This window comes from Budorcas taxicolor, chromosome 19 (genome assembly GCF_023091745.1).
Source record: "Budorcas taxicolor isolate Tak-1 chromosome 19, Takin1.1, whole genome shotgun sequence".
NCBI classification, from domain to species: domain Eukaryota; kingdom Metazoa; phylum Chordata; class Mammalia; order Artiodactyla; family Bovidae; genus Budorcas; species Budorcas taxicolor.
The window spans coordinates 34,674,831-34,814,803 of record NC_068928.1 but is presented as its reverse complement, the minus strand read 5'-3'; the positions used below and the strand labels follow the sequence as shown (position 1 = coordinate 34,814,803).

At 55.2% G+C, this 139,973-nt stretch overlaps 1 protein-coding gene across 1 annotated transcript; it reads left to right on the top strand.

Moving 5' to 3' along the window:
- The first annotated feature begins 41,146 nt into the window (after positions 1-41,146).
- On the top strand, positions 41,147-136,190 carry MPRIP (myosin phosphatase Rho interacting protein). Its single transcript, XM_052657475.1, has 24 exons — positions 41,147-41,358; positions 63,794-63,871; positions 65,769-65,834; positions 88,437-88,588; positions 94,993-95,077; positions 99,691-99,904; positions 100,975-101,488; positions 104,457-104,598; positions 105,383-105,487; positions 106,797-106,853; positions 107,788-107,856; positions 109,915-110,004; positions 111,628-111,737; positions 113,819-114,356; positions 115,527-115,643; positions 118,078-121,731; positions 124,238-124,385; positions 124,919-125,036; positions 125,909-126,068; positions 126,793-126,912; positions 127,195-127,281; positions 127,716-127,878; positions 128,769-128,854; positions 131,970-136,190. Exons 1-24 carry the CDS (start codon positions 41,236-41,238, stop codon positions 132,039-132,041), a joined length of 7,068 nt encoding a protein of 2,355 aa, XP_052513435.1. The 5' UTR covers positions 41,147-41,235; the 3' UTR covers positions 132,042-136,190.
- The last annotated feature ends 3,783 nt before the right edge of the window (positions 136,191-139,973 follow it).

Here is a 139,973-nt window from a genome sequence, read left to right as displayed (position 1 = left end):
TGTAAGTGGCTCAGGGCCCTTGCACATGCTGTTCCTTCTGCTGGAAACATTCCTCCCTCCCTCCCTCCCTCCCTCCGCCTGCCTGATGCCCAACTTCCTTTGTGCATCATCTCCGCCATTGGCACGGGAAGCCTCTCCCGGCCAAGAGAGCTCGGGTGCACCCCTAGTCTCTGTCCCTGGCCCCACTCGGCCTCCTGTTTCAGCCCTGAGATGTCATCTCCTGTGTCCTTGGAAGGGACCTGGGCTGCTCCACCTGTGTCCTGGGGGAGCAGTGGGAGGAGACACTCCAGAAATGCCTGTCCAGTGGCCCCGCATCTGATTCAGGAAGAAGGGGGACATGGAGAAGGAGGAGACTTGCCCCAGATCCCCGTGAGCAGTAGCCCTGGTCTTGTCACCGATAGAAGCGCCACTCCCGAGCCCTTGCCGAGCAGACTGCTGGGTGCTGAGTGGGGATCCAGGGAATGGCACAGCCAGTGGTCAGCCCGGTGCTGCATATATAGCACTCGTGGGCTCCGACTCCCCGCTTCCCTCCACATCCCCGTCCATTGAAGGTGCAGGGGTCCCTTCAAGGTGATTTTGAGATGACCACTCTGGCCTCCAGCCCCGACTCCTCCAAGCCACTTGCCCTTCACCTGTCCTGGCCAGGTGGCTTCCACACTGGCCTCTCCTGCCAGTGCCAGTGACCCCGCCTGGGACCAGTGCAACCGACAGCCCAGGACACAGCTTTGTCCTTCTCTGCCCAGAACCCTCTGCCTGGGAAACCGAATCCCTCCTTCTCAGAGCTCACCACCCCAGACCCAGGCTCCCTCCCAGGCCTTTGCCTGTGGGGTTCCCTTGGCCTGCAAAGCCCTTTGCCGGGTACCTGCTCATGTGACCCATTGGCTCCTGCAAGGCTCTTTGTGAACCTCACTCCTCCGTGAGGACAGCCCTGACCATGTCTGGCTCGTGGCACAGGCCCCACATGGCCACTTTCATTCCAGTGAAATCGGGTCACAGTGAAGCCAGAGAGCAGCCCAGATGGTGCAGAAGAAAAGGCTGCAGACGGCTGCCCTGGAGGGGCGGGGAGCTGGGGAGGGGGGCAGCCCCCATCTGCCCTGATGCAGACCCCAGGACCCCAGACTGCGCATGGCCCTGGGCCTGCTTCCCTGTGGCTCAGCCTTGCCCACTGGGAGCACAGGGGTGGGGCTGGGTGGGAGAGAGGCCCCGTGTCCAAGAAAACCCATCCTGTTCCTGCTCCAGACGGGCAGCCCTGCCCCCCAGGAGGAGTCCCAGGCTCTGTGTGTGACCTCAGCCCAGGCTCTCCATATCCTGGGCCTGTTTTCCTTCCATCAAAACCAGGGGAGAGGATGGCGTGGTCCCACGGCAGGCCCTCTGATTTGAGCAGCTATGAATACCACGCTCGGTGCTTATCTGCTAGGAGATCTGCCTGCGGAACCTGCCCGGCCTTCCAATGTGCGTGTCATTCTGAGGATTGACCGCTGCACCTGCGCTGGCCGCACCCCAGACCAAGGGCGAGGTCACCTGGTGCCCCCCCCTTCCTCTGTGGAGGGACTAGGGTTTCACACGGAGCAGCCGAGACCCAAAAATAGCAGCTGGCCACTCACAGGCCAACCGCCCAGGCCCCAAAAAGGAAGTGAGAGGAAGGTGGGCACTTTTGTTCTTTGTACAGAAGAGAAGTGTTTCTGAGGACCTGCCAGGGCCCCGCCCCCGCCCCCGCCCCCCACTGGTTCTCTGGGTGGTTGGCTCCAGCTGCAATGCCCCAGCCGCAATGAAGAGACAGAAGTACAGAGTCATGCTCGCAAGGGCCAGGGCTGAGGCTGGACCCAGGACTCTGTCCTCTGTCACTCTGCGGGTTGCAGGGGTTCAAGGGGGTCGTGCTGACATAACTGTGTAAAGAAAACCCCATGGTGGGGCTCGCCTGGCCATCCAGTGGTGAGGATTCCGTGCGTCCACCGCAGAGGGCCTGAGTTCTACCCCTGGTCAGGGAACTGAGATCCTGCAAACAGCATGGCTGGGCCAAAAAAGGAAAAGGAAGCCCCATGGGGTCCTCCTGGTGACCCTCCAGGAGGGGACTCAGGGTAAATTCCTTTGTGAGGTGCCTTCATTTGTAGGTCAAAATAGTCATCCTACACAGAGTCAGACACAACTGAGTGCGCACACACACACGTATGCGTGCATACACACAGAGACACACGCACACACACAGACATGCACACACACACACACCCCTTCTTGGGTAGAACTACCCGGGGTAATGCAGATTCAGACCTCGTGGTGACCTTGGAGGAGCTTCTGCACAACCCCCTCCCTGAGAACAATGGTCCCTGCAAGGATGTTCGAAAGCAGAGGCTTGGGGAGAGTGTGGCGGTACAGCTCCGGCCAGCCCTGCCCACAGTCATGCAGCTTCTTGTTTTGGCTGCCCCAGCTCTTTATCTCCATCTGTCCATCTCCTGCCCAGACTCTGCCTGAGGTCACAACAGGGACCTGGGACTTGACACGTCCTGACAGCGGGATGCTGCACAGCAGGAAGAAGTAAGATCCTGTGTGTCACCTGGGGTCTGAAGAAAAGTGGCTTAATTGGTGTGAATGTTAAACACAGACCCCAAATAATACGCGGTGCAGCTACACCCAGGTGTAAACTGCAAAAGCTGGACTGAAAATGCAGAAACCAAACTACAAGAAAGGTTATCTCCAGGATGGGACAAGGCATTGCTGGGCTTCTTCAGAGAAAGCGGGTCAGAAAAATATGGAGCAGATACAACCAGTTGTAAACAAGGCCCCTCTGGGGATTTCATCAATTTTTTCTTGCATGGCTCTGAATATTAAAACCTTCTAGGCATTTGTTCAACTGTTGATTGTTTTTTCTTTTATGGTGCTTTTGGTGTCGTGTCTAAAGTCTTTGCTTAACTGAGATTTTCTCATATATTTTTCTACAAGTTTTGTACTTTTAGGTTTTACATCAAGCTCCGTGTTCCCTTTAGTGTTGATTTTTGTATACAGTATATTAGCACTATTTTGTATTAAATTTGTTTATTTACTTGTTTACAGTAGGTCCTTGCTGATTATCTATTTTAAATATAGCAGTGTGTACATGTCAATCTTGAGCTCCCAATCTGTCACTCCCCTTATTAATTTTTATGTATAAATCCAAGTTCTTCCTTTTTTTTTTTTTGCATACAGACTTCAATTGTTCCAGCACCATTTGTTGAAAGACTAGCCTTTCTTCACTGAGTTTCCTTTGCGCCTTTGTTGAAATTCACTTGTCCAGACCCGTGGGTCTATTTCTAAACTTTCTGTTCTGTACTATTGACCTAATTAATTGCCTGCTGGATACCAATGCCACACTCTCCTTTTCACTGTAGCTTTAAACCAGCTAGTGTCTGTTCTCCAACTTTGCTATTTTTCAGAGTTATTTTGAATATTCTAGGTTCTTTGCATATCCATATGAGTAGTATACATACACATGTACATATTTCTCAATTCTATTGGTTCTCTTCCTCTGGAGAATGTTGACTAATACACCCAGTGTCTGGCACACAGGAAGCCATAAATGCTTGCTGAATGAATTAATAAGCTTCTCTGTTTGTTCATCCCATACCCCTAGCACCTGACAGGCAGAACAGTAAATGTGGGTGTGCATTTGTCCGGTTTAAGACCAGGAACCCACAGACAACGCTGTCCAGGGGTTCAGCTCACTCGCTGGCCTAAACGTTCCGCCTTCGTGCCCCTTCACCTGCGGCTCTGGGCCAGCTTCCCTCGGAACTGCAACACTGCTACGTGGGGTGATTATGAAACCGTAAAACCACAGGAGACCCATTTGTTTTACGAGGCAGGTCTCAGGGGCCATCTACTAGCTTTGCATGCAGGAGGGTTTTGTTTTTGAAAACTGAAATTACAGAATAAGTGCCTAAAGAGGCGAGAGAGAGAACTTCACTATTTGGGTTCAAATTAGCAACCTGAGTATTCTGGGCTCCTGCTAGGAAAGGCGGGTGCTGTCTGGGAGGAGTGCCTGCAGGGCCATGGGTTTCCTCCAAACCAGGCCCCCGTGCTCCTGGCATGAGAGGAGCAGCTGCGGGGAGACCAGACATCTAAGGGGCCACAGACAGCAGGGCTCGTGGGCAAGCAGAGTGATGATGTTACTGGGATGGGAAGACCTGCTGCCTGCTGGGGCAGGGTGATGAGCTGACCCCAGAGCATCTCAGGCCCTGCTGCTGGGCAGGGCCGTGGAGGGGAGCCGCCAGGTGGGGCAGCACATGAAGGCAACCGGCGTCAGCACGGCCCCTAAAGTCTTGTGGGATTTACACTTCAATTACAATTAAGTAAAGTTAAAAATTCAGCATCTCAGTTTCCTGATGTGCTGGACACCAAGTGGCCGGTGACTGTACTCAGACTGATACAGACAGTCCATCTCCGACCACACGAGTCCCTGTGGACGGATGGTGCTCGAGGCTGCCTGTGTCTCCCCCCAGTTCTTCTCACATCCTTGGCTCCCCCGCTCCCCCCGACAAAGTGTTGGGACTCCCCAGTTGCCTGAGAATGGCTGTCTTCCATCCTCAGGTGGAAGAAGGTGATCTGGTCTCCAATGGCTGGGGCCCGGAGCCAGGTCATCTGGCTTTTAAACTTTTGATTGAGGTACGATCTACCATTTTAGCCATTTTCAAGTGTGCATATCCGTGGCGTTCAGCACACTCACCTGCAGTGCTCCTGTCCCCTGCGTCTGGTTCCAGAATGTTCTGTCACCTCGGGAGGAGACCCAGTCACCACCTGTGCACCCCTACCACTCCCCCCAGCCCCCAGCAATCACAAGTCTGCTTTCTGTCTCTGTTACCTTGTCATAAAAACAGAGCCATGCAATACATGATTGTCAAGTCTGGCTTCTCTCCTTAGGATGAAGTTTTAAGGTTTATTCATGTTGTAGGAGGAATCAGTACTTCATTCCTTTTTATGACTGAATAATATTCCAGTGTTCAGACTGACCACATTTGTGTACCCATTCATCAGTTGATTGGCGTTTAGGGGTTTCCACCTTTCGGCCACTCTGGATAATGCTGCTGTGAACACCTCGAATGAGTATTTGTTTTCAGTCCTTTGGGGTGTATACCTAAGAGTGGAAATGTGGGGTCATGTGGTAATTCTGTTTCACTTTTTGGAAAACTGTCAAACTATTTCCACAGTGGCTGTACCATTTTACATTCCTATCAGCAATGGAAGAGTTCTCATTTTTCCACATTCTTGCCAACACTTACTTACTATTTTTCCTTCAAAAGCAAACTATAACTATCTTAGTGGGTGTGATATTTCATTGTGGTTTCAACTTGACTCCTTAATGACATTACACACTTTCATAAGTTCATGTGCCTGTTGCCCATTTGTATATTCTGGGGGAAATCTCCAGTCAGGTCTTATATCCATTTTAAAAATTGGGTTATTTGCCTTTTTGTTATTGACTTGTAGGAGTTCTTTTTGTATTCTGATCTGAGACTTCCCCGATGGCTCAGTGGTAAAAGAATCTGCCTGCAATGTAGGAGACTCAGGAGACCTGGGTTCAATCCCTGGGTCGGGAAGATTCCCCTGGAGAAGGAAATAGCAACCCGCCCCAATATTCTTGCCTGGAGAATCCCGTGGACAGAGGAGACTGGTGGACTACGGGCCATGGGGTCACAAAGAGTCAGACACGACTGAGCACGCACATGAGACTTTTGCAGGTATCTTTTTCTACTCTGGATTGTTTTGGCTGTTCAGGGTCCCTTGCAATTCCATATACATTTTAGGATCAGTGTTTCTATTTCTTTTTTTTTTTTTCTTCTTCTTTTTTTATTCCCTAGGCAAGAACACTGGAGTGGGTTGCCATTTCCTTCTCCGCAGTGTTTCTATTTCTTAAAAAAAAAAAAAAAAGAAAAGAAAAACCATTGGGATTTGAATCTATTTATTTGCTTTGGATAGTATTGCATCTTAACAATATGAAGTCTTCCAATCTGTAAACACAAGATGTCTTTCCATGTATTTATGTCATCTTTCATTTCTTTCAGCAATATTTTGTAGTTTTCCGTGTATAAGTCTTTCACCTCCTTGGTTAAATTTATTCCAAAGTATTATTCTTTTGAATGCCACTGTGAGTAGAGTTATTTTCTTAATTTCCTTCTTGAATTGCTCTTTGCTAGTGTATAGAAATACAGCTGATTTTTGTGTGTTGATCCAGTACCTGGCAACTTTGCTAAATTCATTGATTAGCACTAATAGGAAAAGGAGTACGTCAAGGCTGTATATTGTCACCCTGCTTATTTAACTTCCATGCAGAGTACATCATGAGAAACGCTGGGCTGGAAGAAGCACAAGCTGGAATCAAGATTGCCGGGAGAAATATCAATAACCTCAGATATGCAGATGACACCACCCTTATGGCAGAAAGTGAAGAGGAACTAAAAAGCCTCTTGATGAAAGTGAAAGAGGAGAGTGAAAAAGTTGGCTTAAAGCTCAACATTCAGAAAACGAAGATCATGGCATCTGGTCCCATCACTTCATGGGAAATAGATGGGGAAACAGACTTTATTTTTTGGGCTCCAAAATCACTGCAGATGGTGACTGCAGCCATGAAATTAAAAGACGCTTACTCCTTGGAAGGAAAGTTATGACCAACCTAGATAGCATATTCAAAAGCAGAGACATTACTTTGCCAACAAATGTCCGTCTAGTCAAGGCTATGGTTTTTCCAGTAGTCATGTATGGATGTGAGAGTTGGACTGTGAAGAAAGCTGAGCACCGAAGAATTGATGCTTTTGAACTGTGGTGTTGGAGAAGACTCTTGAGAGTCCCTTGGACTGCAAGGAGATCCAACCAGTCCATTCTAAAGGAGATCAGTCCTGGATGTTCTTTGGAAGGAATGATGCTAAAGCTGAAACTCCAGTACTTTGGCCACCTCATGTGAAGAGTTGACTCATTGGAAAAGACTCTGATGCTGGGAGGGATTGGGGGCAGGAGGAAAGGGGACGACAGAGGATGAGATGGCTGGATGGCATCACTGACTCGATGGACGTGAGTCTGAGTGAACTCCGAGAGTTGGTGATGGACAGGGAGGCCTGGCATGCTGCGATTCATGGGGTTGCAAAGAGTTGGACCCGACTGAGTGACTGAACTGAACTGACTGAATAGTTACTCAGTGGATTCTTTGAATTCTCTGTATGTGAGGTCACATCTGGGGCCTCCCTAGTAGCTTAGTGGTAAAGAATCTGCCTGCCAATGCCAGAGACCTGAGTTAAACCCCTGGGTTGGGAAGATCCCCTGGAGGAGGAAATGGCAACCCACTCCAGTATTCTTGCCTGGGAAATCCCATGGACAGAGGAGCCTGGCGGGCTACAGTCCAGGGTGTCACAAAGAGTGGAACATGACTGAGTGATTAGACAATAGCAACAACAAAGGTCATGTCATCTGGGAACAGAGATACTTCACTTCTTCCTTTCCAGTTTGGATGATTTTTGTTTCTTTTTTGTTTGTTTGTTTGTTTGTTTGTTTTGTTTTTGTCTAATTGCTCTGGCAAGGCAGAGAAGGCGGATAGTACCCACTCCAGTACTCTTGCCTGAAAAGTCCCATGGGCGGAGGAGCCTGGTAGGCTGCAGTCCATGCGACTTCACTTTCACTCTTCACTTTCATGCATTGGAGAAGGACACGGCAACCCACTCTTGGCTGGAGAATCCCAGGGACGGGGAGCCTGGTGGGCTGCCGTCTATGGGGTCGGACAGAGTCGGACACGACTGAAGCGACTTAGCAGCAGCAGCAGCAGCAGTAGCAGCTCTGGCAAGGATTCCACCACTAAGCTAAACAGCTGTGGTGAGGGCAGGCATTCTCATCTTGCTCCTGTCTTAGGGGGAAGCATTCAGTCTTTTCCGCTGAGTATGATATCCTTTATCACACTGAGGATGTTTCCTCTCTCCCCATTTTGGTGAGTGTCTTATGTTAAGAGGTGTTGGCTTTTGTGAAATGTGTTTTCTGTATCAGTTGAGATGACCGTATGGCTTTTCCCCTTTGTTTTATTACTGTGATGTATTACATTGATTGATTGGCTAGCTCTGATTTTCTAAGACAAGCTGGAAATCTGAATTCCAATGGGAAATCTTTATTCTTTTATTCTTTTTTCCTCTTTCTTTAAAATGTTGACATGAATTAAAAAAATTTGCATGGGGCAAATCAGACTCAATGAACATGAGTTTGAGCAAGCTCTGGGAGATGGTGAAGGACAGGGCAGCCTGGCATACTACAGTCCATGGTGTCGCAAAGAGTCGGACACGACTGAGTGACTGAACAACAGCAACAAATCAGACTCAGCTGGGAGACAAAATGGCTCTGCAGCCACCAGTTTGAAATCTCTCATCAAAAAACTTAAAAATTATTTTTCCCTTTGACTTAGGAATTCCACTTCCAAGGGCCCATACAGAAGAGGTGATCCAAAATATAGGCAAGGTTTTAAGCCTACACTTGAGTGTCATTTTTAAAAAAGTATTAATTTTGGGGGGTGTGCTGGGTCTTCACTGCTGCACACGTGCTTTCCCTAGTTGCGGTGCCTGGGCTTCTCATTGGGTGGCCTCTCTTGCTACAGTTAGAGAGGGCATGGGCTTTACTAGTTGTGGCCCCGCGGCATGTGGGATCTTCCTGCACCGGGGATCAAACCCATGTGCCCTGCATGGGCAAGTGAATTCCTAACCACTGGACCACTAGGAAGGTCCTTGAGTGTCATTTTTAAAGCCTTAAATTGGAAAGTTCCTGAACACCAGCAGTGGAGGTCTCAGGGTGCCGTGTTCACCAGGGAACCAGGGTTTTGCCGCCACTTTATGGGGGTTTTAATGAGGACAGAGGGCCAGCGACAGACACAGGTGAGTGATATTAATGGTTGTTGTTCTGTGTAACCAGAATTGTCATCTACTTTGAATAAAAGCTTTTTTTTTTTTTTCCTTCTTATGACAAGAAGCAGAGGGCTTGCCCAAGGCCTCCCTGCTGGCCAGGTTCAGTTGCTCAGCAATAGGTCACACCCTGCCCATTTCCCAAATGTGGCACAGTGTGCTGATGTAACCTTTCTTTTTAGCACTTTCTGCATTTGATTCCCTTCTGAAAACATTTTAATCTCAGGGGCATGTTTCCATTTGTTGCTTATGTGGTCCACACCCATTTGCTGGCTGGTCATATACAGTAAGTGGTTGGGCAGAAATGTGTTCCCCTGCCCCAGGCCTCCCTAACTTCCAAAGCACTGGGGGCAAAGCCATCTTGAACATGGTTTTTGACATTGCTGGCTGGCAGGGTCAAGAATTAAAAAAAGATCCAGGACAACAGTGTTCCTTCTGTTTTGCTTTCAACCATTTGAACTATAGCTGTTCACTGAGCCATGTGGGTAAAGGGTGAGATTTGCTTTGTGGAACATGCCACACCACGGAGATCTGATAGTTCTTTCTGTGGGTTCATCCTGTGAATCCTGAATTGCATCTGAAATAGTCCAGGTCTAGGCATCCATGAGGGTGCCTTAGTAAGAGGGGAAAAAAAATTTGTTGCAGTTTGAATACCCACCTGGGGCTGGTCCCATTCCTGCCGCATAAGAATGGTGCAGAACAAATAAATAAATAAAAAAGAATGGTGCAGGACTGGGGAGTTCCCTGGTGGTCCAGCGCTTAGAACTCTGTGCTTCCAGTACCAGAGGGCCCGGGGTTCTATTCCAGCTGGGGGAACTAAGATCCTACAAGCCACGAGGCACAGAGTCAATTTTGAAAAAGATGAGGCTGTGACTCCCCTTCCCAGAGCTGGGCGTGGTGAGGCAAGTCCAGTGCAGACCCCTCTACAGCCCAGGTGCCCGGCGCGGAGGACAGTGGCTGGTCCCGGCGGTCGGGGAAGGTTGCCGGGAGGAGGAAACATCAGAGGCTCTAGTGAGTTCACTAGCGTGCACACAAATTCACATCCCCAGGCCGGTGATGTGACCTCGTCTGGAAATGGGGTCTTGGTAGACGTGATCCGGGTAGGATGAGGCCGTACTGGAGGACGGAGCAGAGATGGGGCCAAGAGGCCCGTCGCCCCGGCGAGCGGGGTTTGGGGGGCTGGTAACGACCCCGGCCGGGCTTTCAGAGGGGTCTCTGGGCTCGGACTTGGAAGATAAAGCAGGGTCGCTGTCATCCCAGGGCGCGGAGACCCGCCGGCAGCCGGAGGAAGCCCCGCCCGGCCCGCGCAGCGCCCTCCCCGCCGGCAGGTGGCGCCCGTCCGCTCGGCGGCCGCGCAGCTGGGCGTGGCCTCAGGGGCCGGCGTGGCCTTCAGGGGCAGTTGTGGCGGGAGGGCAGCGTTTGCGGGCAGGGCGTGCGCGGTGCTGGCCCCGCTAGGCCTGCTGATGCTGAGGCTTGAGTCAAGCCTCCTACCTGAGCCGCCTGCGGCGGTCTGCTCCCGGGGCCTAACCAGCGCCCCCGTCCTCCTCCCTCGGGGCCGGCCCCCGAAGGACTCGGGCTCGGAAAGGTGCGCGGATTCCGAATTTGGGCCAAGCCAGGCCCAGCCGCACCCCCAGACCCCCGACTCAGTTTCTCTCCGAAACGCCTGTGTTGCTCACCTGCCCTGCACCGAGGCGTACAGACACGTGGAGACGCACTCCGCCCACAGACCAGGCACCCAGCAGAGGCGCCTTCCCGGATGATCGTGGTGTTAATGTTGGGGTGGGGGTTGTGTTAGTATTTTTGTTATAGTTAGGTACTCGTAACAGTAGCATTTACCATTTTAATCATTTTAAAGTGTGCAGCTGGGTGGCGTTGTGTTCACGGTGTTGGGCAACCATCACCACCCTCCACCTTCAGAAACTGTTCATCTTCTCGAACCGAAACTGTCCCCATTAAGCTCTCGCTCCCCACCCCTTCCCCAGCCCCTGGGAACCATCTCCTGTGTCTATGGATTGGGGCTCTGGGTGTCGTATGTAAGTGGGTCATGCAGCCGGGTCCTTTTGTGTCTGGCATGTTTCACTCACCATAATGTCTTCAGCTTCATCCACGTTGGAACCAGGGTCGGCATCTCTTTTTCTAAAGCTGAGTAATGCTCCATCGCAGGTATGGACCACACTTGGTTCGTCTGTGGATGGACATTTGCCTGCTTCCACCTCTTGGTTACTGTGAATTGTGCTGCTCTGAATACTTGTGCACAAGTATGTGTGGGAAGCACCTGTTCCCCACCCTCCACCCCCGCTCCAGGGCCTGTTTCTTCAGGACCTCCCCATAAGTGTGTATGCCCCCCATGGCAGAACAAGCCCCCTCACTGGCATCAGAAGTGGCCTGTGTTTGCAACATGACACCCACACCTGGGCATAACCAGGAGTGCATGCCCAGATGTGAGCCTGATCCAGCCTGCAGGTGTCCAGCTGGGCCAAGGAGCCGGGAGAGGCAAGTTTCTGAAACAGAACCACCTCCACCTCCCACTCTCCTTCCCAAAAAAGCACTGCATTCAAATATCTTCTCCAAAAAAAAGACAAAGAATCTTGTCACCCTGAAACCTCATCACTTATGATCCTTAAAATCAGGCACACGAAATATTTATGTAACTGTGTTCACATGACGCATAAAGGTTTTGAAGCTGCCTGGTGCCTTCAAGGGCAGAGGAGGAGGAAGAAGGGGGAGGAATTGCTGTGCCTGGTCTGTCCACAGCGCAGCAGTCCAAGACCAGCTTGGGGACAGGTGGTGACCGCTGGGTGGTCACACTGCCTGGGCTTCTGCTCTCACGGACCAGCAGGATTTTCACTGCCCCCTGGAAGCAAAGCCAGACCAGTAGAGAGGCAGGTGTTGGCTCAGGACAGAGACAAGCTTTCAAGTGATTAGAGGAGTGACCTTGAGAGGTGGTGAGTTCCCTGTCCCTGGAGGTATGCAAGTAGAGATTAAAAGACCACTGGTGAGGGATACCATAACAAGCAGGTGTGTGTGGTGGTGGGGGCAGGGAGGAGTTCCTGGAGAACCTGGGTGGCCCAGGAGTGCTGATGCTCCTGAGGGAACAGTGTTCGCCAGGCTGCCTGGACTACACAGTCTCAGGGGGCAGTGTCCAGGAGGAGCTTCATGCAGACAGCAGAGCAGACGGCAGCACTAGCTCCTGGGCATGGGCCTGTATGGAGCGCTGTTCATGGCACGTCCTCCGGGCAGGAGGGCTGTGTTAGGAGCCCAGCTGTCTGGGTCCAGCTCCTCTGTGAGGCAGGAGGGGACCCAGGTGGAGGAAGTTGCCACAGAGGCAACAGTGAGCCTTTCCCATGGCCAAGAAGGAAATTGCAGATGCTCCTCATTGAAACATCACCACCACTGTCATCATCCCTGTGGGGGTCTGCTGTGGGCCAAGTACCAAAGTAACTCATCAAATCCTCCCAAGCCCTCCATTCTAAGGCAGTGGAGGCCCAGAGAGGTTTATTAACTTGTCTAAGGTCATACAGCCAATCAGTGGTAAAATCTAGTGAAGCTGGGATTTGTGGGGGCTCCAACTCTGTGTGCCTGTGCACAAGTCAACTACCTGCAGCCCCTCCCTCCACTGTGATGGGACCCACAAGCCCTCCAAGCCTGCTCCCAGGGGCACCTTCTTGACCACGGGCTGCGTCAGTGGCGAGTCACCTCCTTCCTTCCAAAGAGAAGCTGGTTAACCCTGGATTCAGCCGGCAGACTAGCCCATCTCCTCCTGGAGCCCCTCGGCGGGCTAGGTCACCCGCCTTTCTGCGTGCCCATTCTTCAGGAGGCCCTGAGTTCACACATCCCAGTGCTGTGGTCACGTCTTAGATTGACCGCTTTCTGGTGACGACGTGGGGGCCAGTGACCAGGTGAGTCTGAGACTCATCTTGGGAGGAACACCTGGGCCAGGCACTCCACCCCTGTCTGGAGGGCCAGGCATCCCCATCTGGAGGGCTAGCTCAGGCTTTGCACACAGCTGGCCTAAGCAAGGGAGGAACGCACGTGCTGCCATAACCTGGGTCTTTGGTGACGTTCAGGGCAGGACAGCATCTCACCTCTGACATCTGAACAGGCCCTGTCCCTTCCTTGGGCCTCTGTTTCCCCCCCAGACTTCTCAGGGGTGCTGTTGACACTTGCCTACACTTGTTGGGTCCCTTTCATCAGACCTGTGCACCCCATGAACTGCCCGTGTGTGCCCCCGCCTCACAGGGCTCACTCCTGCACCCTGGCCTGGCCTCCCCAGGCAGAGCCTGTGGGTGACCCTCCTCCAGCCCATCCCAAGGGCCCCAACTAGTGACTCATGAGGGCCAGACCCCACCTACTTCCCTGAGATGGAATTTGTGCCCTGAGCCTCCTGCAGCATCTGGGTGGGGTGGGGCTTCTCCCCAACAAACCACTCATATCAACAATTGTTGGTGTGGGGGACTGCTTCCAGAACCAGCCAGAGACTCTGGCATAAATCCCCCCACAGAGCTCAGGCCCACCTGACTTGACCCCATAAGAAAGCAGCTCTTATCACTCATCTTGGAAAGCACCCATGATTATGGATGATAAGCCCTTTTCTCGAGGAGAGGCGAGACTGTGTATATTCCCGAGGGGCTCTGTGTGCCTCAAGTAAAGGAGGAGGATGAACCATGTCGGCAAGGCCCATTCAGAATACTTCGCTTCAGGAATCGGACTTACTTGATTCTAGGAATGGCTGGCACTGGAGAGCCCTTGTTCCTCAATATCCCAAATAAGGCAGAAGGAAACAGGGCTTGGATGTTGAGCATGAGCCTGCTTGTCACCTGCCTAATGTCTCATCTCCCAAGATGACCAGGTGAGCATCTAAGACCACCTTTCCACCTCCCTAGCAAGCAGGATAGCCAGAGACGGAAGCAGAAGCTATTGGGTAGAACTGCAATAAAGAGCTGTGTGTGCTCCTCTTGGGCTTCCCGGGTGGCGCTAGTAGTAAAGAACCCGCCTGCCAAAGCAGGAAGCAAGACATAGTTTCAGTCCCTGGGTGGGGAAGACCCCCTGGAGGAGGACATGGCAACCCACTCCAGTATTCTTGCCTGGCAAATCCCATGGACAGAGGAGCCTGGCGGGCTACAGTCCACGGGGTCGCAAAGAGCTGGACACGACCGCACAACTTAGCACGCACGCACATGTGCACCACTTGTTTTCTTCCCTTTTCTCCCTGCTTGGGACATATACATGATGTCTGGCACTCCAGAGGCCATTTTGTGACCTTGAGAATGGAGCCAAACTCTAAATATGCAGAACAGAAAGGACTGGGGGTTCCTGATGATGCTCTAGAATTATCACACCTGTCCTGGGAATACCTGACTTCTTGGACCTGTGGGAATAGACCTCTATTTTATCTAAGCCACTATTTCCCCGGTCTCTGCTACTTGTAGTTAAATACAGTTCCTAACTAGTGTAGATGTTCCCACAGGTCTACAGTTTTGGTCCAGAGTGAAACAGGATTCTCTCTTCCTGACCTTCCTTCAACAGGGTCACCTGGTCCTGCTCACAGAGGCTTGATGACAAGAAGCAGGTAACCCTTTACCTCCTTGAGAAAACTACGCCAGTCCTGGGGCCCAGGCCTGCTGAAGACAATCGGAGAAGTCCATCCTCTGGCCTAGGACCAGAGTGGAGACAGGCAACACCCCGGAGGGGGAGGGCAGCTCCTGGTTCTGCACAGGAAAGGGGGAGCCAGAAGTGGACCCAGTCCAGTCTCCCTCTGTGGGCCCTCCATCTAATGAGTGACCGTGACAGAGAGTCAAAGTGCCAGAGCAGCATGATTCCTAAAACGGGAAAAACCCTGGAAACAACTGAACATCCATGAGCAGTAAAATGGGCACACTGTGTGTCTTCAGCTGGGGGTGCTATGCCACTGAAAGCCTGCTGCTGCTGGGGGAGACACGTGCCTTTCACAGGCATGACATCCAAGAGGAGACGCCGGATATGGTTGGTTCAGCTGCATGATTTTGTTCCGAGTGTGAAGTTCAAAACCAGGGAAAACCCATCTGCCAGTGGAACACCAGGAAGGCCGTGACCCTGGGGAAAGCAGCAGGTGGGGCAAGGAGACTCTGGGTGCCAGTGAGGTTCTGGTTCTTATCTGGGCTTTGGTCCCACAGGCATGTTCACTTTTTAAGGTTTGTTGAGCTGTGTACTTACAATTTGTGGACGTGCCTGTGTGGGTTGAATTTATGGAGAATAGGCGGTGATGGGCCCAGAGGAGGGTGGTGCCCTGGTCTGGCAGATGTAGCACAAAGCAGGCTTAGCACGTAGTGGGGTCTCCATAAGTGGCGTCACGACTCTGTGGAACTTCTGATGAGAAGGGCTGGGTGTTCCCTTGCAGGTGGGTTAGCTTTGAAAAGGGCTTCACTCAAGAGTGACCATCCCTGTGGCATTTGGGGTACTGGGCCAGCGCAGGATGGTGGAGCCACCTTGACCCCCCACCCTAAGCTGCACCGGGGCCCCTTCCCGGCCCCCATTTGAGAGGCCCAGCTTGCTTCTGGGTCCTGGGACAGAAGCAGGAAATCCTACTTAGTATGCATTCAGCAATCCTACTTAGTATGCATTCAGCACCCCGCACCCCACATGGCTGCAATGCACACGTTAGGTCTCTTCAAGATAATGCCCTAAGCTAGTTGTTACCATTGCAATCAGTGTTAGTCAGGGTTCTTTTAGTTGCAAGTGAGGAAAATCAACTCAAACTGGCTTAACAAGTGAGCCAGGAAGAGGAGGAGGGAGAGGGGAAGGGGAGAGGGAGGGGAGGGGAGGAGTCTACACAGATCCACTGTATAGTTCATAGCTGCTGTGGGCTTTCTCATCTTCTGAACACACTATTATTCAATGATCCTTTGTAGATAGAAATCTGAATTGTGACCAACGTAACCAGAGGCCGTGTGCGTGGACCTGTGCACACCAGGGCGAACACTCCCCTGGGCTGCTCCTCACGGGGGCAGGGCCTTGGATGAAGGAGCGCATGTGCGCAGATTCCCTAACCTGGTGGGTGTCCTCCCTACCCCACCCCAGCCCCTGCTGTGCAGCTTTGCAGTCACAATGCTCTTGCCCCAGGGCTCTCTCCTCCTGTCCTCACTGTACATTTGTGCCGACCTGATGGGCCCGTGGCGTCTTGTCCTGTTTCCTGCCTCTCTGCCCCAGGGTCATGTGTGGGACACTCATCTGAAGCTTGTGGTACCTGGGCATGTCACCTCTTGGTGTCCTTTTCGAGATCGCTATCTGTTTGCCTTTTTCTTGCTGATTTGTGTGAACTTTTTACATGGTGGATGGTAGCGCTCCACCTGTTCTGGGTGATGGGTTACGTTTCCTCAGCTGGTTGTCTCACTTGCAGCCCTGCTGATGGGGGTTTGCGTGTTTGTTTTGTCTTGTGCTTGGCGTTCGGAGGCATTTCCTCCTGCGCTCATGTAATATTTGTCATTCCTCCTCTCTGTCCTTCCTGGTTTCTGTCCTAGGGATCCTCCACTCTCAACCTCCCTCTGCAGACCACCTGCCCCCTCCCTAGGCTGACACACCCTCTGTCCCATCTCCAGTCCTTCATGGAAAGCCAGAAGGCCATCCTCCTCCCTGCCCGGCACAACCCCACCCAGGATCCTACCCGCCCTCCCGTCCACCTCTCTGACCCATCCTGGCCCACCCTCTAACTTTTTGTCTCTCTGGAGCCTCGGAGTGCAGCCTGCTTACCCCTCCCTGATCTGATACAGTGCTCCACACACCTGTGCGTCAGCACCCTGCCCAGTCCAGCCCAGGGTCTGCACACAAGGTCAGTCTTTCTCCAGAAGGGAATCGACTGGTCAGTGGTCCAGAGAATTCCGGAATGATCTAGAATCATTGTCTGTGGCTTTGCCCCAGGTCAGCCTTGCTGGTGCCTACTTCTGCCTTCTGAGCCCAACCCCGGTCTCCCCCACCCCTCCATCATGTCTGCCATGATGGGGCACTTCACCTGCAGACCAGGCTTGTCAGACAGGTGTCCAGCCCTCCTGCAGCAGGCTCCATGTCCTCTCCTCCCCTGCTGGCCAGTGGTGGGGGCATGGGGGCATGAATGGCCTGAATAGTATCTCCACAGACAGAGCAGCTGTAGGGAAAAATGTCGCTGTCAACAAACCCCATCCTGGGCTCCAGGTGCCCAGGTCGGGGCTGCCTTGGCTGGAGCAGCTATTTCCCTCTGTGCCCTCTGTGGGCTCCGGAAGACCCTGCCCTGCAGGTGGCAGGAAGGGGGCCCCCAGCCACCGCAGACAGCTTGGTCCTCACTTTCGCCTCCTGTTTTCATTGGCAAAGGGCCCAGCCAATGTGACTGGAAGCCTCTCTCAGGTGCGCCGGCATGCGGCTGGTTCCCACTGCTCCGCAGTCTGCTGGGGTTGGCGCACATTTCTGCAACACCCGCTGTGTTTTCTTGGTTCACTTGGGGGGTTTGGACTGGGGCTGCAGCCTTGAGCAAAGATGGCACTTTGGGCCCTCCCGGAAGTGGACAAGAAGACAAGCTAGATTCACAAGAATCGTTGGAGGACCTCCTGTGGTGAGGGGGCGGGGCCTGATCAGGCAGGGGAGGGGCTTGAGCAGGCAGTAGGAGGGGCATGAGCAGGCAAGGGCGGGGCCTGAGCAGGCGGGGGAGGGGCTTGAGCAGGGAGTGGGAGGCTCTGGCCCACGGAGGAGTCCATGGGCGCTGCAGCTGGAGGCTGTCACCTGACTGCAAGTCTTGTGACCGTCTCTGGAAGGGCTACTGGGCAGCGCTCCCCCACGGCTGCTGCCACAGGGAGATGGGAGGCAGCTGACATCTTCCCGGGGTTCAGGGAGCAGCCGGTGTCAGTGCCTGCAAGCAAGGAAGGAAACGCCCCTCCTCTTGTCCTCCCTGGTGGTAAGGACAGGGACGTAGCTGTGAACCATCTCTAGTCTTGTGGGTGAGAGAAACGCCCCAGGGTGGCCAGACAGGAGCCGGGGACCCAGCTCTACGAAGCTGAGCCTCACGCCAGCCCCGATCGGTGGACTCCGTCTGTTTAAGCCACTAGTGTGCGGTGCAGCCGAACCTGGTTTCTAAACATAGATGTCCCCGTTTTCTTGTCCACAGCCGGAGTCTGCAGCAGACAGTGGCTGGAGACCTGCACAGGCCCCAGGTCTTAGCGCGGAAGCTTAGCTGCAGGAGGGACGGCGAGGGAGGAACTCTTCTGGGGCACATGACGCCTTTTTCTATGTGTAAAATACATATAACAAACGTACCGCTTTAACCACGGTGTTTAGTTCAGTGGCTTTACGTACATTCACATTGTCCAACCATCACCACCATCATCTCCAGAACTTATTCATCTTCCCAAACTGAATCTCTGAAACCCTTACTCCCCACCCCTCCCCCAGCCCCTGGGACCCACCTTCCACTTCCTGTCTCCATGGACTGGAAACTCTAGGGACCCCCTATGAATGGAATCATGCTGTGTTTGTCCTTCTGTGTCTGGCTTATTCCACTAATGTCCTCAAAGTTCATGCATGTCCTCGCAGATGTCAGAGTTTCTTTCCTTTTTAAGGCTGAATAATATTCCATTGTGCGGATGGACCGTATTATGTCCTCTGTTCATATGTTGATGCACTTGGGTAGTTTCTTACTTCACTTATGTAATTTTTTGGCTGCTCCACATAGCATGTGGGATCTTAGTTCGCCTACCAGGGATTGAACCCACACCCTCTGGAGTGGAAGCTGGAGCCTTAACCACTGGACCACAGGGAAGTCCTAAGTTTGTCTTCGGCTGAATGATGCTGCTGTGAACATGGTGTCCAAGTATCTCTTTGAGTCCCTGTGTTCAGTTCATTTGGGTATATTTATACCTGTAAGTTGAAGAAGGCAATGGCAACCCACTCCAGTACTCTTGCCTGGAAAATCCCATGGGCGGAGGAGCCTGGTAGGCTGCAGTCCATGGGGTCGCAAAGAGTCGGACCACTGAGCGACTTCACTTTCGCTTTTCACTTTCATGCATTGGAGAAGGAAATGGCAACCCACTCCAGAGTTCTTGCCTGGAGAATCCCAGGGACGGGGAGCCTGGTGGGCTGCCGTCTATGGGGTCACACAGAATCGGACACGACTGAAGTGACTTAGCAGCAACAGCAGCAGCATACCTGTAAGTGGAATTACTATCTAACAGGATAATTCTGCATATGACATTATAAATTGTTTTCAACTTACTTGGAGCCTCAGTCCTAACAGGGCTAGTCCCTCCCAATCCAGCTGGGAGGTGGTCAGTCCGGTTGCCCGGAGCTCTGGGCTCCATGGCCCCGGAGGCCTGAGGCGTGTGGCTTGGGACCAAGGCTGATGGCATTCCTTGGCCCTGTCTTCAGGGCTGGGAGTCTTGGTGTGGCCCCCCTTACAAACACTTCTCCTGTGATGCTGCAGGTGCCAACAGGTATGTCTCCCAGGAAGTCCAGTTACAGCTCTCCAGAGGCCACCACCAACCACCCCACCCTGGGCTCCTCCAGGTGGAGGGGGGCTCCTCAGGAATGAGGGGCAGGCTGGAAAGATGGGGTGCCAGGTACCAGGCCTCTCCTCCCAAGTCACAGGGAGGGCGCATGCTGAGCCCAGAGGGCCTGTCTCCCTACCAGGGCCTCGCCTGGCTCCCAGTGCACCCTGCCCACCAGATCCTGTCGGGGGCTCTCTCTGAGGGTGAAGCCCCTGCTGTCTCCCCGCCCAGGAGGGGGAGAGACACAGGCAGGCAGAAAGGGGCTGGGGTCGTCCTCAGGCAGAACCCCTGACTGCCGACTGGGAGGCTGCTCCCAGAGGAAGTTGCGAAATCTCCCTCGGGACTAATTTGGGCTTTGGTTCGGGGCCAAGCAGGCCTCTCTTTATGACTCTGGGAATGTTCCCGGCGGTAGACATTCCTCCCGTGACGTGGCTTCATGAACACTAGACTCCTGGCCTCCTGCCCCTCCCGGGGGGACTGCCTGCTTTGCTTCCCCGAAAGGGGAGGAACCACCAGCAAAAGGATCAGCCCCTCTGGTACGGGTGATGTCACATCGCAGGGCCCTTGGCAGGGGGTCTGGTCCCAAGCCCTCTTCTTGGTGGCTCCCTCAGTGCTGGCGGAGGAGAGGCCTCGGGCTGGCAGAGCCAGGCTGGACCCCGGGGCACGGCACCCTGGCCTCCCTGTGTTGTTCCTGCTTTTCCCAGACCTGCCCTCACCTGCATCCACATGACCAACACATGGTGATGAGAAGAAGCTGTGACAGACAGAGGAAAGCAGGCCAAGGATACAGACAACGTAGAGAAGGAAAAGACCGAAAATGGGTGCACTCCGCTTGAGGGAAACAGTGAGGCCCGCCTGGGGCGTGCCGGACTGGCTCGGGACTTAACAGTTTACCACGAACCCGCAGTCAGGAAGTGGGGAGGACAGGTGCCCCGAGCGGCCTGTGTGGTGGTGGTTCACCCTTTCTGGAATGCTGGGACGCCACCAGGCGGGAGCTGCCAAGTGCCTTTAAAAGCCAGCAGTGTCCCCTGCCTCACCCAGGCCTCCCACCTTAGAATCTCCCCAAAGAGGCTGAGCAGAGGCGCGGCAGAGGTGAACGGACAAAGTGTTGTTTAGAAAGGTGACCAAAGAAAAGAGCTGAGGCCGCTACTGGGAGCTACTGAGAGTGGTATTTTGGAAGGAGTTTTTGTTACGCAGGAAAATGCTCATGATATAATGTTACACAAAGAGGCCAGGGTACCCAGTTGTGCGTCTTCAGGGAAGGAGGCCAGGTGATGGCTTGCCAGCCAGGCTGTGAGTGGTAAAAGGGGTATCTCCCCAAGAACTGAGGGACCCGGTCCAGGGCCTTTAAAATTTCTGTTCTGGAGTAATTCTAAACCTACAGAAAATTTCTGAGAGTAAAGAAAGAACTTCCAGGATACCCTTCGCCTCGCATCACTACGGTCAGCGTCTCATCACGTTTGCTCTCTCATCACGCTTTGTGATGACATGGGGAGTAACGTGATGCTACACTGTGTCATATGTGAGAGTTACGCAGGGCGGCGTATCTTGTATGCATGTTTACTGAGGTGTTCTTTGAGCCACTCAACGGTCAACTGCACACCTCAGGCCCTTCACTGTGAAGACTTCCAGGTGATCCCTTGGGGTCCTGAGGTCAAGGGCATTCCCTTCTCAAGGGCAGTGACAGAATCCACAAAGTTAACGCCAATACCCGGTGTATGGTCCACTTCAAACTTTGTGGCCAGCCCAGTAACAGTCTTTATAACCCTTTCCCCACCCTACCCCCACACACCAAGGCCACGTCTATTTCACTTCCTCTAATGCTGAAAACAGCTCTCTGCCTTCCTTCGTTTTCCACGACTGTACAGAGTTACTTTCTACAACATCTGTCACTTTGGGTCTGTGAGGACTTTTCTGGTGATTAGATTCACGCATGCACTTTGGGAAGTGGTGGCAGAGACCCCTCAGGGGACCGAGCCTGAGCTAGAGGCTGGGTGTCCTTGCTTGCAGGAAAAACCCTTGCACAAGTGTCTGGGGGCCTGGCAGTTCGGGGAGCCCAGGTGCCCTCAGTGGGGGCCTGCCCACCAGTGCAGCCCACCTGGGCTCCTTCCCTCCCCTTCCCTGCCTCGTTTCCCCACTCATCTATCCTGATCCCCTCCACCCAAGCCGCCTGCCCTCAAAACCCATCTCAGGCTAGGGTACCCCCAGCCAATGGAGCTCGTGCAAGAGCCTTGATGCTCTCCCACCCGCCGTGGCCAGCCATGAGGTGTGACTGGACATTCTCAACCTGTAAATTCCACACAGTCCCGACCTGCCCTCGTGCTCATTTCTGGTCCCCTGCCCTGGGAGGCTGGCCTGTGGGAGGCACCTAGCGGGTGTTGTTGGGGTGTGGTTCCTGAACAGAAGGCAGGAGAGGGGGACCTGAGTGACACAGCGCCTTTCCCCAAGTGACCTGGCCACAGTTTGGAAGGGCTGAGTGCCATCCACAGCAATCCTGCCAAACCGGCTGGAACCTGCCTGGCTGCATGCAGGGCCCCTGAGACTTGAGTCTCCCCACTCGGGGGCAGGTGGCGTCAGACAGGCCCCCAGAGGCTTTCCCAGTGCGGGGCCCCTCCCCGGACAGAGCCCACTCCAGAGCTGCCTGGGGCCACACCCTGCGAAGGTCCGGCTCTTTTATATATAAACCCAGACGGACTGCAGAACTCTGGTCATCACTGAACACATCCAGTGTGCTGGACACCAGGCTGGGCAGTGGGATCTCATGGGACTTCAGCCTCCTTGGGGAACTGGGCCTTAGCGAGCGTTCTGCTCTCAAAATTCCAGTGCTGGGCAGGGAATGAGTGGGCGGCTCTGAGGGCTGAGGACAGATGTGGGGGCAGATGGAGGGTGGCTTGGCTTGCAAAGATGAGTTCAAGCAGAGCAACCGCAAGTGCAAAGGCCCTCAGGCCAGAGACCCCAGAGGGAAGCCAGAGGGGCAGCAGGTTGGGCGAGGCTAGGATCATGGTTGCTGATCAAGAGAGATTCTGGGTAGGCTGAGAGGCACCCCTGGGGGGGTGACAAGAAGACACCCAGAACTGAATCTGTGTTTCTAATCAACTCCTGTTCAGTTAGGACTCCACCGGAAGGTGCACGGGGAGTCGGGCCATGACCGACCTCAAGACGCAGGCCCTGGGATGAGTGTGGGACCTCTGCCCACTTTACACTCCAGGTAACTGAGGCTCAGAGATGGGAGGGAATTTCCCAGGCTCCGCAGCCGCATCCCGTGGAGCCCCTGATGCCAGGCTGTTCTCCCCCCATGCCCTGATGTACTCTTGTGGCAGGTGCATCTGTCCCCTAAGAGGGAGGAGACCAAAGAGGGAGGGGTTTCCCGCACGAGCTCTGGCCCGTGGCCCCGCCCCACCTCTTCCGTGTTCTCACAACTCGGTTTGCTCCATGTACTGCCCTCACTGCCCAGGAGGCAATCACACGCAAGCACAGGGGACTGAGCGGGTCATGGGGCTAACGGGTAGATGTGAAGGAGTGCACTCAGGCACCCTTCTCTGCTCATCAAGGCCTGCCCCTACCCACGGAGGCCAGCCCACATGACCTTGGGTCTGAACTCACCTCCTGCTGCTGTCTCCTTTGGAGCTGCCTGACCCCTCCAGCCTCCAGGCTCCCAGCTGGAACCAGAGGATACTTAGAGATCCTTCCAGCAGGTCTGGGCAAGCAGGGCCTGAACACGGGCCAGTGGCTGCTGGCCCCCCACCCATCAGCTCCACGGGGTACCTCCCACTGAGGCCTCTGCCAGGCTACTGGGCTACATCAGGGCTTCTGTCATGACTCCTGGGGCTGGCACGCGAGCTCAAGGCCTCTCTCAGTCCTCTCCAGCCTCAGTTTCCCCTGCAGTGAAGGGCAGGAAGGGTCTGGAGAGGCGGAAACAGATTCCCAGAGTCCCAGGACTGCCCACGCCCTTTGTCCCAGGATCCTGAGAAAGGCCAGGCTGATAAGGCTGTGGGTGGCCAGATGACAACATTCTTTGGACTCCAATAAGGTGGGAGGGGCCCAGGAGGCAGCAGCCTGGGCCCCCGCTGGCCAGGGCGCCGCCTTCCTGGCATTTCAGCAATGTGGAGGCGGGGACCACAGCGGGCGGCCTCAGTCTTAGGAAGGTTGAGGGTTCGAGGGCAGAATGCTTTTATGTGGGAGGGAGGCAAGGCTCTCCCATACTCTCCAGAGCAGCACTACTGTACCTTCTCCCTGGAGGGGAGACCACTCAGCCTGTCTGGGGGTGGGGTGCAGCACAGCACTGCCCCCCTCCCCACTACCTTCAGCCCAGCCTCACCCCTAGGCCTCCAGCTGTATTTCAGCCCATGCCTAAAATTCCACCCTCAAGGAACAGTTCTTTCCAGGTGAGGCATCACCTTGGGTGAAAAATGTAGATTTCCAGGCCATAAAATGTGAGCAGGATGGATCCAAATGGTTTCGAGGAAACTGGCTACATGCTACATGCATGTGTGCTAAGTCACTTTAGTCATGTCTGACTCTTTGCTGCCCGATGGACTGTTTCCATGGGATTCTCCCAGCAAGAATAGTGGAGTGGGTTGCCATTTCCTCCTCCAGGGGATGCTCTCGACCCAGGAATCAAACCTGCATCTCTCGTGACTTCTGCATAAGCAGGCGGGTTCTTTACCACTAGCACCACCAAGATGGAATCCAAATGGTTTCGAGGAAACCAGCTACTCTGCCAATGCCCAGAGAAAGCTGCTGCAATCAGGCCCAACAGATGGAGTTGGTCCAGGCCCAAAGCTGCCTTGCCCAAGGGGGATCTTGAAGGCCTTTCCCATAGGTTAGGGGAGTAGGGACCCCAGATCAGTTAAGGGGGATCCCAAGGCACCTGCATTGGTACCTTGAGATGTGGGTGTGGGGGAAACGGGAGCCCTGAGTGCCCCTGCTTGCCATGAGACCTGTGCCGTCTTTACCCCACCGAGCACCATCTTTCAAAGGGGTGGGGTCATGTGGTCCTCCTCTTAGAGCTGCTGAGAGGAGGGGTGTGAAGGCGGAGCCAGGGCCAGGCATACCCTGGGTGCTCAGTAAACACTGGTGACCCAACAGATTGCACATGGTCCCCAAACACGTTTGACCTCCCAGCCCTTTTCCGCGGGGCATGCCTAGTGGTGCCTGGCAGTGGGAAGACCCCCCTTGTGAGAGGTGAGCTCCCTGTTGGTGCGTGAGGCAGGTCACCAGAGTCTGGTGGGAATGGGCCTCCAGTGGAGGAGGAGGAGGAAAAGGAGGAGGAGGAGGAGGAGGCTGCAATGGCTGGGGACCCAGGCGGGAGGCCCTGGGAGCCTGGCGGGCCCCTTCCCACAGGACCAGGCTCAGGAAACATCCATACTTCCTGTGAGCATGGCCCCAGGCTGGCCTGCTGGGAAGGCTGCTGAGGACGTGGCGGACAGGGCTCCGGGCGGGGCTGTTAAGTAGCATCCCTGAGGCTGACTTCCGGTCTGGAGGGAAGCAGGAAGCCGAGGTTCAGGAATCCTTTTTCTTTTCCCTTAATGTTAGACCATCTTTTCTTTAGTACCTTAGCAACCATCATCTCTCATCAATGCTCTCTGCCTCTTCTGATATGAATATGTATAATATATATATATTTATATAATATATATATATTTAAGCATATCAGTTGTTGTTTACTTGTTATGTCTCTCTGTGACCCCGTGGACTATAGCACACCAGGCTTCCCTGTCCACCACCATTTCCTGGAGCTTGCTCAAACTCATGTCCATTGAGTCAGTGATGCCATCCAACCATCTCATCTTCTGTTGCCCCCTTCTCCTCCTGTCCTTTCCCAGAATCAGGGTCTTTTCCAATGAGTTGACTCTTTGTATCCGTATATTGGTTAACACTAAACATTATGATATCTTTCAGACATCCAGAAAAATGTAAAGAACATAACAAATATCCGCATTTTCACCTCTTGAACTTAACAAATGTGAGCATTTTCCCATGTTTCAGGTCTTCTTTCAAAACAAAATTGGACTACACATCAGAGATGTGTAGGTAAGTAAAACGTGGTCCATCCATAGAAGGGAAAATTGTTCAGCCTTGAAAAGAAGCACTGACACACACTGCAACGTGGATGAATCCTGATCTAACTCTCACACTAAGTTAGAGAAGCTGGCAAATCCGTAGAGACAGAAAGGAGAGCAGTAGTTTCCAGGGATGAGAAGTGGAGAGAATGAGGGTCCAGGGTTTCTGTTTGGGGTGAAGAAAAATGCTGTAAATTTCTATCAGAGTGAATAGAATAGAATGAAGAGCCCCAAACTGCACATTTAAAAAAATAACTCTATTTATTTATTTAGTTTTGGCTGCACTGGGTTTTCGTTGCTGCTTGGGCTGTCTATAGCTGTGGCGAGCTAGGGCTGCTCTTCACTGCGGTGCTCAGGCTTACCGTTGGGGTGGCTTCTCTTGTTGTGGAGCGTGGGTGCACAGCTTCAGTAGTTACGGCTCCCAGACTCTAGAGCACAGGCTCAGTAGTTGTGACACACAGGCTTAGTTGCCCCGAGGCAAGTGGGATCTTCCTGGATCAAGGATTGAACCTGTGTCTCCTGCACTGGCAGGCGATTTCTTTACCACTGAGCCTCGAGGGAAGCCTGGATTGTACGTTAAAAAAATTTCTTCATTTATTTATTTAACCGGGTCTTAGTTGGAGCACATGTTATCTAGTTTTCTGATCAAGGATGGAACCCAGGCCCCCTGCACTAGGAGTGCAGTCTTAGCCACTGGACCACCAGGGAAGTCCCTAAAGTATGTTTTAAATGAGTGAATTCTCTGATGTGTGAGTTACACCTCTGTAAAGACATGCGTTAGTTTGCCAGGGCTCTGGACAAAGCCCCACAGGCTGGGCAGCTTCAATGCTGGGACCTCCTGCCTCCCGGAGCCCACGCAGGGCTGGTCCTGCTGCAGCTGCAATGGGAGGAGCCACCCTGTGCTGCAGATGGTCGTCTTCATCCCTCCATGCCTGCCTCTGTGTCCAAATATCATCCTTTTAAGGAGACCTGTAATACTGGGTCAGGGCCCTGCCCTCATGACCTCATTGTAACCCCGAGCCCCTGTGAAGACCCCATCTCCAGGGAAGGAGACAGTATCATTCTTTCAGGCATGTGGTCACTGATGCAGAGACCCTGAGGGCTCCAGCCAGAAAAACGCACTCCACACACCCAAGGTCACTGGAGTTCAGAGCTGCAGCGTCTCCCTGCCCCCTGCCCCCACCCCCAGGGGCTCTGCCTCATGCCCTGAGTTCCCAGCACTAAGCTTGAGAAGAGCCCGAGGACCCTCGACGGCCACAAAGCCTCAGACACAGGAGCAGAGCGCAGGTCAGAAGTCTGAGGACAGAGAAGGAAGACCAAAACCCAGCCTCAGAGACCATCAGGGAAGGCCGCTCGGCCTCAGCCTCATTTGCTGGTGGGGAGCAAGTTCCCGAGCCCTGTGGGGCCAGAGCTGGGTGTTGGGGGTGCCCAGGGCGGGCGGGGTCAGCAGCAGTGCCTGGGGCTCCTCTTCTCCAATGGTGTTCTAGAAGCGCCCTGCCCTGGTGGCGGTGCTCAGTTGTATCTGACTCTTTGTGACCCCATGGATTGTAGCCTGCCAGGTTCCTCTGTCCATGAAATTTTCCAGGCAAGATACTAGAGCGGGTTTCCATTCTCTTTTCCAGGAGATCTTCCCAACCCAAGGATCAACTCCCCGTCTTTTGCGTCTCTTGCATGGGCAGGTGGATTCTTTATCACTGAACCACCTGGGAAACCCTGGGAGATACCCAACTCCATCCCCTGGGTGGGTGCATTCCATCTCCCCGAGGCCAGGACCAACCACTCATCCTGCTGAGAGCTAGCCACCATGGCCACCAGTGAACCTGGGGCCAGGAGGGCAGCCGGGTCCTGGCTGAGGCCACAGCAAGGCTCCCTATGCCCTGCAGGACCTTCCTGAAAGTCTGCGTGCGTGTCCGGCTGTCCTGGAGGCCAGTGCCATCCTCGCCCCTCTGGTGCCCGCCCCCCCGGCCAGTGGTGGCTCTTTTCAGTGGGTTAAAAGCAGACTCTGAGAAGAGCATCTGGGGGCAAGATTGGAACGGGGTCGCTGGAGATCTGTCCACGGACTCACGCCCTCAGTGGCACCAACTGCCAGCCCTTCTGTCTGCTCCTCTCGTGGTGACAGGCACAGAAGGACATCAGCTGGCACAGCTGGAGGAGCCGGCGCAGGGTCCCGGCCGAGGCCGTCACGAGCTATGCAACTTCGGGAAGTCACATCCTGGTGGAGGAAGGAGCCAGCCTGTCAGCCCCCAGGGAGAGGCTGAGTCGGCCCCAGCACGTCCGCTCCGCCTGCCTGGCCCAGCCCAGCCCAGCCCAGCCCCACGTCCACACGCAGAGCGCTGAGGGAGCGCATGTGAAATAAATGTCTCACAGCCCCTGGTGTCAGTCTTCCCTTGATGATGACAACCAGCCACTGGACCTTCCTCCAGACCAGGCCTCTCTGTTCAAGCTTTATGCCTGGCCCACCCTGCAGAGGGCTTCCCAGGTGGTAAAAGAATGCCTGCCAAGGATGGGGAAGATCCCCTGGAGGAGGGCATGGCAACCCACTCCAGTATTCTTGCCTGGGAAATTCCATGGACAGAGGAGCCTGGTGGGCTACAGACCATGGGGTCGCAAAGAGCCGGACATGACTGAATGCTAAACAGCAAACAGCAGCAGCTGCCCTGTGAGACCCCACCCCTCAGAGGTGGTGGCTCAGCCAGGCAGGGACAGTGTGTCCCCGAGGCCACCCACTCGAAGGAGCAGCAGGATTTACACCAGACTGCAGAACTTGTGTTTCTTTTTTCAGGGTTACCCATTTTAAAAAATTGTGTAGATCTGGCATGTAGTTCAGTGAGCATGTGGGCACACACGTGTGGCTCCAGATAGGGACCTGGCTTGTCTCTGTGGTCCTTCCTTGCTGTTCATTCCTCAGGTTTTGTCATGATCCCTCTCTTTGCAGGGGAGGAGATGAGACCTCTCGGGGAGGGAGGGGGAGGTCACACTCGGAGGGGGAGGTCACACTCAGATTCGGAGAGACCTGGAACCACACACCACCCCTGCCCCGACACCCGTGTGCTCCAGGCAGGATCTAGGGACCCTGGTAGTGCTGAGAGATATCTGGTGGGGGCTGTGTAGGCTGAGTCCTGACTCCCTGCCCACTAGCTCTGCAAATGGGGTGAGCGCTCCCAGCCTCTGCTTCACCATCTGCAGAATGGGCGTGATGGGGTCAGGAGGGTTGACAAGTCAGGGCAGATGTAACACAGGGCTGCACCAGGATAGAACACATACTGTGTTTTACTCCTGTTATAAAGTCTCGGCGTGTGGTCGAAAGGTCAGATAGTGCCGGTCCTCATTCCTGGAGCTGCTCGGGCTATCGTGGGTGGGGGTGGGGAAGCCGTCCGCCAGTGCCTCCCCGGCCCCTGGACAGATGGACAGCCTCCACCTCTGGGTGGGGCCGGGAAGGAATCCTGGCTGATCGCTGACAATGAGCTGCATTCTTCCGAGAGGCTGCCCAGTTCATGGTCCACCCCAATGACTGACGTAAGCCCAGGGCGTGGCCAAGCGCACCCAGGGGCAAGTCTGCAGCCTGGTGCCCTGACCATGACCCGGGGATCCGCACACGCACCCAGGCCTTAGGCTGCCAGGCAGCCGAGCGACAGCCACCACAGGCAGGACTTCCAGTTGCACCTCCTTCATGAGCTGCAGAGTTCCCACGCTGAACCACAGGCCAGCGGCCTGGAGAGGTCACACCTGAGTCTGACCCATCATTGGGCAGGGCAAGAGTAGATGCCTGAGGCCGAGCTGTCACCTGGGAAGTGTGCCCACAGCCGCACCAGCCTCTGGCCTTTGACCCACCAGGCCTCTCCAGTTCGGGCCAGACTGAACACTCCACTCCTCTATTGGATCCAGGACCACAGTGGGGCGGCCGGTGGTGGTGGGCGCTGCTCTCCTGAGCTGTCTATTCATTCCAGGAGCCTCGGAAGCCTCCCACGGCCAGGCAGTTTCAGAAGGAAACTCGGGGGTGGGGGCGGGATTTGTGCAGAAGGAAACAGGACACACACAGCTCTGTTCTCAGCACTGGCCGGCCAGTGCAGGAGACGTGGGGTTTCACAGGTGAGGGTGGCCACAGGGAGCACAATCCCAGCTCTGCCCACTGCTCAGCATGGGGTTTCCCATCCCATTCTTAGGGCCTTGGGGGCTTGCTCCTCTGTTAGTGAAGCGTGGCTATGCCATTGCTGTGTTTAAAGAGGATGTTCTTTCTACAGTGGCACCAAAAGCCCCTTCTCTCAACATGAAGCCCCAGATTCTTCTCTAGGCCTCCTGGCCCCAAAGCAAGCTGGCTCCTCTGGCCACCTCTGCACCAGCTCCAAGATTCCCATCATGGTGGGGAAGTTAATGAAATGCTAGGTGACCTAGAGCATCTTCCTGTGCACCCAGGACAACCAGATGGGCCTGTTTTATCAGCCCGGGGATGCAGGGAGAGGAGCCAGACCCTGGAAGAGCAGCCGGACCCCGGGCACTGAGGGAGGCTGGGGAACTGGTCTGAGCACTCCATATAGTAGGGACTGGGGGAGGACTTTCAGGCAGCCTGTGGGGGAGGGGGAGCCAGGTGGACAGTACTAGTGAGGCTGTTCAAGTCAGTGCCCAGTAGCCAAGAGGAGAGAAGGGAGCGTGAGTATCAAGTGAAGCTTAGCTTCAGGTACGGTTTGCTGCAGGACCCTGAGGTTCAGGGTGTGACTAGTGACTCCCCTCCCCCATTGTCCCCCAAAGCATAGTTACCTTCCTCCCTGGGACACAATGGTGTTCTTAATAGTCTCCCTCCTTCCACTCTCCCCTCATCCCCTACCATGTATCCATTCTCCATGCATTTTAAAAACCATACCCCTCTCCTGCTTTAACTCACGGCCTGTGCCTTCCTGATGCCCTTACAATAAAGCAGAAACTCCTGGCCAAGGCCAGTGGCCCCCAGCGACCTTCCCAGCCCCATCTGGGTGTCCCCTCTGTCCCCACCCAACTCCTTCCACCCTCATGGGCTTTGTCCCTGCTGTGCCTTGCTGGCACATGACATGTGGCGGCTCCTTCTCTTAGGTGCAGCTCAGGTGTCCCCAGTCCCGGGCCACCAACACTGCGGCCCCTCTAGTCACTGTCTAGACTGTGCCGTCCAGCAGGAACTTCTGTGATGATGGAAAAGCCCTCTCTCTCTGTGCCGCCCAGCTTGGCGTCCACCAGCCACACGTGGCTAAGGCTCAGCTAAGCAGTGGCTGCTGCAGCCAAGGCACCTTTCATTTTACTGAGGGGAGCTGTGGCCGGTGGGTACCCTGGGTGGAGCTGCCTGGTGTCACATGGGTGCACTTGGCATGAGTTGACATGGTCTTATTTCTGTGTTTCTTGTCTGTCTCTCTGACTGGAGGGTAGGCTCCATGAGGGTAAGGGTTGTGTCTGTCTTGTCCGTGCCTGTATCCCCAGGGCTCAGAACTGAGCCTGGCTTCAGTAGGTGCTCAATACGTGTTTTTAATATATTTATATTTATTTGGCTGTGCTGGGTCTTAGTGAACTCTTAGTTGTAGCAAGTGAGATCTAGTCCCCTGACCAGGAATTGAACATGGGCCCCCTGCATTGGGAGCACAGTGTCTTAGCCACTGGACCATCAGGAAGGTCTCCATCAATACATGTGTGTTGAATGAATGAATCACTCCTATGGGCTGTGAACCCTGGGATACCGGGCTCTATGAAGGGAATGCTAGTTCTGCTGGGGACTTGCTGTGTGTCCTCAGGTCAGGATCTTGCCCTCTCTGGGCTCAGTGTCCTCATCTGTAAAACTCTGGGGCTCTGAGGATTCCTGCACCTGTTACTCAGTCCAGCTGCTCCCATTCACCCATCACCTCAATCTCCCACCCCTCCCCCAGCCCACGACTCTGCTCACCTGTAAACAAATTACCTTCAGGTAGTACTTTTGGGGGTGATGAAGCTGTGGGGGATGTGTCTTAGGTAAAATACTCTCTGAAGGGCAAAGTCAAGGGGCCCCCAGGAGCCACGCTGAGCCAGGCTGGTGGCTGCATCATGTGTACACAAAGGAGTGGACTCCAGAAGCTCTGAGCCTGGACTCTGCAGCTGGCCTGCCCTTGACCTTCTCACCCTGTGGCTGGGACTTGGGTGCTCATGGGGCTGCTTAGACACTACGTAGGGACTTGCAGGAACCAGGGAACTGAGAAGCTGGTGCTGACTGAATGACCCAAACTCTGAGCCTGGATCCCAACACTCCCACATACATGCACACATATGTACACTCAGTGGACACAACACACAACTACATACAGTAACATACACAGAGGCATGGACATGCCTGAGATGCCCAGACATACAAGAGACATACAGGCAAACACAACCCAACCGAACAGAGCAGACACACAAACACAAACACACACAGGCACACTTGTATGCATACACAGTGCAGACACACAGGCAGTCCCATGGAAGCACAGATATGTAAGCATCAGGGCCAGCCAGACAGGGCAGCTGCCCACAGACACACATAAGCATAGAGCCTTGTCTCACATGTGTACAACAGAGACACAGATGTGTGCATCTGTGCAACACACACACACACAGAGTTGTGGAGCTGTGGGTGACATGCCAATACTCGTGTAGCATACACGAGTAGTGTATACTTGTGGTAACACATCAATACATAACATGGCCATGTCCATGTACACCCTCAAAGATGGCCAGACCCCCCAGATACACACAGACATGGACGCCCAAGGGGATGCTGAATCCATCACTCATACACACACGCATAGAGTGACCTGCCCAACCAGAGGGTCAGAACCTGGGCATGTGGGCCCTGAGCAAACCTCTGCCCCATCCTGGCTGTGTACATGGCTGAGGCTGGGATAGTGGCATGCCCTCCGTATAACCCCCCTCGACAGCTGGCTGTCTTCCAGGCCCAGGTGCAGAGAGGGATGAGGTGGGATGGTGCTGCTTGAACACGGCTTGCAGGCCTTTTGGCTCCTCAGCCCTCTTCTCCTTGGCCATGTGTCCCTGGGGGGCCTCTCCCCACATCTGAGTGAGCCCTAGAGACTTTGGTAACAGCCTGGATTTCGATTTCTTCTGAAAAATGAAAAGATCCATCAGGACTGGTTCCACGTCCTCCAGGACGACTGGTTGGAACCAAGAGGCTGCTGTCCATTTCAGAAGGACATTGGCACCTCTCCCCAGCCCCGGGCCTGCAGCCATGGGAGTCTGTGCACTCAGACATAGTCTTCCCGCGTGTTTGTGCATGTATTTTGCATATACCTCCATTTATGTATATACACACACTTGGTTGGTGACTAATTACAAAACTGGGGTCATTCAACAAAACTATATGAGCCTAGACACAGATTCCCCCTTTAATGTATCATGTACCCGTCCCTATGCTAAGAAATACCTATCTTCCGTTGCCTTAAAATACTCTACTTTTTGGAATGACTTAGCTTTGTAGCCAGGAGAGCACACTCTGTTCCTGTCCACGCTTCACCCAGCCTCCCTGAATGCGAACCTCCCCTACTAAACCATGGCACGTTTGCCAAAACTAAAACATTAACATTAGTAAATTATCATTCCCTAAACTAGGAGCTTCACCAGGATTTTGCCGGTTCTTCCGCAGCTGTCCTTTTCCTATTTCCAGACCCCGTCTGGGATCCCACTTAGGGTTCAGGCCAAGCTGCTTTCCTCTCCTCCTGTTCCGCAACCTTGACAGTTTTGAAGGGCGTGCTCAGGCATCTTGTAGAATGCGGGTTCATTTGGGTTTGTCTGATGTTTTTCTCGTGATGTGACTAGGGTGGCGGTTTTGGGGGAGATCGGTCTCACTGCATCGAATCTGGGCACCTGAGGTCTGTGTAATTCATCACAGCTGATGTCCGGGGGGAGCGCCTGCTGGGTTCTCCACCCTGACATATGACGGTCCCCTTTCCCTACCCCGAGCCTTGGATGCCCACCGGGACGTTGGGCCACACTCGAGGAAACGGGAGCATCTCTGTGTATTATCACAACCAGTTCACTGACAGGGCCACATTTCATTACGGACCCGCCCTTGTATATTGCGCTGGGACCCCAGCATCTGTCTGTTCTGTTGCTTTTGGTGTTTCCTTTTACAAACAAAGCAGCAGAGAACGACACTGAAGCTCAAGCTCACATTCAACAAATATTTTCCAAGCAGCCTCTCTGTGACAGGCGCGGCACACCCGGCAAACGGCGTCTGCCTCCCTCTTTCATCTGGTTTTCCTGGAATAAATTCGTGGGTCGGGATTGCTGGGTCAAAGATAAGCACATTTTTAAGGCTTTGATAAGTGTCACTAAACAAACCTCCAGAAGGACTGTACCAGCCTGCCCTCTGGACTGGCTTTCTTTTCTGTTTCAACCTTTATTATTATTGTTATGAAAATAATTCATGTTTCTATGAGATAACTAGAAATGACTTACTGGACATTAGATGATGTTAAAGAATTATTATGTTTTTAGGTGCAATCATGGTGTTGTGGCTGCTTTAAAAAAAATAGTCCTTATCTTTTAGAGACACATGTTGAAATTTTTGTGTGTGTGTGTGCACCTTGCTTTATTGCAATATTCATTTTATTGTAATGGTCTGGAACCAAACCCACAATGCCTCCAAGGTGTGCCTGTGTGTGATCTTTGTACACAGTGAAGTGTTTATGGAAGAAATGGTATGAGTTGGGGGATCTGCTCTAATATAATATGGAAGGGGAGGAGGGTGCCTAAAAGGAGACTCATCCTGAGCTGGTGACTGTGGAGCTGGGGGTGGGAATACCAACCTTCATCACAGGATTCTCTATATTAATAAAAACCAAATGTTTGTATACTATAAATCTGTAGCTTATCTGAGAGTTTCCATTCTTGTACCTCCCAAGGTTAATTTCAACAGTCTGGTGTCTGTGCCTTTAGACTTTCTCTGTGCAAATGCTGTGTGTGAATATATTATCTCTCTCTCTCTCTCTCTCTATGTGTATATATATATATATATATATATATATATATATATATACACACTTAAGGCAGGAATCAGCACAATACACACCATTTTCCCATCAGCTTTTTTTAAAAAGGTTTATTTGAGATGACATTGACTCCTTTATTAAATTTTTCTTTTCTTTTTAAATAATGATTTTATTTTTGGCTGCATTGGGTCTTCGTTGCTATACGAGGGCTTTCTCTAGTTGTGATGCGTGGGTTTCTCATAGCGGTGGCTTCTCTTGTTGTGCAGTACGGGCTCTATAGAGTCTGGGCTCAGCAGTTGAGGCCCACATGCTTAGTTACTCCACGGAACGTAGGATCTTCCCAAACCAGGGATGGAACCTGCGTCTCCTGCGCTGGGAATGGGGCATCTGGGCCACCAGGGAAGTCCCTCCCACCAGCTCTTTTATTTTCAAGTAAAAACATAATATTTTTAAATAATTGACTGCATGACATACCCCTATGCTTTCTTCCTACATTTACTTTTTTTTTTTAATTGGAGGATAATTGCTTTACAATGCTATGTTGGTTTCTGCTGTACAACAGTGGGAATCAGTCATAACTATATATATCCTCTCCCTCTTGAGCCTCCCTCCCACCTCATCCCCAACCAGTTTTTAAACTTCACCTTACATTGCAGAAGGCTGAACACTTTGACCCTCTCACTCCTTATTGGCTTCATGGCACTCCCCTATATCAAAGAACTATCATTTATTTATCAGATCTCCCAGAGGTGGCCAGCTGGAGTGTCTCCATGTTTCTGTCCTCGAGAACAATGATGCCTTGAGCATCCTTGTCCGTGACATACCTTTGTGCACCCATGTGAGAAGTTCCACACCTCTCTTCCCAGAGGACTCACTAGGTCAGAGGGTGTGCATGCTGAAAATTTTAATAGGACAGCTAAATTTCCCTCCTGCTGGACTTTAGCTGCCCAGGGCCTGTCGTATCTGAGGACTGTGGTCATTTGGTGCCTGTGGGAATCAGGTTGGAAGGCGCCTACATGCTCCTCTGACCTCCTCTGAGGGCAGCACACCTGAGCCCCAGGGAAGGTCAGGGCCCACCTGCCCACAGCACCCTTGGCTGTGTAGTGTAGAGCACTGGTTATAAATGGACTGCACACGTCTGAGTTCAGCCTCACTATTTACTGGTTCTATCACCTTGAATGAGGTCCTTGACCTCCCTATGCCTCAGTTTCCTCATCTGTAAACTGGGAGGAATACTAACCCCAAGTGGCAGGCAGGGAGGGGCCGACAAGCTGAGTTTGCAACATTTGAAGTATAGGTCATTTGGGGTGGCTTTGGGGGGGACTACTGAAGATGGAGGGTACCAAGAAGTCCCACTAGGCACAACTTGGTGCTGCAGGAACTGATTTGCGTTTAGTGAGATTATATGTGAGGGAACACAGAACCCAGCATGGAGCACACTGAGAGCGCTCCATGGCCACAGAACCATATGATTCGACATGATGGCTGACAGGGGCTAGACCAGGACCGGGGAGATCCACCTTTCTGAGAGACTGGTCAGGACAGGGAGGCCTGACCGACAGGAAAAGAGGGGACTCAAGGGAGAGGGCCAACCTGGCCCTCTACTTGTTAGTGTAAATGAAGTTTTATTGGAACCCCATCTCACTCATGCACTTATGTATTGCCTATGAAGCCTCCCTGGAACAACAGTTGAGTGGGTGCTTATGTCAGAGACCAGGTGGTCTGCAAAACCTAAAACATTTACTAGCTGGCTCTCTACAGAAAAAGCTTGCCAACCCCAGCACAGGGGTTCTAGGCACAACAGTAAAAGCAGAAAGCTTCTGAGCAACTACTGTCACAAGTATCAAACGAGACACGTCCTGTGTATTAATATATTTCATCCTCACAGTAACCTATGAAACAGACAGTGTTTGTGGCAGCCAGTCTCAGCGGCCCAGGGAAGCACTCCCAGGGATGCAGGCCCTGGGGCGGTACTGGGGCTGGGCAGTGACACTGACTTGGAAGATGGAGGGATGGTGGACCTGGTGCCAGGCTGGGAGATGCCTGCTGGTTCTGCCTCCTCCCTCCTGGACTTTGGGGATCCCTGAGCTGTGGGGAGAGGCCATGGGACAGAGGCAGAAAGGAAAGACCTCAGCCTGGACACTGTCTCACTGTGCTCTTGTGAGACCTAGCAGAGCCACTCGTTGGGCCCAGTCAGCTCACAGAACCGCAAGAGGCAGTAAAGCAGTTGGTCATGAGCTGGGTCGGATGGGTGTTTTCATGCAGCCACATGACCTCCTGGGCCCTCCCAGGCCGGTGACCTCTCGGCTTGTTACTTCCACTCTGCCTGAACCAGTGGGCCACACCCCCCTGCCCCAACAGCAACCCCTCAAGGAGTTTTTCCAGAGGCTGATTAAATCAGAATATGTGGGTGTAGGGGCCAGAGTAGGTGTTTTTTAAATCCCTTAAGACTGAAGAACCTCAGCTCCACCACTGTTTCCAAACCTTGCCCAAAGATCAGGCAGGCCTGGCACAGCATCTGCAGCATAGCTTCCTGAGTGCTGCTGGGCCCGGGTCCAGCATCTCCGACGGGGCCATGAGCTGGAGGGGCAGTGTGGCCCTTGGTGAATCTCATTGCCAAGTTTAAAGCAAAGGGGAGAGGACAGCCAGCCCCCAGGTTGGAGAACTGTTTGGCAGTTTCCTGTTACTTGAGACACACTCTCACCAAATACCCAGCTAACCCTTCTTGGGTGTATCCTACAAAGCAAGTGCTTTCCTCAGCCAGAGTCAAGCCAAGGATGTTCCTATGAGAGTTACTCATCATGGACCAGACCGAGAGCATTTGCAGGGCAATCCAATCAGCGGACTCTGAGGCAGTGTTGAGAATGCACAAGGCACTGACATGCATGACAACGCGGGATCCGCAGACCCTACAGCTGAGCGAGGAAAGCCAGACACAGTGCAGATTCCATTCACATGTGGTTCAGGGCAGAGGAGACTCATCCACGGTGACCGAGATCAAAGGGTGGTTTCCCTCTAGGTGTGTCTCTACCCTGAGGTTCTGTCACTGAATCTGAGAGTGGGTACACGCACGTGTGTGTGTGTGTATATGTGTATGTGTGCATCTGCGTGTATGCACGTGTGTGCACGTGTGTGCATATGTGTATATGTATTCGTGTGTGCACGTGTATGTGTGCTTGTGTATATGTAGTGCTTGTGTATGTATGTATGCGTGTACGTGTTTGTGTGTGTATGTGTGTACACGTATATGCATGTGTGTGTGTAGTGTGTATGTATGTGTGTTTGTGCATGTCCATGAGTCCTGCTCCCTTATAGGATGGTGTTGGGGCACAGAGCAGTGAGATGCCCCTGTCTGCATTTGGAGCCCACGTGAAGAGCACTGCTTGCCTCGTCATTGCCCACTTGAGCTTTACATCATCCATAGAGATGTCTGCAGTGGACAGATTGTGAGTGGACAGCCCAAAGAGCATTCACGTGCAGTATTTGATGTGGTCCCAGGTGCTGTTCTAAGATCCCCGAAACAAGCCAAGATGATAAGTTGCCCCGTGTGCATGGGTATTATACTCTGGTGTGGGAGACACAACAGTGAGATGGGACAGACAGTTTTTGTCCATTCACTTTGTAAGTGCCTACTCTGTGCCAGGCAGGGAAGCTCCAGGGAAACGGAGCAGGACTCCTGACCCAGCCCTGCTCGCATGGTGCCATGGTCTGGTCCTGTCTGGAGGACAGCACTTAGAAGGTTAAGTATACCTGATTCCCTCTTGGATATTCCCAAATTCATTCTGATCGTCTCCTTCTGACTCTGTCCTAGTTCAGGCCACTACCTGGGCTGTGGCAGTAGTTTCTGATCAGTTGTGTTTCCAATCTCCTCCTCTGCTTCATTCTCAGGCCAGCAGCCCTTCTTAAGTGTTCAGTCTAACAACATCACTTACTAGTTTCCAGCTGCCCGGGAAGCTTTGGGGTCGTTTGAAGCCTGTGTGAGTTTGAATCCTCTCTTAGGGGGTGTGTGTTGTGACCACAGGCAAGTTCTTTAAACACCCCGAGTCTCATGTGTGTTTTCTGTAAAATGGAGATAAAATGATGATAATAAACACCAACAACCCATCTCCGTGAAGAGGCCAGGCTGTAATCCATGGTAACAGGTGTCCGTTCTGCAAGGGCTGAAGCTCTGTGAGCACGGTCTGCTAGCTCTTTCTGGATCTCTCTTGACTCTGTCCTACTTCTGTCTGGAAATGCTCGCCCTCTGCCTCATCTTGGCTGGTTCCTACTCAGCTCATGTCTCAGCCCTAGCACTGCCTCCTCCAAGCACCCCTCCCAGAAGCTGCACGCACACAGCTGGGTCCCCTTGTCTGGACCCTCACAACAGCCCGGGTTGACTGTCTCTGCCCTCTGCTCTTATCTGTCTCTGCTTGCTCAGTGTGAGCTCCTCTCAGGTGGCTTGAATCACACGTCATCCTCTGCCCAGCTGCAGACCCTTTCCATTCAAGGCAGGTGCCACCTGTGTGTGCCGACTAGAGCTGAACATGCCAGGCATTTTCTTTTTCACTTTTCTTTATTTTTTGGTCACCCCACACAGCATGCGGGATCTTAGTTCCCAGTCCAGAGATGGAACCTGTGCCTACGGAAGTGGAAGTGTGGAGTCTTAACCCCTGGACCATCAGCGAAGTCCCCCAAGCATTTTCTTAAGGGCAGGAGCCTATGAGTTGGCCTTCAGGCATGGGTAAGACTTTAAAAATTATTTTAAAACAAGTTGTGAAGCAAAAGTTAGTTGCTCAGTCGTGTTCCACTTTGTGACCCCACGGACTATAACCCGCCAGGCTCCTCTGTCCATGGAATTCTCCAGGCAAGAATACTGGGGTGGGTAGCCATTCCCTTCTCCAGGGGATCTTCCCAACCCAGGGATACCACATAATACCAAGTCCAAAGAAACAAAAGGGCTCACAGTGAAAATTAAAAGTAGGTTACCTCTCACCACCCAGCTCTCTCCCCAGAGGCCAGCATTGGTGTCAGTTTCTGAGGATTCTGTGCAACTCTCTCTGTCCCCTGCCACACACACATTTTTTTACTCTGCCAAAATGTAAACCAACAGAAACATTACAAGAATAGGACAATAAACACCCTTTGCCTAGATTCACCAATTAACATTTTGACACATTATGCTAAATATTTTATAAGGATTGTGTCATGTAATGCTCACAACAAGAACACAATCATGCCAGTTTTGTAGATGAGGTAACTGAGGCAGCCAGCAGGTGACGGCACTTGCCCACGGTCAAGAGCTGGCCTTTCGCCTCAGGTGGCCACAGGACGTGGATCCACCTTTCTTCAGCTCCCTTTGGAGGGAAGTATTGTCTTACACTGACTTGAAATCCACCTCCCTGCGATGTTCATCGGATGCTCAGTGGAAAAGTACACAGCCCTGGAAGCATCTGCTGCTTCTAAAACCTTCCATTCCCTAAGCAACAGCTGCTGTCCCTGCCACTAACACATGCTTCGGTGTCACCTCCTCTGTGAGGCGAGTTGGCTCACCCCCCTGTTTGAAAACTCCGGTGGTGGACTCCTGACTGCCAGCAGAATGACCTTTACCCGTCAGAGCTTGAAACCCGAGGTCCAGGCTGCCAGCCCCATCCCGTCCGGCTCCTTCCTCCCTTACCCCAGCCCCTCCCAACCTCTCGCCTTCTGCTTGGACTCTCCCTCTTCCCTGAAGCCACCCCCGATCTCCCCGAGGAGCCCCCTCTCTGGGCTGCTGAGCCTTCTGTCTGCGCCTCCTTTACGGTCTTCGCCAAGCGGTCTTTCGGTTAGGAGGCTGGCGAGTGGACGACTGGAGTGAGAGTCGGCCCGCCTAGCACAGCGACCCCTCCCTCCCCCAGTGACTTCGGGCGTCGGAGCCTTAATTTCCTCCAGCGCGTCATGGGGGCAGGAATGCCTGGCTTAGTAGCTGGCATCGCGTCAGCCCTCACTAATCTCCCGCAGTAGAACTGACAGCTCTTCCAGGCTGACGCCTCTTAGTCACCCCTCGAAACCCTACCTCCCTCTCCTTAACTTCTCCGCTCCTTAGTGTCCGCCCACGTAAAATGTGGATGGGGAGGCTGTGAGTCTCGCGCATATCAAGTACTTGGAACTGTATGGAGCCTTACTGACCGCCACGCGGGGCCCGCGCCCAGTGGGTGTCAAACTAATCCTCTCCGCGTGGGCGCGCGACCGCGAGGTTGCAGGAGCTGTTTGCGGAGCCGGCCGGTAGGCCCCTCTCCTTCCCGCCCCTCCCACAGGCCCCGCCCCGCCTTCAGGCTCCGCCTCCGCAGCTGTCAGGCCCGGCGGCCGCGCGCCCGTCCACCAAGCCTGAACGCCCCGCCACTCCCCTCCTTCCTCCGCCTACACAAGTTACCTTGCGCCAGGCCGCCTTCTGTCCCTCCCCCGACTCCCATTGGCTAGAGGGTTTCTTTGTTAGCCGGGAGGTGGAGCTGCCATTGGTCTGACGAGGCGTCGATCGTGCCGGGACGCGGGCCCACCCCGCGCGCTGCCCCGCCCCGCGCGCTGGCCCGTCGCCTCCTCGCGCGCGCCCGCCGCCCTGGAGTGCGCCCGGCGCTCCGCTCCCCTTCGCTACGGCCGCGGGCGCCGAGGGCTGTGCGGGCACCGAGCGCGGGGACCGGCGGGGCGGTGGGAGCGGGAGCGGGCGCGTGAGGCCGCGTCCATGGGCCCGGGGCCGGCGGGCGGCGGCGGCGCGGGCGGGCGGCGAGGGCCGCGCGCTCTCTGAGGCTCTGGCCTGCGTGCGCGGCTGGAGGCGGCGGCCGGGGATGCGGCGGCGCCCGGCCTGAGCCCGCGCCCGGCCATGTCGGCGGCCAAGGAGAACCCGTGCAGGAAATTCCAGGCCAACATCTTCAACAAGAGCAAGTGTCAGAACTGCTTCAAGCCCCGCGAGTCGCATCTGCTCAACGACGAAGACCTGACGCAGGTGAGCGGCCGGCGCGGGCGGGGCGGACAAAGCGGCGCCCGCGGGACGAGCGGCGCCCTCCGCTCGCCGCCCGGTGACTCATGCGTTTCGGCGGCTCGGGGCGCCCGGCCGAGCGCGGGAACAAAGCGCGGGGCCGCTTGCGGCCGTCCGGCTCCGCGCCCCCCCCCCCCCCCCCCCCGACTCATCTCTCGCCGGTGGCTCCGGGCGGGGGCGGCCTGGGTCCAGGTCTCGCTCCGGGCGCGACCCCGGGCCGCCGGCAGGAGGGGCTCGCGGCCTCCCCGCCCCCAGAGTCGCCGCTCCCGGCAGTGTCCCTCGTCCCCGGGGGGCTTCGCAGGCTTCGTCGGCGGAAACCCGCCCACAGCGCGGCGCCGGGCCGTCCCGCGTGCCCGGGCGGGGTTGCTCGGGCGGCCGGCCTCCGGAGCTGGGCTCTGCGGCCCGGCGCGAGCACTCCCGCTTCCCGGGCCGTCTGGCCCCCACGCGGCTTCTCCCCGGCCCCCATCTCCTCGAGGTCTCCCTGGTCCCCCTGCGCGGGGCTGGGAGCTGACCTCGTCACGGCCGCTTCCATCGGCGCGCCGCTTTCGAGTGGCCGGGGCGGGCCGTTTCTCTCGCTGCAGAGTGGGTGGCCTGGCAGGGATGACGGCACGGGACCCGCCGCCGTCCCCAGCGGCCAGGAAAAGACTCCCGTTACCGAGACTCCACACCCGGGGCCGCAGAGTCAGAGCGTCAGGACCTCAGGACCCGTTTCCCGGTGGTGGTCCCGGTGGTGGGTGGGCTTCTAAGGGACCTGCCCTTCTCTCCACCGGGACTTCTCTCCCGGGGAAGCAGTTCCTGTGACGATGAGGGTCCTGGACCAGGACTCAGGAGACCCGAGCTTCTAGGCTTGCTGTCACTGGCAACTGCGTGACCTTGAACAAGTCCGTTTGCTTGGTATAGTTTCATTTCCTTCTCCATAAATTGGGAGCAGGAATCCCTGGCTCTCTTCCCTCACCAGGCTGTTATGAAAAACGGCGTGATATCTTAGTAAACTTTTTCCTTTTACAGCTTAAAAAACAAACAAGAATCAACCTGAAGAATAGTAAACTTGAATTTAGAAAGTTTCTGGCCTTGGCAAGGGTTATTCTGAGAGTTTTCTAGTTATTCCAGGCAGCTGTTTAAATTGGGTGTTTACACCTCAAAGGGCTTGTTTTCTGATTCTTAAGCTTAGTTGAACTGGAATGAAATCTGCATATTTGAAATGTATCTGTTTTTAAAATGCTGATTATTAATTGGATTCGTGGGTGGATGTTGCAAATTTAAAAGTACCTTATTCGTGCAGTGTATTCACGGTTGAACTGTATGTAGGTTTTGAAATAGGCCTGGGCCCTCCCGGGTACAAGTGGAATGGTAGTTTCTGAAATGATTGGGTTATTTGTGCCTGGAGGGATTACGCCAGGCTTCTACCTCCTGGGATCTTTCAGGAAGAAACTGCTCTTGAAAAGAGGAGGGAGACTCAGGGCCGTTGCCAACAGCCTTAGCTTCTGCTCCCTGCATCCGGCCCTCCACCCCCCGCCCCATCCTCGTGGCTCCATTAGGAAACCTCAGCCAATCGGTTCCCATCAGTCTTCCCCAAGTCCTTGCTTCCTGTTGGCCCTCCCGCCCCGAGCTTATTTTAGACCGTCAAGGCTGGAAGATAGATCAGGGATCATCCAGGCTACCTCCTCTTTAAGGTGTTTATCCGTTAGTTGTTCTCCTATGCATTTCTCTGCATACACACAGTCAAGTACAGTGAAAAAAAATCTTTTTTAACCTAAACTGTGTGCATTTTTGCTCTGCCACATAATTTTTTTTCCCTCTCCTTGATGATATCTTGTAGCCATTTTCATGGTCATACATGTATACCAAACTTGTTTTGCATTTTATATGGTCAGGGATGTACCATAGTTTAACCATTACCTTATTGCTGGGCAGTAAGGTTCTTTACTGGTTTTGTTGTTATAGTGAATGCTTCAGTGAACAGCTTTCTAACTGCTTTTGGGTATGTGTGTGTGCATCTGCACACGCAGAAGTGCAAGTATTTCTCTGCGGGCAGATCTGTAAAAATAGAATGAGTGAATTGATATAAAATGCATTAAATATATATATATATATTTTACAGATAATCATCAAATTGTCTTCTGGAAAAGATTGTATATCTTATCATTGCCATGACTGGGTATTATCAAATGATTTAGTTCTATAATTCCCAAGTTACCAGTGAGGTTAAGCCTCTTTTAATAATATTTGTTGGGTATATTTTGCTTCTTTTGTGGATTTTCATATTACTTCCCCATTTCTCTATCAGGTAAGTCCCCCCAACCCCTCATCCCATTGAGTTGTAGGAGTTTTCTGTATATATTTTAGGTCAGGAGTCCACAAACTTTCTGTAAAAGGTCAGATAGTAAATATTTCAGCCTTGTGGGCCATAGACCTTTGTGGCTACTATGGAGCTCTACCACTATACCACAGACGCCACTGTGTGAAGCTGCTGTAGACAAGATGTAACCTAAGGGGTATGGCTGTTTCCAGTAAAACTTTATTTACAAAATCAGACAGTTGAGAGGATTGGCCTGGAGCCATGGTTTGCTGACTCCCACTCTAGATATTAATTTGGTACTTGGGTCATCTTGTGGCCTGCAGGCTTCTACAGCACGCAAGCTCAGCAGTTGCAGTACCTGTTACATACTATGTTTAAGTGAATGTAAGGTGTTTTCTCTTTAGTCGCTCAGTTGTGTCCGACCCTGTGATCTCATGGACTGTATGTAGCCTGCCAGGCTTCTCTGTCCATGGAACTCTCCAGGCAAGAATACTAGAATGGGTTGCCATATCTTTCTCCAGGGAATCTTCCCGAACAGGGATTGAACAGAGGTCTCCCACACTGTGGGCAGATTCTTTACCTTCTGAGCCACCTGGGAAGCCTTTATATTGTAGTTTTAAACATGAATGCAGTTAGGTTTCCATATTTTCCTTTATAGTTTGTAGTTTTACTCTCATGCTTATAAAGGTTTTATTTCCAGCATTATAAAATAGCCTCTAATATTTTCTCTAATATAAGTAAGCAAATATTTTTATGCTTAACTTTGTTTGTGGTTGTTTTTGGCCACACTGTGTGGCTTGTGGGAATCTTAGTTCTCTGACAGGGGATCGAACCTGGGCCCTTGGCAGTGAAAGCAGCATGGCGTCCTAACCACTGGGCCTCCAGAGAATTACCTGTGCTTAGCTTTTTAACCCATTGGGTTTGTGTTGTCGGAAGATAATAATTCTGGTTAAAGGCAGAAGCTCTAATAGATGCTCTTGAAGAAGTCCAGGTAAATGTCCGTAAAGGTCTTCTCCAGGTCAGTGCTGACACTGGGAACAAGACATTGGCAGTCGATCAGAGGTGCAAATTGAGGAAACCTGACTGGGTAAAAGTACCTTTAACGGCAGTTGAGAATAGCAGATTTGGAGTAAATTTGGGGGAGTAGGGAATTCCCAAGTTAAAAAAGCGGTAAATTTGACTTCAAGGAGGTGGAGGTCCAATGTGGTCCTTAGGTGGAATCACTACTTAGGTAGTTGGTTAGAGCTGGAGGAGGGGTTGGGGCCCAGTGGGAATTCTGATGTCGTAGGAGTGAATGGAGTAGCTCACGAGGCTGTGTAGCGTGAAACGAGATGGGGGAGGCTTGTTGGTCAGTGGGAGCAGCAGATCTGGAACTCAGGGGTCTTGGCTTCCAGGTCCTCATCCCAGCCTGGGTTCCTGGTGGCCATTGGCTGGATGTCTCCCTCTCCAACTGACTTGTGCACCATTAAGCGTAGCTTTTTGTGAAAGAAATCACCAGACTGCAGTTCTAGTCCCTGGTCTAGCACTGTTTTGTTGGTGGGACCTTGGCTGGGTTGTCTCTCTCCAGGAGAAAGAGGAGGTTCGTCTTGGTCTTTCCCGGTTCTTCAGCCCTGCTGTGTCTTCCCTCAGCCCCTCAGTCTAATTCTGCCCTTGCTGCGCTCATCCTCCAGTGCTGGGGCTTCTGGGGCATTGGGATGGCAATCCCAGACATGGAGGTGGGTAGACCAGGCCTTGCTCTCCTTGTGAATCATTTCACCAGTCAGTTCATCATTTCTCTTTGTTCTGTGACTTTCTTAGATGTTCCAGGGTATGGAACTTCTTTATTTGACTTAACATTTATCTCAGAAACAACGGAAAGATTTCATGCCCACCCATTTTAGAAGATTTGTGATTATTCAGCTTGGTAGATAGTTTGGTAAAGGGTGTGTCAGAAATCCCAGACCTTACAAATGACCAAACAAGCACATGAAAAATGGTTAATATCGTTAGTCATTAGGGAAATGCAAATTGAAACCACAGTGAGGTACCACTTCATACCCACCAGGATGGCTGTAGAAGAAAAAGGGAAAGTGTTCAGTGTGGTGAAGATGTGGCGACGTTGGAGCCCTCGTGCATTGTTTCTGGGAATGTAAAATGGTACAGTTGCTGTGGGAATCAGCTTGGGCAGTTCCTCAAAAGAATCAGCACGTGACTCAGCGATTCCATTCCTAGCGTATACCCAAAAGAATTGGAAACAGGTATGCAAACAGTTTTATGCCTATGTTTCTAACAGCACTATTTACAATAGCTGAAAGTAGCACCAACCCAAATATGCATCAGTGGATGAACAGAGAAATTATTGTCTGTCCACACAATACAATATCATTCAGTTATAAAAAAGGAGTGAAGTAATGAGACGTGCTACAACATGATTGACCCTCAAAAACTGATATTAAGTGAAAGAGTCAGACACAAAAGGTCAAACACTGTATGATTCCATTTATATGAAATGTCCAGAACAGGTAAATCTGTAGAGACAGAAGGCAGATTAGTGGTTGCAAGGGTTCTGGTTAGAGGGGAACAGGGCACACCTGCTGCTGATGAACAGAACCTTGAACAGAACCTGATCAAGGTTCTGTTTTGGAGTGATGAAATGTCTTAGGCAGAGATGCTGTTTCCCTAACACTATGAAAGTACTAAACGCCACTGAACTATTCTGTTGAAAGTGGTTAATTTTATGTGATGTGAATTTTGTCTCAATAAAAAAAGTTCAAGAATCACACATACAGACACACACACACCCTAAACCTGCCACACACCCCCCCCCCCCCCCCCCCAAACCTGCCTTCTGCTTCTAGTGTCTCTGGAGTGAGTATCTGATTGTTTTGTTTCCAGAGTCTAGGGATTGGCAAATACTTACTTAAAGCGCCAGATAATATTTTCAGCTTTGTAGGCCCACAGGCAAAATTGAGGCATTTAGGTACATACTTATATAACCATTTGAAAATGTAAAAACCATTCTTGGTCTTGGGACCTTAAGAAAAAGTAACCAGTGGGCTAGATTTGGCCTCTAGAGTGAGCATACAGAGCTTTCCAACCCCCAACTCACTGCCACCTCTCACCCCCTGCCCCCGCCCCGTTAGACCAGCCCTGTCCGGTAGAACTGTAATGCAAACCAGATACGTAATTTAAAATTTTCTGGTTGCCACAAAGTAAAAAGAAACAAGTGAGATTAATTTTAATTATATTTAACCTAATGTATCTAAAACATTAATTACTGTTTCAACATGTAAACATGCTGATATATGCACTTTTACCTTTACAGCACCTTTGGTCCAGACTAGCCTCATTCCAAGTGCTCAGTGGCCACGTGTGGCTGTTGTCTACAGTGATGAGTGGGGCGGCTCTGGCTGCAGTGGCCTGGCCCACAGCTGGGTTCTTGAGACCCTCCGGGGAAGTCCAGGGTGGGAAGGCTGTGCCTGTGGATTTTTTCTCCTCAGCTTGCGTTCGGAGTCCTGGAGCTACAAAAAGAGTTATCAGCTGGGTATTGATACTCTTATCTGCATCCCCTCATGGTGTGTTTTTGCCAACTTCAGGGGGTTCTTTCTTTGAAAGTCACTTTTTTGGGGGGTGACTCCTTTCACTGTATTTGAGAGCTCTGGGCTCTGGTTCCTGCTGCCCCAGCAGGGCAGAGGAGAGCAGGGTGCCGGCTGGTCAGGGCTTAGTAGACACATGCTGTGGGGAGCGAATGAGAGCCAAGGGTGGCTTGGTGGGGCACGTGGAGGTGGGGTGCCTGCACCCCGCACCACCCTCTGTTTGCTCAGTGCTCCGCAGCTGCATCCTAGCTGCTTTTCCCAGCGTTCTAGCTGCCACTTGACCTTTCTTTCCGAGTTCTTGTTCCCTGGCCCCGCAGAAGGGCTACAATGGAAGACCTGTGTTCTATTCTTGGCACAGTCATTGCAGGGTGACCCAGAAAGGTCACCTTTGTTCTCCTGGCCTCGGTTTCCCAACTCCAAAGCCACTGCCCACATTTTGTTCTCAGGAGTGGTCTAGTTCGCTAACGAAATGGATGGAGAGTACTGACCAGGCCTGTGAAGGCTACCAAATCCCTTTGTGGTAATTAATATTCCAGAAAGGATGCCAAGGGCCTCTGCTGTGGGGAACAGCCTTTGTTTGGGCTCTCTCCAGATCACTGGCACCCTGATGCTGTTTAGCTGAAATAAATTTGACTTGGAATACTTATCTTTAAGTTGTTACCAAGTTGCCATCTAGACTTGAAAAAAGCGCCTTAAGCCAAGGAGGAGAGACTAGAGGGAGCTGCGCCTTTGTTGCCTCCATCCTCATGCCGTGGGCGGCGGCCAGGACACAGGGGAGTGCGAAGCGCTGGGGGCTGGTTTCAAAGCAGTTAATCTGAGAAAACAGGCTTCCTTTATCCCTGAGAATTTACTCTCTGAGCATCACTTTCCCATCTGAGACGACACGGTTAAACCACGTCAGCGGTTTTCAAACTTTAAATTGCGGAGCCTTTTACTCAAAGGAGTCTCGTACAGAAGCGTGTATGAAGCCGGAAAAGTGACACGGTTCTGGGCGACACGCGGTTGGCGCTTGGCCTCTCAGCCGTTTGTTTCTGTTTCCCACACGTGGGACCTCCGCTTGTTTCTGAGCGTACGGGGGGCAGGTTTGAAGACTTTGCCTGAGATCTCCCTTTGATTTTAGCAGAGGGCTCTGTGAGTGGTCTGGGCTCTCTCATAGCTGCCCTGGGCTGGGACCCCCGAGTGCCCAGCGCCACTGCTCTGATGCTCTCATTTCCTTTGGGGGCAAGAGCCAGAAGCTTGGCATTTTGTCTCTGGAGACTGGACTAGACTCTTCCAAACCACTTGCTGGTTTCCTCAGGGTCATCCTAGTTCACATGAAACCGTAGCCTGATTCTTGCCTGGAGCCTGTAACCCTTCTGGCTCCTTCCTCCCCTTGCTCAGCTTGGTGTGTGTGCTGTGCTGGATGGCGGGGGCAGCTTGCAGTAAGGGTGAGTGGACAGGCCTGTGGAGTCCTCCCGAGCCTGCGTCGCCCTGGGTCCGGTGTTGTGAGTACCATGACCTCCTTCCAGTGTCTTCAGCTGGGAAGGCGAGCAGGGCTGGGGGCAGCATGGCCGCCTGTGGGGCAGGGACATGGAGAACCAGTCAGGCTTAGGTTAGATCAGCCTGAGACTGAGCTGCCTAGGGATGGGCTGTGTTCCACCTGGTTCTCATGCCAGCTTATATGCGGCCAGGAGCCGGGCCTCCCTTCTCCTGGGAAGGCCACTGTGACTTGTTAACCTGTTAAGGTCTCAGTAGGAGGCCGAGGTCTGCAAACTAAGTTGAAGCTGTTTAATGGACTTCTAATTCCTACCCCAAGGAGAAGGGGCCTGAGGGGCTGGGTGATCCCCCCATCCTCAAGCAGGTGAAGGATTGTCCCCGTTAGCAGATGGAGCCACTGAGACCCAGAGAGGTTCATTTCAGCCTAGGTCACAGGAAGGCCAGTGTGGAGTTTTCAGAGTTCTGTTTGCCCACTCTGTCTGAAAGCAAATGTTAACCTTTCTGTCAGAGACAGGGCCTTGCCCTGACTTGGATTCCTTAGTGGGTGGGGGGCATGGGAAGGGCAGAGCATTTCGCAGGTCCTAAAGTCTCAGCTTTGTGGTATTGCACATCTCCTGGACAGGCTGCTGGCCTGTTGCAGTGACCATACCTTTGGTGAGCCTTGAACGGGAATCACGTTTTCCCCTGAGGGATTCCCAATCAGGAAGTAATTGTGTCCTTGACTCCAGATCCTAAAGCCCTGGTTGGAACAGGGAGACTCCATGTTCTCTCCCCTCCCAGTGTCCTGGTGCGCAGCTCAAGGGGCCAGGCAGGGGAGCTGCTGCTGGGAGTCCCAGGTGAACCAGAGAAAGAGTCCAGGTCCCCTGGGTGCTACTCTCAGAGCCTCTCTACCTCAGCTGGCGGGTCTTCTGCTTGGGGACCGCTCTGACCTACAAATCTGACACAGTCCCACTTTTAGTTCACACGTGCTCGGGTAAGGGAATGGGAGGGTTGAGGACGGGGGCTTTCAGCTTGGATTTGGGTCTTATGCTGCTTAAGCAACTTACCCAGAGTCTAAGTGTCTGCATCCCTCCTCTGAAAATGGGGGCTGCAACAGGACCCATGTCTGGGTGCCTGTGAGGATGGGGGTTGCAGGAAAGAGCAAGCCTCAGCTCTGTAAACGCCTGAGTGTGTGGTGGGCACGTGGTGACCCAGAGAGGGGACCTGCCTCTGTGATGAGATTCTGCAGCATGGCTGCCATCAAACTCTTTCTGTCTACCTGGTGCCCACACCACAGAAGCCCAGGCTGCCCCTCTCTTGTGAGCTGCTTGGCACCACTTAGCAGCTGCCCCACATCAGCCCCTAGGGATTGGAAGGACCATAGTCCGTTTGCTTGTGTGGGTTTGATTTTCAGAACGTGTTCAACTATAACGAGTGAACCAGTTTTAAGAATTTTTAGGGTATAAGAAGCGAAGAGGCAGGGCTCCTCTGGTGGTCAGTGGCTAAGACTCTGTGCTTCCATTGCACGAGGCACAGGTTCTGTCCCTTAGTCAAGGACCTAAGATCCCACATGCTGCTCTGTGTGGCAAAAACAACAACGACAAAACTGGAGAGACCAGGTACGCTGGGCTAAGACCTACCATTGGAGAGTGTGGGCTGCTCCAGAGGCCAGCAGCCGGGGCAGTAGCCACCCCTGAGCGCCTGCCGAGCCCAGAGAAATGCACACTGCCAGTCTCAGGAAGGGCAGTTGTTTAGTCGAATGGCAGTGGCACGCCCCAATTTCAGAAGTCACTTTGTGTGGAAGTGTCTCAGTTGCCATCAGCAAGGTGGCAGAGGGTTAAGAGAAGCTGCTTATCCTGCAGGTGCCCCTGGGAGCAGTTATCTGGGAATCCAAGCTCTCGTGCACTGGGCCTGGGTGAAAAGGCCAGAGGAGCATAGAGAGCAGCCTGGGCCTAGTACTGAGTCGCTGGGCAGTGAGCAGGAGATTGGCCCAGGCCCTTGGGTCACCAGCTTTGATAACTCCCCTCAGCTGGCAGGAGGGTCCTCTGGCTTCCTCCACCCCTGCCCCACATCCTAGGGATCACACACTCTTTCAGGGGGTAGAGCCTTCTGCCAAGGGCACCCTTCCGTGGGGTCTAAATGAGCAGACGTGGCTCCTTGTGAGAGTTTGCAATCTAGCTTGTCAACAGGCAGGTGCCATCTCAGCAGACAGCCCATTGACTCTCACCCCTACATCTCCCTTCCCTGCTGGAAACTTGTGAGCTTGGGTTTTCTACCTGGGAATGGAGCCAGCGTACTGGCCACATAGCCGTCTCTGGTGTGGTTTTCTATACTTAGTTGGAGGAGTAGTTGATGTGCTCTGGGATTATTTTCTGGGGCAGTGGTGGGATTCAGAGCTGACAGTTATTGCTGTGTGCCCGGCCACTGCTAACCATTTACATTCACGGCAGCCTTATGAATTAGAGATAAGAAAACTGAGATGGAAAGAGGTCCTGGAACTTGTGCTGACAGTCTGACCTGGACCCTCCTCCCAGGGTTCCCAAACGGACCTGAGTGGGCTCAGGCCAGCCTTCTGGACCTTAGATCTCTGGCCCTGTGTGGCCTCTGGCCCCTCGTGTCTGGGAGCTGCCCTGCCAGTGTGTGTGTGCTGGGAAGGGTGGAGTGGAGGCGAGGCTTGGGCTGAACTTGTTACATTTCCTGTCTCTCCCTTACTTCCTTTCATCAGACTCTCCTGTCCTACCTGTCACTTTATAGGAAGCACTGCTTTTTGAGGGACAGGGTGTGACTTTTTCCTGCAAAACCATTGGCTCCAAAATTTGTCCCACGCATTCTCTGGCATTCCTCCCTTTGCCACAAATGGCGTCATGTTCCAAAAATCCCGTGGCCACGGGCTCCTAGTCAAGCCCAAACAGGGAAGGGTTTTTTTTTAAGTGTTCCTTTCCCCTCTTCCTCCAGCTGCTGCAGTCCAGGGAGGAGGCCTGGGCATGGACTGGAGTTGCAGGGCATGTGTGTGGGCAGAGGGGTGAGCAGGAAGCTGAGCTGGGGAATGAGGGGTGGTGGCCAGCAGGCTGGCAGCTGCATGCCCTCCCATCTCAGGGCCTGGGATCCAGTGAGCTCTGTATGTGAGTTTTTGTTTTTTTTGTGGTAAAATTCATGAAATGTAAAATTAATAATTTTAAAGGGTTCAGTTCACTTGCATTTAGCACAGTCACAATATGCTAAAGTCACCAGCACTCTAATGTAAACGTCTCGTCACGATATGCTGAAGTCACCAGCACTCTGTAAACATCTCATCACACCAAAAGAACATCCATTACTACTGAGCAGCTTTATCCCACTTCCCACCCCCATCCTCAGCAGCCACCAGTCTGCTTTCTGTCCCTACTGATTTACCTATTCTAGATATTTCATCAAAATGGAATTGTAGAAATTGTGACCTTTTGTCGGGCTTTTTGCACCGAGCATGTTTTCAGAGTTCGCACGGTGACACGAAATCAGTGTGTACTGCTTGTTTCTGGATGAATGTTGCATTCTATGGCATAGAACATTTTGTTTATGTCTGTCTGTAGATGGACACTTGGGCTGTTCTGCGTCTGGCTATTGTGAATCGTGCTGCTGTGAACACACATCTGTCTGACCCCTCAGCTCTTCAGGGTGGAGACTGGCTTGTGGGGGTTTTGCTGGGTCCCGTGGAGATCTGCTGTGAGCTGCACCGGGAAGCACCTCATCAGGCCAGACCTCAGCACTGCGGACAGTGGGGTGCAGGGGCAGAGATGGTGGCACGGGCGGGCGGAAGAGACCAGGGTAAGGACCTGGAGGGGCTGTGCCTGTGTGCAGGAGCAGCCAAGGCCACCCCCCGCCCCGACCTCCATTCCCTCATGAAGATCGTGTTGAGCAGGAGCTAAGCTGGGGCTTCAGTGTCCTGGGGTAGGGGGCCATGGGAGCTGAAGGCCAGGCGATGCAGGGAGACGCTGGTGCACCCCTGAATGGTGAGGTGTGGGGAAGCTGCTGGGAGCCAATTGCCAAGGGGCTTGGGGTCAGTTAGACAGCTGTTGCTTACTTCTTTGATCTCTCCTAAAGGATTTTTAAAAACGGTCACCAAAAGGGGGAAACAACCCCAGTATCATCAGTAAACGAATGTGGTCCGTCCACACAATGGAATATTATTTGGCCATGAAAAGGAGAGAGACAAGCACCCAATATGGCACAGCTGAGCTTAGAAAACATACACTCAGTGAGAGAAGTCAGGCTCTAAAGACCACGTGTTACCTGATTCCGTTCGTGTGAAACATCCCTATTAGGCAACTTTGTGACGACATAAAGCAGCTTGGTGGCCGCTGGGGACCCCGGGGGAGAGTGCGGGAATGGCAGCTGAAGCGCACAGGGCTGCTTTTCCATGGCGACGAAGCTGCTCTAGACGTGATGGTAGCAATGGGTGCAATACAAACCTGGATTTGTATTGAATTTTACACCTATTGTACAACAGAGGAGTTGTATAGTGTGTGAATTATGCCTCAAAAAAGTAAGTTGTTACAAAAATAACCTAAAGCCATTATTATCCCCGTCTCAGTTTTGGTTTCTGCTTCTTGTTGTTTGGTCGATAAGTCGTGTCCAACTCTTTTGCGACCCCATGGACTATATATAGCCTGCCAGGCTCCTCGGTCCGTGGGATTTTTCCAGGCAAGAAGACTGGAGTGGGAAGCCATTCTCTTCTCCAGAGAATCTTCCCAACCCAGGGATGAAGCCCACATCTTCTGCTCGGCAGGCAGGGTTTTTGCCAGGAAAGGAGCCACCAGGGAAGCCCAGCCCACATTTTGCCAAACCATTATTTGACATCTTTGTTTCCTGTATTTCTGTCATTTTTGGCTTGGCATTTGCTGCCCATGTGTAGCTAACACTGCAGATTCCACCTCCGTCCTCTGCGCCATCCTAGTTACCCCAGGTCCCCAGGAGCGTGCTGGACTGCCATGGCATTGGCCTCACCGTGTCGCACCCACGTGTGCACATCTGCACACACAGCTTGGGGCTCAGCTGTGGTCAGGTGTGTGGCAGCAGCGTGGATGTGTTCTATGCTGAGAGCAGTTGGCGTTAGGGTGATTGTTTCATCAAGTATTTATTGTCTTTGCCTCCGTCCAGTGCTACTTCTGATTTGGCCGAAGGGTGGGACTGTCAGAGGATTCTCGGACTTAGAGCTCTGGAGGAGGGCCCCAGAGGCTCCAGCCGCGTGGCAGTTTGGATGTGCCCCCCCCACCCCTGGGAACCCCGCTCTGTAACGTGCTCCCAGGGAGGGGGCGGCACTGTGCGAGAGGCTCTGCCGCTTCTAGGGGGAGCGTGGGGCTGCTCACATGCCAGCCGGCCTCCCTGACCTCCATCTCTGCCGTTGGCCTGTGCTTGCTCCTCTCGGAGGTCTCTTCCCCATCCTTCCTCTCTGCTCCCTGCTGCCGAGGACCTTACCCTTAGCTCCAGGTTTTGCGTCTTTGTCTCATTGTAGGTATTCTCAGTGGCTGTGTTGTCTTTGCAACCTGACTTTTGGCAGCAGGAATGTGTAAACTGCCTTTCTTGTAAGTTTCTTTCTTTAGGGCCATGTGTCCTGGTGTAATTAGTAGGCTCCCTGCTCATTTCCCAGAGTGTCCCAGTTTGGATGCTAAATGGATAGAGTTGCTCTACTTGTGAGGCTCTGCTTTTTCTGGGTGGAGGTGGGAGCCTATGCTCGCACTTCTGCCTTTGTGTGCACAGATAGGAAAGACTCCTCCTTCCGAGGAAGAGCCCCATGGCCTCTGTCTGCTCCCTAAACCCCTTCACGGCCCTTGGTGCCTGGCCATGCCGGGTGGACAGCTCCATGGAGGGTGGCTTGTGGTGGTCCATCCTGTGGTGAGCTCCTTACAGAGACCACGAATCAGGACTCCACGCAGATCCCAGGCCTCAGGTGGAGGGATATCTGGGGAGGCCCTAGTGACGAGGTCAGGACTAGACCCTCAAGGAGAATACCCACTAGGGTTGTGCATCCTGCTGGGGTGGCGCCAGCTTTTACTCCTGGGAGTGGCTCACTGATGTGGCCTCGCCCTCGCCTTGTCCCAGCCAGGGCCTTGTCCCGCCCTCGCCTCTGTGCGTCCAGAGGTTAGAGGCATGATATGGGGCCAGGTAGCCTTGACTCACACTTGCTGAGACACTGCGGTTTCCTTGTATGTGAGATGAGGAAGAGTGGTACGGAGTGCGTGAGTGAAGTGCCTGGAGCAGTGACCTGCCTTGTAAGTCGTGGGTGTTGACTGTTGGCACTGGGGAGTAGGATGGCTGGGTAGCAGAGCAGATTGGAGGGCATTTCGGAAAGCCTGCCCACGCGCCCACTCGATGCAGCGTGCGTCCTTAGGGCCACTCACCTCGTGGCTCCCCTTTCTCAGAAGCCACGCTTTCTCTCACCCTGGGTCCTGATGGTGTTGAATCTGGTGCAGGGGCTGCCCCGCAACTGTGCTCGTCTTGGCAGTGGCCGATGGCCCTCTGCTGGCTCTCAGAGGTGGATGGCATGCCCGGGAAGCTCATGCCGGCAGGTGTGCCCATGTGGAGGAGTGTAGTGTGGATCTAGAACGGAATAGCTGTAAAGCAGCAGGACAGTGTTCTCTGCTGAGGGCTTCAGACCCTTGGACGTGTCTTAGAGACGAATCCCAGCACAGTGGCCCGCGTGGTGTTGGGAGGAGAAGCCTGAGGTGGGATCTGCAGGGATGGCTGACCTGGTTGCCCCAGTAGGTTTGCTGTAAGTGAGAAGCCCATGCTCCTGGGGTCTTGCTCTACTGGCTTGTGGAGGTGTGTGCTGACTGAGGTGTGGGTCAGGCAGGTGGGACAGGCCTCCCTCTGCGGTCTGCCCAGATGGAGTGTTCTTTCTCAGGTGGCCGGGACAAGGCGAGGGTGAGGCTTCAGACTGACCTGGATGTGTGCCTACATTTCGTGTTACTGACTTACCTCCACACGTCCCAGAAAAGACAGGCGACCTCACAATCTCCTGTGATTTACATGCTCATAAAGATAGCCAGACAGCTGCTACCCAGGCATCATTTCTCCTTTTGGAATAGAAATGCAGAAAATATCGAAAAGCCTGTTTGCTATGAGCGCATGGAAACGTTTCCACAAAAACTCTTGGGGAAAAGAGGAGCAGGGAGCCAGCCTCAGAAGCACTTAGCTTCAGTCTACAAACACCCCATCCTCGGAGCGTTCACTAGATCCTCACCTCCGGCCCCTGTGCAACTCCTCATCCTCCAGCTCGGCCCAGGAGTGCCCCTGAGCTGGGACGCTGGCCCCCACAGTATGGGTCTGTCTTCAAGGCTGTGTGGGACCGCTCTCCTTGAACAACTTTCATGAGGCTGGTGCTTGGAGTTGACATGTCCAGCCTTGTGTGAGGGTGCCTTTGTGGGGTTCTCGTGCTTTGTCCCGCCTGAGTCAGGCATCCTGGGGTCCCCTCCGGGCTGGCCTTGGATACTCTCTACGGCCCTCCCTTCCACGCTGTTCTGGGGCCGTCTCGCGCGCCAGGTCCACTCTGGGGCTCGTTCTCCTGAGCACTGCTGGCCCTAAGCCCCGCCCCCGGTTTGGTTTGAGCTCCAAACCAGCACTGGTTTGCTGGTCTGTGTTGTCTCTTTAGGCTCCGTGTCTGGCTGTGGGATTACCAGGGAGGAGCAGGGAGACGAGTTCTCTTCTCATGTGGCCGCCTGGCTCCTCTGAGAATGCCGTCTTTCCTGCGTCATCTCTGCTTTCTGTCGGGGCCACTCTGGCGCACGCGGTGTTGGTGGGGATTGGATTCAGGAAAGGGAGGACAGTTGGAGGCCAGCCTGTCCACGTGCTCCTCAGCGGTCAGCTTGTCCCTCAGTGTTGGGGATGGATAGGTTCCTCCCGGTGACTGGGCTCCGTGTGTGGAAGGAAGAGGTGTGGCCTGGGCTCACCCTGTCCTGGCTCAGAGGCCTTGCAGCAGCACCTGGAGGACAAGTGGGGAGCAGCTGAGTGCTGCCTCAGTGTGTCCACTGACTCACACGTCAGGTGGCCCTACTTTGCAGTGGGCACCTTGCTGAACAAAGGTGGGATGTGAAAGCAGAAGGGCTGGAGATGGCGGGGGGCTTGGAGAAGGGCCTGGGGGTAAGCAGGGTGTTGCTGCAGAGTGGGGTTTCCTCTCTGCAGAGGCCCATGTGTGTAGAGCCCCGAGGCCAGAAGACAGTTTTCTGTTCATAGGAGGTGTAAGTATGGGCACAGCTTGCAGGAGGGGAGTCCCAGTAAGTTCTTGGTAAGCAGCTGGCTCTGGGTTTGTTACTCTACTTGAAGGGACCTGCGTAGAGACAATGGGTTACTCCTGCCCATAGAGGAGAGATGCTTGTGGGGGGCCTTTAGGATGACAGGGGTGGGAAGGTGGTACCGCATTTCTGTGTCTGCTTTTCTCAGGGTCCCTTGCGCTCTGGGGCAGGTGAATCTGAGGGGACAGAATAGCGAGCTTCGCAGCCTGTCAGAAGTCTGTCACATACATCTCCTTTCTCTGAGCCTCAGATGGGCCCTGTGGAGCTGAGAGCCCAGCAGGTAATGCCTGGACGCCGTAGGGCTGGTTGTGATTGGGCAGCTGTGTCCAGAGTCCTGGATGTGTCTGGGCAGCATCAGGGTGGCAGCTGGGTGATGTTCTGTAAGGCAGGCTGGGTGCCTGCTCCTTCCCTGCCTGCAGCCCGCCCTGCCCACTTGGCCCGATGGAACCCAGGCCTGCCCCGGGAGGGTGGTGCAGGGGGAAGGGGACGAAGAAGCTCACGTGGTCCAGTCGACAGCCTTCAGAAACTGCGTGTGCCTGTGGCCTCAGGAGAAGCTGAAGCCATGGCAGGCTGCTTGGCCTGGGGCTGGCCCCTGTGAACTGCAGAAGCAGAAGCCTTCATGGCTAAGCCTCTTTGCTGTTGGGTTGCAGTGGGTCCTCTTCTGGGGGGCATATGCCTGTGTGAGTGGAGCAAGTATCCTAAAGTAATAGGTTTTCGGTTTTTTATTTTTTAATTAAAATTATTATTTTGAGATCATTGTAGTTTTGCACGCAGTTGTGAGATACAATCCGGAGAGATCCTGTGTATTCTTTACCCAGTTTCCCCCAGTGGCTGCATCTTATATTAATAAAATTACAGGACATCGTCACAGTCCTCCTGTTCTCTTACCTCTGCTGCCTCCTTAACTCCTAGCAGCTGCAAGTCTGTCTCCATGTCTAGAAATTCCACATTTCAGGCATGTTGTGTCAGTGGAGTCGAACATCATGTAACCTCAGGGTTGACTTTTCCACTCACCCTAATTCTCTGGAGACTCATCCAAGTTGCGTATATCACCAGTTGTTTCCTTTTAATTGCTCAGTAGTATTCCAGAGTGTGCATGGATTAACCACTCATTCGCTGAAGGACATCTGCATCGCTTCCAGGTTTTTCTTGGCCCTTTACAAATAAAGAGACAGTAACCACTCACATACAGTTTTTGTGAAGTGTAAGCTTTTATTTCTCTGGAATGTGTCCAGGAATGCGGCGCCTGGGTTATGTGGTAGTTGGATGTTTGGTTACTTGCTTATGGCTGCACTGGGTCTTGGGTGCTGCGCCCCGGCTTCCTCTGGTTGCGGCCAGCGGGGGCTGCTCTTCCGTGCAGTGCTTGGGCTTCTCGTTACTGTGCTTCTCTTGCTGTAGAGCAACGGCTCTGGGTGCGCAGCTGCAGCACGTGGACTCAGTAGTTATGGAGCGCGGTCTTAGTTGCCCTGTGGCATGTAGAATCTTCCCAGACCAGGTATCAAACCCACGTTTCCTGCATTGGCAGATGGATTCTTATCTGCTGAACCAGCAGGGAGGTCCGGTATTTCATTTTTTTTAATGATTGTAAGCAGTACTTTTAGGAAGTACTTGTTTTGCTGTGCTGAGTCTTCGTTGCACCACGTGGGGTCCTCGATCTTCGCTGCAGCATGGTAGCTCTTGGTGCGGCGAGTGGGATCTAGTTCCCTGACCAGGGATCGAAGCTGGGCCCCCTGCATTGGGAGCTCAGAATCGAGCCACTGGACCACCAGGGAAGTGCTAGTATTTTAACCCTTCTCTCCTTCCAGGATTCTGACGACACAGATATTAGGTCTTCTGTTCCCACAGGTCCCTAAGACTCTGTTCTCTTATTTTTCAGTCTGTTTTCTCTGTGTTGTCTGTGCGATTTCTCTTCTCTTGTTTTCCAGCTCACTGATTCATTCCATTGTTCCCATCTTTCTGCTTTTTGAGCCCATCCATTGAGCTTTTGATTTAGCTATTGTATTTTTCAGTTTGAGAATTTTCACCTGGCTCTTGGAGCTTCTGTTTCTTTGCTCAGGCTCTCTCTGTTTTCATTTATTCCAAGCATGTTCATAATTTCTTGTTGAACCATGTAGCATGGCTGCTTTAAACCTCCAGCAGATAATTCTGACATGCCTGACATCCTGGTGTTGGCATCGACCTTCCTGGTTCTTGGTATCATGGTGGTTTTTCAACCTGGACAGTTTTGTGTCATGCCAGGTGACTTTGGGCTGTGTTTGACCTCTCTCTTTCAGTCGGGTTTTTCTAGCACTGCCCAACGGGAAGCAGGGCTCTGCCTCCTGCCTCTCAGTGGAGGTAGGAGTCTGGCTCCTCACCGGGCTCCGTGGACACTTGAGGCAGGAGGTGCGTGGTTGCTGCCGTAGGGGGTGGGGTTCAGCCCCTCAGGTGTCCTCCTCGGATAGCAGGGAGAGGGAGGGGACCTTTACTGCTGGGTGGGCAGGGCAGTCCTGGGCCCCTGCCTGTTGTCCCACACCTCGCCTACTGAGTAGGAAGTCTCTGGAAGTCTGGCCTCTGCTGGGGGAGGGTGGGAGTGTGGCAGTGTCTCCTCTGTCCGACTGGGGTAGGCTGGTTACTCTGGAAGAGTTCTCTGTTTTGCCAAGTTGTCCCTTCCCTGGTTCTTCGACTAGGGAGAGCCTCTCCTGAGGCTTTTTCTGTCTGTGCCTGTTGGCGCTTCCATGTGGCCTCTCCTTCAGACCCCGATCTGGGACAGTGAGGCCAAAAGAAACCCAGGCTGCACACCTCCCAGCGGTGCCTCGGCTCCTGAGCGCCCAGCCCCTGTGCAGTCTTCTCTCCCGCTTTTGAAGTCTCCTTAGTTTTGTCTAACATACAGTGTCCAGGCTTTTATTTGTGCTTAGTGGGAGGCATAGGGACGTTACATCCACCCCATCTCGAAGCAGAAATGTCAAGTGAGCAATTTCGAAAGGGCTTTGGGCTGAGGAGGATGCCACAGCCACCAGCAAGCAGCCTCTTCCCAGAGGTCAGCGGAAGTGCAGCCTCTGGTTTATTGGTGTGTGAGGCGGGGCTGAGTTTAATGGAAGGGAGAGAGGCCCGGCGGGTGGTCCCGAATGGTGACTTTTGCACAGGGACTGGACCAGTGGGCTTACTCCCAGTGGCCTGCTTGAAACAGAACTCCCAAAGTCCCATCCTCTGGGCCCTCAGTATCAAGAAGAGTTACCTGCTTCTCCTGTCCCCCTGCCCCTTAAAGTAAACCCATCACCCAGGCAGAAAACAGCAACAAAACTACAGGCCACTAGGAGTTTCTAGAGCCCACTTCCTGTGCCAGCTGCCTTTGGGGTCACCAGAGCCTGTATGTCAGGTCACTTGGGGCTTCCAGAGGAGGTGAGGCAAGAACAGGAGGGATGCTGCCCTACAAACCTCTGGCTTGTGGCTTGTAAACCTCTCCTGTGGGGACAGGCTGTGCGTGGCGCTTCTGGACTCACCAGCATGGCCAGGTTGGCTGTTGCCATTTCTAGGCCCTCTGAGAAACAGTGAGGGCAGCAGCTGCATGTCTGGGGCACCCTTCTTTGGACCGAGGGCAGGTGGGCATGTCTAGCTTGAGGTTCCCTGAGGAGCAGGAGGCTCAGAGCGTGTGTCCCCGGGTGCGGCTCTCCAGGCTTGTGGAAGGGGTTCCAGGTCTGGAGCCCTCAGTGAGAGGCGCTGACGAGTTGAGGGAGGGCGGCAGCTGAACCAGCCCCACTGGTGGACAGGCTCCTGCCTCCATCTCCGCTTTGGCCGTGCCCATGATCACCAGTGCTCCCCTCCCCAACCACTGCCTCCTCACACGTCATTTGTTCCCGGTTTGCTTGCTGTGGACTGTGAACCCATGGAGGGGGAGCAGTTTCTTATTTATCTCTGCTTCCCCACTGCCTGACATAGGCCTTGGTAAATGATGTTTTTTTTAATAGCTTTATTGAGATGAAACTCACATACCATATATAGTTGACTTATTTAAACTGTGCAGTTCAGTGATTTAATGTATTCCCAGAGATGTGCAGCTATTATCACAGTCAGTTTTAGAACGCTTTCATCCTCCCAAAAGGAACCCTGTGTCCTGTAGCCGTCACCCCCCACAGCCCATCCATCCCCTCTGTCCTGGGCAGCCCCGTCTGCCGTTTGTCAGTAGGGTTTGCCTTGGTAAACACTCCTGCAGAACACTGCCCACTTCCCGGGCTGCTGGAGCCCTTGTCTCTTGCCCTGTGCCCTCCTCTGGCCCAGCCTTCCCACCTTTCAGGACGCCCTACTCACCGGGTGGGGTCTGCTTTGGGGTGATTCGCATAAGGAAGTCACACCAGGTGAGGTGGGTGCTGGTAGGGTTGCCGAGGAGATGTTTGTGGAGCGAATAATGATACTGCTTGCAGGCCAGGTTCTGAGGGACCTGGCCAAGCCCATGTCTCTCACTGCCGTTTTGAGGAAAGGACAGGGAGGTGTAGCTGACATTGTGGTCACCCCAAAGCCCTGGAGCCAGAAAAGGGGAGGGTGGTATGTGATGGAAGCCAGACAGAAACTGAGGAGACATGGCCTTGGGCTCTAACCTCCTGATTTCGCAGGCCAGAGACCTGCACCCGTGGCCATGGTGGGGAGTCACCTGGCTGAGGTACAAGGGGTCAGCCCCCAGCGCCAACCCGGCTGTCCTGTGTGTGCATCTCCCAGTGGGGCAGAGAGAGGCCGAGTGTGCTTGTCTGCCTGGGGGACGGCTGGGTGCCTCTGGTGCTTGCTGAGAAAACAGACCTCGGTTCTCTTTGCTTCTGCTTTCCCAGGCAGTATTTCATCCCACATACTCCACGGTCCTTCTGGGCCATGTCCCTCTAACTCCTGGTTCCCTGCCAGCACCCACTCCCATGTTTCATCAAAGCCAGCCTTGCTTCCTTCCTTCAGCCTACTCCATACCCCATGCCCGAAACCCCTCTTTCTGTTCACGGGGAGAAGCCAGTGCTTTCCCTGGGTTTCAGGCCCCTGTGGGAGCCTAGATATGCTCACCCCACATGCTCTGTGACCTCTGGCAATTGACCTCCCCTCTGCGAGTCACAGATTCTACAGCTTTTCAAAATGAGGTGATGTGACAGGGCCTCCCAATTTGGAAATGATGAGTAAAGCGCATGCTGAGAGGACCCTAAGGCTCTCCCTGGGGTAGTCTATGTGTAAACAGCAGGTGGAAGGTTTGGGTTTTGATTTGTTTTGCTGTTTGTGCCTCAGCTGCCCTTTCTCAAGTCTGGTGTGGCCGAAAAGGGAGGTGGAGTCTGAGTGTCCTCATCCTTTAACTCCTGTTGAACTCCACTGCCAGGCTCTCAGGGGAGGGGGCACTCTTTGGATGTAAGAAATACAAAACCAGCCATCATTTATTTAGGCTTTTTAGGCCAGACACTGTACTCAGGCTATTTTTCCCCCTCTTAAACAATTTTTGAGATAATTGACATACCATAAAATTCAGTCTTCTAAAGCATTTGTTTTTCAGTCGCTAAGTCGTATCCAACTCTTTTGTGACCCCACGGACTGCAGCCTGCCAGGCTCCTCTGTCCTTGGCATTCTCCAGGCAAGAATATGGAGTGGGTTGCCATTTCCTTCTCTAAGGGATCTTCCTGGACCAGGAATCAAACCCGGGTCTCCTGCATTGACAGAATTCTCCTGTCAAGAATTCTCGACGGGAGAGTTCTCTGTCATTTCATTGGCAGGGCCACCAGGGAAGCCCTTTTAAAGCACACGATTTAGTGATTTTTAGCATAATGACGCCCCTGTCTGATTCCAGAGCATTTTCATCACCCCCAAAGAAACCCCACACCTGTTATCAGCCACTCCCCATTTCTGCTCCCTCGACATCCTGGTAGCCACTCATCTGCCCCCTCTTTCTGCGGATTTCCTGATTCTGCACCTTTCGTATAAGCGGAATCGTGTAATTTGCGGTCATTTGTGTTTGTCTTCTTGACTTAGCATAAGGTCTTTAAGGTTCAGCCGTGTTGCAGCGAGCGTGTCAGCGCTTCATGCCTTTATATCGCTGGATGCCGTTCCGTTGAATGGATGGGCCACATTTTCCATCTGCTGATGGCCACTGGGGTTGTCTCTACCTTTTGACAATTGTGAATAGTGCTGCTGTGAACATTCACATCCAGGTTTTTACTTGAGCACTTGCTTTCAGTTTTCTTGGGTATGTGTACACCTAGGAGTGGAATTCTGGGCCATAGGGATTCTAAGTGTAACCTGAGGAACTGTCAGACTGCTTTCCCAGCAGCCTTGCGGTTTTCTTTCCTGTGCTGGGCCATGTTTCATCAATCCTCACGTAAGATTCGTGAGGTGCAGATGCAGCTGTTGCCACACTCACTTTTGCACGTGAAGATGAAACTGGAAAGGTTTTCAGCAAGGTCATGCAGCCGGCAAGTTGGCGATTCTCTGGCCACGCTCGTGGCGACGGCTGAAGCAGTGTCTCTGCTCCCAGGCTTTGTGCCCTCAGGACGAGGGCCTTTGGCCGTGCTGGTCACAGGCTCTCCCTGGTGCCTGCAGCTCCCGTGGTGATGACGAACGTGACCCTGGTGGCTTGATCAGGAGCTTGCGGGGCGGTGTCTGCTCCTAGGAGTCTTGTGTTCTCCGTTTGTCTGGTCTCCCGCTGGGTTTCATGTTCCTGTCTCCATAGCGGGTGCTCCAGGCCTGCTGGAGCCTCTGGCTCCCCAGTGTGTCTCCTGCTGGGAGTGGGTGCATGCATGGAGGGCTTGGAGTAGAGGTGGATTCTCTTCCAGCGTCCAAGGCCACTGATGACCGGCCCTCCTTCTCTCTTCTAGGCAAAGCCCATTTACGGCGGCTGGCTGCTCCTGGCTCCAGATGGGACGGACTTCGACAACCCAGTGCACCGGTCTCGGGTAAGGACTTCAGAGTGCATTCTTGGGGGAGGACTCACCAGAGAGGGCGCTCTGAGGCAGATGGACCATGGGAGGAGGGAAGTGAGCTGTGGGTCCTAGGGTGGTAGGATCCAAAGGAAACCCTTACTCAGTGAGCTTGCAGAGCCCACAGGAACAGCCTCAGTTACACATAGTTGCACCTCGCCCTTCATTCAAAAGAATGCTGCCTGTTCTGTGAGTCAGCTCTAGAAACAGGTAAATGGCAGAGGTCATCGGACAGTTCAGCACATGTCTGCATTGTGCTCTTGAGGCTCCCTGTTCCTTCAGTGCTGGGGTCCTGCTCCTGCAGCCCCCGCTTCCCCTCCGTTCCTCCCCAGCTGGGGGCTCAGCAGATGAGCACGAGTGAAGGGAGGCGGCCTCCAGGGCCCACTTGGCTTCTGTCCCATCTCTGCTGGGCACCCAGCCCCTGGGGGGCGGGTTCTGCTGAACACAGGATGCTGCTCAGGCAGGTGTGAGAGGAGCAGGGAGATGTCAGACCAGCAGCACCCCAGTCAGTGCTTATTCCTCTGTCAGAGGTCCCCTTGGATTTGGCTCCAGTTAAAGCTCGCTTTCCTCTTCCACGCATGCTCCTCTGGGAACTGCCGCCCACACCTGCCATCCCCTGATTCTGGAGGGCCTCTTCCCCCACTCTGGGTCTCTGCTGCCCCAGCCTGAGTGTCACACACTGGGATGGGGCCGTGGTACCCATAGAACATGCCTTGTATCTGGGGTCTTCAGGCCTTCTCTGGAATGGGTTTTAATTTTAAAAACAATGCACAGGAGCCTTGGGAATATTTCTCGGGAAGGGCCCAGGTGGCCCAGCCTTCTGCAGGTCCTCTTGCAAGGCCACGTGAGTGCCCTGTGCCTGCCGCCCAAACATGAAGACCATGGAGCTACTGTGTTCAGTGGCTGCAGTAACTGGGGGGCAGCCCTTTCTCCTATTTCATATTTAGGTCACTAAATGGCAATAGAATTGTCTTTTCCAGCTTCTGATGGGAAATTCATTATTATAAATGATATAATTCTGGTCCAAACTAAAGAGCCATGATATTTTAGTTCATTCTTGTGGCCTTATTGCCAGTAAGAAGTATGAATTTTGTTGGACTTGTGGAAATGTTGAAGATAGATTATGGGTCTTCATGACGAGCCCTGAGATTTGGGGCCCAACAGTCTCATGTTCTAGACATGCCCCCTGCCCCCACACATTCAAAAGGAGGGCCTCTCTACCCCCCATGTCAGTGCCATTGGGCCTCCATCAGCCCCAGTGGCCTGGCCTTTGGGTAGAGGGCAGGGAGGGGCCCCTTTTTCTGGTCAGTCCCTCCCTGGATATCAGAACCATTCCCACTGGTTGCCCCTTCTCAGTTTTGACTTTTGTTACTGCTCTCCTCCTCAGTGAATCTTGGAGCCTGGCTCACTTTCCCCTTTCTCACACTCCCTGTGGCTCACTGGAACAACCCTTTTATATCACTTTTCCAGATTTTCCAGAAGTGGGGAATCAGTGCCTAGCAATTCTCAGGTTATCCCATAATCAGGTCAGGTAATTCAACAAATCATGAATTCACACGTATTGTAATAAGCTCTGTACTCGGTACATGAAGAATAGAGAAAGTTGATCTGGGCATGGCTCCTGCTCAGGAGGAGCTCGCAAATTGAAACAGACCAGGCAGCTTTTTCAGCCTCAGTAACTGGAGACATGCTGGGTAGTTTGGGCCTCTCGCTGGCCCAGTCCTGACTGACGAGGCCTTGCTCTTCCACCCCGGGGCCCCGGAAGTGGGAGCCTGTGCTGCCAGCAGGCCTCAGAGGCAGACCTGTCAGGCGCAGGGGCTCCTCGTGAGGAGGCGGGCCAGAACCCTCCCTACTCCTCTGTGTTCTGTTGTAGAAATGGCAGCGCCGGTTCTTCATCCTCTACGAGCACGGCCTCTTGCGCTACGCCCTGGACGAGATGGTGAGTGCGCTCTTCCACCCCACCCTGCCCCAGCCTTTGCCAGGCCTCTTCAGCTGTGTGCTCTCACTGGGGCTTCTGCTCCGAAGCCTGGAATTTTGAAGCACGTGTGGCAGCTAGTTGCAGTGGCCCTTAACAGCCCTGACCTTTGCTTTGAGGTACCTTCTGTGGCCACGGGTGAGAGTCAGTAGTGAGGGAGGAGGTCCTTTCTGTTCAGGGAGAAGGAGCCCCTCAGTAAGAAGTGGAGGGGCTGCAGGGCAGGTGGGGTGGCCCTGGATGGGCCTGTGCCCGCTGGGCTCTGCAGACCCCCCTACTCTGGCCCAGGGCTCCTCTCATGTCTGTGGCTGTAGTTGGTGTTGCTCATCCAATTTATTGTTCAGAGGCCTCCTGTCCATGGGGTTGGTGTTCCTGTCACTAAGTTGGGGTGTACAGACCCTGTCCTGTCCTGCCACCTGCCTAGTTTGCTTCCTGGGCTGGAGGGACATTTACTAACCTGGTGGAATATTCTGGCTTTTCTTTTCCACTCATTTTGTCTCCTGGCCTTTTCTCTAAAGGAGATGGTCTCTCCTAACTAATCTAAAGTATGACTGAATTCCAAAATTGAGTACCTTTTCCTGTTCCATTGGAATGTGTGAGTGTGTGTGCTCAGTGTTTTTAATTGGGACGGTTCGGGAACATCCATTCACACATGTAGCACGGTGGACCCCACCCTTTCAGAGTGCATCTGCTTGCTGCAGGGGTGTGAGCAGAGGACGCTGCAGTCTGGTGGACACGTGGATTTTTGGTGGTTTTCACAGCGGGTACATTACCAGGTCATCAGTGCTATTTCCACGTGGGGGGTCCTCATAATTGTGATGCCACGTGGTCACCATTTTGCGTATGGGACATGTTAACGGGTCTGATATCTAAGGATGCAATTGATAGGTACGGTACTTTGTTCTGTGTCAACTAGTGCCTCGTTTCCTTCTAAAAAAGAATTTTCTTTTTCTTCTTTCTTTCTGATGAGGATGTTTGTCAACAGGGATGGGCGGCAGGGGCTTTGCTGTGGACCCATCTGTGTCCAGAGCATCAGGAGGTACTGGGGTGGTGGCACTGTGGGGGTTGGGGTAGAGTAGAATTTGCTGGAGGCAGGAGCAGATGAGTGGATTCACCTGGACACACGTCCTTTGGTGATTGCACTGCCCTGTGTGTTTGCCCAACCTGGGCATCACCCTGGCAGGCGCCCTGAGGTGGGAGCTGGGCCCGATGCATGGGGGTTTACTTTGTCCTTGTGCCTGGCTAACTGCTCTGAAGTCCTGCAAAGACTCACCGTGGGGAAGGGGCCTCGGAGTTCACTGGATGACTTCCAGGCAGGACTGCGCCATGAACCATCCTGAAAAACAGTTCCTGGACTTGGCTTGGAGACTGATGATTTTGATCAGGAAATCTTTCTTTAGGTTCAGCTGGGGTTTGGTACAGGCCGTGGTCTCTTCAGCTCAGCTGCACAGCATGAGGGCGGCCGCTGGGTAGACACACAGTGCACACTGGTCTGAAAGCTGGTCCTGCATGGCCCCCCACACCCTCTACACTCCCTGCCGCCTGCCCATCCTGAGATGCTTGGGCAGAGGTGGGCTGTGCTGCACTCAAGAAGAAGGAAACCCTGGAAAAGCAGGGCTATGGGGAGGGCGGTGCCAAGTGGAAGAGCTGGCCCTGCTCGTGGGTGAAGGGGTTGGCTGGCGCTGCCCTCAGTGCAGGCATACGGCCCCTCCAGTGGTAAGGGAGCTTCGTTTCTCTGTGTGCCAGGGAGCGGTAGCCGTTGTGTTGAAACACCTGTAAAGTGACATGTTTCCTTGTTGCGTTAGGAAAGCCCCCATGGTGGATGTTCTGAGAAAGCCTCCGGAGGTTGGCACTGTGGGGCTTGCAGGGCTGGAGTGGTCTCTCCAACCCTGTGGTCTGTGTCAGGTCCTTCTTGACAGCTCACTCCCGCCTCTACCTGGAGCAGGTGGCCACTGCACCGAAGTTGCTGTGTGAGGCCTCCAGGGCCGCACGGCAGAGCTGCCGTCTTGAGTCTCAGCGGTGCCAGGGTGCACAGGTGCTGCTGGACCTCGTGGAGGCCATGTGCGGTCAGACAGAGTGCAGTGCCCAGGACGGCCCCACAGCCAGTGCCGGCCCAGAGACCCTGTGTGGCCTGGTCAGTGGCTGGCTTATGTTTTTCTAAGAGATTTAAGCATGTTTGATTTGGTGTCTTCTCTGTTCTTACGAGGTTCAGAAGGACTTCCCTGTGAGATGTCCTGGGAGCGGGGGAGGTGATGGGGCAGGGTATCCTGCTGGCTGGGACCATGCCAGTGGAGTAGTCCTGGGCTTGTTGCTGCTGTGGGGGGGTTTCTGTGGGGTGTTCTGCTCATCAGGCAGCTGCAGGGCCAGCAGAGCTGTTCGTGCGGCTCACAGCCAGGGAGCAGACGGGCACCGCTTCTCGCGGCTGCTCAGGGCAGTCAGACCCCGTCCCCACCCCAGCCCGTGTAACAGCCATCTGGTTGTTGGTCTCCAAGAGCACCAGCTCCACACCCGAGCACTAGCAGGCCTCTCAGATCAGAGGAACAGGCCCCTGGCGAGAGCAGCAGCTCTGAGCCGCCCCAGCCACTGCTAATCTGCCACCGTTGCTGAGTTTAGTTTTGCCCCATCCCTTCCCAGGTAATCTATTGCATGTAATAAATTGTAGCATTTTATGGCTAGGCCCTTAACACTTAGTCACAGTTTGTTTCAAATTGTTACTTGGGCTTTTACATTTACAGTATTACTATTTGTTTTCATTTGCTTAAGTGTGGTCTAACAAACTGGCTTTTTTCCCTGCGTCCCTAGGACCCCGATAGGTCTTGGTACCCCTCTCTGCACTGTCTGACTTGGGGTCTGGGGAGCACCCCTGTCAAAATTGTTGAGTTGAAATCAACTTTGTAAGTGCGTTGCTGCAGGACTTCTGTTAAGCATGGGGAGGAAGTGGGATCTGGGTACTCCTGGGGGAAGGATTAGGTGTGTCCTGCCTTGAAGCTCTTAGTGGTTCCTCAGCAGAGAGAGAACACACTCCAGAGGGCTCAGAGCACAGGTGGGGACTCTGAGTGTGAGGGGGTTTGGTCCCTGGAGGGCTGCTTGGAGACACCTTTCTGTGTGGGGTCTCCTGCTGGGTCTGGGGCCTCAGGCTAGTTTGACTCCAGAGGTAACTTGCCTTTCTCTTCCAGGCAGCTCTGAGATGGGACTAACCTTCGGGATCACTTTTCCTTTTTTGGGAAATTTCTTTCTCGATACACCCACATACCCTGTAACTGGTGGGTGTGGAGGAGAGGCAAATTGCCCAAAAAAGGAAAAAAAATTTCCCAAACGCAAGCAGAGGTGAGGTGGGCTCAGGGCAGTCTCACAGACAAGTGGGAGCCTGAGCAGTTGGGCTGGGCCTCTGGTTCTTGCGGAGAGGACAGAGTGAAGAGTCTGGAAGCCCAGCCGGCTCCCCTTCTCCTCTGCCTTTGTTTCTGTCCCTATGCTGTGCTGTTCCTGTGTCTCTGCCCTTGAGCTGTGGTGCTGGGGTCACTAGAAGGCTTTCCTGGGGGAGCTCCCCAACCAGAGGGGAAGCAGCCCCCAGTCTCAGGTGAAGTTGCTGGGCAGTGAGACTCGGGGCGAGGGGAACCTGTGGCCAATAAGCTCTGGTAGCCTGTCTCTTGATTTCACTTTCTCTTCCTTTTCCTCCTGGAAGCCAGGCAAAAACATTTGTTGTTGTTGTTTGCTTTTAAACTATGGTAAGATATATGCAACAAAATGTACCACTTCAACAACTACAGTTGAGCGGCATTAAGCACACTCACACTGGTGTGTACCCACCACCACCGTCCCTCCACCCCTCTCTGGAGCTCTTCCCATCTTCCTGGGCCAAAGCTCTGTCCCCATTAAACCCTTACCACACACCCTTCTACTTCCTGTGCCTCTGGATTTGGGGACTCCAGGGACCTCCTGTAAGTGGGGTCATGGTACTTGTCCTTGTGTGTCTGGCTTGTTTCATTTAGCATATGTCCTCAAGGCTCATTCATGTCGGAGCACATGATAGAATCTTATCGTGGAAGGTCTGATGCAGTTAACTCTTCCCTGAAGCGAACTGACCGTGGGTCTCTCCTCTGTGATTCCTGTGGAGAGGCTGTGCCCACACTTCCAGGGCAGGTGTGTGGAGCCCTCCCACTGTGTGCCCTGAGATTCCTGGAAAGGCAGCCCAGACCACAGCTCTGCTGAGCCGCCTTCACAGGGTCCCTGCTGCTGGCTCCTCAGTGTGTGTCACACCCCAGTCGTGTAGTGGGGAGTCTGGTAGCCCTCATGTGCCTTGCTGGAGGGCAGCTGTGGGCTCATCAGTCCCCTGGGCAAGGCGCTCCAGCCAGAGGCACCTCAGGGTCTGCTCATGGGCGAGGTGGTGGGCTTGGTCTGAGCACTCCTCAGAGGAACTGAGAACTGCTGGGCTGTGGGTCTGGCTCCTTTACAGTTTTCTTCCTTAGGACAGTCCTGGAGGATGCTTGATCCCGGGACCTTTGCCTACTTGGTTTTCCATGTGTTTGGGCCCCCGGGCAGAATGGGGAGGGACTCAGCTTGGCCTGCTGCCCGTGGGGACGCTCCTCTGCAGCCCAGTCTCCATCACACCCCTGCATCAGAGCCTCCAGATTGCAGGGCTCAGGGACCGCAGTTTCAGTAGCCACCCCTGCGATATGAAGAGGCATAGGCACCAGAGCAGCCCTGCTCTAAGTGCTGGCCCTCCCTCCCCCGACCTGCCCCCACCTGGAGCTTTCCCAGGCAGACTGATTATTCTGATTCACTGGCAGCCTTGGTGGCCATCACGTCCACAGCCGTGGCGGGAGGCCATGTGGCCACAAGAAGGTCCCTTTCACGATGAAGCACACAACTCATTGGGATGCATGTGAATGGTAACCACAAAGCTGAACCACAGTGCGCGCCTTCTTCAGGGCAGTGGGTGGATTGTGGAGTCAGAGCTTTCTGGAAGGAGTGGGGGCCTTGGCCTCCACCCTGCTGGTCATAGGGGTTGCAGGGGTACCATGTGCTCAGCCTGGTGCTACGTGGCTGCTCTTCAGGCACCTCCTCTAATGTGATGTTCGCTTCAGTTACTGCTTGACAGGTACTGCCCTTCCATTTCACAGAAGAAAACTGAGGTCCCGAGAGATGGTGGCATCACTCAACTTGTGAGTGTCAGAACTGGGAGTTTGCGAGCTGGTGAGATGCCTTCTGGGAGAAGGACGGGTCCTTTCCCCAGCGGCCCCACCCCTCTGCCCGCCACTGCTGCCACTGTGTCTAGTGGTGGGCGGCTCGGCTGTACCCGGCCGCTGCGTGCAGTGTGGGGAGGGGTGCTGGGTGCGGGCTGGCTGGGCTCTTGGCCTCCGGCCCACCCTCGGGTTTGTCTGTGGCCGCAGATGGGAGCTCTGGTGGTTTTCCGTGTGCCTTCCAGCCCCTTGAAGTAGACTCGCTTCAGGCTTCCAGTCGGGTGTGTGGATGTACGTTCAGAGGGGTGTGGAAACTGCAGTAGAGTTCACCTGTGCCTCCAAGAGGCAGAGAAGCTTCCTCTGACCCCCACCTGATGCTTTATGAATCAGTCTCATGTCTTTAGATTTATTTATAAACCTTTCATGCATTTGGCCTGGCTTTGACCTTGGTACTTTTCCACCTGGGTTCAGCTTCCAGGGCACGGAGGCAGACCTACTGTGTTGGGGCTGGGGGCCCGAGGGGTGCAGGGAGAGGGCACTGGTGTGGAGTCCGTACCTGGAGGGTTTCCTCCAGTCCCCCCTCTCTGAGAAAGTGGCCGGTTTGCCCTCCACATGACCTCAGGGGCTGTTGGACCCACAGTGACTCCTAACTGGTTTCCTTCCCTCGTCTGCTCAGCTGTCCCTCCTCAGTCCTGTGGTTGCTGTGGTAAAAATGGCAGTTTTAAAAAGTAACTTTAAACTTGGAAGTGTTTTCATCCTCATGTCTGCCTGTGAGCAAGATGGGGGCTGTGAAAGAGCAGGGGCAGCCCCAGCCCTGTGGGTGCTCCGCGCCCTGCAGGGCTCTCCCGGTGCTCTCACAGGCAGGCTGGTGACCTCCGTCTTCCCCACGGAATCCTGCACAGAAACGTAATGGGAGCTTTAAACTGACGCAGTCTGGTGCTACTTCAGTTGAAGCTGTGCATGATCCCACCCTTCCTTCACCACCCCCCACCCCAGCAGCCCTGGCTGGACTGGACAAACCTCCCCAGACAGAATCACCCTGGTGCCTCAAGGCCCAGCCCGCAGCCTGCATGAGCAAGCCTGCACCACCTCTTCTGTGTCCGCCAGTTAATTATTTTTCCAAAATAATGAACTTAAAAAACATTTGCCAAATTCTGAGTGCTTTACCAGTGTGAACAGCCACCCTCCCTCCCCCTCCCCCCCCCCCCCCCCCACCCATTCTGTGAGCCCTGAGGCCTCCGCAGGGGCTGGGTGAAGGGGAGAGCAGCTGAGGGCCGGGGAGGGGCTGCTGCAGGACAGCTCAGCGGGAGTGCTCAGCAGCCAGGCCCCAGCCACATGTCAAGAAGGTGACTCCAGGGTTGAGGCGTTGCACCCCTGCCTGCCTTCATTTTTAGACTTGAGGGCTGCAGCTGAATTCCTTGTCCTGTCTTTACTTAATCATGACAGCTACACATCATTTTCACCTCTCTGGGAGGGATGTTGTCACAGTTAATTCCTTAATGACTCTTAAGTATAAGTGCATTGGGGATGAAATGTAGTCTGTAAAGGGCTCTGCCTCTGGGCTTCCTGCAGGCTGCTTTGCCCTGGAGCATCCTTGGGTCAGCTTCAGGTTACTTGGAAATGTTACGGTGGGTGACAGGAAAGGGCATGATGAACCCAGCTAGGACTGGGAACTCCTCCCAACCAAGCCCTGTTGTCCAAAGATCAGGGGTCAGTGGTGGCACTCAGAAGTATCACGCACCTTCCTTCCTCAAGTATGACTCCCTGGGACGCAGAAGGCCGCACCCATTAGAGTGAAGCATCCTTTGGTACAGGTATTCCCTGGAGACTGGTGGCCAGATTGTAGGCCCTTCTCACTGAGTGGCTTAAGATGTCTGAGCGTGGTGTCTACTGGAAAGTACAGCATTCTGCATGTGGTAGCTTTTTGTTGTCATTTACCACTCTACCTGCTGGTCTGGGTGACATTTCTCAGTGTGGAACAGCTTAGGGGTGGAGGCCACCAGTGGTTACTTATGGGGCTGTTTGGAATGAAGAACAGAGCAGACTCCTGGGAGTTACAGCAGAGGGGTTTCAAGAATGATCGGGTCCAGAAGTCCGTTTGTGGCTGGGGAAATCCACCAGTAGGTATGGGGTTACCTGGTCCTGAAGGGAAGGGCTCGCTGCTTCCACGGGGCCTGAATCTGGGGCAGGATGGATGCTCTGTGCTGCCAGTACCTCAGAGAGCAAAGAAGTTAGAGGAGAACATGCAGGAGTGAGTGGGTGCAGAGGCTCAGATAGAAAGGAGCACGTGTGTACCTGCCAGGTGGGGTGGGAAGGTTCTGCAGGTAACCCTGAATCATTCAAAGAGCCAACAGAGGACATAGGCACCACTCTCAGGGGGCATCCTTCCTCTGTCCCTGGTCCCCGGGACGCAGATTTCCGTGTGAGTCTTCCTGCACAGGGCAGTGAGCGCTTCAAGGGAGAGCCTTGCTATTTGCCTGCATAGACAGAACCTTAAACTATGCATGTGGGTGTGGGAGAAGCCTGGCACCTGTCAGCTGACCCAAGGGTGGAGATCAGTCTGCCATCCCCTTTGACTCTGGCATGTCTGTTGTACGCGTTTAAGAAGCCTCTCCCTGCCCCGGAATCCTCCCTCTCTGACTTTGAGACTATTGAGAGGACCTGGGGCCTGGTGGCCCGGCGAGTGCCTTTCCGTGTCACTGGGGCCATCCTGTGTGCCTTCATTCCTTCCCAGTTACCCACGTGCTCAGTCATGGGCAGCAGGGTAGAGATGCACTCCCGACTGTGCCTGGTGCCCTCAAGCCTAATGAGAACCACGGTCCTCTTTCTGACTCCCCCGGTGTGCCCACAGCTGTTGTGGGACACCCGTGGCTTGTGAACAGAGGGGCTGCAGGTGATGTTACGTCCTGCTGCCCACTTGGGGCCCCTGCCAGCCCTCTGCATGTGCACGGCTCTTACAGAGTTGGAGGGGGTCATGGGATGGTTGGAGTAGCAGTTCTGTGAGCTGGTGGAGGGATTTCTGGGGACCTCACCCTTCAGGGGTAGCAGCTGAGACTGGGCTGTGGTGGGCATCCTTGGTGGAGGTCCTTAGAGCTGTGGGTGGACTTCAGTGGCGCTGCGATTCTGGTCTGGAGGGTGAGCGTCTGCGTTAATGGGCTGGGTGGGTCTGGCCCTCCTGCAGGGACAGGAGTGACTTTGGGTTTTAGGAAAGGGAGCAGCTTGGAATAATTGGTTAGGGAGCAAATTAAGTAGCAGTAGGGAGAGAACTGTCGAAAAAGAGTCATTTTATGAGAGTCAGCAACAGGAAACATTTGGGGTCCAAGAGACAAAGCCAAGTGACTGGTATTGGTGTGTGCACCCATGGTGCCCCCACACATGCCTGTGCAGGGCCAGGTGGCTCGAGGCCAGGCTGCAGAGTCCTCCAGGGCAGAGCCCTGCACCCTGACTTCTTGGGACCCCATTGTGAGCCAGCCCTCCCTGCCTGACCGTGTTTTTTTTTTTAACTTTCCTGGGAAACAGGCAATACAAACAGTCTGATAAGCCAGCCCATGTAAGGTATTAAATGGAGGGCTAGATCAGTCATGTTTATGTTATTCTGACCCTGTGAAAACTGCCACTCAAGCCACATAATGACCATGGCTGTGCTTCCTTCCACACTTGGTTTCTCTTGACGTTTATGGTTGCCCTCCCCCATTCATTTTGATTTACATTTAACTAACCTTAATTGAACTTTGCACTTCCTGACAGAGCTACAAGTTCTCCTTAGTGTGGGCACGTCCTTCGGTCAGAGAGTCTTCTTTTTTTCATAGTCAGATCCCTCATGGCGACCTCTCTCTGCTTGTCCCATTTGGCCTGGCTCTTCTCCAGGCCTGCTGCTTAGCTCTTGGCCTGGGGCTCCCTTCAGCCTTCTCCTGAGTGTTTTAGGTTGATCTCTTGTTTTTGGTTTGCTTCTCTACTTGGTAAAGCCTCTTGAGAATGGCACAAGGGGGAGAGTTTTGAGACCTTGCATGTCTAAAAATGCCTTTTTGCTTATACTCTCGATTGGCAGCTGGACTGGTTATACCATGTCAGGCTGGGAACAGTGTCTGCTTGGAGTTTTGAAGGCACCATTGTCTCTCATTTCTACCATTACCGTGGAGTAGTTCACGTACGGTTCCTGACCCCATGGTGAACGAAGGGCGTTTTCTCTGGAAACTCTGAGGAGCTGCTCATGAGCCCCTGGGCTCTAGAATTGCATGGGCTGTGCTTTGCTGTGGGCCTGTTTTCTCTCACTGAGCCAGAAGCCCGTGTGCCTTTCAATGAGGAAAGTTCAGTTTTTCTGGTCCAGTAGTTTTCTTGTTGTTTTTTACTTCGGGTGATTTTTTGTTTCCTCTTCCCTGGTCTTTACTCTCAGAGCCCCTGTTCCTTGGCTCTCGGTTCCTGCGGACAGGCTCTAACTTTATTATCTTTTTGCGTGGTTTTGTTGTTCCTGAGACCTCATTAACCTTGCTGTAAACCCTTCTGTTTCTGATCCCAGTGATCCTGTTTTGTTCTATTCTGGTTCTTATGTCAGCTGTGATACTTATAGTTTCTTGGGGCTCATTTCTTGTTCTCTGTGTATCCCTTTTTATAGCATCTTATTCCAGTTTCATGGACGCAGTACTGTCTCTTATAATTCCAGTTATTTTGAAATTCCATTCTGTCTCTGGTCTGACTTGCTTTCTTCTTAGTTCCCTCCCTGCCTGTTTTGGTCTTGGGCTTTCTCAAATGACTGTGACCCATAGCTGTACATTTGTATTGAAGAACGAGGTAATGTGTGCGCAGGGTTTATGTGGTGATTGGCTGGCCTTGTCTTAGAAGGACAGTCAGGCTGGGAACTGGAGAGCCCCCCGATCCAGGTCCTCCCCTCTCCTGTCTGAGGCGGCCTCAGCTTTCAGGATGATGACTTTCATGGAATCTTCCACCTCCTGCCCCTCGCCCCCACCCTGCCATGGTGCTTCCTGCCCTAAGTCCAGAACCTCTTCAGAGAGCACCTTGTGGGTGCTGCCCATGGGAGCCTGCCCTGTGGGCTGGTGCTCCTTGAATGGGGACTGCCCAGCCCTCCTGCCCATCTTGCCTCTGAGGTTGGCGGAGATGCTGGGGTACTCCTGAGCGTGAGGAATTCTGGGACCCTTTGAATCTGCTCCCCCGGGTCCCTCTCCAGGTGTGCACAATTTATTTACTATCCCACATCTGCTGCTCTCTCCTGTTTTTTGTCTTTGAGAGTTATAGCTTTTAAAAATCTGTGGTCATTTTTTATTAGAGTTTTATCAGCAACTTGAATGCATCTCTGATTTTGGCTGTGCTTGACTGGAGGCCCCTCATGCATTTCAGGAGTCAGTGTCCACCCTGGGCATCCCCCTCATGAGCCCCGCTCCTCTGTCCTCTCCTAGATGGTCTGTGGGGCAGGTTGTTGCCCTGGGTCTGCACAGCTCGTGTGCCAGGTGTGGTGTCTTTGAGAGAGAGTGTAAATGTGCCTGCTGCGAGTGTATGTTCACCTCCTGAATTAAGGCTGCAGTGCCTTTTATGAGAAAGAGATACTTTTCATCTCTTAGGGAACAGTTCTTCTGGTCCAGGAGTTTTTGGATCAAGATGAAATTGATTCTCTGGTTGGAAACCCCAGGGTTAACGATGACCGCTGTTCCAGAAAAGTTAGAGGGAGACTCCGTCTAATCTCCCTTTGGCGAATGAGGCCCTTGACTGACTGGGCCCAGGCACCTACTTGCACCAACAATAAGACGCTTGTTGGCAGGGGTTGGGCAGGTTCCGTAACTGATACTCTGGCCGCCGTGAGAATGGCCGTGGGGGTGTGCGGCGCGGGCCTGTCCTCGCTCCGGGCCTCGCGCGCTTGTTCCCTCTCTCACACCTTGTGTTTTCCTTACGGTGCTCCCTGTGACCTGAAGGAGCCAGGAGAGGTTGATGTGTTCATCCACTTGCTGCGTGCCGTGGGCAGGCTGGGAGTTGGAAAAATGGAGATGAGGAAGAGTCCTGCCCTCCAGAACCTCACAGCCCATATCAGGGAGGAGGGTTAGCTGGCACGGGGGCACGGCGCTGAGAGACACATGCCCTGCCTGGCTGCAGAGGTGTTCCCCTCAAGCTCCGGATCGCCCTTGGGAGAGACAAACTCAGAGCATTCCAGAGGTGGGCGTTCAGGATTGGTCAAAGCACACAGATGGTGGTAGAAGATGGGACTAAAGAAAGAGGGATTTCTGTCCCCCAAAGCCAGAAATAAATATTTCATGGCAAAGAATTAGGGAAACAGTAAAAGGCATGTAGAAAACAACGTTGCCCTGTGCCCCGAGGCGAGAACGTGCAGACGCCACAGTTTGTGTGTCCTCCCAGGGTGTGTAGTTGTACGCTTGAGTGAGGCCCCAAAATAAGATTGTTGTATTTAATGAAACGATTCTAATGGTTCCCTGTGTCACCCGTCACAGCACAGTCTTGAACAGCTACCTGTTAGGTTACCAGGTAGCTGTGTTTACTGTGTTCCATACTGCAGGCATTCAAGTCGCTTTGAAGTGTTTTCTTTTTTTTCTTTCTTCCCTACTCTCTTCCTTTCGTTCTCTCTCAGTATAATGGTTCAGCCGACGATCCCAGAAGCAGAGTTGCTGGGTCCAGGCTGTGAACCGTCTTGAGGCAGTTGATAGTTACTGCCAGATTGTGCTCTGGAAACTCCGTGCTCCTCAGCTGGGAGGAGGGTGTCCTCTCCATTTTCCTCCCTCCATGTCCGGATCCCCCAGATTTGTGTGGTTGTCCTGGAGGTTGTAGAGGGGTGCTTTCTGAGTGAGGCACCCCACAGACGGTTAGACCATATTTATAGTCTTAAAGAACTGAGACAGCCTGATGCATTGGAACCCTGATGATAACTGAAAAGCCTTATTTTAGCTTCCATTTCATTCCTCCACAGTCAGACCAGAACCAGCAGCAAAGGAAGTTGGAGTGGTTGGCATCACACCTCGGCCTCTTGCACCTCCCCATGCTTCTGAGAGCTAGGGGACTGGAGCAGGCAACTGAGGGGCGGCCCTGCCAAGAGCCGGGCACCACTGCTCCTTGCCACAAAGCTGCTGAGTGGCCATGACATCTGCCCGGCTTATAAAGCGTGGCAACAGCCTGGAGGGGTGGGGTGGGGTGGGAGGGGGCTACAGAGGCCTCTGCTCCTGCTTGCTTCCTTTTCCCTGGAGTCCGAGGCACCCTCCCTGCCTGCCGCGCGTCGCCCCAGGCTCTTCTCTCCATCACCCACTGGCCTTTCAGAGTTGGACAGAGACAAAGGTTTCCAGCCCCAGAATGTCCCTGCTTGCTTAATTCCCATGCTCTAAAAATATCCGTACAGAGCTTCTTCCTGCCCAGTCTCCAGTCTCCTCCCTACAGAATCCGCCTCGCCCCCCCCCCACCCCTCCCCCGGGAAGAAATAAGATCCCCGTTTCATTGCTCTTTCTAGGCTCAGAGTGGAATAAATAAGAAACGCTGGGTTTCCACAGTTAAAAGGGGAAAACTGCCTTTGTTCGGCCTGGAGGGCTGCCACCCGTCTGGGTCTGGGTCCACACTCTGAGGGTCCTGCCTCCTGCTCTGGGAAGGGCACCAGAGAGGAAGAAAGGCGGGGGAAAAGGAGCCCACGTGGGGTGGCGGAGGGAGGCCAGCCTTCTGCAGCCGGCGGGCCTCCTGCAGTGAGTTGCTGTGGGAGTGAGGCCGGTCTCCCAGGCCCCTGCCCGCCTGGTCAGTGTGGACCAAAAAGGAGTCTATGGGAAGCCTCCACCCTGGGAGGCTGTGGAGACTCCTGCAGCTTTCTCAGGCATTCCTGGATTGGGCTGGAGCCTCGGCCCCTCCCCCAACCCCCAAACCCTGGATGCGTGCCTAATTGAGGCTTCATTTATTCCCCCGTTTTCTCAGCTCCGTAGAAAGAGACAGGCAAGTGGGTGAGGCCTCCCAATCCTCAGAGCATGGGGGTAGTAAGGGGTAGCTGGGGGAGAGAAGTACTCCAGGGTGGGCCTCCTCCATCCCAGAGGGGCTGTGGAGGGGGGAGGGGCAGGGAGGGGAGCCAGGGCAAAGGGGCTGCCAAGCTCAGCAGTGGTGGGAAGAATTTCTTTTTTTCTCCCCACTCAGAAACCCAAAAATAGCCATGTCAAAGGCACAAGCCTTGCAAGCTTGGGGCCAGCTGAAAGCCATTTGCTTCTCAGCCCTCCCTCTCTTCCCTCCTCTTCCTCACAGGCCCTTTCCTTCCAAGCTCCTGCCCAGTCACGGGAGGACAGGGACTGCCCCCGCCCACCACCGCTAGCCACAGGAAGAATGGACATCCTCTCTTCCATTGCTGCCCCAGACTGCACCTTCACTGGTTCCCACAGAGAAGTCTAAACCTACTGCCCTGTATCCTGGTGTGAAAAGTGCCCCTGCATTTGCTTTTCTTATAACTTTGAATTTGCTGATTAAGATTTCTTAAAATGCAGCAAATCTGTGGCTAAAATGTAGACAGTTAAAAATATGTAAAGACTGGATTGGATCTTGAAACCAAGGGGAGTGGTCATACGCAGGGGAGCAAATTGTTTGCTGTTACAACTGTTTTTCCCAATCATAAAAGTAACATACTCGTTGTACAGATTTTGGGAGAACAGGACAGCACAAAGATGAGATGATAATACAACAATTCAGAAAATTCTCTGATAGGAACTTCTGGGGTTTATATGATGAGATGCCCTTTCTGGTTTCCTTGATCAGAGTTACTCCCGCTGGGCATCACGTCTCTGCTTCCAGCCTGTTGCTCAGCCCTCAGCAGAGGGCAGAGTGGATGTCCTTCTGCAGGGGCACCCGTCTTCAGGGGTGCTGCAGTGGGGGCTGACCTCTATCTGGGCTGCTGTGGCTTAACAAACAACACGGTTTATTTCTCAAGTCCAAGATCTGTGTGCAGCATGGCTGGGTTCTGGCAAGAGCTGTCTGGTGAGAGCTGTCTTCCAGGTCCCAGACTGCTCCTGTGTCCTCAGGTGGTGGAGAGCAGAGAGGACCTCCCAGAGGCCCTGCTTCCCGGCACCGGCTCATTGAGGGGTAGGGCTTTAGCGAAGGAGTTTTGAGGAGACAGTAACGTTCAGTTCATAAAGAGGCCCTCCAGTGACGCTGGCCAGGCTCTGCCAGTGCCCTGCAGCGTCCTGGGTGTAGGGTGATGGCCAGTTAGGCTGGAGACCTGTGTCCCTGCATCCTGGAGGGACTCTGCCTGGAGGTCCAGGTTGTCCAAAGCGTCATCAGCCTGGCCAGGAAGAGCACAGCACCACCACAGGCCACCCAGGCTCACGGCTTGTTTTAGGCTGCACTTTTCTGGTGGCTGAGAGGTTAAAGCGTCTGCCTGGAATGCAGAGAGGGTTCGATCCCTGGGTCGGGAAGATCCCCTGAAGAAGGAAATGGCAACCCACTCCAGTACTCTTGCCTGGAGAATCCCATGGAGGGAGGAGCCTGGTAGACTACAGTCCATGGAGTCGCAAAGAGTCGGACACGAATGAGCGACTTCACTTTCACTTTCCCCTCTTGGACGGAGAAGGCGATGGCAGCCCACTCCAGTGTTCTTGCCTGGAGAATCCCAGGGATGGAGGAGCCTGGTGGGCTCCCGTCTATGGGGTTGCACAGAGTCGGACACGACTGAAGCCACTTAGCAGCAGCAGCAGTTCCCCTCTTGGAACTCGTCAAAATGAAATGAAACTGAATTGGCCCGTCCTCAAGCAGCTTGTCAGAAAACACCTGGGTTGTTGTATGTGGGCTGACTTCCAGCTCCGCCTGTTAGCTGACTGGTCACTTCTGTAGCCTCACTACATCACGTGTTCTCAGTGGTGTGGGGAAAGGAGCAGTGCTTTTCAGGATGAGTGTGGATACTGGACGCTCTGGACGAGACTGCAGCTCCATGGCCTGTCTTCCTGCCGCCCTCCTGTCTCGCTGCAGGGACGAGGTGGGGGAGGGTCTGGCTCTGCTGTCAAACAAAGGCCTGCTTCCCCAAAGGAGCCCCTTCCTCTCAGATTTAAGGACATCTGTTGCCTAATTAAGAGATGAATGTCTTGAAATAGTACATCTAGATTTTTTTTAAGTGTGTATTTTCTGTGTTTTTTTAAAAAGAAACAAATTTTAGAACCATTTTGACAGTAGCATGGACAACAATAGGGACTCCAGTTGTGTGTGTTTCCTTGTTTTTGAAATTAGTTTCTGCAGTGGTGACAGCCCCCACCGCAGGGTACTGATGGGTCCAGGAGACCCAGGAGGGCAGGGGCGGGACAGAACACACATCTCCAGGGTGCACCCCTTTATGGCTGGGCGGCGTCTGCTGGCAGCACCTCTCCCTCCCATCCTCTGTGTCCCCAGGCAGCTGATGGGTCCAGAGAACTCGGGTGTTCCCAGGCCTCCGTGAGCGGCTTCCCTGAGGTTTTGCTGGGGGCAGACATCTGCTGTCAGGAACCAGGTGTGGGTGTTGGGAGAGCCAGCGGCAGTGGCGGGACTCCAGGGGTGGGGGTGGGGCAGGAGAGCTGGGCCTGGAGGAGGTGAGGCGGGAACAGATTGTAACGGTGGACCTTAACATGCCACCGGGTCAGTGCGGGGCCCAGGAAGTGCACACCTCCAAGCCCTCGGTGGGAGTTTGCAGGAGGAGAGGTAAGTGGGAGCGTCCTTTCTTAGACGAGGCACCATCAGCCTGCCAGGCCTCAGCTTCTCACAGCCCTTGTTGGGCAGGGAAGTCTTTGCAAGCAGAGAATGAGGCAGAGAACCTTGCTGTCAAGCCCCGTCTCTCTGGAGGTTTGTCTCCTTCTTTCACTGTTGGGAAGTTTAAGCAGGAGGGCATCGGCATTGATGTGCTCCAGGCTTCCTACCCTGAGAGGGAGAGGGTTGGTGCCTGTGGGTTCTCTTGTGGACTGTGGAGAAGCATTTGAGTCTGGGAAGAACAGGGTGCTTGTTCCAGGGCTCTGGACTCACTCCGGGAGGCTCCAGCCCCTCTGCTGATGAGCCCCACAGATCCCTGGGAAGGAGCCTAGGAGCCTGTATGGGACGCAGCTTCAGTCCTGCAGCCGGGTTTTGTGGGTCAGAGATGGGAGGGCGGGATGCGTTGCTCAGCACCATGGCATTTGGGCACAGGCCTGTCCTGAGACAGGTTGGGATGTCAGCCCCGGGCTCACAGCATGTGTGCCCTGGACCTGCACTGTTGCTGCAGGTGGATGCCTGTGGGCACCCAAGTGTCCCTGGAGCCTGGGGTCCCTGGGGGGCATGGGGAGGGTTGAGAGGCCGTGGCCATGCCTGGCCTGTGTCCAGGCTGGGAGTCCCCTGCTGGACACTCTCGTTGCTGCTCTGCTCCACTGTGCTCTAAAACTTGGACAGCAGGGGAGACCCAGTGACTTCTGATGTGGTGTGAGCTCAGAGCAGACTTTCTCAATTGTGTGGATTCTTGGAATAAATCAGAGAATTTCTCCATTAAAAGGTTATTTGAAGTCCTTTGGGCACCCACCTTGGGTGGGTCCTGCCTAGCCATATTCTGTAGTAGTACCAGCACCACTTGGTTTCAAGGCTCAGCAGCGTGGTTGACAGGAGGGTGTGTGTGTTGGTGTGTGTGTGTGCGTGTGTGTGTGAGCAGTGTGGTTAACAGGAGGGGTATGTGTGTGTCTGTGAGCAGCGTGGTTGACGGGTGTGTGTGTGTGAGCAGTGTGGTTGACAGGAGGGGTGTGTGTGTGTGTCTGTGTGTGTCAGCGTGGTTGACAGGAGGGTGTGTGTGTGTGTGCACGCGTGTGAGCAGCATGGTTGACAGGAGGGGGGTGTGTGTATGTCTGAGCAGCATGGTTGACAGGAGGGGGGTTGTGTGTGTGTGTCAGCAGCGTGGTTGACAGGAGGGGTGTGTGTGTGCGCGCGCGTCAGCAGCATGGTTGACAGGAGGGTGTGTGTGTGCGTGTGTGTGAGCAGCGTGGTTGACAGGAGGGTGTGTGTGTGTGTGTGTGTGTGCACGCATGCATGTGTGAGCAGCGTGGTTGACAGGAGAGGTGTGTGTGTGTCTGCGTGTGTCAGCAGCGTGGTTGACAGGAGGGGTGTGTGTGTCTGTCAGCAGCATGGTTGATAGGAGGGGTGTGTGTGTATGTGTGTGAGCAGCATGGTTGACAGGAGGGGGGTTGTGTCTGTGTGTGTCAGTAGCGTGGTTGATAGGGGTGTGTGTGTATCAGCAGTGTGGTTGACAGGAGGGGTGTGTGTGTGTGTCTGTGTCAGCAGCATGGTTGACAGGAGGGGGTGTGTGTGTCAGCAGTGTGGTTGACAGGAGGGGTGTGTGTGTGTGTGTGTGTGTGTGTCGGCAGCGTGGTTGACAGGAGGGGTGTGTGCACACGTGTGTCAGCGTGGTTGACAGGAGGGGTGTGTGTGTGTGTGTCAGTATGGTTGACAGGAGGGTGTGTGTGTCTGTGTGCACGCATGTGTGAGCAGCGTGGTTGACAGGAGAGGTGTGTGTGTCAGCAGCATGGTTGACAGGAGGGGTGTATGTGCACGCGTGTGTGAGCAGCATGGTTGACAGGAGGGCTGTGTGTGTGTGTGGGTGTGTCAGCATGGTTGACAGGAGGGCTGTGTGTGTGTGTGTGGGGGGGTGTCAGCATGGTTGACAGGAGGGGGGTATGTGGGTGTGTCAGCAGCGTGGTTGACAGGAGGGGTGTGTGTGCATGCATGTGTGAGCAGCATGGTTGACTGGAGGGGTGTGTGTGTATGTCTGCGTGTGTCAGCAGCGTGGTTGACAGGAGGGGGGGTGTGTGTGTGTGTGTCAGCAGCATGGTTGACAGGAGGGGTGTGTGTGTCTGTGTGTGTCAGCAGCGTGGTTGACAGGGGTGTGTGTGTCTGTGTCTGTCAGCAGTGTGGTTGACAGGAAGGGTGTGTGTGCCCACGTGACCCGCCTGCATGCTCTGTGTGGCAACAAGCTCCCCCCATTCGATGTTCCACCCGGATGCTCACACTGGGTCGGAGCCAGAGGAGGTGGACCTGGCGCTCAGGGCCAGAGGGTCGAGGCGGGGGCCTCTGCCTGTGTGCGGTGTGGGGACGGCACTCTCCTCTCATCACAGGATGTGTGGCAGCCCCACCATGCCCTCACCTTCCCGTGGGAGGCAGGGTTGCATGGCGTGGTCTTCACCTTCCCAGTTGGTCGAGGGCCTCACAGGGTCACCAAGGAGAGGACCCGTGTCCCTCCTCCTCCCCTCAGGAGGTTGCCTGAGGTTCCGTTTTCTCTCTCACTGCGGCTGGCAGGGCCTTTGTGGGTGCTGGGGCCTGACGATACCACGTCCCCAGGCGTGCCCCGCTCTGTGAACCCTGCTGGCCCTCACCCGCAGCGGGCTCTCAGCAGCTGTGTTTTCTCTCTCCTCTCCCCTCTGTTATACTTTCATCAGGTCCTCTTTGGCCCAGCCACGAGCTGCCTAGTGACCTAGTGCAGCCGGCCAGGGCCTGGGCCATCCAGCCCGTGGTGCTGGGCCTGCTGTGGCAGTGAGCAGACTGGTGTCCCCTCCAGGCGGTTGTTCCCAGCCTCGGCATTAGATGCGTGAAGGGGCTTTTTGGTAATTCTGATGCCCAAGCCCCACCCCCAGAGAGTTTAAATCTGGGCATGGAACCTCCATTTAGTTACCTTTCCAGGTCATTCCATTATTCAGCAAAAGTTGAAAACCATCACGTTAAGCACTCAGGCCTTACAGCTTAGGACCTTTCGCCTTCTCTCCAGCCTCTCTGGTGGTTCCTGGTCCCCAAGAGTCTGTTCTGCCTGCTTCAGACCTCAGCATCGGGGGTCTTTCAGCACCAGAGTGAGCAGGGGGCCCTGCAGGAGGGTTTGCTGAGTGCCACGGCCCCAGCAGCTGCGTGGCTTCCAGCCACCCATAGCAGACGACGGTGTGCTCTCTCCCAGTCTGCCTGGAGCCGCTGGGCAGAGCAGCACTGCCTTCCCCCGGGCACGGCGCCCTGCAGACCAGAGCTGGGCATGCATCTCCACAGCAGGCCGCGCTGCCTGCGTGCTAGGGCCCACCCCCCTCTGTGAGCAGCTCCGCTCTCACAGCTCTCTCGGCTGGAAGAATGGCTTCTGCTAGGAGGTGCCTTGAGCCCCTGGCCTTTCCACTCTGTGCCCGCCCTCCCTCCCTCTTTACCCAGCATGCCGTGGAAGAGAGGGCTCCGAAACTCGTGCTAGAGGCAGGAAGTGTAGAACTAGTGTCTGCTCCCCCACAGGGATCTCAGATACAAGGAGCTGTGATGGGTTCTTCCCCAGAACTTCCCTGTAGAGTCCAGGTGCGGGTGTGTAAGGTAGTGGTGCCCTTGGACGTGAGTGGAGTCTGTACAACTGAAGGAGAAGGGATCGTGCTGGGTGCCTTGTGCACAGTGGTGAAGTTGCCCATGGAGCACTGGTTCACAGTCTGGGCCACTTGGGTGTGCTGGGGCCCAGGCAGGTGAGGGGAGAGGCTGGAATGATCCACGTGGTCCTGGATTCAAGTGGAGGAGCAGTGTGTTTAGCTTCAGAGACACACGCTCAGGAGAGAGAGATCCTGCAATTGATAGATAGGAATAGGTTGCGGGGGAGGGTGGTGAATGTAGACGTGACTGCACAGGTTATACGCACCTGTGTTTCCTTGTCTGTCATCTGAGAAGGCCTGGAGGCAGCAACGCCCTGAAAGCAATGAGCATACCTAGTTCCTCAGTATTGATTTCTAATTCTGTTCTCCAGTGAAAGGAACCAGGGATCCTTGGAGAAATGGCCGATTCTAGGATCAGGGAATGGCAACCCACTCCAGTGTTCATGCCTGGAGAATCCCAGGGACGGGGGAGCCTGGTGGGCTGCCGTCTATGGAGTCGCACAGAGTCAGACACAACTGAAGCGACTTAGTAGCAGTAGGATCAGGGTAGGTACATACAAGCTGAGCCTGGGGCACCTTGCCCTGCAAACAGTGGGATGTGTGCGTGCTGGTAGGCCACATGGTCAAGGCCAGGACAGTCTGAGCCACAGAGCCATCGGGTAGTGCCGGGTTAGTCTGTACTGTATGGGAGGCACGCTGAAGTCTAGCAGGGAAGGGCCTGTGTGGATGTTCCCGTGCTGCTGCTTCCCGGGCTTGGGGCGGGGGCGCTGTTGAGGCCAGAAGGCCTGGCCCCTGTGAGCCTGGACAGGTTTCCCAGGCTTCCTGTCTCTTGCTCCCCCTTCTCCGTGTGTGACAGGATGAGGTCACACCTGCCTCATGGGAGGTCATATTTAAGGAGGGATGAGAGAGACTATAACTGGGTGATCCTGGCTTAGAGGTGGTAGAGAGAGGCTCGTGCCCTTCAGCCCTCACCTGTCACGTCTCTGCCTTTCGTGGCCCTTCTTCAAACTTTGTGGAGGAGGTAGCACCTTCTTATCATGGAGAGGTTGCCAAAAGTCTCAGGGTACAGTTGGTGCCTGAGTCCCGTTGCCACACGGAGCTGCGGGGCCGGCAGGGAGCTCTCACTGTGCAGAGGGACCAGGGAGCAGCTTGGGCCCTGAGCCCTGGAGCAGTGACCTCTGAAGAGGAGCGCGTGTCGCCCGGGGCCCTCTAGGTGCTCCAGTGAGGAGAGAACGCTGGAGCTTCTGATGCTGTACTTTATGGCCCCCGCTGAACTTACCTGTGTGTGTTGCTTGCGTGTAACACAGGGTAACTCATCAGGGCCGTGCACCTGCACCGGCAGCATGAGGGAAGGGGAGGAGAGGAGAGCAGAGCGCTGGGCCCGCCTGCTCTTACGCTCGTGCCTCGATCCACACGGTGCCCTCTCTGGTCCTTCCTGTGGCCCTGCCTCAGAGAGGCCATGTGTTTTGTCGGGGCCAGTGGGGATCAAGTGTCCTGCCTGAGGGAGTCTGCCTTTGGAGAGGGCAGAGACCACCACCCAGGGAGGGTTCTACTGGGCACTGGCACGATGTGGGGGAAGGAAGCCAGGGCCTAGAGCTGAGGCAGGAAGGTGGGAAAGACAGCGCTCATCCCGAGGGAGGTGGGGGACCTGGGCCACCACCCTCATCAGCTGCTTGGTTGAGGACCACCCACCAGGCTCCCTTCTCCAGCTTAAGGGCTGGCCAGGAGCCTCCAGGAGAGGTGCTACAAGGCTTTACTTCACTTGGGAAGTGCTCAGCTTGGTGTGGGTGTGGCTCCCCCTCTCATGGCCACCTGGGGGCACTTCTGAGACAGGACACACTTAGAACACTCAGTGAGGGTGCATGCTCTTCTGTGGGCACATGGCTGCCCTCCTGCCCTGCTGCCTCTGTCCTGAGCTGGGCCCCAGGAGGACGGGAGGATCCCAGAGGCCCCACGGAAAGGCTTCTTGGAGTGGGGAACTTACTCCCTGCCTTGCAGTGACCCTGCGAGCTGGCGGCTGTGTCAGGGCGAGGACTCCGGAAAGCCACCACCTTTGGGGTCTGGCTCCTGGGTGGCGCCCCAGTGGACAAAAAGGGAACTGGCTGGTGATGGGTCAGCAGAGCTCGGCATCTCATCTTCAGACCAGATCCCCTTCCTCTGTGTTGCAGCAGGGGACTGGCTGGTGGAAGGGAACCCAGGCACTACTGTGGGCCTTTTCTGCCCCTGCTGCTTCTCCAGGACCAGCCGGGAAGTGCTGGGCCCTTGGGACAGGCTCCTTGTGGAGGTGGAGGTGGGGTGGGAGTTAGAGCTTGGGCTCCCCTCCCTTCACAGAGTCTTCGGCCTGGTGTGGTGGCTGCCACAGCCCCCTGCCTCCTTCCCCAAAGCCTCCTTGTGTTCCAGGAGGGTCCTCACTCATCCGCTCAGTATCTTGTTTTTGGATTTCTCTCCCTAATGTCAGTGTCTCACAGCTTTGACTGAGTAAAGGGGGGAAGTGCTATAATTTGTCCCAGCCCTGGCCAGGCAGCCCTGAAGGAGGCCTACCTCTGACGACCCCAGGTGCGAGGCTCCAGTCTGCCTGCCTCACAGTCCGCCTTTAAGGTGTGCTTCTCTCTGGCCCCTCCTAGCCTTTAAAAATAGCCTTGCAATTTCAAAACCACCTCCTGTAGCTTTTCTCACTGCTTTCTGGATCAGCCACCCTCTGAGACCAGGCTCCCGGCTGCCTCCGTCACCCCCGCTGTCCTCAAGAGGCGTCTGCTGCCTATTCCCCACACACAGCCCCCGCCCTCCCCCAGCACTCATGGGCTCTTCTTTAGTGGGAAGGAACATGAAGCTGATTGTCCTCTAAGGAGAGCAGGCCTGTTACCGCTCTCCCCCGGGGTGGGTCAGTAGGATGCGGGGCTGTGAGGGCCAGACTGAGGCAGCCCGCCCCCATGCTCTGCGTGGCAGGGGGGTCTGCACAGCTGTGAGGCCCCAGTGCTTATGGAGAAGCCAAGAGGGTCCGGAAGGACCTGGGGAGACAGGGATGTTCCCTCTGCCCCTAGAGTGACTCCTGCCCTGCCTTCCTCTTGCAGCCCACAACCCTCCCACAGGGCACCATCAACATGAACCAGTGCACAGACGTGGTGGACGGGGAGGGCCGGACGGGCCAGAAGTTCTCCCTGTGCATTCTGACCCCCGAGAAGGAGCACTTCATCCGGGCCGAGACCAAGGAGATCATCAGTGGGTGAGTTTCTACATGTGTGTTGAGCGAGGTGCCTCACCTGCCCGGGTCCTCGGACTGTCTGCGCCTTGTGTCTGCTGAGTTCCTCTCTCCATCCACCTTTGCTTCATCCCCGCCCACAGTTGCCCCGCTGCCCCTACACGCCTCACTCCCCTGCCACCTCCCTCTGCTGGCTCAGCGCATCTTCCAGGCCTCTCTCTGGTCTCCCAGTCCATCCTCACCTCACTCTGGCCTCCTCTCACTCAGCCACGAGGGGCTCGGTCTCCAGAGATCCAGCCTCACTGGCCTCCTGCCTGAAAGGCCCTGGGGCCCTGCCCAGGCCCCTCCTACAGCCCATGCACTGCAGCTCTGAGCTGCTGGCCACGCACGCCCCCTGCTGCCTCTCGCCTGCCCTCCCTTCACCCTCCAGTGCGGCCCCCAGGAGGCCTTCCCCACGAGGCATGTGGCTCTGTCAGCTGGCGCTTGTGAAGGCTGGGGTTTGCCCAAGTGTGTTGTCCTCCTCAGCCAGCGGTCAGCCCTGGAGCAGAGGCCGTGTCTCCCTGATGACCCCCGTGTCTGCACTCAGGAGTCACCACAGGGTGCCCACACGCACTGCTTTTCTTGTCTGCATGGACACAGCAGAGTTCTGAGCCACCCCACCCCCCCACCTCCAGCATGCCCTGGGTGGAGGCTGGGAGAAGCCCTGGAAAGTAGAGGGACCCAGATTTCCAGGCAGCTGCCAGCTCAGGGGGCTGAGCTCCGTGCTCTGAGCCCTGTCACATCTGCCTCCTGGGGGCCCTGCTCTTCTGTGCACGCAGCTGCACAGCTATGTGACATGGTGCGTGACAGCGAGCAGGTGGCCTTGGCCCAGCCAGGAGCTTGGGCACTGGGTCATGGAGAAACTTGTCATTCTCTAAGGTGCAAAGGAGGAAATAAACTCCCTGGGTTTGAGGGGCTGGGCTGATTACTGTGCAAGGAGGAGAAGGAATTAGGACATCAGGCACCTTGCGTCCGGGAAACGGAGGTGGCTGTGAGCGATGGGCTGGGCTTTGGGGCCCCATCAGCTGCAGCTGGCCACGGCTCCTGTGGGAGGAAGTGAGGTCTCATTTTCACCGAGGTGGGTGTGGAACGGGGGCCAGACCCATGCTGCTGAGGGGTGGGTGGCTTCTTCCTGGGGTGCCAGCTCCCTGCTAGTCATCCTCCTGTGGGGAGAGGCAGGATTTTGTTTCTAACGCCAGGGGCAGACAAGAGGACCAGTTTCACTTGTCTCGCTTTAATCCTCCTCGTAGGATGTCATGGATTTTAAGAGCGTAAAGCATTTTCGTTGTTGTTCAGTCTCTCAGTCACGTCCAACTCTTTAGACACCATGGTCTGCAGCATGCCAGACTTCCTTGTCCACCGCAAACTCCTGGAGCCTACTCAAACTCATGTCCATTGCGTCGGTGATGCCACCCAGCCATCTCATCCTCTGTTGTCCCCTTCTCCTCCTGCCTTCAGTCTTTCTCAGCATCAGGGTCTTTTCCAATGAGTCAGTTCTTCACATCAGGTGGCCAAAGTATTGGAGTTTATCAGCATCAGTCCTTCCAATGAATATTCAGGACTGATTTCCTTTAGGATTGACTGGTTTGATCTCCTTGCAGTCCAAAGGACTCTCAAGAGTCTTCTCCAGCACCACAATTTCAAAGCATCAATTCTTCGGCACTCAGCCTTCTTTATGGTCCAACTCTCACATCCATACATGACTACTGGAAAAATCTGACCATACGGACCTTTGTCGGCAGAGTAATGTCTCTGATTTTTAATATGCTATCTAGGTTGGTCATAGCTTTTCTTCTAAGGAGCAAGCATCTTTTAATTTCATGGCTGCAGTCGTTGTCTGCAGGGATTTTGGAGCCAAAGAAAATAAAGTCTGTCACTGTTTCCATTGTTCCCCTGCCTATTTGCCATGAAGTGATGGGACAGGATGCCCTGGTCTTAGTGTTTTGAATGTTATTTTAAGCCAGCTTTTTCACTCTTTCACCTTCGTCAAGAGGCTCTTTAGTTCCTCTTTACTTTCTGCCATAAGCGTGGTATCTCCTGCATATCTGAGGTTGTTGATATTTCTCCCAGCAATCTTGATTCCAGCTTATGCTTCATCCAGTACGGCATTTCACACGATGTACTCTGCATATAAGTTAAATAAGCGGGGTGACAATATACAGCCTTGACGTACTTTTTTCCTGATTTGGAACAGGTCTGTTGTTCCATGTCTAGTTTGACCTGTTGCTTCTTGTCCTGCATACAGGTTTCTCAGGAGGCAGGTCACGTGGTCTGGTATTCTCATTAAGAATATTCCAGTTTGTTGTGATCCACACAGTCAAAGGCTTTAGTGAAGTCAGTAAAGCAGAAGTAGATGTTTTTCTGGAATTCTCTTGCTTTTTTGGTGATCCAACAGATGTTGGCAATTTGATCTCCAGTTCCTCTGCCTTTCCTAAATCCAGCTTGTACATCTGTAATTTTTCGGTTCATGTACTGTTGAAGCCTAGCTTGAAGGATTTTGAGCATGACCTTGCTAGCATGTGAAATGAGTGCAGTTGTGCAGTAGTTTGAACATTCTTTGGCATTGCTCTTCTTTGGGATTGGAATGAAAACTGACCTTTTCCAGTCCTGTGGCCACTGCTGAGTTTTCCAAATTTGTTGGCATATTGAGTACAGCACTTTCACAGCATCATCTTTTAGGATTTGAAATAGTTCAGCTCTCCACTAGCCTTGTTTGTAGTGATGCTTCCTAAGGTCCACTTGACTTCGCACTCTAAGATGTCTGGCTCTAGGTGAGTGATCACACCACTGTGGTTATCTGGGTCATTAAGATCTTTTTTGTGATAGTTCTGTGTATTCTCGGCTTCCCAGGTGGTGCCAGTGGTAAAGAACATGCTTGCCAATGCAGGAGACATAAGAGACGTGGGTTCAATCCCTGGGTCGGGAAGATCTCCTGGAGGAGGGAACAGCAACCCACTCTAGTATTCTTGTCTGGAGAATTCCATGGACAGTGGAGCCTGGCGGGCTACAGTTCGTGGAGTCGAAAAGAGTTGGACATGACCAAGTGACTAACACTTTCACTTTTCTGTGTATTCTTGCCATCTCTTCTTAATATCTTCTGTTTCTGTTAGGTTTGTTCCATTTTTGTCCTTTATTGTGCTTATCTTCGCATGAAATGTTCCCTTGGTATCTCTGATTTTTTTGAAGAGGTCTCTAGTCTTTCCCATTCTGTTTTCCTCTGTTTGTTTGCATTGTTCACTTAGGAAGGCTTTCTTCTCTCTCCTTGTTATTCTTTGGAACTCTGCATTCAGATAGGTATATTTTTCCTTTTCTTCTTCGCCTTTCACTTCTCTTCTTTTCTCAGCTATTTTTAAGCCCTCCTCAGAGAACCATTTTGCCTTTTTGCATTTCTTTTTCTTGAAAATGATTTTGATCACTACAGTGTTAGGAACCTCTGTCCATAGTTCTTCAGACACTCTATCAAATCTAATCCCGTGAATCTGGTTGTCACTTACACTGTATAAGTGTAAGGGATTTGATTTATACCTGAATGGTGTAGTGGTTTTCCCTACTTTGTTCAATTTAAGTCTAAATTTTGCATTAGGGAGTTCATGATCTGAGCCACAGTCAGTTCCCCGGTCTATTGTATAGAGCTTCTCCATCTTTGTCTGCGAAGAATATAATCAGTCTGATTTCGGTATCGACCATCTGGTGATGTTCATATATAGAGTCATCTTGTGTGTTATTGGAAGAAGGTGTTTGCGTGACCAGTGTGTTTTCTTGGCAAAACTCTGTTAGCCTTTGCCCTGCTTCATTTTGTACTCCAAGGTCAAACTTGCCTTTTATTCCAGGTGTCTCTTGATTTCATACTTTTGCATTCCAGTCCCCTATGATGAAAAGGATATCTTTTTTTGGTGTTAGTTCTAGAAGATCTTCTGGGTCTTCATATAACCGTTCAACATCAGCTTCTTCAGCATTACTGGTTGGGGCATATGCTTGGATTAGTATGATATTGAATGGTTTGCCTTGGAAATGAATTGAGATCATTCTGTCATTTTTGAGACTGCACCAGTGTACTGCATTTCAGACTCTCTTGTTGACTCTGAGTGCTGGTCCTTGTCTTCTAAGGGATCACTGCCTGCAGTAGTAGATGCAGGGGTCCTCTGAACTAAATTTGCCCGTTGCTGTCCATTTTAGTTCACTGATTCCTAAGATGTCAGTGTTCACTCTTGCCATCTCCTGTTTGACCACTTCCAATTTACCTTGATTCATGGACCTAACATTCCAGGTTCCTACACAGTACTGTTCTTTACAGCATCGGAGTTTACTTTCACCATCAGTCACATCCACAACTAGGTGCTGTTTCCGCTTTGGCGTAGCCTTTTCATTGCTTCTGGAGCTATTTCTCTCCTCTTCTCCAGTAGCATATTGGGCACCTACCGACCTGGGGAGTTCATCTTTCGTTGTCATATCTTTTTGCCTCTTCATACTGTTCATGCGGTTCTCATGGCAAGAATGCTGACATGGTTTGCCATTCCCTCCTCCAATGTCAGTGGTTCTGCAGCTGGAGATGGGAGGCCAGAGATGAAGGGAACCTGATCTCCCCAGGCATGAGCGGCAGCAGAGCCACTCGTGGGTCCTGGTTCACACCTGCTGTCATGGCCTGTCTGGCAGGCACCCTTGGCTGAGGTTCCACTGCCCAACCAGACTCCTCAAGGAGATTTGGCGTCACACACACAAACACACACACCTGAGTTGGGAGGGGTCTGGGTGACGTAGCACAGGAGGGGTGTCTGAGGTCCCAGGGCACTAGGAGTATGGGAGCTGGGGCCCAGGTCAGCACCACACGGTCTGGCCTCTGACGGGACCTCCCTCTGGCGCTTGGCAGGGGCTTCAGGAGCTCTCTCCAGTCAGCTGTGTGGCCGTGGTGCAGGTCTTCTCTCCTTCCCCCTCAAGGCCCTGTCATGTGAGGCACACAGGTTTGCCCAGCTTGGTAGTGTTACTAGTCAAGAGCGACAGGACCAGTGTTCATGGGCGCAGGGCTCCCTGACTGCTTTGCACATGCCTGCCGCAGCCCTGTTCCCAGGCCCTGGAGGATGACGTGACTTCACAAGCAGTCTCTTTTCCCCTCCCACGTAGAGCTTGGAGAGCGGCCCTCTGCAGGCAGGGTCCTTGGTGTGAACTTTGCAAAGGAAATTTGTTCCCTTTGGCAGGCTAGAAAGCAAGTCTGTTAACCCACAAGCACTCGAACTCCTCAGGGTACGTGGGTGAGCCCTTGGAGCCTGCCCGTCTGCTCCTGTGCAGAGTGAGCCGTCGTCACCTCCTGGCTTCGGGGCCCTGGGAGCAGAGCCTGTGCTCAGATCTCCTCATGCAGCGCACTCACGTGCTGTCAGGCCGAGAACCCCTGCTCTCACCTGACTGGGCCTCAGCTCCGCTGCTGGAGGGGTGCACTCCACATGCAGCCCCTCTCCCAGCTGCCAGCAGCATAGCCACCCCAGTGGCATCCCACACACAAATACACTAAAGGAGCACCTCTGAGAACTAAAGATACGCCCTTCTTCCTGCCCTGGGCTTGGGTGCTGGTCTTCACTGCTGCCTCAACCAGTATGCTGGTGGTGCAGACCCTGCCTTCCTCAGCAGTTCAGCTATTGCCAGCAGGCTTTTGTCACAGGCTGGCTGCAGGCCCACACAGACCCTTGTGTCTGGGCAGAGTTGGCCCAGTGTCCCCTGCAGTACTGTCCCCTGTGGAGAGAGCACTGCCCTTCCCCCCCGCCACACCTTCTCTTTCCTCTCCCTGTGACCTTCCCAGCTACTACAGAGCTCCAGAGAGGCAAGCAGTACCCCCCTGGTTCCAGAGATGAGAGGCCAAATCCCCAAGGGCTAGGAGCCGCCTGGGTCTTGGTTTGAGGGGAGGAGACCCAGATCTGAGGCCATGCTCCTCCCTGCCTTCCCTGCTGCTGGTCCAGAGTGGACCTTCCAGTGTGTGGGTCCTGGTGTTGGTCCCTGGGCAGTTCCGCTAGGCCTTTCCCAACCGTGTTCCCGAGGTGCCCCGAAGGGCACCCTCATTGTGCAGTTTGGGCCCAGAGGTGAGCCCCTCCAGAGTGTGGGAGGTCAGCTGCACAGTGCCCAGAAGTGACCACTGTGGGAAAGTTTGGCAACGACTGCTAGGTTCTTGCCCCAGTGGTCCTTGGGGTTTCCCAGTCACGGTGTGTCTATACTGGCCAGCCGCACTCCAGGAGGGCGATTTTAGAGTGGAGTCTCAGCCCCAGAGGAAGGCTGGTAACAAAAACAGTGCCAAGGCCTTACCAGGCCAGTGGTCAGCCTGTCCGTGTCCCAGCTGTGCTGCTGGCACTTCCTGCCCCGGAGTGGCAGCTCTGGTCTGACTGGTGCCATACCCTCCTCTCTCCCAGGTGGCTAGAGATGCTCACAGTCTATCCCAGGACCAACAAGCAGAACCAGAAGAAGAAGCGGAAGGTGGAGCCCCCCACACCACAGGTGAGGCATCCCCTCGGTGGAGCTGGGGCAAAGAAAAAGTGCCCTGGGAGATTGGGGGATTCAGGACCCAGCCTAGAATTGGGGGCAAGGGAAGGAAGGGGTGATGCCAGGGCTGAGGCAGCCCTCAGCCCCGGGGTCTTCACTTTCCTTCTCCGAGTCTGTGGGCTGCCTTCTGCACGGTCCTCTGCAAGCGCCAGGGCAGGACCCCCACTTGGAGAGGTTGGCCTGCTGTGGGGCTGCCCCCAGAGGCATCACTGCACAGTGCCCATCCCTCCCCCGACCGTCCCGCCCATTGCTGGGAGCCAAGAGCATGCTGGGAGGAGAGGCTCAGTTCAGTTCCACCTTCCACACAGACAATTCTACAGACAGCAGGCTGGGCAGGGGGCCAGGAGGAGTGGTCCTGCAGTGCCTGGCCGCGAGGGGCTCTCAGGGTAACCATAAATGGAGAGCACTGGCACAGCCTTAATTCTATGCTCCTACCAGCTCCCACGAGGCCAGAGTGGGAGGTGGCTGGGGCAGTCCCCCGGGTCCAGGGCTTCCCTCCGCTGGCTGGTCTGCAGGGGCTCAGGGCACCAGAAGGGCTCAGGGCCTCAGTGGACTGATTTGTGAAATGGGCCTGTTGAAATCGAGTTCTCAGATTACTGTGAACAGTGGCAAAAGTGCCAGGCCCCTCCTGGGTGCTCAGTACAGTGACCCTGGAGCTACACAGGCTTGCACTCTGGGAGTCCACTTGCGTGGATTGTTTTCAGTAGTAAATCCCGCAGGACTGCACGGTCCTCTAATTGGTTGAATTCATGGATGTGGAACTGTGGGTACAGTGGGCCAGCCTAAGTCGTGCTGGATATCTGACTGCTTGGAGGGTCAGCGCCCCAGCCCCATTCATTGGAACGGTCGATCAACTGTGAACGTGCACCCTCTGCTCCACGTTTCCCTGGGACAGCGCACTTGCCTTGCGTACCTGAGCCCCCCACACCCTTGCGAGGGAATAGGATGCAGACCCGGGGCCTGTTGGCGTCTCAGAAGCCCCAGAACCTGACAGTACTCCGTGGAGGACCTGGCGACCCCTGGGCTCAGCAGTCCCTGCTGGCTCCTCTGGGCTTCCCAGAGGGGCAGCATGTGCAGGACAGGGTGGTGTGCCTGGCCAGAGTCCCTCTCCCTGCACGCCCCTCAGACTTCCCTGGCCTGCTCTCAGCCAACGGTCCTTGTCTGCTCTCTGCCCACCCACCCTGAGGGGATCCCAGGCTGACACCCTCTTGGAAGGTAGTGTCCCTGGCAGAACGTGGGCAAAATGCAATCGCAGTCATTCCCGGAAACGCAAGGTGCAGCTTCCTGCTAGGAAACAGCAGACAGGAAATCCCCAAAACTTCTAGCTTGAGAGAACCCCAGGTGGGATCACAGTGTTTAGTGTTGCATATGTTTCCGCAGTGATGCCTCAGGAGCAGTGTCGGGCAGAGCTCGTGCCTCTAAATCAGGCAGCTGCACAGCAGGAGGTACTCCAGCTAGACTAGGGGGTCTTCTCCGCTGTCCCCAGCCCCATGAACGCCCTCTCCCCTCAGTGTTGCTTCACACTCTGAGTGGGGACATCACCCACTTGCCAGAGGTTATCTTGGCCCCTGGGGCATTGAGGGCCCCAGCCTCCTTTGCTCAGCCTATGGTTCCCTGAGCATCATGCCAGAGGCTGCGGGTTTCTGGCATCCATGAGTTTTCATCCGGGACCGACCCCACGAGTCAGTCTTGAGGAGGGATGTGGGGCCTCTCCAGAGGAGAGCTGGGGGTCTCTGGGCCAGCCCCCTCAGCAACCTGAGATGGAGCTGGGAGGAAAGTCTAATGCCTTAGGGGCATCTATAGAGAGAAGAACCCAAGACCCCAAACCTAGCCTTTTTCTCATTGCCCCAGAGTTTCGGGTCAGACTGACGGTCCTGGGAGTGTCCCTTTGCTGTACCCTGCCCTCCAGGAATCCAGGCAGGCAGGGGGCCCAGGGTCCTGCTTCAGGGAGGATGTTCAGGCATCTGGGAGGTGGGGCCATGGAGTGTGCAGGCACCCCTCAGACCAGAGGGAGGTCGAGAATGGGGCTGTGGGGGAGAGCGGACAACCCCTCGGCCGGGGGCTGGGTTGCAGCAGAGCCCAGGGCAGTGGGGAGATAGGCTGGCCCAGACCTGTAGAGCTGGAGCCTGAGAGGCATGGGTTCCCAGGAGCCTCTTCCTTCTCTGGCTGTTTGAGGAAGGGCATCGTGGTACCCAGATGCCTAGAGAGGAGTGGTCATCCACTCAGTGTGTGACCAGGGGTTCCCCTCTCCATCTCCCTAGACTCCAGAGCTGGGACTTGGGTAAGGCCCAGGGCTGCGTGTTCACCCAGCCTGGTGTGCAGGCTAGGGGCACACATCCTTGGGCGGAGCTGTGGGACGCTGGCTCCTCCGTCTGCTCACCCATTTGGGCTCTTGGCCCCTGCTTCTTGGTCTTTTTCAGGGATGTGTAAAACAGCAGGCCTCTCTCTGTGATTGAGGCTCCAGTCAGGCCCTGGTCCGACCCACTACAGGCCCACACATTTGCTGTGAGCTGCCACCTCTTCTCAGGCATCTTGTTTACCTGTTGGGACCTGCTGCCATGCCCACTCTGGGTCAGAACCCTCCTTTTTACTGGCCTTCTGCTCAGCTGCCATGCCCCAGGGTAGAAAAAGTGGCTTTCTGTGGGAAACTTGGTCACAAGGGGCCTGCTTAGCATGTGGAGGCTGCAGAAGCCCCTTGACTGGGCCTCCCTTCCTGCCCCATTTTCTCTTTGCTCTCAGCTGGCTTCTTTATGGTACTGACAGCCCTGGGCCTTTTCCCCGCCTTGCACGGGTGCCAGGGCTCTGTCGGTATGAGCACCAGCACCCCCACCAGTGGTGGCAGTGTGGAGGGTGGGCGTGGTGCCATGTGGCCCTGGCCCCGCCCCTGCCAGGTCTGCTTTCCACCCATGTGCTCTGGAGGAGAGAAGTGGCTACCCAGAAACCAGCCCCTGCCCTGCCCCACTGCCCCTGCTGACGTGGCGAGGCTGGGCACACAGGCAGGAGACAGCATGGCTACCACGGGAGACTCACCATGGACCTTGGCGCCTCCAGGGCCCTGTTCCTCTGGGCTGAGTCCTAAGAAGGTCAGGGGCCCAGGAAGCAGGCCTGGAACCACCTGGTGCTAGGAAGCCCTGTCACTGACCCTCACATCTCAGGCCTGGAATTTCTTCTTGGAGATCCTCACCAGCACCCTGCCCAATGCTGGGTTCACCCCAGCATCAGGAAGGAGTGCATGTGCCAGGGCCCTACTCTCACGGGCACAGTGCTGCCCTTCCTTTACAGCCCATGTTGGCAGCCTCTATGTCCCTTGGTCCAGCCCCCCTCCACGGAGGGGACGGACTCGTCAAGCATGGTCTCCAGGTAATGCCCACACGGCTCTACCCTGAGCCCCACAGAGCCAGGGGCCAGGGCCACATGGCACCACGCCCACCCCCCACACTGCCAGCACTGGCGGGGGTGCTGGCCTCAGAGCGTGGGCCCCAGGTTATTGTGGAGGCACAGCAGGCCACCCAGAGAGACCTCTGCTCAGGGCAGCGTGGCTGCTGGGTGTGGAGCCAGGGCACCGCTGACCGCAGGCTCGGGGCCTCGGGGCTGGTGTCCTGGGGTCGTTGGAGCTGGTTCTGTTGGAGCCTTGGGGAACCGTCAGAAGCCACGTTCTTCCAGGACCCTACCTCTTCCATGGTGGCTCAGAGCGCTCAGGAGTCTCCAGCCAGGGAGGCAGGGCTACTGATGGCTGTGACAGAAGGGGTGGTGGGGGTTCCCGGGTCTGCGGGAGAGCCACCCCAGCTTCATCTGTCCCAGGAGGCCCGAGACCCTTGTGGAACTGAGGAAGCTCTGGACTAGGCAAAGTGCTGGCTGTCTCACTGTGGACACAGGTTCCCACCCAACAGGCACACCCCGTCCTGGGCCCTCCTCCTCTCCCAGAGGCCCCTGGGGGTGCCAAATGCTCAAAGCCCCACTCTGCCTCTTATTGGCCATGTGAATGTGGGTTGCCACCTCCTCTCAGCCTAGGTGAGCTCCCCTTGTAGGAGCTTTTGGGGTGGCTGGTGAGGACTGGAAGGTGTGGTGCTAGTCAGAGCCCAGCAGGCAGTCTGTTTTTGGGAAGGACCGCCAAGATGTGCCTCACTTTGAGGGGTGCCCAGAGCCATCCTGCTAGTGGCAGGTCAGGAGCAGGCACCCCAGTGCCTGGGTGGGCAGGAGCTCGGGTCCGGGGCGTGAGCAGGTGCCATAGGCTTACAGTGTGGAGTTACAGTCCTCTGTATGCTCTGGCTAAGTACCTCGTACACAAATGCTGTCCCTTGGGGCAGCACCAGCTGCAGCTTGGGCTCCCACCTGGGCTCCAGGCTCCCATTCTGCATGCCTAGAAGCTTTGGGTGCTGGCTGGGGCTGCAGAAGAAAGAAAGCTTCCAGCCCAGCCGGGATGTCTCTGTGCAGAACCTTGCTTCCTGGCATCTGGGCCTCTGACACTGCAGTTGACCTTGGTAACCAGGTACTCGGGCAGCCCAGACCCGTGCACTGGCTCGGGCAGGGTGCTTCCCGACTTGCATGGACACCACTCTCCCCTGCAGGAGCCAGGGCCGGCCAAGATGGCTGTCACCAGCAGCAGCAGCAGCATCCCCAGTGCTGAGAAAGTCCCCACCACCAAGTCCACACTCTGGCAGGAAGAAATGAGGGCCAAGGACCAGCCAGACGGGAGCAGCCTGAGTCCAGCTCAGAGTCCCAGCCAGGGCCAGCCTCCTGCGGCCAGCACCCTGAGGGAGCCAGGGCTTGAGGGCAGAGATGGTAAGTGGTAGCCAGGGTGGCCACCGTGCCTGCATGTCTTGGTACCCCACCTCCCAGCACTAGTTCGGGCCTCCTGACAGGGCGAATAGGTGCTGGGGCTCAGGTGCCCCTGTGTGTCTGCTGGCCCACCAGCCTTCAGTTGCTCCCATGCCCCAGCCTGGTGTCATGAGAATCGGGATGCTTTGCAGTGAGCTCTGCGTCCAAAGGAGCCTCTGCTCCCCGTGGCTGCTCTGTGTTCAAGGCCTGGTTATCTGAAGCCCACTGTGTCCTGTGAGCAGCATCAAAGGCTGTCCAGTCCTTCTCCCACTGATGCACCCTGCCCAGGCGCTGGCTGAAGCAGGGGAACAGCTGGCAGGACCACATGTCTCCTTCCAGGACTTGCAGTTGTCTGAGCAGAGCGGGGCAGTACTTGGTCTCTGTTGTCCAGGCCTAGAGGGCTCTGCATGACAGGCCAGCTTCCCTGTTTCCATCTGTCCACTAAAGACACATGGACAGCTGAGACTGTGCTCACTCAGGCAAGATGCACCTTGTTCAGGCTCTGGGCAAAAGCCGCTCGGTACTCCCCCACTGTGGGTGCCCACCACATCCAGGATTTGCCTCTCCTCTGCTCCTCCTGGGTGGCCTCCCTGCCTGTAACGATGCACTGAGAGGCTGCACGGCCTCTCGTGATGCGCTCTCTGTCATGATGTACTCGGTTTCCAGCTTGGCTGTGTGGTATTGGGGATCTCAGTTCCCCAACCAGGGAATTGAACCGTGCCCCCTGCAGTGCAGTGTGGAGTGTTAACCACATTCCCTGGGTTCTCCTTGGTGTTCAGTGGGAAGTGGTTGTTGGTGGGATGTCCCTTCTTGGGGATCCTGTTGTCCCAGCTGAGCCCCCAGACTAGAGCTCAGGGACCCCTGGCCATCTGGCAGAGAGGTACCCATTAGAGAGAGGCAGGTAAGGATGCCCTGTTCCTTTCCTGGGAAAGGGCTCTGCCCTAGGGTGGCCTTGGACCTGCGTGCCTTCTCCAAGGGTTGTAGAACCGGAGGTGGCAGCAGGCCGAGCACGTCCTTTGTCCCTCGTCTTCCAGAGGAGAGTGCCACAAGTGGTGACCGCGTGGACTGTGGCCGCAAAGTCCGGGTGGAGAGCGGCTACTTCTCCCTGGAGAAAACCAAGCAGGATGTGAGGGCCGAGGAGCAGCAGCTGCCCCCACCGCTCTCCCCGCCCAGCCCGGGCGCCCCCACCAACAGGTACAGCGACTCCAGCCCACCCTCCTGCAAGCCTGGCCATCCCCTTCCTCCCCCAGGTCCTCAGTTCCCTGCCCGAACCGTCTGCAGCAGCTCCTTCAACTCCTTGGATGTGGCCAGCCATCCCCCTGCCCATGTGGACTCCGGCAGTGCTGGGGGGCGGGGAGCAGAGAGACCGGGGCGTGCCTATGCCTTTAAAGCCAGCAGGCAGTATGCCACCCTGGCCGACGTCCCTAAGGCCATCAGGATCAGCCACCGAGAAGCCTTCCAGGTGGAGAGAAGGCGGCTGGAGCGCAGGACTCGGGCCCGGAGCCCTGGCAGGGAAGAGGTGGCCCGTCTGTTTGGCAACGAGCGGAGGTAAGGGCCGGGGGGACTGGAGGGCCAGGGTCTTGCACACACTCTACCCACTCCTGCAGCCCCTACTGTGCACACTCAACATGCTCTCTCATACAGGCACCCACATGTGCACTCACAAACTCATGCATTTTGTGACATTCTGTCACGGATTTGGAGATGGGCCAAGGCCAGGTGGAGCTGTGGTCTGAGGCGGGGAGGGCCCTGCACTTGCGGAGAGTGAGGGAAAGAGCATGGTTCTGTCTCTGAAGCCTCCCAAGTCCAGGCCTGGACCAGAGTGCCCCAGTGCCCGTTCCAGTAGAAGCTTCCAGCCCCACGTGTAAACAGAGCCTCTGTGCAGTAGCAGGGCTCGAACCCTCGTGTGCAGTGGGTCATGCAGGCGTTCAAACCTCCCAAAATGATTCCAGAGCCTGTAACATGCTGCTTGCAGAGGAGGTTCAGACCCACTGTTAGTGTAGTGTCCTCGGCCCCACCCCCAGACCCAGCTCAGAATTGGAGCAAGTGGGGTCGTTGGATGACCCTTTGCAGAGCCCCGGTTGCTTTGCTCCCCTGCTCCTTCCCACCCACCTGCCCTCCCAGGCATCTCCTCCAGCACTAGGAAAACACACTTGAAGAGAGAAGCAAACAGAAGGTCCCTCAGTCCTGGAGGGGTAGGGGACACGCCCTCCAAACAGCATCTCCACCTGGTTTACTAGTAACCCTTTGAGGTGTGTGAGCACTCCATATGCAGGGCAGAATCGGGAGCAGGGCTCCTCCTCACGGGAACAGCCTGGGACAGCAGAGCTGGGGCAGGGCCGAAGTTGTCCTTAGTGTGCTTAAGTGTAAGTGAAAGGATTTGCTAGATGTAGGAGGCCAGTGGCCTGGGCAAGGGGGCTTCTCACCGCGTCCTGGAGGCCCCCAAGCAGGCAGCCACACCTTGGTTTGGCGGGGACCAAAGAATTAACATTCAGCACACCTGCTTGGCTTGGAGTTCCCACCCGGCTATGGCTGGGACAGATGGCACCTCTGGGGCTTTGCTTCGCCTGCTCTGTCACCATGGGGAGGGGCTTTTGCCTGGTGTGGCTCCCCTGGGGCCCTCTCCTCTGCATCCTGACACTGTCACATTACTTCTCGCTGCCCTTGTGTCCTCTGGCTGGCTGCTGTCCTGTCCAAGGCCTGCCCTCTGACCCTGAGCCGCTCCTGGTGCTGGATTGGACCCCTGTCTTGTGGTGCAGAACAGAGCCCCAGATGGGCAGGACACCAGCCACCATGCCCAGGGGGCGGCTGCAGGAAGCCTGGCTGAGAGGCCTCAGGGTGGGTGTCCTGACTAGTCCTGGCCCTGAAGTAGTCTTTGGACTGGCCGCAGAGCCTCCCCAGTGTTTCTCAAATGGTGAGCTGTGCCGAGCAAGTGTGGCGGGGGTGGCTGGTTGAACCACTGGTGACTGACACCAGGCCCAGCTGCCAAGGTCCCACCTGCTGCTTGGCTGGGAGTCCAGACCAGGCTCACCGGGATGCCTTTGCTGTCCCAGCTGTAGGACTACAGGGACCTGAGCTGAAAAGGCCCCATTTTACAGACGCCTGAGGTGGACTCCCCCAGACCCCTGGCAGGTGGCACTTCCCTCCCTCTTCTGACCTCTCGTGGCTGGCCCGGCCCGCAGCATGCAACTGGCCTGACTCACTGGCCCCTGCATCTCGAGGCCATCGTGGGGCTTTCTGGTCCTGAGGTCGGTTGGAAGAGCTCTCATTCTACATGTGAGCGGGTCTGTCTTCTAAACCTAGCAGGATACTTGGGACAGGCCACCTCGGGTGCGCAGCCAGCCGGAGCACCGGCAAGAACTCCCCATGGTTCCCAGGCGCTCCCACGCCGCCTGGCTTCCTGCACTCGCTCGCTCGCTCCCCCGCTGCAGCTGCTGCTGGCCTGCAGGAGACTCCACGGGAGCAGAGATGGCTCCACAGGGAGCTGGTCCCTGGGAGTCTGCCTTCCTGAGGAAGGACCCCCGAGAGCCCCTTCCACTGGTCCCCTCCCAAGGACGAGCTGGCCTCCCCTTCCTCATGAAGTTAGGCTTCAGGCTACTGGGCCCAGTGGCCCTTCACTTGCTGCCCTCGACTCTGCTGCTAGTCCGATGCAGGGACAGCTCTCCCTGTGAGACAGCTCAGGGGGAACAGGGCTCTGGCCTGGGGACACGTGGGCAGCTCATGAGGGTACATCCACCAGGCGGATGCTCATGTCGCGGGGAGAGGATAGTCTCCCTCTTCAGTGATCGCCTTGGGATTTTGCTTTAATTCTTGGGATGATTTTGATTTACCATATTTGATTTTTACCAGCAGTTCTTTTCTGTTTATTCATTCTCCAGCCTTGTTTTCTTCCAGGTCTTGCCCCTCTCCACTCCTCCTGCTGTGTCGCTGTGACGTTACTCGCCCCTCCTCCGCCTGCTTCGCTCCCATCTCAGCTCCGTCTCCAGCCGTAGATGGCCTGATGATGCCGCCCGCCCTTTCACACGAAATCAACTTGCTTTGTTTTTAATTTGGGTTTTGATTCTTTTTACTGTTGGCAGAAACAATGTTAATTCATGGGTCTTTTTCTTGCTAAATTTTGGACACCCTGGGGTGGGGGCTGCATCCGATCTGCTGAGGCACGTGGTGAGGCCAGGGCGCCTGAGTTGCTGGCTGCCTTCTACCAGTCTGTGGCTCAGGAGGGGACGCTGGCGTGTGAGAGCCGAGTGTGTCAGCCCAACAGCCCGTGTGGCATCTGCGGTGCGGGGCTGGGAGGCAGAGCTGCCCCGTGTGGAGGTGGGAGAGGAAGTGGGGGCATCAGGCGAGCTGGCCGAATGAGGGGTGTGTGCGGCCGGCACCCTACACGAGGGTGGCCCAGGAGCTCGGGTGAGCCGGCGTGGGGTGCTGGCTGCAGGAGCCCCTCAGACTCCGGACCATGTCCCCTTAGGCTCCGGGGACCCTGTCTCCCCGCTCAGTGGCCTCGTGCCCTCTCTTGCAGGAGGTCCCAGGTAATAGAGAAGTTTGAGGCCCTGGACACAGAGAAGGCAGAGCACATGGAGACCAACTTGTCCACCGGGCCCTCAGCCTCAAGTGACACTCGACAAGGCCGCAGCGAGAAGAGGGCGTTCCCTAGGAAGCGGGTGAGCGTCTGGGCTCTGGGCAATACTGGGGCGGTGCAGGCGGTAGGGACAGGTGGCATATGGCCCCCCATACAGCACATTCACATGTGGGTGCACTTCTGCCCAGCTTCCTGCTCTCGTTTCCTGGTCGTTTCTTGCGTCTCTCACCTTCTTCCCTGAGGGAACTTCTTGAGGGTGAGGCCCGTCTTCTGCATTTTCCTCTCGGAATTCCGTCCGTCTCTGCTCAGAGCTGCTCTCGTGCGCCTTGGGTCCCAGGTCCTAACTAGAGCCATTCTTCCTCTCTGAGGCCGTCTGGCCTTCCTTCTCGTCTTTTCTGGCCATGGCCAGAGCCCTCGTTTCTCTCTGCTGAATCTCCAAGGTGGATTCTGCTTCTGAAACTCTCCTCCAGGGCCCCTGCTTCTTGAGGCTCCGCCAAGTCCACCCTCTGTCTTCCTCCTGTTCTCTCTGGGCTCTCCTGCTCGCTGCACAGAGCCCAGCTTCTTCCCTCTGTGAAGGCCCAGGGAGGATGGGGACCCGGAGAGCCAAGGGGCTTGTACATCTGCAAGAAAAGGCTGCCCTGTCCACCAGAGCGGCTCAAGCCCCGGCAGGTAGCTGGAGGCTCAGGACCAGGAGTCTGGGCGTGGGTCCCATCTGCACGCAGGTCCTGGCCGCAGGGGCAAGGGTGCCGAGGTACCAGACAGCAAAGCCCCATTCCTTGCCCGCAACACGGCCCTGAAGCCCGCCCTCCTGCGGCTCCAGCGGATGAGGGACTGGCTGGTGCTGACGGGACTGCTCTCTGCCACAGGACCTCCCCAGCGAAGCTCCTCTCCCAGATGCCTCGGCCTCCCCACTGTCTCCACACCGAAGAGCCAAGTCACTGGACAGGAGGTCCACGGAGTCCTCCCTGACGGTGAGCCCGGGCGCCTGTGCTCCGAGGCCTGGAGATGTCGTCCCTGCTGCTTGTCACAGGGCTCTGTCTGCTGGTGTCCGTGCTGGCTGCCCCCGTGCACGGGCCGTCATGTCTGTGTGAGAAGCAGATGCTGTGTTTCTGCCCCTTCTTTGGGCCATGTGGGCATCCTGAGCTCTGAGATCTCCGGCAGAGGAGGCCACCAGGACTGCAGAATTTTGGCTCCGGGGGTTGGGGCCACAGCACGAGCCTCTGTTCTTCTCGTTTTGAGTGTTTGTCTCTGTAACGTCTTGGAGGCAGGAGCCCCCTTCCCACTGGGCACGTCACTTGTTCATGGAGTCACCATGGAGGGGGCCTGGCCGTCGCTCCAGGGTGTGGGAGCTATGGCTGTTGGGTGGAGGTAGGGAGTGGTCAGGCAGGTCTGGCGGGACCACCGCCCCCTCAGGGAGCCCCGAAAGGCAGATCAGAGCCCCAGGAGTGAAGACAGTGGCTCACATGGGTCCCTCTTGCCTTCGTCCTCGGCCTCCTGAGGAACCAGGGCTGGTCCCACCCCTCCAGGCGTGGGGCCCCCAGCGGCTCCTGAGCTGGACCAGGGCACGTGCTCTCTCACCTGGAGTCTGGACTTTGCAGCAGAGGCTCCAGGGCACCCATGGCTGCTGGGTGTCCCTCCCCGGGGCACGTGTTCTCTTAACTCTCCTTGGGTCCTTGGACATTGCAGTGCTGCATCTCCGTGCACCTGGCCTTGCCACGCCCGCCCATGAGACACCAGCCAGGCCCAGGGCTGCGAGAGCCCTCCGGGTGCTCTCAGGTGCTGTCAGCACCTGCTGTCCTGGCTCTGCTGCTTGTAGGGAAGCGGGGGCTCAGGGTCATCCTGGCAGGCCAGTGGCTGGAGGCTCCTGGCAGCTCACTGCTGCGCCGTGCTCACACCAGGTGCCGTCAGTCTTCCCGTGGCTTTTATGAGACTCTCAGTCTCGGCCGTCACTGCTCATCTTCCCTCCACGCGAGATGCCGGATGGCTCTGTCTGGACTGTTCTCTGCTTCCCGGCGGCCCTGCTGTGCTGCTCGTGGGCCGAGGGGGCCACACCTGCGCCCTGTGTGCAACCTTGCCCTCCTTGGAGATGCACACCCCGAGAGTGGCTTGGGCAGCCCCTGCCAGGGCAAGGAGCCACATGTGCTCATCTGGCACGTGGAAAAGCCCCCTTTCCTAGGGCCCCTCACTGGAAGAGAAAGGCCTGCCTCGTCAGTCCGCTTCTGCACAGATCCAGACACGAGGCTGCTTTTCTCTGAGCTGTTCTTTATTCCTCTCTCTTAGCCCGACCTGCTGAATTTCAAAAAAGGCTGGCTGACCAAGCAGTATGAGGATGGCCAGGTGAGTGGCTGGAACTGCCGTGGCCCCAGGCGCCAGGGAGCAGGTGCAAGGTCCAGCTGGCCTTGTCCCCGTGGGTGTGAGAGCACTGGCCCTTGTCCACCACCTCCAGGACTGTGACCACGACCCCATCTCCTCAGAAGTGGGGGTGTGGTGGGCAGTGGGGGCACCAGCCTGCCTGCTGCCAGCATGTGGACTGCTCTCCCGCTCCTGGTGGGCATCAGCCTCAGGCCTGGGGATGCCCTTCAACCTGAGCTTCCCGCCTGGCCACATTCTGCAGAGGTTTCCTGAGAGCCCAGGTCCCCCAAGAACAGGCTCCCTGGTTGTGAGGTGGTAGGCAGCAGCTGAGATGCTGCCACAGGTCTGGGAGGAGCTGGCGGACTTGAGCAGAAAGACCAAGCCACTAGTGGCTGCTGGGGTGGAGACCAGGCCTCTGGGAGGCAGGAGAAGCCTCGGGTCCCTCTGCGAGACCCCCGGATGCCCCTCCCCACCCTCCTCCTCTCTCTCTCTCTCCCCTCCGTACCCACCCCGTCGGCTCTGCCTGCAGACTCAGCGCCCCTGTCGATCCTCACAGTGAAGACTGGGAAGTCTGGCTGGTTGTGATTGGGTCACCCCTGCTGGCAGCAGGTGGGCACCCCTCTGGCTAGACAGCAGGTGGCCGCAACTCACAGGCTGCCTCCTTGGGCTTGGGGGGCCTGGCTCCCCTCTGCAACCACACCCCTGCGGGTGGAGTGCCCACACCACCTTATCACAGGGGAGAAGGCGTGTGCATGTGGCTGCCTGTGGCCTGAGCAGAGTCCTGTGTGTGTGCCCCAGCCAGAGGGGCCACCTACTGTCTGCGTTCCCTTGCTCAGGGAGGTCCCCCAGGACCCTGGCTGTGGAGCGCCTCGGAGCAGAAGTGTGGAGTTCAGTCTTGATTTTTCCTCTTCTTTTTTAGTGGAAGAAGCACTGGTTTGTCCTTGCTGATCAAAGCCTGAGGTTCTACAGGGACTCGGTGGCTGAGGAGGTGAGTGTCTCAGGTCCACCCTGTGTGCTGACGGGTGGCCCAGTCCAGCCCTGGGGCAGACTCTGATGTTCAGGGACTGACTTCTGCTGGAAGTAGGCTCTCCAAGCCCTGCTTCAGCACCTGGGATGGGGGGCTCCAGCAGCTTTTCTTGTCTTGTGTTTTTTGAAAAACACTGAAAGATGTCTCATTTTAAAACTCAGAATGAGCAGTTTTGTTCTTTCTACACGGAAATATTGTGGTGAATTGTCTTGCAAAGAATCAAACTAATATATCTTGTCCCCTGTTTTCTGGACAAGGATGGGATGTGGCAGGTGAACTTGGCAGCCTGGTTGAGAGCCCTGGTTCCATGGTTGAACACCAAACAGAAGGGCTTTTTCTTCGCCTACAAAAAAAACCCTCTCTTCTGAGTTTGGCATTCTGTTCCTGCACCTTTCCCTTGCTTCCCACTCCAGGAATCTCCTTTGGGAGATACAGTCCCAAGTGTGAATGATGTTAGTGGTTCTTGTGCCTCTGTAAGCACAGGCGACAGAGGCTGGTGGGCAGGCAGATGGGGCGTAGTGTGGGTGCCGGCGGCTGCAGGAGCACACGCAAGTGCTGGGTTGTTCTCACAGTGTACTTTATGGACCCTGGAGACCCATCCAGGGTTTTATAACAAAAATAGTGCTGTAAGACTACAATGCCGTTGACCTCTTCCCTTGTGCTGATGGTGGGTGCTTTAGCCAGCCAGGCTGCAGGAGCAGATAGCCAGTGTGTCCTTCACTGCCACACGTTTACAGTCTTACAGAAAGGGCCTTCACAGGACAGGAAAAGTGCTGATTTACTAGTCTCAGCCTTCAGCACCTGCCGGAAGCTGGCAAAGTCCCTTGTGCTGCTTGTCCAGGCATAATGCCACCTCATGGGGAGCACCCGCTACGACCGCGCTGCCCTCTGCCATCCCCCCTCCTCACGGCCCACCGTCTCTGCTTAAACACCAATGCACAGATGCGCACTCAATTAAATAAACCGAGTCTCTTCCTTCAAGGAAAACGACTGACAGAACTGTTATCAATGATTCAATTTGAGATTTTAAGAAAAACTGGAACTTTGGAAAACTTGTGTTCATTGTCGCTCGCCTGACAGTGTCGCTGAGCTTAGACTCCCTGATGAAATGGGCAATGATGACAGTGGACCCAGCGTTCGCTCCGGAACAAGGAGCACGCCAGTGTCTGGGGACTCTCCCAGGAGACGGGACCGTGGTGTCGCGCGTGGGTCAGAGGTCCATTCACGGAGCAGGGTAGAACCGTGGAGGTTAACATAACAGCAAGGGCAGAAAGACTCCACTATGCAGTTCACCTTTAAGAAGCTACCACTTGTCAGAGAAGAACAGCCGCAACTGTCTGAAAAGACTTCCAGCCTGAGTCTGTTGTGAGGCCAGGCCCTCCTCATACACTTCAGCCAAAAGCTGCCAGCAGACTGAGTTCAGAGACCCATGTGAGAATCCAGCTGTCCTCGGAAGTTAGGCATTAAAGGCAGGTGCAAAAATCTCTTGCTGTTTTTTTTTTTTTCCAAAATTTTTTTGATGTGGACCATTTTTAAAGTCTTTACTGGATTTGTTACAATATTGCTTCTGTTTCATGTTTTGGTTTTGGCTACAAGGCATGTAGGATCTTAGCTCTGCAACCAAGGATTGAACAAACACCCCCTGCATTGGAAGGCAAAGTTTTAACCACTGGACTGCCAGGGAAGTCCTGCAGGTTTTTTAAATTAATACTTTTTATTTATGAAATGGGTTTGTGCTCTTAAATGACTAAAAATTTTTATTTTTCTTTTTTTTTTCAGTTTCTAATATGGCAAATATCAATAGATAAAAACCCCCATGAACAAAAGCTCTTTGGGGCCCTCAGTTTTTAAGAGTGTAAAGGAGGTCTGAGAACCCCGGCCTGGATGTCCCTGGCAGGATGGGGGTGGGGGTGGCATGGATGCTTCTAGGTGGTGTGTGGTTGGCAGCACCTGCGAGAATACCTGTCCCGTAGACATAAAGCTCACGGGACACTTCTAAACCTCTCACCTTCTCTGCAGGCAGCCGACTTGGATGGGGAAATTGACTTGTCTACGTGCTGCGATGTCACAGAGTACCCAGTGCAGAGAAACTATGGCTTCCAGATCCATGTGAGCAGGGTGGGGCTGGGCGGCAGGCTGGGTGTGAGGGGTGGGCCTTGGGCCTGACGGGCGGGCACCTCATCCTCTCCTTTTCTCAGTCCTGTAGCTCCCCACCCATCCCCACTCTGTGATCTCAGCAGAAAGCAGATGCCAGCATCTCTCCCTCGAGGCCGTCTAGAGCCTTCGTAGTAATAAGGTCTTTCTTTCAGTAGAACAGGGACCGCTGGAAAGAGGTGGGGTATGGGGAGTGAGAGTGAAGGTGTTGCTTCCTCAGCTCTCAGGGCACTAGCTTCTCATGCACTTACTCTTTGCTCGTCGATGTAGCCACTCACCGGAGGCTTTCTGCCCCACAGCCTTGTGAAGGACTCCAACGTGCAAGGTGCTGTCCCATTCTCAAAAAAATTATTTGACTGGACAGATGGAGCACTTCTTACTGACCACTTTATCAAAGATGGGGGTTTAAGGATTATTCAGGGGTAGCCAGATGAGGTGATGGCACAGACCCCCGGCTATGCCAGCTGGCTGATGCCCACTGCAAGTCTGAGGGTGCCCCAGAACCCCCACAAGTCAGATAACTAGCTGGGAGGACTCAGAGCACAGGGAACACTCTACTTAGAACCGCAGACACACTCTAGCAAAGGGTACAGACTGGGATCAGCCCGAGGAAGCACCTCGTGGAGAACTGCACTGAACAGGAAGCTTTCACATCCTTGGGGACAGTCTCTCTATTGGCACTGACGTTTGGTAACACACAGAGCTTCCAGCCTGGGGAGCTTGCTCGGGCTTAGGCCTGGCACCAGGCCCAAATGTGTCCAGAGTGCTCATAGCAGCTTCATAACCCATCAACTGGATCGTCCATGTGGTCAGGCAAGCTCCAGCCCTTCCCCCAGAGGCCAGCTGACATCACGCAGCCAGGCGTCTCCCTCCCACACGCCTAGTCTTTCGGGCTGGCTAGCCCCCACTCTGCTCCACAGTGGTGCAGGGCAGAGGCCAGACCTGTCCCTGGGCTGTGCTGCGTTTAGTCGCTAGGTTTCCCGAATTGCACGTGGATTCTTTACTGACTAAACCACGAGGGAAGCCCAGACCTGTCTTTGGGAAAAGCTAATTCTTCCCTCCTGAGAGCGTGAGGTGTGCGACGGGCACCCAGCAGCCTGCCAGCTGCCTGCCAGCTGCCACCCTGGGCTCCCGGGCTGGGACTCCCCTCCTGACCTTTGGGCCTAGATCCAGCATGTGGCAGTGACCAAGGTTAATCAAACTCAGAGAAGACCGAGTTCAGAGCTAAAGGCCAGTGAATTCATAAGAAGGAGAAATCCATCCCCCAGTCCGTTGGGCTGCAGGGCATCTGGCAGGGCACTCCACCTGTGACTTGGGGGCTCTGATGATTCCCTGTGCCCGTGTCCTGCAGAAGGGAGAGGCATGCTCAGTGAGCTAGACCCCTAGCCGCCTCTGCGGACAGTGCTGGGGGTGGTGCCAAGTTCCTGCTCTCTGGGCCTCGTGCTGAGACCCCCTTCCCTCAGCCCCTCCCATCAAGAGCAGCTCCTCTGGGAGGGGCATCCCGGGGGTGAGTCCTTCCTGCGAGCCCTTTGGGGTCAGCGAGGGGCACTCATGGCTAACACCTTGTCTTCCGTGCAGACGAAGGAGGGCGCCTTCACCCTCTCTGCCATGACGTCCGGAATCCGGAGAAACTGGATCCAGACCATCATGAAGCACGTCCACCCGACCTCTGCCCCGGATGTGACGAGGTGAGCCAGTCAGGTGCCCAGGAGGCTCAGTGCAGCCGCCCTGTCCCTCTGTCTGTTACTTGCACTGCCCCCACACCCTGCCAGCCCTGCCCAGTGCATGAACTCCCTGGGGCCTGGGTGTAAGGCATCTCTGGCCGCTGAGCCCTGGTTGGTCAGAGGCAGCACCAGATGCTGTGTCCACAGGCCACCTCAGCGTTGTCTTTTCTTGGTCTTCCTGCCTCACTCCTGCATCTGCAGGATGTCTGTGCAACCGGGACAGATGTCCCTTTGGAGCTTTTGGTGTGGGGGCCGAAGCTGGGGATGTTCCTGTGTTCATAGCCATGCTCTGGGAACCTCATCATTTGCCCCCCACTTTCCTCCTGCCTTGATGGTTAGAAACCTGCTGTTTTCATTTCACAGAAAGCAGATAGATCAGGATCTCTGCATGCAGCTGGTTCTGTGACACCCAGAAATCTGCTGCCTTCACTCCTGGCCTCAGTGCTTTCACTGGTCCTGAGAGTTTCTCCCTTACGCTTTTCCCTCCTGTAGTCCCAGTGCTTCTCAAGTGCCTCTCTTGGGCTGGAGGCCATGCCCGGAGGGTGGCCCTCGTGCCCACAGAGCACTCACGTCTCCTCCTGGGGGTGGCTTCACACCTTTGCCAAGTCCTGCCTCCCGGATGGTGACCTACATTTTTGAACAGAGTCGGGAAAGGATCCTAAAGGGACTCTCCTTTCTACTCTTTCTGTCCTGTCCTGACTCTATTCCTTCTTTCATTAGACGAACAGAATATTTGGTTGTTCCTGAGTCTGTATGACCAGGAGCAGAGGCCAAGGCCCTCCCTGGGCTCTCTGAGGGACCCCATGTGGCCGGTCCAGCTCTAGGTGGGGGGACGTTGGCCTTGGGGTGTCACAGAGCAGGTGTGGGGCTCTGGCCTCAGAAGCAGCGTGGAGAACGTGCTCAGGCCCACATGGCTCGGGACAGGTGCCTCCCCTCCACAGCAGGGCCATAGTGTCCTCCTGACAGGAAGAGACTCCAGTGTCAGTGGTCTGAGCCGAGGTGCTTGCCTCACTGTTTGCTCTGTGTGGGGGCTTTTATACTTTGAGGAAAGGATAGATGTTTTTAGTGCAGCTAAGCCATGCATGTCCCAGGAAGGTGTAGATGCCAGAAGTTGTAGCTCAATCCATGTGCTGCAGCCCCAACCTGGTGGGGTTGCAGGGGCTTCCTCTCCAGAGAGAGTGGCAGAGAGGTGGTGTGTTGGCCTGACCATCACACAGTTGGGGCCCTGGGCCAGCTTGCAGTTGGGTGTTGTTGAGAGGTCCATCCTGGAGAAGTGTGCCCAGGCATGTGGTCCTGGCCTGGAAGCCCCCAGGACAAGAGGGTACCTCTTCCGGAGGCTCCTTGTCTGTGTTCCCTGGAGGCCCCCAGCCCTAGCCCTTGCCACTCAGGGGCTTCCCACCCTGTGCTGAGGGCTTGGGTGGGACCAGAGGCCACTCTGCTCAGGCTGAGGGGGGAGTCTCGGGATCTTGTCCTCAGACGGCCACAACTTATGGTTGTGGGGGAGGGGGTGCACCCGGCTGCTGGGCAGGCAGGGGTGTCCTCCAGTGTCTGGCCCAGGTGGGCCACCAATCTTCTTGAGTCCTGACCAGTGAGCCCCTATGTGGTGCTGGCTTGTGGGAACCACCTGGGTCAGCCAGCTCACTGGCCCACAGGTGGTCCCAGGGCTGTCACACCAGCCACCAGGGTGGTTTTTTAAAACACAGACCTGACTGTGTTCCTTACCTGCTTATTGAAAACCCACAAGCCTTGAGGAAAGTAGCTGCTCCCGTTCACTCTGTCCCCACTGGCCCAGCACACGCTTCCCTCCCATATGGCCTCGTTTGGATGGTGGCTGTGCCCAGCAAACCTGACAGGGCTCTCAGACCCTAGCATCATCCAGCAGGAAACCTCTGGGCCATTGTCTTCGGCTCCTTCTCTGCCTGCGGGGCTGAGCCCCCTGGAATTCCCCCCAGGGGCTGCAGCTGAGCAGGAAAAGCACATAATGACAGCAGGGGCTGGGCCTGGTGGTGGGGGCCCCACCCGACCACTGTCTCTGGACCCTGCAGCTCGCTGCCGCAGGTGCAGGCCCGGAGCGGCTCCCCCTCGGAGACGAGGCCGCTGGAGAAGCAGGACGGGGAGCTTGGGGAGCCCGACCCTGAGCAGAGGAGGAGCCGGGCGCGTGAGCGCAGGCGCGAGGGCCGCTCCAAGACCTTCGACTGGGCCGAGTTCCGCCCTATCCAGCAGGCCTTGGCCCAGGAGAGGGCCGGTGGCCCTCGGGCCGAGGCGGAGCCCGGGGAGCTGGAGCGGGAGCGCGCACGCCGGCGGGAGGAGCGGCGCAAGCGCTTTGGGACGCCTGACGTGGAGGGGCCCAGTGCCGACGATGCGGCCCTGCGCATGGAGGTCGACCGGGGCCTGGGGCCGCCCACAGCTGCGGAGCTCAGGACCCAGAATGTGCATGTGGAGATCGAGCAGCGCTGGCATCAGGTGGAGACCACCCCGCTCCGGGAGGAGAAGCAGGTGCCCATCGCCCCCCTGCACCTGTCCTCCGAAGACGGCAGCGACCGACTCTCCACGCCCGAGCTGACCTCGCTGCTGGAGAAGGAGGTAGCGGCCAGGACGGGTGGGCGGGCTGGCTGATTCCATGCAACCCCCTTCCTTGGCCCTCTCTGTGCCCAACAGTGTAGGAGCCGTGGGCCTAGGCCCAAGGGCTTGTAGACCCCTCAGCAAACCAGGCACACAGACAGGTCCCAGATAAGTACTAGGAGGGCGGGCTGGGTCAGGGGGAGGTGCACACCAGGGCTTTCCATAGACCAGAGGGGTGGGTACTGCCATTGAGAGCCATTGGTGCCAGAGGTGGGTGTGGGGTGAGGTGTGTGTATTACCTTCCCTGTCTCTGGGGCACAGTGAACAGGTAGGCTCCTGTCTGGGCACAGCAGCCTGGCACCCTGGGTAAGGCCGGAGGGGTGTACATGGCTGGCCTGCCTGCTGATTCTGATGTGCTCTTTACTTTGGGGTCTGATGAAACCATAGGCTGGGCACCTGGCCTGCCTTCACCTCTCATCTTATTTTGTTAGATTCATGAGGCTGATATGTACCCACTAGCATCAACATTTTTCTATGACTGTTAATACAATAATAGAGGCAAAACACAGTAAATTAACAGTCCAAAATCAGATTGCTCTAAGCAGCTGGACTGCAGGGCAGCAGGCCACACACACTGGACTCTGAGACTGTTTTCAGACAGCACAGTTTGATACGAAGGTCCCTGTGCCAGTCAGCACAGCCTGCAGCTGTAAGGGGCAGGAGCCGATGGCTGGACTCACAGCTGCTAGGAACCACAATGAGAAGCTGCTTGCTTCTTGAGGACCCATCCTCCCCAACGTGATTTCATACAAAATCTATCATGTCCAGCTTGTCGAAGGAGGTTCTGTAGGAGCCGAGGTAGAGTCTTGGACAAGGTCTGCCTGGAGCAGCACAGGCCTTTTTGGCCATGCTGAGGACACCCAAAGGACCCAGTGGGCAGTCTTCCCTCAGGCACAGGCATGGAGTCCTTGTTCCTGTAGGGTCTGGCCTGGTGCAGCCCCAGCATCTGGAAGCTAGTGGCGCCCACGCAGATTCACAGCCTAAGCTGAACCGTTGGTGCAGTGTAGACCTGACAAGCGCACCTGCCGGTGAGCTCCGCCACACTGGACTGGGAGGACCACGAGGGCCATGCCATGCTGCTCCTGACCACTGCTGCCATCCTGCTTCACACGTGTGTCTTTTTGCCTGCAGTTGGAGCAGAGCCAGAAGGAGGCCTCAGACCTTCTGGAACAGAACCGACTGCTGCAGGACCAGCTGAGGGTGGCTCTGGGCCGGGAGCAAAGCGCCCGGGAGGGCTATGTGCTGCAGGTAGGGCTGAGGGGCTGCCACCCTCTGGGCACCCCCAGGCTTCATGTGCAGGACCCAGGCAGGCTAGGAATGTGCAAAACCAGTGCCAGGCTCTAGGGCCCTCTGTCGCAGGAGCAGGTGCTCTGGGCAGTGTGCTGCTGCTGCTCGTGTAACATTGGGAGAATCTGATGAACCCTCTACAGCCAAGGCTCTTTGGTTTTTTTCATAAAATAATTATGGTTGTCTTTCTCTTCAGCTCTCAAAGAGCCCAACATATATTTATTAATCAGTGTCACATGTTTGCAAGTCATCTCTAACTTCATAAGAACAGCATTAGTCTCATTTTACGGAAGAAACTGAGGAACAGACAAGTGCCTCCTTAGGATCCGCCCATGGCAGAGCTAGGACCGTGTCTATGCCCCACCCACAGGGCAGCCTGGGACTGTCCACTCGCCTAGCAGCCCCAGTTCTTACTTTCTGCTGAGCCTGAGGTTTGAGGGGGAAACATGGCTGCCCAGTCCTGAGCCAAGTGTCCAGACCCATCGTCTCCTGCAGGTGTCTCTGTGCCAGAGTGCCAGTCGCCAGCTGGTCTCAGGGAGCCGCGGGTGTCTCACCAGGCAGGAGGGCATTTGGGCAGGGCAGGCTGGTATGAGCTGCCAGTCCTGCAGTGCTCCAGGCCCTACACCAGTTCTGGGGTACAGCACTCCGCTGCCCCCTTAGCAAATGTGTGATGGGAAGAGGTAACAGACAGATGAGCTCCAGGAAGAGCAAAGCAGGATGGTGGGACTGAGAACATGAGTCTTGTCATCAAAGGCTGAGGGCACCACAGTCCAGTCCAGGTCCTGCACCCCATCCCCCAGCATCAGGTTCCTTGTCTGTGTACACCAAGACACGGTCCCAGAGGGTGCCCCCCCAACCCGCCCAGACTCTCCAGGCCCCTGAGTCACTGTGATACGTCTCTGCATCTGCAGACCGCAGCACACTGGTTTCCTTGGTCTGGTGGACCTTTGGGGCAGTCTGTCCTCCTGCCCACCCCCCCACAAAACACCCTCTGGTGGATGTTTTTTCTGCTTTCCTTTTCCCCAGCTTTGGCCTCAGTCCTAGGCACCCTATGTGCCCTGGACGCTCCTCCCAGCCCTTCAGCCATAGTTAGTGCCATGCCCAGTTCAGACCCTGAGACCCTGGGACCTGGTGTGGGGACACCCCTCTTTCCTGCACATGTCACTCTAGGACTTTCTGGGACATCTGTGCAGAGACCCCGCAGGTTTGGGGAGCACCTTTTTAAACCCTGGTTGGGCTGCCAGCTGACATCAGGCCGAGAAGATAACTGGCAGCAGATTTTGCACATTGCTAACCTCAACCCACCTGTGTCTGACCTGGATGGTTGCATGAGCCTGCCCCCAGGCCAGACATATTAATACTTCCCTACCAGGTTAGAGGGCAGTTACTCTTAACCTCCCTCTGCTTTCACACTGCTTATGATCTCAAGTCTGGGTGAGCGAGGAGGGCCTCTGGGGTTAAGGGTGAGGAGGGTCATGGTGGCGGGTGGGCGCCGTGCTGCCAGCCGGGAGGAGGAGCTGGCATGTGTGGCCGTGGACTGTCTCTTAACTTGCGTAACTGAGTGTCACACCTGTGGCTTCCCCGCCAGCGTACCTCGAGGGAGCCATGGGCAGGCCAGTTCCCAGGCTGAGCTGTTCTCACTCCCTTCATGTTGTTTTCTCCTCCGTTCGTTAGTTCTGTGTATTTTGCATGCCTTTCAGTTTGAGGAGTTTTGTTTCAAGTGTTTTATTTTCTGCATGCTTCACTTTGTTATTTTGAACTCCACAAAGGTTTGTTTGTTTTGTTAACTCTCATGTTTTACTCCATGGTTTCCGTTCCCCCTCGTTTTGTCTTCTTGCAGGTAGAGGTTAGTTCTTCTTGTCACTGTGGAGGACGGGCGCCACCTCCCACAGGAGTGTCTCGGATGTCACCTCACTGACGTCCGCCAGCGGTGCCGCCCTTCCTTCTCCTGTGCCAGAAGGAAGGGGCAGCGTGTCGGGTGCTGCGCTCTTGTGGGGTTTGTGGTCTAGAGCCATGTGCCTTTTGTTTCGCAAAACAAATGATGCTCTGCTCTGCTCCTGCCCGCGCCTCCTGCCAGAGTCTCGTCCCGCAGTCTTCGTTTGCTTACCACTGTGCTCCATTATTCAGTTCTGTTTGGTTTATTTCTCCTAGAAGCTGTGCAGTTAGAGCTGTTTTGATGTTACTGTTCATGTTTTCTGTTTATCTGGAAACAGCTGCTTACCAAAAAAAATTGAGATGATTTGTTAGGTTTTCTTTAATGGGAAAAAAAAATTGTGCAAAGGATAAAAGACAGACCCACAAAGGAGCCTTTCTGTGGTTGACCCTGGCCAGAGGTGTGACACTCAGAACTGGGAGGCCGAGTGTTACTAACCCATGTTTCATCGGTTTTTTTAAGACCGAAGTGGCCACCTCCCCGTCCGGCACCTGGCAGAGGCTCCACAGAGTCAACCAGGATCTGCACGGCGAGCTGGAGGCCCAGTGCCAGCGCCAGGAGCTCATCACACGGCAGATTCAGGCCCTGAAGCGCAGCTACGGGGAGGCCAAGGATGCGATCCGGCACCACGAGGCCGAGATCCGGAGCCTCCAGGCGCGGCTGGGCAACGCCGCCGCCGAGCTTGCCGTCAAGGAGCAGGCGCTGGCCAAGCTCCAGGGCGAGCTGAAGCTGGAGAAGGACAAGGTGCGCGAGCAGCTGGAGGAGCGGCAGCAGAGTGAGGCCGCGCTCAACGCCCAGCTGCGCACCAGCGAGCGAAAGCTCCAGAGCGCAGAGGCCCTGCTGCTGGGGAGGACGCAGGAGCTGCGGGACCTGGAGCGGCAGCAAGTGCTGCAGCGGGACCGGCACAAGGAGGTACAGCAGTTGCAGGAGCGCATCGCCGACCTCAGCCAGCAGCTGGGTGCCAGCGAGCGGGCCCAGAGGCTGATGGAGGAGAAACTGCAGAGGAACTATGAGCTGCTGCTGGGGAGCTGCGAGCGGGAGAAGCAGGAGTTACTGCGGAGCCTGGCGGAGGCAGAGGACAGGGCCCGCGCCTTCGAGGGGCGGCTGCAGGAGCGCGAGCACCGGGTGGAGGCTCTGCAGGAGGAGAAGCTGAGCGCTGGGTCTGAGGGCAGCAAGGCGGTGCAGCGGCTGGAGGAGCAGCTGGAGATGAAGGAGGCCAGCATCCAGAAGCTGGCCGAGCATGTGCAGAGCCTGCGCGATGAGCGCGACCTGACGCAGCAGCGCTTCCAAGAGCTGCTGGGCCGCGTCTCCCTGTCCGATGGGGATGTAGCTGCACTGCAGGAGAAGCTGAGGGGAAGGGAGGCCGACTACCAGAGCCTGGAGCACTCCTTCAGGAGGGTGGCCGGCCAGCTCCAGGGCGCGCACACGCAGCTCCAAGAGAAGGAGGAGGAGCTGCGGCGCCTGCAGGATGCACACGAGAAGGCGCTGGAGAGGGAGGGGCGGGGCCTGCAGCAGGCTCTGCTGGGGCCGTCCACCCTGGGGAGCAGCCTAGATGAGGAAGACGAGAAGCTCCAGGCAGAGGGGGAGATTGAACGGCGACTGGCCACAGAGTCTCTGGAGGATGCTGAGGACAGCCTTGCTCGTGTGGGCCTGCAGTGCCAGACTGCCGGCATGCCTCTGGGCCTGCCCTGCTTGGGGCTGGAGGACGTGGCCCCAGGGGAGGACCTGGGGGACAGCAGCCCCAGCAGAGAAGAGAGCACGGTGCCCCTGAGGTCAGAAGTGTCCTCAAAACCTGACCAGGGAGCACCTGGCATTAAGAGGCAAAGAATCCGATTCTCCACGATCCAGTGTCAGAAGTACACCCACCCTGACGGGTGTGAGAAGACCGGAGCCAGCAGCATGTCCTCGGACACCAGTCAGGAGCACTCACCCTCGGAGGAAAGTATGTCATCAGAGGCTACCCCCAGCTCACTCCCCATGCCCAGTGACCCAGATGCTTACCTGTCCATCATCCACTCCCTGGAGACCAAGCTCTACGTCACGGAGGAAAAGCTCAAAGGCGTGACAGCGAGGCTGGAGAGCCAGCAGGGCCAGAGCCAGGAGGCCCTGTTTGCGCTGCACCAGCAGTGGGCCAGCACCGAGGCGCGGCTCTGCGAGCAGCTCCGAGCCAGCCTGCTCCAGGTCACTGCGCTGGCCGCCCAGCTGGAGCAGGAGAGGCAGGCCAGGGCGGAGGCGGTCGAGAGCCATGTCGGGGAGCTCAGCGACGTCCAGGTGAAAAACAGCCAGGCCCTGGCTTGCCTGGAGAGCTGTAGAGAACAGCTGCGGTCCCTACCAGGGGACGCAGGAGCGGGGCCCTTGGCTGGTCTTGAGAGCCTGCTCATGGGTGCTGTCCAGGCCCTGCATCCCCGGCCAGCTTCCATGGGGGAAACAGGCTTCTTTGAGGAGGAGAAGGCGCCATCCCAGCAGCTGCCACACATGCTTACACTGAGCGAGCAGGAGCAGCTGCAGCTCCTCTCTGAGCAGATCGCTCTGGAAGCCGCCCTCATAGACCAGATTGCAGACTCGCTACGGAACACGACATCAGACATGTCGCAAGTCTTCCTGGAGATCGCTCAGTCAGGACGGTGGCCGCTGGAGTCTGAAAGTGCTGTGGTCTGTCCAGGGGCCCCAGCAGATGCCTGGGCCAAGAAGGTGCTGGTGGATGGAGAGTTCTGGAGCCAGGTCGAGTCCCTGAGCTGGCACCTGGAGACGCTGGGAGGAGAGGCAGCCAGTGCCTCGGGAAGCAGGCAGCCATGTGCCCGGCCAGCCCCAGCCCCTGCCCTGGCAGACGCCATGTGGGTCAGGGCTGAGCTCAGTCTTGCCGCGTGCTCGATGAGGGAGTCCCTCCACCGCAGGCTCCGGAGCATCCAGGAGACCCTCCAGGGGACACAGGCAGCCCTGCAGCAGCACAGGTGCATGCTGCAGGAGGTCCTGGGGGCCTACCGGACCCCTGCCTTTGAGAGGGTGATGCAGCAGGTCTCGGAAGCCCTGCAGCTTCCACTGGGCACCAGAGACGGCGACCAGGTGTCCTGGGCCAGGCACCCACCGGTAGAAGCACCAAGTCATCAGGACCCAGCCAGCTCCCTGGCTTGTCCCTTGTCCAGCCAGAGTTCTGGAGTCTTACCTGCTATTCAGGAGGAGCTTGCCCTGCAGCTTAAAGATAAGGCCAGTCTCCTGGGGGAGATTTCTGCCTCCCTAACCTCACTTCCCTCTGTGGAGGTACTCGGGGACTGTCGGAAGCTCCTGCAGGCATCCCAGCATCTCTTGCGCCGTGCTTGTCTGGGAGGCCTTGGCCAGTATTCTTCTTTATTAGTTCAGGATGCGATTCTTCAGGCTCAGGTGTGTTATGCAGCCTGCAGGATCCGGCTTGAGTATGAGAATGAGCTCCGGGGCTACAAAGAGTCCTGGCTGGGCCAGGGGGCCCCCTACCAGGGGCATGAGCAGGCCTTGGGGGCCCTGCAGGGGGAGTCCGAGGAGCTTCTCTGTAAGCAGAAGGGCGAGTACTTGGACGTGATCGCCTTCACCCAAAGGGAGAACATGGAGCTCCAGACCAAGGTCGCCCAGCTGGACCAGCAGCAGAGGCGTCTGGAGTTGGCGCATGGCGAGCACGGCGAGAGCCTGGCTGCCCCACCAGAGCAGTTCAAAGAGGAGGTGGTCCAAGTGGAGGGCGTGCTGCAGGCCGCATGTGGCAGGGTCCGGGGCCAGCCTGACACTGGGGCCAGGGCCGAGCAGGACCTGGGGGGGCGGCCTGTGGAGCAGGTGCAGGCCCTGGAGGCCAGGTTCCAGCTCAAGATCAAGGAGCTCCAGACCATCCATGAGGAGGAGCTGCGGGCCCTGCAGGAGCACTACTCGCAGACCCTTCGGTGCCTGCAGGAGACTCTGTGCCACTACCGGGGCCAGCCCCCTTCTGGCTCACTGGCCAGTGGCGAGGCCGAGTCCTTGGCGGGGCTGAGGGAGCGTGTCCGGGAGCTGGAGGCGCAAGTGGACATTCTGCGGGAGGAGCTGGAGCACCAGGACCCGGCGGGCGGCATGGCCTCCCTGCAGGAGGAGCGCCAGAGGGACTTGGAGAGCCTCAAGGTCTCAGCGCAGAGCGGTCGGGGTGCGGCTGGGACAGGGTTCTCAGCTCCAAAAGCGCTGTTCCCCCTCGACCGCCTGTGGGCACAGGGGGTCCCAGCAGAGCCCGGTGGGGGCCCCCCACCTCACCTCCAGGCTGTGCAGACCTGGACTTGGCGAGGTTCCTCTCCTCCTGACTGTCCTGGGAGGGCAAAGTCAGGCTTCTCAAAGGACAGGGGTGTTTGCCACACAGTGTCAAGGGCCACTTCCCACCTCCCCCTCAGGGGCCGTGTCCAGTGGGGAGCCTTGTGCAGGAATGGTTGCTCTCTCAAGGAGATGCAGCCTTCCTTTCCCCACACGTTTGAAGAAGTGACTTTCCCCCAACACATCCATCCTGTTTCACACCCCTGTTGGTGAGCAGGACTCTATGGCTCTGGCCTGTCCAGGTGATGTTCCCTGGAGCATTCAGCTGTGTGGAGCTGCCTGGGCTTTGGGCTGCCTGCTCTTAGGCTTCTTGCCACACGAATGCAGTAAATGCCAGGCTCCTCACATGTCCCCCTTCTAGCCAGCACCACGTCCAGTGCTGAGGTGGCTCTGTGCTGCTGTGATAAGCACTTGGGCATTGGCAGGCACTTTGGCACCTGCCAGGCTGTTTCCAGTGCCTTTTCCCAACTCAGTCCAAACCTTTTGAAAGCCATTGTGAATCCCAAGGAGGTTTCAAGGGCTGATGGAAAGTGCTGCACTGTCCCATGAGGTCAGGGCACAACAGCAAGGCGTTTGAAAGTAACATCCCAGCTACTTCCCCTGACACTCAGGGTCTGCACGGGAGGCAACTTAGACGAGGCCCGGACCGGCCTCTTGTGTAGTCAGCCTGTAGGCCAGGCTGAGGACTTGGGTAGCATTCTCTGTCCTGAGTCTGTTCTCATCGGGTCCTGTGAGACACACAAATTACAACCAAACTGCTCGCCTGGGTGCCGGGCTGATAGCAGTCACTTGAGGGAGACTGGGGTCTCGGTTCCTCTCCTGATAGCTGCAAGCTGGTGCCTTTTCTGACACCTCTGCACAGTAGCCATGGAGGAACCGACTGACCCCACGGTTTACTGTCTTAACAGTCAGAATTGTGTTTACAGATTAACATATGCTCTCCAAGGAAGAACCTGAGTGTTTCTGTAAGGAGAGTTCTGACTCTTCTCTTGAAATACTCTTAAAACATTCTCATCAAACTATGACTTCGACCCTTCCCCTTGTGTTGACCAAGAAGCCATGCTGAACCAAAGCACGTAGGAGGGCAGCTCTCGGACTCTCCAGGTGTCCAGGGGTGTGAGAGCTGCAAAGAGGAGACAGGGGCTCCATCTGGAAGCCACTGTGAGGAAGAATGCCCCGTGAGTGTGGACAGCAGGTCTGTCCCAGGGAAGTGCAGACCCTGAGTGTGAAAATGCTGACTGGGGAGTCCAGAAAGTTCTGTCTGCTCCTGTGGGAGTCAGACAGAGGTGCCCAGACACAGACTGGGTTCCTGGTATCTTTCCTGGATCTGGACACAAGAAGATCCCCCAGACTTAGATTAGAGGTGACGTGGCTACATTCTCACAGCTCTGAAAGAGAACTGAGAAGCACGGTTCCTGCACCTTACTGAGCGAGGCCTTCTCTCTTAGAGAGGTCCCAATGTGCCTCCATCCAGAAAAGAGCTGCACAGACCAGCCCTGATGGCCACAGGCACACTCACCCACCCCGTGCAGAAGACTAACCTGATACGCCAGGCCTGGGGGATACAGGGTGGGTGTATGGGGTAGTTGGACCACTTCTTAGCTCCCCAAGCCCACATCCAGGTCATAAACCAAGCCAGGCTGGAGCAAGGCACAGACCAGGCTGGGGAGCAGTCCTGCCATGACCTCAATGCAATGAGCAGAGGCACCTGGTAATTAGCACCTCTCTTTGTACTCCTTCACAAGGAAAAGGAAATGTCCCACACCCTAATCTAATTCTTCCAGCGCATGCCTGAGAAGTTCAGTGACCATCTCAGAGTGGCCAGCTGGGCAGTGGCAGGGCTGGGCCCCCGGCTCCATGTCCTGGGTCACTGTCATTCACAGGGTCTCTCAGCTCCTGGCAGCTGACCAAGGCTCATCTCTGTTTGCAACTGTGCCCGACGCCCGGGGTATGGCAGTTCTGAGCACGTCAGTGGTTAACTCAGACCAGACCTGCCAGCCTCTGCCGGTGCTCTGTGTCATCCTGTCAGTCCTACCTGGCAGTCACTCCATAAAGGGCCAGGGTGGGCTGTTTTCAATTCCATGGCAGCCTCCTCCTACCCACAGTACCAGCTCTTTGCAGAGAAATGGAACTCAACCACAGGAATCAGGCAGCTCACTGGGTGAACACCCTTTTCTAACTGCTCTGGGAGGGAGTTGGTGCCGGTCTCAGCTCCAAAGAGCAGCTTCCCGCCCTGGGGGCCAGGCAGGGTGGGGCTGTGGTCTTCTCAGTCAGTTTGCTCAGGGAGCCAAAGGGAAGTGGGTAAAGCCCCTTGTGCGTCTTTCAGGCCACGTGCGAGCGGGGGTTTGCAGCCATGGAAGAGACGCACCAGAAGAAGATCGAGGAGCTGCAGAGGCAGCACCAGCGGGAGCTGGAGAAACTGCGGGAGGAGAAAGACCGCCTCCTGGCTGAGGAGACCGCAGCCACCATCTCAGGTGGGAGTCGCTCACCCCGGGATGGGAGATGGGCTCTCCCCGAGCTGGGCACAAGCTCTAACCCTTCTCCAGGGGGACAGCAGGCTTAAGGAGCCCTTCGGGAGCTCATGAGCCCCGAGCCAGTCACGTCTGTGCATCGGAGGACCTGTCCTCGTCAGTCTCTTTGCTGGTACTTCTCTGATAGCAGACACCTCTGCGGTGCCTCGGTCCGTCAGAGCCTGGAGGGTTAGCACCAAGCACTGGGCCTCGGCCGGTGTTCCCTCCTTTGTGTTCCACAGCAGCTTTGGGTCTTAGCACCGACAGAAGACAGGCCAACCTGAAAGCCTGCTTGTTCTATATTATATTAGACGTTTATGGAATCAGGTTTTTTTAAAAATATTAAAACCAAGCCCCACCTGATCCCTTTTGTTTGGGAGTTCCTGGGGAATCCTGGCCCAGCTGCCAACAAGCCAAGCCTCAGCGGTGCGGGATGTCCCCTTCCTGTTGGGCTCGCCCCGAGCCTCTTGGTGCTGAGGGCCACATCCTGTCCGCAGCCATTGAAGCCATGAAGAATGCCCACCGTGAGGAGATGGAGCGGGAGCTGGAGAAGAGCCAGCGCTCCCAGATCAGCAGCGTCAACGCGGACGTCGAGGCCCTGCGGCGGCAGTACCTGTGAGTTGGGCTGGTTGGCTGGGAGGGCGGTGCCTTCCGCCTGTCTTTGTAACAAGCCTCTGAGACGTGGGGTCCCGGTAGCACGGGTGGAGGCCCAAGGCACTGAGCCCACTCAGAGCCCACTCAGGGCGTCCTGTTCATGGCGCCCCACACCGCCCTGGCCCAGCACTGCTCTCACAGCCCAAGTGGTCCCATTACTGAGCTGAACAGAAGCCAGTCAGTAAAACAGAGAGCAAAGATGCAGCAAAAGAGGTCTCAGTCAGATCTTAAGGACCCACCTGGGAGACCCCCCGGATCCCTTCTCTCCATCAGCTGCCGCTGCTTCAGAAGCTGGGGGGTGGAGGCGCAGTGTGGATACCCTACCTGTGTGTGCTGAGGCGGCAGGGGGAGGCGCATCCACCCCACAGCTGCTCTTGAGCTTTGCCCTCAGGAGAACCAGCACCCCTGGGAGCTTTCCCCTCGGCCACCGCAGGCCATGCAGAGCCACCTTCGCGGGGCCGCACTGACGGCGCGGGCAGGCAGCAGCAGCAGCTGGAGAGGGTCTGTAGCCCTTTGGCCTTGGTTTTCCAAGTCCGGGTAGAGCTGGTGTAGGCTGTCAGCCAGCTCCAGAAATGGCCCAGTTCTGATCTCCATCTGAAACAGCACGTTTTGGGTGTGAGGGTGAGGCTCTCCCAACCCCGAGCCCCAGGAGCGGAGTTCAGGCTGCCGGGGGGGATGGGCGGAGCCCCCAGGCTGGGCTGCACACCTGCGCTGTGACGGGGCATGGGGCTCTCATGGCTGCCCTGCCTGGTGCTGTCCCGCTGTCCCTTGTTTGTGAAGGGGACGCTGGGCCCAGGGCGTGGCCAGAGGAGTGAGTGGCGCCCTCTCCGCAGGGAGGAGCTGCAGTCCGTGCAGCGTGAGCTGGAGGTCCTCTCGGAGCAGTACTCGCAGAAGTGCCTGGAGAACGCCCACCTGGCCCAGGCTCTGGAAGCCGAGCGGCAGGCCCTACGGCAGTGCCAGCGCGAGAACCAGGAGCTCAATGCCCACAACCAGGTGAGCCTCACGGGGGCCCCGCTCCGCAGGCTCCCCCCGATGTCCGGCTTCACCAGGGTGTGGGCAGACGTCACCGCTGCTGCTAGCTGCTAGCCTCGGGCTCTCTTTCTCTTGTCACTGGGTGGTTGGGGCCCAGGGCTCCACCCCCAAGGCTGGGACTGTGTTTAAACACCTCCCAGTCAAGACCATACAGTGCTCACATAGGATTTTGTCAGATTATTCTCTTAAAACATGCCTGCTGCTTAGAAAATTGGGGCACACTTAGAATATTTACTGATGGAACAGCTCAAGGTAGGTCTAGTCTGCAAAGGGCTGCTCTGTGTGCACTGGACCGCTCATCCTCCCAAGGCACCGAGCAGACAGGCCTGTCGGCCTGGCCCCGGCTCGAGACCCTGGGGGGCCTGCAGCTGTGTGCCTGGTCACTGCACTGGCCCAAGTGACCGCCTGTCAGCTGGAGAGAAGGGACACGAAGCGAGGGCTGAGGGCAGCAGAAGTCCCCAACCTGCAGAGATGGGGACACACGGAGCTGCGCAGCACCGGCTGTGGTGACAAGAGGGGCTGGGAGCACGGCTCCTGCGGGGCAGCTCCGTGGAAACCTCTGGCCCGTGCAGACGGCTTCTGCACAGGTGTCACAGCTCACATGCTAACTCAGACACCCGGCTGCACTGTGATCACAGCCCTAGGCAGCTCTGAGAGCACCTTGTGGTTGTGTCGCTGTCTCCAGGAGCTGAACAACCGCCTGGCTGCAGAAATCTCACGGCTACGGACACTGCTGACTGGGGACGCCGGTGGCGAGGCCGCTGGTTCGCCCCTCACACAGGGCAAGGACGCCTACGAGTTAGAGGTATGGCTCAGAGCCAGGTCCCTTCAGCTTGCAGCGCACGAGTTGCACGTGGGACCAGGGGTGGCCCCAGCTTACGGGAAAACCCAAGTCATGCCAGGACACAAAGAGAACAGTTAGCCGCCAGGCAGCATGGGACCTCTCGAGGCCCCGGGACCTTTACGTTTAACCCATCCTCACTCCCTTGCCCCCGTCCCTGGTTTCCACCACATCACAAGTGCTGACCTCCAAAACCAAACACTGAACAGCTGCGTGACCCTGCAGCTCCCTCGTTTCTCTCTCTAGGTCTTGTTGAGGGTCAAGGAATCAGAAATTCAGTACCTGAAACAGGAGATCAGCTCCCTCAAGGACGAGTTACAGACGGCACTGCGGGTAACGCACGTCCCATGAGGGCCTGGAGGGTGGGGCCACGCGGGTCCAGACCACACGCAGAGGCCTGAGTGCATTCACCATCGCAAGTGATCTGGACGGTGGCCCTCGGGCGGGGCAGCGGACGTGAGGGCGGGCAGTCCTGCCCCCGCCTGGCAGGGCCCAGGGCCCCAGCACACGGCCGTTTCCTCTGGGTGCTCCTGGAGGCAGACTCACTTGGGGTGGCCCAAGACCGGGGCTTCTAGCCTGAAGCACAGAGGTGCTCTCAGGGTCAAGGCAGCGCCAGCCTGCTCAGAGCCAGGGCCCTGCCATGCCTGTTGCACTTTGTGTCTGGTTTCTGCCTCCACAAGGTGGGGTCAGCCTGCTTTCTCTGCTTCTGGAGGCATCCCTAGTCCAGCATGTCTGTAACCACGCTCTGCTGTCCTTTTGTCCCCAAGGACAAGAAATACGCCAGTGACAAGTACAAAGATATCTACACAGAACTCAGCATTGTGAGGGCGAAGGCCGACTGTGACGTCAGCAGGTTGAAGGAGCAGCTGAAAGCCGCCACAGAAGCACTGGGTGAGAAGTCCCCGGAGAACCCGCCGGTGTCCGGATATGGTGAGTCCTGCGGCTCTGGATTCTCTCTCTGGAAACTGGGTGGTGGGGCTGCTGGCCCTTGATCCAGCAGAGGAGCCCCCTCTGGGTCAGACTCTCTCCCTGGCTGCATGGGCAGGGCATGGTGGGTGCCAGCTCACACAGGGCAGTCACTCTTTGGTACACATGTTCACGACCGCAGGCCATGTTTCTCGTTTTCCTGACGGACTCCCTTGTTCTGGAAGTGGCTCTCACTGGTTTGTGATCCTGGGGTTTCACCATAAAACCTATAAAAGGCTGCAGGGCAAGGACTGAGGCCATGTCCAAGCTCACTGATCCTGGAGCCTCCCCCTCAGCCAGTGAGGACCCTTGCTTGGTGGTCTGCATCGCTGCTGGGCGGGCATTAGGAGTTCTCCCAAAGGCAGGTAGGCCACAGGCAGCAAAGTTCAGCTCAGATGTAACACCGGCTGCTTCAGAAGAGTCTGGGGGCCAGAGGACTTTGGGTTAGCCAGAAGCGCACGTATCCTGTGACCTGGCACTTCACACAGGAGCACAAAGCTGGCTCAGCTTCCACAGTCAGGGGCCTGGCCCGCTAGTCACCCACCACGCAGCTCTTCACAAGAGACGGGGAGCGAGCCTTCAGTACAGGAAGCTAGAGCCCGGGGTCTTGGGAGGGCAGGCAGCAGGGGCCCAGCAGCAGCAGGGCCGTGGCCAGCCTGGGGCCGCAATCATCCTCCACGCCTCCTCATGCCTTGTCCTGAGGATCTTATGACTTACGGTTATGGGCTTGGCGTTCCGCTGGTTTGTTGACGGAGATGTCATGTGGATGACAATGTTAAAAGCTGGGAAGCCCTCAGACTTGTGTGTTCTGGGGGGTTTACAAAACTAGCACCATGCCCTCTTCATCTTCTCAGACATCATGAAGTCCAAGAGCAACCCTGATTTCCTGAAGACAGACAGGTCCTGTGTTGGCCGGCAGCTCAGAGGCCTCAGGTCCAAGGTGAGTCTGGGGGCCTGCACTGGGTGTGCAGAGCCCACCAGGGGTTGCACGGAGGGTCCCCAGGGTGCCTCAAGTCATGCACATCCCACTGGGTCAGTGCCAGGGCTTCAGGCCAAGCGCCCCTTGCACAGCAGCAGGACTGTTTCCTCGGTGACGGCGGGCCTCCCAGGGGCCATCCTGTCGTCTGGACCGCTCCTCGCACATCTGTAGTTCACACTGACGCCGTCCGCACACTTTCCTCCACATGGGCCCCTGCCCCCTGCGCACCCCTCCACGGGAAGGTGGGCGGAGGGTGGGGTGCCCAGCTTGTTGCACTTAGGATTTACTGTGTGTGTGTGTCTTGTTTTTGCTCTTCCCCTGACAGTCCGTAATTGAGCAGGTCTCATGGGATAACTGAAACGACCCGCTTCCCGGCCCCCCTGTCGTGTAGGTAAACCTCTTCTCACACCACTCGCCTGCTGCCCGCGAGGAGCGCTGCCTGCATGCACTGCTTGCTCCTCCACGGGAGCTCGTTTTCCCATCACTCTTGTTCTTCCTGCTCAGCAGCACAGACAGGGTCCATGTGAAGTTTCTTACCTCTTCCGGGGAGTTCACTGTAACCTCTTAACAGAGGGGCGGCTCCCCCGGCCTGGCCGGCTGCCCAGAGCCACATCCTGGGGGGCGCAGGCGTTGTCAGCCCTTCATCCCACGTGTCGAATGGTGTGTGCTCACGTTCTCTTGGGACACCGCTTCCTCTGTCAGGAGGCAAGCTTGACAAGAATCTCCCATCGCTGAAGTAGTTCCCACTCCCCACCCCCAGGATTAATAGGCCAAGGGGGCTGATGCCTCATGCCTATAGCTTGGCAGATACTCAGCAGAGCAAGGGGACCACAGGCGCTAAGGGCTGAGCATTTTCCAGCCCCAAGGACCCAGGCACCTCAGAGACGGGAGGCACGGGCTGAGCACTGGCTGCCTGACTCCGACACTTGGCCTGGACACTTCTGGCTCCCACAGGGCCGGGTGTCCAGGGCCCGGGTCACTCTCTCCTGAGCGGGTTCACCAGCTCGGCTGACCTGAGCTTGTTGACGCCCTAGTGAGGAAGCTGAGGGCAGCAGGAACGGGTGGGCAGCGAGGATGCTGACGGGGCCTTGGGGCCGGACAGCAGGCGCCTGGCTTGCCGGGCTACAGAGTCTGCCTCGGGAGGAGCTGAGCCCAGCAGTCTGCCCTCAGTCCATTCAGTTCCCTACAGTTCTGAGTCGCTTCCCACCAGAGGGTTCAGCTGGTCAGAAACTTAGTTGGGGCTTTTTTCTTTAATGTGGAAGCAATTCTATTCAGCAAACCCAGACTTGTCCTTTGGTTTCTGGTTTTCTTCTTATTGACGAGTCTTACTTCCTTGCCTGAGGCTGGCCTGTCTTTGCTACAGGTTCACCGTGGGTGCTATGAGCCTTCTGCCTGTGCCTGTGAACAACAGGCCCCACAGGGAAGCCTTGCTCCAACGAGCCCACTGCCTCAGGCGGACCACGAGTCCAGGGAAATAAAAGTACTTTGCAGGACTTGCCTGCAATCCAGTGGTTAGGACTCGGCACTCTCAGCACCAGGACTCCGGTTCAGTCCCTGGTCGGGAACGAAGATCCTAAAAGTAGTACAGCAAGGAGTTTGGGCTCTGGATAAAGGGCCAGATCTTTGTTCACAAGGCCTCTGCAGAGGTGTGCTGGGAAGGCCTTGCACGCTGGTGAAGGCGGGGGCAGGAAGCAAGGGTCGGTCTGTCTGGGGCTCTCGGCGAGGCTGGACCAAATGAGTTGGGGGAAGCTCAGGGACAGGGTTCCCTAGAGTCATGTTTGAGTCAGTTTGGCTGGGCAAGTTTTCGACATAAGAACAGCGTTCTTGCTGGCCCAGGGAGAAGCTGCGCCCTTGCTGTCTTCCTCAGGGACACCACTGGCCACAGCACTGGGCCTGTGATGTGCTGTCAACAGCCAGCCACATGGCTCCCGTGTGGCCCTCTGTCCTGATGTGTCTGTAACACCCTGACCCTCAGCGGGGAGACAGGAATTAAGTCGCCCAGAAACTAACCGTGTCCCCAGGGCTTTCTGAACCAGGGTCTGCTATGTGGATGTCTGCCTTTCCTGTGGGTGCTTTCTGTACCTGCCTCCCTCAGGAACAGGAGGGCTTGGCCCCACCGGGTCAGCAGCTCCTCGTCAGCAGCCGGGCTTCTCTGGGACTTAAAGCAGACGGGGTGTGTGCAGCCTCCTCGGGGGGAGCCCTGTCTGGGCGGCTGCGCATGGAGTCACAGAGGTGCTGGGTGGGCAGCAACTGACCCCTCCCGGCCTGTGACAGGGCTCGGAGGCCTCTGTCCTCAGGAGTTGGTGGTCTGCTGCCACTTAGGGAAGGAAGGTCCCAGCTAAAACAGAGTGGGTGGCAGTTTCCAGGGCCAGCCCCTGGGTGAGACTGGCTGCTGTGTAGACGGTGGCACTGCCTGAATCAGGCATGCTTGGGAGCGGAGTCCTGAGAGCACGTGAGGCCCTCGTGCACATTAAAGCTCGTCACAGTGGGACGTGGGCTTATCCCCTTCCTCTGACTCGGTGGCGTCAGAATTAAAAAACAGGCAAGCAGCACTGTCCTGGGTGAAGCTGGGGCCCCAAGGAAAGCAGACCCAGACCTGCCCTCATGGTCAGGGAAGCCTGCATGTGCCACGAGGGTCTGGATGTCCTTCACCTTTACTGAAGTCCACATAAACACGGGCAGGCTTCCATCCTGAAAGGCTCAGGAACGACCTCCGTGTCCCCAAGCCCCAGGAGAGACCAGCAGGGCCTATGAGGCCTAGGAGCAGGGAGGCTGTCCACCCTGGAGCGTGCTCGGGGCCTCCCGGGCCAAACATGGGCACAGAAGGTGCCTCCTTGTTCTCTGCAGGGTCTTCTCTCCAGTGCCATTGGTCTCATCCTTGCTTGTTGACAGAGCCCTAAGCTCAGCATCGGTCTTGTTTCTGACTTTTTATTTCTCGTCCAGTAACACCACTTCCTCCGGGGCCGTGGCCCTCCTCGCACACCCACTAACCCTCTGGGGCCCCGCGCCGTGCCTCACCTCCGGCTGCCTGCGCCATGCAGGGCTGAGGCCAACAGCCTGTCTGTTTCTCCACCAGAGTCTGAAGGAAGGCCTGACGGTGCAAGATCGCCTGAAGCTCTTTGAGTCCCGGGACCCGGAGCGCGACTAGTTGCTCCCGTGCAGTTTGGACACACCTCCCGGCCACAGCCCCCGTGCCACTCCTGTCCATCCCTTCATTTTTTATTGTCGTCCTTGTTCTTGGTGTTGTCGTCTGCATTGACTGTGGTTGGATGCATGAGAGACTGGCCTGTGGATGGCTCGCTCCACTCCCTGTGGTCTTCATTCAAGCTTTCCCTGGTTTCTGCAACCTGCCCTGCCTTGCCCCGGCGCTCTGTCAGTATTACGGCCCAGCAGCCTGGGATAAGCTAGCTCTGTCTCACCCCGCGCGCAGGCGGGGCAGGAGGGGCCACGAGGCTGTGCTGTGGGTCCCGTGCTGACAGCTCGCAGCCCAGGGAGGACCTGGAAGCCCAGGGTAGGGCTGAGCCTGCACCTGCCCCGTGGGCTTGGGGCGAGGGGAGCAGCTCTTACACATCCGCTGACACCGCTTAGAGCCGCACCCCAGACCGTTGTGGTGAACCCTTCACAGCCTGGGAAATGCTGCAAGCAGCCACTCCTATTTTTGTCTGTTTTTTATTAAATCTTGCACAAAACCCGGCCCCTCTCATTCCTTCCTATGGTCATTCTTTCTTGGTCACCAGGAACCCTACTCTTCCCACATGAGGTGGATGCTGCCCTGCAGCCTGGGTTCCAGGCTGGAATCACAGTGACAGCATGTTTCCTTAGAGTCACTGGAGGAGGAAGCTCACTCACCCCTCTGCCTTTCTGGAAAGAAGCCCCCTCTTGCTTTGGGGAAGGTTGACCAGAGACCCTGTTATGTCAAGAAGGCAAAGAGGATGTTGGAGCTAGATGGAAACCGGCCGTTGTGATGTGTGCTCACTCGAGCTGAGGCCCAGGGCACCGGGGCGCCCACGCAGGGCTGCACTTGCGCTTCTTTGTTCTTCGTGGCCTGAGTGACACGCTTCTAACTGCCACCAAGCATCCTCCAGCACTAATCCTGTGAGGACAGGAGCAGGGACACAGCCCCAGGGAAGCCCGCGTGGCATCTGGCCAGCACTTGGGCGAGAGCCACAGGCTTGGGGTACGCAGGTACTTTGGGGGTGAAAACATACACATCATTGTGCAGTTTCTAGATGAACACATGAGGCCACGTAGGGTGTCCCTGGAGGCAGGGCAGAGCGCAGGTGTAGAGCGTGCGGCCCCGCCCACTTTGCTGGAACAGCTCAGAGCACCCGGCTGCAGGGCCTTCCCTGTTCCTGACTCTATGCTGGCCACTGCACTGCTGCTGTTGGTCCATGTCTGCAAAAGCTCCTTAGCCCTGCTCATCAGACACCCCTACACCAGCACATCTCAGAGCCGCCTACGTGGGTGATGGCTCTGAGGGTCTGACGATGGCGGGGGCGGGGCTCTCTGGGCACTGAGACTGTGCCACCACTGCCTCTTTCCAGGGTGCAGGGTCCGCACGGAGCTGCTCCATCTGCCTGTGGGCCGCACACTGCCACTCATCAGAGCAAAGGAGCTTCTACCTCTCTGTCTCCATCAGTGAACCTGGGGTCTGACCTAGCACTCCACAGCGGCCCCTGCACCCACAGGTGGCAGGACTCGCCTCTCTGGAGGCGGCCAGGAGCCACACTGCAGAAGCTCGGGCCACAGGGGCTCCCCAAACCCCCACCCTCTGCCCCGGGCAGTGCTGGCCATCGACCTGAGGTGAGGGCTGTGCATGGCTGGAGGGAGCAGGCTGGACACATGGGTCCCTGCTCTGCGGTGTCCTTGGCACACCCCCTACAGGCACCCCAGCTCCTCGACGGGGGCCTGCCACAACCGCAGAGGAGGAAAGAGCACAAGTGGGGGCCGCCTTGGAGGGGGTTTCTGTGCTGGCAGGGAAAGGGTGCCCGGGGGGCTGTGGACAGGGAGGCCCGGCCCCTACCCCACAGGGAGCGTACCCCCATGTCCCCAAGGATGGGAGGGGACCACTGCATCTACTCTTCCTGTAAGCGTCTACTCTTCCTGTAAGCGTCTACTCTTCCTGTAAACGTCCACTCCTTCCCTGGGGACCTGCAGGCACCTGCCTAGGGGACAGCTGGACAGAGTGGCGTCACCTGACCGCTCTGCCTGCACACCTTCAGCACAAGTGCCAGGCTCCGGCCGCCTCTGGTCGTGCATTCTGCCAGCCACAGGCAGGGCTGAAAGCCAGCGTTCCGGTGACCATGCTGGCTGCAGGGCGACACTCGGGCTTGTGCCACTGGGCGTCAGAACCAGTGTGGCCTTGTGGGGGGAGGCGGTGGCCATGCTGGGGAGACTGGCTGAGGCCGAGCTGAAGCTCAGCAGGTGGGAGGAAGAGAACGTGGGAAGGGCCAGCCCCTGGCCGGAGACGTGGAGCCTGTCACTCGCAGCATCCAGACCCACACAGAGCGGGAGCGGCAGTTTGTACAAACGCGCGCTTGTGACCCTCAGGGTCTGCCTGAGCAAGCCGAGGACGACACCCACAGGGCCCTGTCCTGCGAAGGGCCCGCCGCCACCTCGCTGCGCCCGCCCAGCGGCCCCGCGTGCAGGGCGCCTGGGACACTCCCGCAGCGGGGCTGCCATCCTCTCACGGCGCGGGGCTGCCCTCCTGCCTTCACACGTCCACACTGTCGCCAGGCGCTACTCTCCACAGCCCGAGGGCAGGCCTTGAAACCATGCGTTTCGGTACCCTGATAGAAGACGGGGCGGAAACCCAGGAGGGATGCGAACACTCAGTCTCGAGAACAGCAAGTTCCTCTGTAAAGGGAAGGCCTCCCCTTCCCTGAGCACGCGGCGGCCGGGACGCACAGGTGCCGCCCCTCCAGGCCCCTCAGGTGGCTCCCTGCTCCTCTGCGCAGAACTGGGACGTCGTGCAGAGCAAGCGGAGTCCACAGGGCTCAGGGTCACTGCCATGGATTTCTGTGACACAGTCTGTGCGGGTGGGTTTCTCTTTCTCCTTATACAAGCACCGCTGTTTAAGACGAGAAGAAACAGCTTGGGTACAACACAGTGCCAACCAACGTGACAAGGCAATGTTTTTAATGACTGACCTACCTTTTATAAAGCCTGAGTCATTTAACAGGTGGTTCTGTTTCTTCCTGAAAGATCTCAGTAATACCTGTTCCTCATTCTTGGCAAAGTCACTCAAAGTCTTGAGGGAAAACCAAGAGGGCGCAGGAGCGCCTGTCCGCCCAGGCCACGAGCAGGGCGGGCCGCGCCGGCAGCCGCCGCGTCGGTCTGCCAGCACCACAGCCGCGTGGGGGCCACGCACTCGGGGCCTGGTGTGGCGGCTTCACGCTGCCGCCGCTCCACCACACAGACCCGCAGGCCCGGGGCTGGGCCTCCTGCGATGCTGCCTGTCTGCCAGACGTCCCTGCCACCCACCCTCGCCTCCACAGCTAGCCGGGACACACGTCTGCGTTTATTTCATAGGAAGCTGGTAACAGAGTACAAAGAACACAAAACTCATTCTTGTTTATGTTTGTATCACAGCCAATTGATTTTAGGATTTAACCTTAGTAATAACAACGTATCTACTGACTCTTAGGATTCAAAACCAGTTAAGTGATAAGAGTTTTTCCTAAGTAGTATTTATAAAATGTAAGGTTCTACGTGTCTCCTTAACAATTAGAATCCTCAGATTTTCCTCACAAACACACTTCTATCAGGGTGACTGTCTCAACCCAGACTCAAGACAACACATGCTGTGCCTGACTGCTGGGCCCGGACAGAATGGGGACACGGAGACAGCGGCTGCCTCTGCGACAAGTCTGTGGGTGGTCCCTGGCGGCAACCATGCCTACCCCCACCGGCTGCTCATTCAGGGGGCAAGTGCTCAGAGAACAAGCCTGCATCGCTCTGTGCTGATGCTAAAGGAGAATGCTCATCAGACAGGGCTGCACTCAGCCCTTGGGAGGCCCAACCCTCGTGGAGGCAGAAGGGGCCCCAGGAAGAGAAAGGTCTGGTCAGCTTGCTGCTCTCTGACAATTCAAAACTTTTACCATTTAGTTTAAGGCTCTTTTTTAAAAACAAAATTTCTGATCAAGTGTTCGCTAAAACTGAAGTGTTACTTTGTCAAAATATTTATTCCTTTGTGTGACATGCTAGATTCCCATGGATGTAGCGGATCATTTCTACTGTAAATATTACCTAACTTTACATAAACAATGTCATAATAAACTATTTTTGCATCACCCTTCGTATGCTGTGAAGAGAGGCTTTGTTTAACAGAAGGACACAAGGAAAAACAAGCATTCAGGTCAAAAGTCAGAATCTGGGTCAGGAACCTAGAGGTTTATAATGGAGTTTTGGTTTAATTTTTACAAAACCCATTTTTTAAGTTTTGGACCCACTGTCAACATTTTAAGATCAGGAGATTTCAGATGTTCACACACAGTGAATAGTTAAAAATATTTTACACCCATAATCTAATTAAGACACGCTGGTTCAGTTATAGAAACTTTCAAGGGGCCAAAAGGATGGAAAGAAATACCAACCAGAAGAAGGAACTAACTGCCCCATACCTGCCCTTTTACTAGCAGATTTATTTGCAACAGCTTTCCTTTCTGTTTAAAAAACACGCATCCTACATTATGACCTAGTAGGTGCGCACACCCAGCCACAACCATGAGTTCACAAAAGAATGTGCCCTTCCTGGGACATACTCTGAAGTCTCTATCCTACTGCATTTTTAAAGTTCTCACTGTGACCTGCTATATAAATTTAAAATAAAAAACTGACTCCCAGCAATACTATGGCTGTTGGAATAAAATGTGTGAAAATGTGGGGATCCAAACTTTCACTCAGCTAAACACAAACTAAAGTTTGACTATTAGAAATCAACTGTGGTATCTGTAAAAGGTAACGAAAGTAAACTTAAGATGCAAACATTTCCAGTACTGGTCCAACTGTTGACAAGATGTTTCAATAGTCTTTTTACCCATTTAAAAAATTATTCTGGTCAAACAAATGTACACATGGCTTTGGGACACTGATCTAATCCAGTGATGTTCAGCTTTACCACACATTGTATTTTAAAGCAATGTAAGTACAATTTTAAAAATCAGCCGGCAGCTGGGAAAGCGATAAAGACACAGCAAACGAGGCACAGGAGAGCGCACCCTCCACATTTCAGGACAGCTATGAAACACCGAGCTGCCATCGCACTCGACGCTAAGACTGAAAGCTCCCCTGTGCCCAGAAGCAAGACAAGGATGTGTATTCTCACCACCTCTGCCCACTGTGCTGGAGACCAGCCAGAGCTCAGGAGGAGGAGAGGTGACCGTCCACCTGTAGATGGCAGGACCCATGTACAGGAAATCGAAGGAATCCACCAAAAAAATCATTAAACTAAAAATGAGCTCAGCAAGCGTGCAAGATCCAAGGCTCAAATACAAAAACCGACTGACTGCTCTACACTACTAACAATCTGAATGGATACATTTTTTAAAGTGTAAGACTTGTATACTGAAAACTATGAAACATTACTGAAAGAAATTTTAAAAGACTTAAATAAATGGAAAGGTGTCCCTTGTTCATGAGTTGGAAGATGCAATATTGTTAGAAGAGCAGTACTCTCCAGTTTCACTTACAATTCAAGGCAACCCCTACAAATCGCAGCTGCCTTCGTCAAGTTGATCAGCTGGCCCAAGGTTCCTGTGGAAACGCACAACAGCCCAGAGCGATGCTGGGGAAGACGAATGAAGCGGAGGACTCTTTCTACTGGGTCCCAGGACAACTGCAAAGCTTCCGGGATCAAGACGGTGTGGTACCAGCATGAGGACTGACATACAGATAATGGGACAGAACCAAGGGTCCAGAAATAAGCCCCTACATTTACAGTCAATGGACTTCAACAAAGACGTCAAGACCATTCAGTTGGGGGGAAACAGCCTCTTCAGCAAACAGTGCTGGGACATGCAGCCACCCACAGGCAAGAGAATGAAGTCAAACCCCCTAATTCAGGGCTCCCCAGTCCCTGGCTGCACAGCAGGAGGTGAGCGGCAGGAGAGCAAGTGAAGCTCCACCTACTGCACCCCAAGGCTCGAACCACCGCCTGGACCACACCTCACCCCGTCACGGAGAAATCGTCCTCCACGAAACCAGTCCCAGGTTCCAAAATGGTTGGAGACCACTGCCCTACATCCCAGCACATGCAAAAATTAACCCCAATGCTTCACACACCTGAATATGAGGCTTTCAGAGAAAAGAGCAAACATTTGTGATTCCTGGCTGGGCAGTGATTTTTAGTCAAGACACCAAAGCAGAAACAGGAAGAGTAAAAATAGATAAACTGAACCATACCAAAATAAATTACACACACTGCAACAATACCACCCAGAAAGCGAACAGATTGCCCACAGGTGGGAGGGGGCGCCAAAGCCTCCCACAATGCCAGCAATAAACAGGCAATGCGACTTTTTTTTTACTGGGCAAAGGATTTGAATAGACATTTCTCCAAAGACTATATAAAAGGTGAAAAAATAACACAACTCAACGTTACCCAGTCCTTCAGAAAACTCAAGGTAAAACCACAGGAAGGCAGCACCTCACACCCAACAGGCTGGTGATGTAAAGTCAGACAGTTGCTGGAAAAATGGCAGCCTCACACAAAAGAAAGAAACCCAGACATTTCCTCACACCATACATAACAATCAACTCCAAATGGAATAAGGGCCGATTAGAGACCATGTGGAAAAGAAGAGAACCTTCCTACATTGTCAGCGGGAACGTAAACTGGTGCAGCCGCTACTGAGGACAGTATGACAGGTGTCACGGAATCCTGCAGGCACACTCCTGGGCATGCGTCTGGAAAGACAAAAACACTAATTCAGAAAGATAACACACCCCAGTGCGCACAGCAGCACTGTTTAAACTGCCAAGATACGGAAGCAAGCTAAATGCCCATCAACAAATGAATGGATAAAGAGGTGGCAGTACATACAAACAATCAGAACATTATTCAGCCATAAAAACAATGAAATAATGCCATCTGCAGCAACACGGATGGACCCAGAGTTCATCATGCTGAGTGAAATAAGTCAGAGAAAGACAAATGTATTACTTCTATGTAGACTCTCAAAAAAAAATACAGATGAACTCATTTACAAAACAAAAACAGACTCAGAGACATAGAAAACAAACTTGGTTACCAAAGGGGGTATAAATTAGGAATTTGGGATTAACAAACACTACTGTATGTAAAACAGATTTTTAAAAAATGACTTGTAGTACGGGTAACTACATTCAGTATCTTTTAATAATCTCTTATGGAAAAGAATCTGCAAAAGGTTAGTAACATATATGTATGGCTGTACACACACTTACATACACACTGAATCACTGTGATGTACCCTTGAAACTAACACAACACTGTAAATCAGCTCTGCTTCCATTTTAAAACAATGGATTAAAGACCTACATGTAAGACCAGAAACCATTAAACTAAAAGAAAATATGGATGGAATCTTCTTAACCTAAATTGTAGCAATATTTTTTTAATGTCTCTAAAGCAAAGGAAATAAAAGCAAATACAAACAAATAAGACCTAATTAAATTTAGAAATTGCAAAGCAAAGGATATCATCAACAAAAAGACAAGCTACTGAATAGGAGAAAATATCTGCAAACAATATGACTGATAAGGGGTTAATACGCAAAATGTATAAACAGTTTATACAACTTGACATCAAAAAAAAAAAACCACCCAATTTAAAAATGGGGAGAAGATGTGAATAGAAATTTTTTATAAATGAAACATGCGCATGGTCAACTGGCAACATCGTTAATTATCAGTGAAACACAGATTAAAATCACAATGAGACACCCCCTCACACCTGTCAGAATGGCCATCACCGTAAAGACTACAAATAACACACGCTGGAGAGGATGTGGGCTAAGAAAACGCTCCTGCACCACCGGTGGGAATGTGAACTGGTGCAGCCGCTACGGAGAACGACGGATTTGAGAAACGGAGGTTTCTT

What these genes read in the sequence shown, in the direction of transcription:
- MPRIP (XM_052657475.1), top strand. Translation starts at nt 41,236, where the DNA reads ATGTCGGCGGCCAAGGAGAACCCGTGCAGGAAATTCCAGGCCAACATC. An exon ending in ACCCAGTGCACCGGTCTCGG is followed by an intron (nt 63,872 to 65,768) that starts GTAAGGACTTCA and finishes GTTCTGTTGTAG; the next exon opens with AAATGGCAGCGCCGGTTCTT. An exon ending in GACCGCAGCCACCATCTCAG is followed by an intron (nt 124,386 to 124,918) that starts GTGGGAGTCGCT and finishes TCCTGTCCGCAG; the next exon opens with CCATTGAAGCCATGAAGAAT.